Below are 121,896 nucleotides of genomic sequence, written 5' to 3'. Positions count from 1 at the left end.
TAGTGATTAATCATGTATCATGTCCATGGCAAAGGTACACACTGTAACCAAACATTTTTCTCTTGGATGATTTTGTAGAGATTTTCACTTTTCTTATCCATTCCAACAAGATAATCAACTGATAGCTGTGTCTTCTTCAATTGAATATGATGAAAGCTAGATATACCTGGTGGTTAGTATTATGTTAATTGATGTTTTAAGTGTTTTTACCCCAAATAAAAATGAGAACATTCCAGGTGACCGATCGAGAACATTTAAAAACAATATCTGTAAAGATGTAAAGAGTTTCCTTCTTGCAATTAATGATTCAAAAAAGATGATGCAAAGTGAATGGAATGATTAAAGTTGCTTGACCTCCCTACATGCTATTGGCCTGGGCATCACTGACCAGGCTGCTGGCTTCCTTGTCCGGTGTCTTGGAGAAGCTCAGGGACCACTTGTATTTCCCGTTACCATAGCAAACATCATCATCTGGCAGGGAGTCCTCAGTGGTGTAGTACATGATGTAGAAATTACACATCTCATCATCACCTGTCATCCTGGTGAGAAAATAATGTAGTAATAACAATAACAATAATGCCAGCAAAAATAGCAATGAAGACAGTGATGGCACTAATGATAACAACTACATTTATGATAGTGATGATAATTGTATGAATCACAATCACCACCTGTAATAATGATAATAGTAATGATTATGAAGAATTAAATTGGTAACAATGATAGTATTTTTTCTTTTTTTTTATTTATTTATTTTTTTTTTTTAAAACAAAGGGTAGCATTACCAGTGCTCTTTCAAAGAGGGCCTTGGTGTTATATTTACCAAGCATTCCCAGATACCCTGTTTCACACCAAGGTCGTGGGAGACACTCAAACATGAAAAGATATTTGCGTGGGACAGAATTTGAAATCAAGTACTGATGGTTGTTGTACAATTTGTATTCATTTCCACTTCAGTGAATGTTATAGGCAAAGTTCAAGTTGCTGTTAACCAGAATGATATCTATTCCGTACTTCATAAACAGTCCATTTCACCAGCCTTTTAAGATGCTCACTGTTCCTTTCGTGCCCTCATAATTTCCACCAAATTTCATCTAGTTTTCAACTGTGAAATCAGAGCATTGTTTGAAGTATATATTTCTGTCATTGCCTATTGTATTGTCTTCCAGTAAGGCTTAGTCACCTCTTCATTTTCAAACTTGACAGCACATTGCGATCACATATTTACTGAACAACTTTTTAAGTTCTTTGAAATGGTAATAGTTGAAAATTCAAGATGTCATAAGCATATATTCATGGATTACTATCAGCAATGCCAATATTAAATGCATTTAAGCATTTATGCATGCATGTTTCATGCAAAGCTTTGTACTATATGATATGTAAGCTTTATTGGCAATTCAAGTGGAGTCAGCCAATGCAGTCTCTTTGTACATGTACCTAAACAAGTATTTAAGATTTTGTGGCAGCCTTTATCTAGTGGAGAAGGTATGTAAGTGTACTGCCATCTGGGTCACATTGGTTTTGTAATGTGATGTTTTATGTATGATGATATTGTTGCAGATAAATCTGACAATACTATGCAGGATTTTGAGACAGACTAGAAAGTAAATGTGTAGTTTGTAAAGAGAAGATCATCAAGCCCAGTTTGCTTCAGGTTTGCATCTTTTCTTTTTTGTTATAATATTTCTCAAGATGATCTACATGATGGTAACTTTTTTTCCCTTGCATTGATGTCGCTGAATTTTATGAAGGTACACCGCTTGTGTCAAAAGTGGCTGAGAGCCATGTTTTTATTTTTATGCAACTGTCTGTTATTCATAGTGTAATCTCAGTGAAATCTCGCAAACTTTATGTATAGACCTGTAACTGGGGGCTTCCAAAATAAGAAGAGAGGATAATTTAATGGGTTATGCAATAAGTTAGGTGCATTGCTATGTCTGTGCCTGATTTAACTATCGGTAAGATATACTGAAGCCCCCAGTTATGGCTGAAGTAGACATTAACATTAAAAATAATGCCCAAACCGAGCAGGCCTATACCGGTCGTTTGCATTAGAATAGCTATTGCACAATAGCCTGCTCACCTCATATTTCAGAGAAATCTGAGAAAAAATGTGGGATAGTTTGGGGATAAATTCATGTGGAAAGAGAAAGGAGCTCTACATACTCACTGTGTAGCAAATCACTACCTTTGACTCCTCAAATATTACACATACAATTTGTAGTATTCCATCAATGTTACAGTAGCTGTTATTTTTTCCCTATGTATGGAAAACCCAAATTGGAAAACACAATAAGAAGTTGTCTCATAGACAAATTTGAGGTATGAAATACTGTCATGAAGCAAAGTTCTATCATGAAGTAGTACATGTGTAGATCCATTTATAGGAGTTCTTACCCGATGTAGGTAGTTTCTTCTCGGTCACTGGCGTATGTGCACCGCATGGCCTGAAAGAAAGGACAAAGTGTAGAGACAAAAACGTTAGGATTATTAGGATATCAAGCTCAATGTGGTTTGCTATACAAATGTGTGTGTGTGGATATATACACACTACATCCTTATAGACTAGTACATATAATAACGACAAGAACACAACTTGTTAGAGAAGATAGGATGTAGTGTATTTTCTTACTTAGCACCATATTAGCAGTCAGCTTCTTGTCGTGATATATCTGGCTATATATATACATGGTTTGAAAAGGGTTACTATGACATGCTTCCAAATTTCTTTTCTTCCTTGCCATGAGATTATGTGTCAAGTCTTCATGAGTAAAGTTTCATTTGTGTGAAATTTTGTAATAGCGTTTTGTAACTTTTCAATGAATTGTAAACTGAGCAGTATTGTATATGTGTTTTTTTCTGAAAATATATTTGTGTTTCTGTCACTATTCACGACTAAACCTGCTTTTCTACACTGCGTCATTACGTTTGCTATCATATGTAAATATGCACAAGTATCATGGTTCAAACATACACTGTACATACAAGCATACACGTGTATTTACAAGCTATTTGAAGTTGCACTGAAGTCAAGACAAACTGAAGTTGTTTGATACAATTATTGTAGCAGCTTAGTTATGTTTACATGACTTTATTCTTAGTTCATCCACGTAAATAAATGCAAACTTCATTTCAGTTTATTCAAATGGGAAAAATGATACAATAGAAACAAATTTTGAAGCATAATTAGTCTGATAATAATATAATCATCATAATAATCATAGTTTATATATATATATATATATGTATATACAGTGCATTTTTTTTTTATCTGGATACAAAGTACTTTGTGTTTGAAATTTACAACATAACTGATGAACCAGGAATGAAGTTGATTTTTTTAATCAACGGGAATCATTGAAGATTTTCGGACTTATGACAATTCCGTCGTATGTAACATAATATCACTCAACAGTCAGAACTCCCGGGTAAAAACTATGAAGGTAAATGCAAAAGGGCCTACTGGCCTCTCCAGTCCCATAAGAATGGATGTTAATCAAGTCTTTGATATTTTACCCTAAAATACATTACTCTGTGAAACTCACCAAGTCGTCTCCAGGCAAAATTGAGATGTCCTTGTCGATCGGGGTAAACATCTGCAAAAATGACAAATAATCAAAATGAATGGGATATGAGTTTTCTTCAATTTGTCTCCCTCTGTACAAATGAAATTTGTAAGATCGCAACTGATGATCATGCCCCATATCTTCACCCCACTGCTTAATAATTCCTTGATTTCAATCAAAATATATTCAAGAAAAGCATCAAAGAAAGGTATGTCAAACATGCCAGACAGCGTGATTGTAAGCAGTGATATATAGTGACAATGAAGGAAGGTGGGGGACAATTTAAAGTTTACCTTACACAATAACTATGAAAGTGGGAATATTTAAAATATATTTTGTATAGATTTGACTCGACTATAATGGGTTCCATCTTAAGAGTTTTGTTTGCAAACAGATTTCGTGTCGATTAGCTATTAACTATTTCAAAATAATTTGACATGAGGCAAGAAGAACAAAACAATTCTACGGAATGTTCAATTCGTGTGTTCGAGCCATTGTAATCCGCAAATTAGTTCTTGTTAATTAATCTTCCACAATCGCGGATTGTAGGCCTGTAATGCCATGGTGATTGGAGTATGACAATGGCATTTGAAGCTTTTCCTCCCCATGCCAGTGACCGAGAGGGGAGATCTTTAGGGATGATACTCTCCTTTTTTGTATCCCAATAACTCGGTAAACCAACCTGCGGTAATTGAGGACTCCTCTTTCCGATCTCCGTCCACGTTCCATCGCGGACTCGATAGCCAGACACGACCTCACCTTAAGTTACCGGTAAAGGAAGCAGAAAAGGAAACGAAGTGACATCCAAGTTTAAATTTAAACACAAATTTGACAGTTCATGTATCGGATTTTCATCGCACAGTCTTGGAGTTGAAGTCAAACATATTCTATATAATAGTGGATGAGTCTTTTTTTTAACGTGAAATAGAAATTGATCAATTTGATATATTTAAGCTGCGTGGCCTTGATCTGTCCTCTGCAGCTCAACATTGCATCTAAATACACTGTATATATGTTAAGTTTATAATGATAATAACGTTTGCACGAGAAGATGAATTAAGTTATAGTTAAGTTTATATCATTTCTTGTCTGACCTATTAGAGTTCACATTATAAACGAACAACTGTCAAGGACTTCTCTCTGACCAATAATATACCGATTTCTTATTTTGGTAGGTTTGAGAAGAAGGTGTGTATATAACTTGTAACGAGTGGGAGTTTTCAGGGCTGTTATTTCTTGCTTGTTTTCACCGTATTTATCAGACTTTTTGAAGAGTCCTTATCTCAGTAAAACACCATTTAGTTTGACTGGATGGACACCAAATTGTATCCCGTTCATGCATAGTTCATAACCGCATCATCATCATGCACTATTATATTCAATTGCAGTCACGATAACAATAGTAAATGCATTTGATAACAATATTTTCATAACACCTTCCATTTTTACATACCATAAACGTATAAGTTTGAAAATGAGACGGAACATTTCTGCAGCTACTTCGGACACTAAAACTAAACACGTAAAATCTTATTCAAAAATACTATATACTGTAGTTTATTATCCTTATATTGGTTTTTTTTTTAAACTTACAGTTTACGCAGAGATGTCACCCTAACATGTCATTTATAATTGAAAAAAATGAGGATTATTAGTTGAATATAAACGGAAAGAGACATGAAAAATGTTCCTGGACCTATGGATTTGATTTACTTAATGGACATAATTCTCTTTCATGATTGATTTATTCATTATTGTTGGTATCACACTCATATTTTATAAAAGCTTTAATGGGTAAATTAACCTGAATAAAATTAGGGTTCTGTTTTTGGTGTTTTAGCATTGTCATGCTTTCAGTGAACTCTATAAATGGGAATTTCTCTGCAAGTAAATGCGCCAAAAAATACTGCCTTAGCCCTTCTTGTACCCTTTATATCTGACTGAATATATAGATACGTTTCGTTCTATCTAAGAGATTAATTTGCCATGATCTTGATAATACTGATTTGTTATTTACCCCTTTGTGTGTGTGTGTGTGTGTGTGTGTGTGTGTGTGTGTGTGTGTGTGTGTGAGTGTTCTTTGCTTGTCGATGTGAAACAACGGTTTTGAATCTGTTAAATGAATTTAATGGATAAACGTCGATTTCTTACCCAATTTGTGTGTGTGAACTCTGTAGGCGAATGGATGCATCACCTGGGGTCCTTCGTATGTACACGCTGCTTCTAGATGGATATCTGTAGAAAAAAAAATGATAACGTTTCATCAGCTATTGAAAAAGCTGATATCATTTTGACATGATTCATAATCAAATAGTTTTGGACGACACAACAGACAAATAATCACGCCTCGTGAGCTGCAGTAAAGTCGCAAGTGTGGAAGACATAAAGGCACTAGGCAGGTGATCAAATAACCATTTCACTTCCATCTTGTCATTTCCTCCTAACCATACATTTTAGTCATGAATTTACCAATTTCTCGCATTATTGATCTGATACAAACATCGAAATTTATAGAAAAGTACCCAAACAAAATCAATAAACGACAGCCTGTGGCAGTGTCGTGTTGCGTTGCAGAAATGATAAACACGCTCAAGATTTGATGGCAAATCTTTGAAGAAATGAATCATCATGAGCTTTACTTGGTCAATCAATCAGATTTCCCTAAATTAGCGACGTGACCCAAGAGACGACTTACCTTTGGATTTGCCAGGAATCTCACCGTCCGACCCCATGAAGTAGACGCCTGCCCTCAACGGTTGCCTGCAGTGAAAAGAAAACGGTGCCATCATAGATTTCGGCTGCGGCAGTCACCCTCCAATCTTTAAATACGTGTTGCACATGGATGTCATTTCACCCATTTTCATTATAATGATTATTGCATTGTGTGCACGAAAATCTATCAGTATACTGTACTTTCTATTTCCTTAGTCCAGTATTAAACAATTTTTTCGAATCAACGTTGAGTGAGATGATTATAGTGAGCTCAGGACAGCTGTGAAATCAGGACAAGAAGAAAATAACAATATCACCAATGTATTGGCTTGTCAAACTTACCCCCCCCCCCCAATAATCTAAAAGTTAAAACAATCTGAGCATCATCTATATATCATCGACTACCTAAAGAAATGCTGGTTACTATTATGTGATGACGGCTGAGACATCTGAGAGAGAAACTGCTAATATAGTAAAGGTATCATTTATCCATCCATCATAGATTATCTTTCAAGTACTCACGGTTCTGTGGTCCAGGTTAGGGCAACGCCGGAATTATCTGTAGACCCGTCTGCAACCGAAAGAGTCACAACCATTAGTCGAAGCAAAGCTTTCTTACAGGCGCTGCATGACTCGACCATTTTTCACTACATTCTCGCATGACTGAAAGAGTGATGTTTGATGAATTTTCGATGGATAATGATGACTACTTTGTTAAACTTATTTCTTTTTTGGTTGTTTTTGTGTTTACGATTTGAATTATAATGTTACAAGTATCATGATGTTGTGCTAATGGATGCACCCTACTTGGGAAAAGTACGAGGAGGAAAGAGAGTGAACCTATATGCGCGCAGAGATGATCTTTTTCCCCGCAAGATTTCTTTCGGAAATTCACCTTTGTGTAATTTCGTGACACAAAGGACTTTTTTTTCGAGTTCTGGTAGACATTTCATTTACAAAAGACGAGGATAATGACAGTGTCATGCAGCAAAACAACAGCATTTATACTAAACGTAAAAATCCTGGTATAAGGCCATAACTTAGCACTCCCAATACTTGAGCTGATGATAATGATAACTTGACAGTCTGTTCTCCTGATAATAATGACAATAGTAATTGCAAGTAATGATGATTGTGATAAATATGATCATGATAGCAATAGTGGTAATGATTATGATAATAATGGTAAGTACGTGAGACGTATAAAAGAAGTATTTTCCTACGGGAGAAAAAAAAAAGTGAAAAGGAGAAAACAACATGCAAGAAACGACACCAAACAAAGTAAAAAGCTAGCGTGAGTGAAATTGACTGACTCTTTGAAAATGAGAGAGAAATTAAGGGCATATAGAATATTAAGGTGAAAGAGACAGGGGAGAGTTACACAAATTGATGAGTACAGGGGATTACGAGTATAAACAATGTAACAGAACGAAACGTATATTAGTCTTTACAAAGGTTAACATGATATAGTGGAGGACACGTTAATAACAATCACATGGGAAAATTAATTCAATATTCCCCATTTACCCTCGGCTATTCGACATTATGAAAGTGCGTGTCACACTTATAACTCAAAAGTTTTTATCAAAATGCATACATGTATAACAACAGAGATACAAACCACTACCTGCATAGTCGGTCAAACTTACAGTATACTCTCCAATAAAGAATGAAAATGAGGGCAAACGGTCTTTTCGAACTATTGTTTCTTAGGCTGATTATGTTTATGACATTAATGATACATATTTTGAACGAGAGTAGATCGCAACCTTTGCGTCGAAATTGCTTAAAGGCATAATTTACCATTTGCAGATGAAAGCATTAGTGCTTTAAAATAGTTCTAAAATGTGAGTTAGAGATAGAAACAACCACTGTCAAAATTTGAATCCGTATAATCGATATTAAGTGTTGTTAAATACACAAAATGTGAACAATAGTTATAATAAAAATGTTTCCAGACTAAACCGTATACAGTTATGGTTTACTGAGAAAAACCCTGATATCTCCTTACATTTTAGGTTTTATTGCAAATATTTCATATGGTAGGATGTTTTATGATACAACACACCTACACATATGCATCAAATGTGATATCTTGAACATTTTTGAAATCACTGCTCCCAAAGGTAAACTGGACCTTTAAATGCCCAAAAGCGTCCTTTGCATCTCATTCTAAAAGTGATCAGAAAATATATGAATCCATCCTGGGGCCAGCTAGTTTCAGTGACGTGTTTTTCCTTCTCAGTGCGTCGCCCAACCTTTCACTAGTTATTGCATGAATTGTATTCTTGTACTTGAATGGAATGAACTACCCACGAATAACCTTTACAATAATGAACATCGCAAAACTTCCTGCATCTTATACCTGCTTCATCTTTGGTAGATCGTGCTGTTCATTTTATCATTCAGTCATGCTTATTATCCCATTCCTTTTAGGTATTCTTAATGACTCATTCTTTTCCACAGGTTGTACAAGAAGCGAACTGCATGTAAGACAATCTGAATTAAGAAGTTATAAAATGTATATTTTACCTTTAAACTTGTCGACCTTTGCGTAGTGAACCTGCAGTACCAGGTAATTAATGCCAGTGTCTGCTCCAACTTCAAAGCCCACGGCTGGTGAAAGATAAGTTGGTATTGATACACACGCATTAAGGGGTATAAAATCTGTCTCACAAAATGAAACAGACTTATTCAGGTTTTCTATTACCTAGGAATAATTAGATTAAATTAGAATGTTAAGAACAATGATAACTATCATCAGGGAATTGGTAAACACTGTCGTCTATACTTCTATCGCTCTGGAGATTATTTCAGATGATTACTATCTATAACGAAAATACATCCAACTTTTTTTAAAGGTTTACAATTTCGTAGTAGAAACTGTAATTTGTTGCAGTAATAATGGTATAGAGTTGAAGATTGTCATAAGTTGCATGAACTGAAAATGGTTCGCGCAAATTACGCCACACAACATGTTTGTGATTTCGATCTCAAATTTACGGATGTAGGTTTCAAAATGAAAGAAAAAGAAAGTATAATCAATCTATCGATATCTTTTATGCCAGCAGCTACAGGACTATGCTTGTTGACTGCAGTTATTACTTATCAGGTAGTATTATTGCTGACCAGAGGAAAAATGATAATAAGAATGAGAGGACTTCATGCAAATTTGGGGAAAGAATAGACAAAGAATGACTACATCACAAAACACACCTTTGGGCAGTTGAAGAGGAGGTGCATCCATGGCCCAGGCATAAAGGATCTTTGACTCAGTCTCACATGGAGGAGCTGTGTCTTCTTGTAACTCATCCTCTGCCATGTCCATCTCACCACAATTCCTGTTGAGGGACAAAAAGGCGGGGAAAGGAATGTATTGAAACGTCACCTTCTGACGCGCAATAGCGCTCTTGGATGAGGCGTTCTGAGAATCAATCAAACGCTCATTAGAAATGAGATAACTGGGCAATTTTTCATCATTGCACTGTTACGTCAATCCGCTGGATTACAAATTAACTTATTATACTTAAAACAAAACAGTCCACCAAAACAACAAATACAGCATTTGCTGGCATTAATGAACGTATTGTCGTTCAATAATTGTAGTTACGACAGTAGGCCTATGCCATAAAATCTATTTACAACAGTATTGGTATATACACAAGGTATACAGATAATACGGAATTTGCCAATCATTAATGAGGTTAATGATTTATGATAAAAGGAATCTGCATAAAAAGCTTCATCCAATTCACAGTGGCAGTAAAATGAACTTCATCTACCCAATCTCATCGTAAGAGATGTGACCTTCAACCATAAGCACGTTAATGAAAATATAATAGAGATGCAGAGCGCACTTTTCATTCCACGAATCAATATTTTTCGTTCTGTGGTAAACTCAGTACTGTGTGATTATGTATGTGATAAAAACCTAAAATGGCATAGATCTATGTGAAAATTTTAGGTTTTTATCACATATATATAATGTCCGTTTTGACACTCACCATGACTTTTCAGCATAGCTGCCAGGTGCCTTGCATCCATAGATCAGTATGTGATGCGCTGTACCCTCCGTAGTGACGGGTGAAAAACCAACTGGAGAGTTAACAGAGACGGAAAGATCAGTAAGCTTAATAATATACTTCATTCACCGTGCCAATTAACAAAAAGAGGTATTCAGACTATAGCGCATCTTTGAAAATTTCTGATGGTTTGTTTACTGCTGAAAATGATAGCAGCTTCCATGACAACGAGCAAAATTATGGAAGCTGAACGACTCTACGGGTGTGAATAAAATTGTGCTATATAGGGATAGGCTACTGTTACATAAGCTACGGAATGAAGATGACAGAAAAGGAAAAGGAAAGAAGAAAGAACAACATTAAAGAGGAAACAAGAAGGGGGTATTGAGGATAAGAAAAAAGGAGGAGGAAGAAGAAGATGAAAGAATGAAGAGAAAGGACGCAAAAATAATCTAGTAGCAGAAGATATGGAAGAAGAGGAGAATGAAAACAAATATTAACTAGTTTGCTGAAGGCTGTGCTTGATCAATCACACAAATGCTCTGATAAGTCAGAATGTGCTGCAGGCTATCCTTTCGAAGGCAACCTAATTTCATTATACCCTTGGTCACTAGTCCACAAACATTTTTAATTGGATTGATGTATATTATGCGCACTTTTTAGGGATTTTTTTTTTTTTCAAAGATGATGATAAAATGCGCAGACATGTTTCTCGGGAAGATTGTTTATAAAATGCTCCTTGTTACGACAACGATATTTTGATGTTAATTCAATAAAAACTTACCGATGTAAACACCCTGATCGGCTGGCATACGTTCTGAATGGCAGAAGTATTCATTTGGCTGAGAAAGATAGAAAATATGACACAATAGTTCATTATATAGACACATTAGGAGTCGCCCAATTGAACTTACATTCAATACACATATTCAAGATTAACAAGTCCAGTTTATACATTTCCTTGTTTATACGTACTCATATGCACTCCCACAATGTTTGATGACCGTCGTCATCATGTGTAGCCACCTATCAACATGTATTTAAGATCATTAATAACTTTGAATATTCATCAAAAACATGCACCTGAATTAATTTTTACCGCAAGGAAATTAGATGAAAAAGTGTACGTGGAGGTCGTTATTCAGATTATTAACTTACAAATTACAATGATTCATTCCGATACCCTGTCATGACCTCATTCACCTTGCTAATGTACTAAAATTCTGTCGTGTTTGAAGTCAATTCAATTTTAGAGTAATGATCGTGAGGTTTGTTTGTTTGTTTGTTTTCTTTAAATCGGACTGAGGTACATGCCACAATGATATGTTGACACTCTTTTTCACACTCACAAAGTTCTCTTTTTCACTCACACATTAACGTGCCATTACCTATTTAGTCAGAATTGCATTGTCGTATTGTTCGAAGCGTTTCTTTACCGCTCGCTCCTTGCGTGGGATTTTTTTTTTTTTTATAATTTCCATTATAGAAATTGAATACGACTTTCTAATGATGTATGAGTCATTTGCGATGCAATGATCATAATACAACTACTCAACAAAACGCAAATTCATGATTTTTGATTACTCTAAAAAAGCAATCATTTGATAATGCAAAGTGCTTTTTAATGAAGACAGTATAATTATATGCTACAATTTTACAGGCATCTGCGCAGTAAGAATGGAATGCTCTTAGTTGCATCTCAATAACACCGGCATTTTAGCAGCTTTGATTGGTAAAATGGACGCGGGCATTAATGCGAAGTTTATTACCCCATCAATGTGTTGCTGATTATGATCGGGGTATTAGTAATGGACTCAAAGCCCCCATCTCACCCTGACTACCTTCTTTCTCTTTGAATAATTGATTTTGATGATCCGTCGATACCATTAGGCACACTGACTGTATTATACCCAGTGGCGTACCGTGGGTCAAGACATTGGGGGGCACCTCATGGCAGCAACATCAGAATTGCATAACGTAACAATTAAATGCGAGCGAGCGGAGCGAGCGAGCTTGAAAATTTTGACATTTTACAGTCCCCAAACTGCCGTTTGTAGCTATATATAATAATATATGTATGTGTATATATATACATATATATATATATATATTTGCTTTGGAAATTAAGGGGGTTGCATCGGGCGCAACTGCTGGCAGTTGCTGGCAGTAACATCACGAGAATGGCATAACGATTAAATGCGAGCGAGCGAAGCGAGCGAGCTTGAAAATGTTGACATTTTACAGTCCCCAAACTGCCGTTTGTAGCTATATTTTTTCGCTTTGGAAACTCGGGGGGGGGGGGGGGGGGCGCACCGTGTGCAACTGCTGGCAATTACTGACAGCATCATCAGGAGAATTGCATAACGATTAAATGCGAGCGAGCGAAGCGAACGAGCTTGAAAATTTTGACATTTTATGTTCCCAAAACTGCCGTTTTTAGGTATATTTTTCCGCTTTGGAAATTAAGGGGAGGGGGCGCACCGGGCGCAACTGCTGGCAATTACTGACAGCAACATCAGGAGAATTGCATAGCGATTAAATGCGAGCGAGCGAAGCGAGCGAGCTTGAAAAGTTTGACATTTTACAGTCCCAAAACTGCCGTTTGTAGCTATATTTTTTTCGCTTTGGAAATTAAGGAGAGGGGGCGCACCGGGCGCAACTGCTGACAATTACTGACAGCAACATCAGGAGAATTGCATAGCGATTAAATGCGAGCGAGCAAAGCGAGCGAGCTTGAAAATTTTGACATTTTATAGTCCCAAAACTGCCGTTTTTAGCTATATTTTTTCGCTTTGGAAATTAAGGAGACGGCCTGGGCGCACCGGGCACAACTGCTGGCAATTACTGACAGCATCATCAGGAGAATTGCATAACGATTAAATGCGAGCGAGCGAAGCGAGCGAGCTTGAAAATTTTGACATTTTACAGTCCCAAAACTGCCGTTTGTAGCTATATTTTTTTCGCTTTGGAAATTAAGGGGAGGGGGTGCACCGGGCGCAAGTGCTGGCAATTACTGACAGCAACATCAGGAGAATTGCATAGCGATTAAATGCGAGCGAGCGAAGCGAGCGTGCTTGAAAATTTTGACATTTTATAGTCCCCAAACTGCCGTTTGTAGCTATATTTTTTCGCTTTGGAAATTAAGGGGAGGGGACGCACCGGGCGCAACTGCTGGCAATTACTGACAGCAGCATCAGGAGAATTGCATAACGATTAAATGCGAGCGAGCGAAGCGAGCGAGCTTGAAAATTTTGACATTTTACAGTCCAAAAACTGCCGTTTGTAGCTACATATATATTTTTTCGCTTTGGAGGGAGGGGGCGCCCGGTGCGCCCCCTGGTGCGCCCCCTGGATCCGCCACTGGTAGTCAAGGGTGTCGGTTTATGTTCATGATTGGGGGAGGTATGACCAGCGAGGGGGCGTCGAAATGACCAAGCGGGAGAAGGATGTCCAAAATCTGCACTTTATATAGAGCATCTCCTAATTTGTTTGTGTTTGTGAGTGTGTGTTTCATATAGATGGAAGAGTTAGGAAATAGCCAAGGTCAAGTCTTATTATTGGCAATGCAAGGCATTTTAATATAGACTAGTATGTAAAGCAACACTGCAAAATCAATGATCAATCTTTGATAGCAAATGTGTACAACCTATCAAACATCACTTTGCGCAACATTGCAGCGACTCTTTTTGCCATTTCGATGTTCTGAGTACACTGCGCACATCCTGCTTGTATTCAAAATGCCAACCAGGAATCACACTGAATCACAATCTTTTGTCGTCTCCGGGCTTTTTGAACAATGTTTCACTATAATACATCTTTAATTATATGGTTAAAAGAAATCTTAGAAAAATATTTTTTTTTCTTGATCATCCTTTCATGTCAATTTCAAAAGCAGTTTACTAACCCTTGAATTACCATTTTGGTAGGGTTTTTTTCTTTTTTTCTTCTTTTTTTTTTCTTTTTTTTTTTTACCAGCGGATTGGGGGGGCACGTGCCCCCCCCATGCCCCCCCGTAGTTACGCCACTGATTATACCCGACCATAGTCTACAAATGGCACATACATTATATAAATAGAGCTTACTAAAACGTTGGGAGGCTGTAGAGCTCGATCACTATTAAACTCGGCCTCTCTAGATTCTCGTCAAACACCATTATATTATCAAAGACGTTAGACGGAATCTCATCATGTTTCAGTGTGTAATGGATTCACTGATTTGAAACTGATCACCAGACTTTTCACACGATTTGATGTGTATTGATGGAACTGCACCATATTGATTTACATGTATTATCCGACAACAATTCTCCGAGCTCTCACTGTTGCCTGCATCATGATCTTACACCCCCCCCCCCCATGGAATGTAAAGCTTACTTATTCACATCTTCACATTTCCTTAACATTGGTTTCATTGGTCTTCATTCTATTATACCATCATGATGTTTCTTCATTGCGAAGAAACCACAGCATTGTATGCAACCATGCATTTACCACCTTTGTTTTTTCCTTCATATTTTGTTTCAATTACCGTTACAAGAGTAAGATCACATTGTTGTTGTTGTTGGTATTACTTAGTCATCATCAAAGTGAGGTATTAACACCTACGACTCTTTGTACAGAAAAAGAGAAACTCATACAATAGCAGTTTGTAATGACTTCTTGCAAGGATTATGTTACATTTAACTTCAGAGACATTATCTAATACAATTAATGGTCATAGGAGCTCGACAAATAGTGTCATATTTGGCTTCTGTAGAGCAAGCTGCTGATCCCGGAGGAAAAAGATTGAATTAAGATACTAGGATTTCCCATGATACTCGAGTACTCTACGTAATTGATATGAAGGCATATGGAATGTTGTATGAAACTTTAACAAATAATTATTCAAACTGTTGTATGATTTAACAAAAAAAAAATGATTATCTTTTGCGATTAGCAAATATTCACAATCATAATTGAATTGAATATCTCGTTGTTCAAACGTTTTCCGTATGGCAAGTTATAGGCCTATCAAACTTTTGCACTGCAAAGGACATGTAAAGGAACTAAAAGAAGATTCGTCGGTCAGGGGATGAGCAAAATATCGCGATAACATTTTATGACGATGACGACAATGAAAATGATAATATTTGTCGACGTATAATACGTATCTCCTTTTTATTCGTTCACCCTTGTCACACGCATTCTGTTTATGTGGGTGGGATGGATGGGGAAAATTACTACGTGTGTGTGTGTGTGTGTGTGTGTGTGATACATGTGATGTATTGTGTATATTAGCAAGGAGTATCTGCATAAGTCCAGCGATGTGTCTACATAAACGGGCGTTTTGTTTTGTTTTGTTTTTCTAATAATTCCGGTCACCTGCCGATGTAAGATTCCCCGCCTTACGCATGGTTGGACTGAAGTCAGATGAAATTTGACGTCCACACCACTTTATCACGTTTTAATTTGGAGAGCAAAACTCTCATATTTCTATAAACAAAAATTCCTTTTTCATGTCCATTTTCCATCTCTCTATAATACGCTTTATTTCCAAGAAATCGGATGTAAAAAAAAAAAAAAATCAAGACGGACATCACATCAGTTACAGTCCTGCAGTAGTAGATATAAGAGATCTACAGTCTGTAGATCTCTTATATCTACTACTGCAGAACTATAATGTATCTCTCTATCAAAGATGCCAAGTCATGCAATCAAAGAATACGAGTTGAACGCTGCTTACTTAGACTCTCGGATTTTATATCAATTCAGAAATTGTTTTGATGTATCTCCACATAAACAAAATTAATCATTTTATTCATATACAGAGAGAAAGAGAAAATGTATGGATATATAAATAGAGAGAGGGAGAGAGAGGAATAGAGAGAGAGAGAGGGATAGAGAGAGATAGAAAAATAGAAAATGATACTAGATACTTAGTATAGATAAAGATAGAAAGATAAGTGATTAGAATATGAGGGATAAATAGCTCGTTGCCCTCTCTGTTGTATTGACGTTATACTTTGAAGTGATAAAATTCATGGTGCCTGAGCAAAGAGCATTTTGCAGGAGTCAAACACCAATGCCAGGCAATCTTCATAATATATTATGTAATTTTATAATATTTAACAATATAGTATATACTTAGTAAGAACAGGACTCAAGCATAATTATATTGACTCGTTTGTCTCTATCTATCAGCAATCTATACATCTATACGCATTCATAATCATTCACTCTGCACCTTTCTGTTCATTAATACATTTATCTATCTATCTGTCTTGCCATATAATCTATTTTTATCTCTATCTATTTTTATCTCTATCTATTTATTTATCTATCTATCTATCTATCTATATATCTATATCCATCTATCCATCTTTCTCTAGCTAGCATGTCCATCTATATATACGCTTCTATCAATATGTCCCGTTTGTGCATAATATTTATCAGTTTACCTATCAATCCATCTTATATAGATTTTTATCTCTCAGACTTCTCATCTGAATTTTTGTTTCCGTTAGGCCCGTTTTTTGACAGTTATTCACCATGATTTCTGCACGTCCGTAAAGTAAATTGATACCAGACAATAAATTTTTTCTCAGCTGTGTATACAATGCCAAGCATTAATAGCCTTGCACATCAACCCGTATGACAAATGAGAATATACATCCAGGAGGGAAAAGAGACTGCGGATGGATCCGGTCATACTAATGCTATTCATATTGGCAAACACCGTCGATCAGGCGCGAAGTGTTTTAGGAGGGGAGGCAAGCTGTAGATGTCGTGTTAATTACTGTCAGCTCCTCACGATACTATGAAGTAAAGTATGAATGTTGGTTCGTGGCTTTAGTGTTGGACAGACCCGTTTGTGAGAGAATGGATTACAATGAAGCCGAGACCCTTAATGAGAATCGTACTCGTAGACCTCGCCGAACGGGGGTGTATTTCCGGTTACAGCTCGTTATTCCGAAGGTTCGTTATTCCAAATTTCACTTTCAGATTGAAAAATCTTCGGAATAACGAACCTTCGGAATAACGCCACAAAAGTTCGGATTAACGAACCTCTATAGTATGGGGAATTTGTGTGTTTCGGATTAACGAACCTTCGGAATAGCGAACCTTCGGAATAACGAACAGCACCCGTATTTCCAGGACACAAGTATCAGTCATAACGCATGTTTAAGATGTCGCGAACGAAAATAACGATTAAGTATATATAAAGCTTTGAAATGAACTCAACGAACCTGATTCAGCTCCTTCTTTAGAAGTTTTGTAAGGGAAAGTGTACCAGTATCACTGGGACTGACTGTTATACTTCAAAATCTGAATCATTTATTAGCAAAGAGCGTGGAAGGAGCAAGCTGTTCAGAACTTGATCTATATTCCGAATCTTAACTGTATTTTCACACAAGATTAGACGTAAGAAAAAAAAAAGAGTTCACAATATAGGCCTGATATGTGAACGTATGAAGCGATGAAAACATTATGTTACATGATAATAGAGCAAAAGTATGGGTTAATTTTTTACAGTTAGGCCTACAAGGCAGACCAAAAATAGAATTCCGCAATAGTGATTCCTTCATGATTCCACCATTCCTATTGGGAAATACAATTTACTCAATCCAACTTTCCCGTTTCCCATTTCTTTTGATTTTAGAGATAGCGCCTGGCTTGTGTTTTTTCATGCCATTTATATGAGTGCACTAAGCAGCCAATCCTGTTGGGTGTGCCCTTCATGCGACTGGGTATTAGTTTATAATAAAATGTAAACAGAAACAGGTATATAGAAGTTTCTTGTAACCAATCATTTTTGTAAGTACTGAAATTAGCCTAATGCAAATCAAAGCAGTGATGGCAAATCAGAAAATATCTAAATATAACGAAACATTTTCTTTTATCCAATTAATTTCCGAACTTTCTTCAAGGTACAATATACTGTAAAAGATTGACTTTTTTTTTTAGCATTTCCAACATTTTCATTACATGAAACTACTTTGTGTGTATGAATGGAGAAAATGGGGAAAAACACAACAAAATACATATATGTTAATGTATTTTACATGGAATCAGTTCCCGTCTATTGTTTTGGCAGAAATGCATCAATCTTGCAATGTTGTTGTTTCCTATTTTTCCCTCTTCATCACGAGTAAATATGTGTTGATCAAATTTGATGTGATGTCGGAAAATGTGAGGCTGTATTGTATGTGGCCTTCAATTTGTTTTCGTTTTTTTTTTTTAAATTCAGATTAACATCATTTAACAAACCGTAACCCAGCACCAAGGAGCCTCTTGAAATGTTTTGAAAAGCTTCTGCTTGATTCCACATGAGCGGTTGATAATAATTATTTATAGTTATCATTCTGCTATCATCTTGCGTCAAACAAAGCATTGTTTCTCTTCAAAAGACAGCATGCCAATCTACACTCACGGCTGGTGCTCTACAATGCACCCCAGCCCACCTCCACCTTCAGACATCCATAGAGAGGAATCTTCGCTCCCCATTGTCACCCTTTACATCTCTCACGAAGCGAGACTCTTCTTTTCTTTTCTTTTCACCATCAACACTCAAGTTTGGCAGGAAAAATAGAAGCATTCGCACATACTATTTACACACGTTTTTCCCATTGCGATGCATTTAACGTTGGAATATCCTGTAAACCTTTTGCATGCCTATGACTTACCAGAAACTTATCAACATAATACAATCATGCTCAAAAGAATCCATTTGGTTCATCATAATTATCTCACTCGGTAGAGTGATTTATACGTATCACCTTCCACATACTGGAACAGTTTTCGCTAAAAAAAAATACAATATTATGTTTACAAGAATGCAAACAGTAGAATGATTTACCCCTTGAAACAACTCAGACTACATCTCTCCAAAATGTTGTTGTTGTTTTAAAGAACGAAAGAAGAGAGAGAGAGAAAAATGGGGCCCTATACAAATAATTTGCCCCATCTCCAAAGTGTCTTCAAAAGTAAATTCAAGTTATTCAACTACTCTCTTGTATAATCATAATATATACATGTGTCTTATAGTGTGTGTGTGTGCGCGTGTGTGTGTATAGATTTCGTGGAGACTTGTATATTTTGCGTTCTCTGGCATGTGTATCATAATGAACTCGATCATCAAGTATAGGCTTAATGTAGTGAGTTAACTCACTGTACACGTAAATACATGTACTGCCCTACTTAACGAGGGGGAGGGGGTTCGACAAATCACTCAAATATGAGTTATTCATGTTTTTAACTGGAATAAAATATGGCACAGACATTAATCCTATTGAGATGAATTAATCTTAAGTGATACTACTGCATTGATGTCACTGGAATCGACAGCACAATTTGTTAATTTACGAGAAATGCATCATTTGGCCCTGCATTTTGCTTGAGTGGGTCATGACAGATTGGAAAAGTTTGCTGGTGCATTAGAGTGTAATGAATATTCTTCCCCGGGGGAACATGGTGACGTGCACTTAACAATTCCATGTTCAATTTTCCTATAAAGAGTAAGCTTTAAACAGGAGCGGCGGGGGGGGGGGGGGGGGCTGCAGGCTGTGGTTGGGCAAGGGTCAATGATTCCCCCCCCCCCCCTTCGGCCTTCGACGGGAGGAATCTCAAATCGCAAAGCTTCGGGAAAGAGTTTGTGAGTTTTGTTGATAGATTGAGATACTGATAGAGATTTTAGCAGGATTGACTAAAGATTTACGAGCATGTTATATGACACTGTATGTCCTTTTACTCTCCCAGATTATGTATCTCTTACACTTTGATTGAAATCATGATCTGAACAGGTTTGTTCTACATTCACCAATACAATAGTATGACCATACCCATCAGAAATCCGCTAGAGGTGAGAAACCTTAATGAAAACGTCATCTTCAACTTGTAAATCACCATCTTAGTCGAACTACTAGAAAGGGGAGAGTATTATTGACAAGTGCATGATACACACCTTCGTTGGATGCACGTTTGGCATCCTTAATTCGGCTGTTCCATTGTCAGGAGGGACTGCCGCTGCCTCCCCTTCCACAGACTGCCCATAAACAGAGTAAGGTTCCTGAAGGTTATATGACGATCCATAGCTAAAGAACTCCGACGGCACTTCACCCATCACATCTCCACCGTCATCATCCTCTTCTACCACATCCTCGCCGAGATCGAATCTGTTTTCCAGCCCGGGTAATTTCGACAACGCTGCGATCCATTCTTCTCTCCTGTCGTTGGCAAAAACCTGGCCCATGCAGACCAAGAAAAGGGCTAGAAGAAGTAAAATATGCTGATACGCCGCCATATTTAGAGATGGGTGATGCGATTTTAGCTTTCTCTCCCTAAAGTAATGTGTTATCAGCATCCAATTTGACAATGCCCGCTGTGCAGGTAGTTCGTGCGTACATGCACGGATAATTACACTCGCTGTGTGTGAGCTGTGTGTATGCACAGTTTGCTGCAGCTTTGCCTTATGAAGAAGATGCGCGCGCTGTGCTGAATGACGCACATAGAGCGAAGTGGAGTAAACGGTAGGTGGGCTAACCTTTTATTTGTCGAGAGACCATCAGTGGATGCGAGAGATGCAGAGTTTGTGAGAGAAGGGAAGAGAAGTAGAGAGAGCTGCGTGAGAGATTGGTGCGGAGAGGGATGCATATGTAATATAGAGCAGTAAGCACGTCACGTGGTCGTCTTGGTAACCGACATTTAGGAGATGCGTGTGCACATAGATGTCCATAACTAATGACCCCTTCATGAGCAACATACAATCTTAATAACGTTGTTGATATGAGAGAACCGAGATAGGTGGGCAAGCAAAACAAACTAGCCTCCAACGCTTCCTGGGATAAAACATTCAAGACATACAGAATTTTACTGACCTTTTGGGGCAGCCATAATGGCATACTGTAGATCTTATATTCTGTTGAGCCGACAATAATGATTTATGGTTTGATCGTTGCTGTGAAAATATACTGTCGATTTTACATGACATTGACGACATTATGCATTCATAGCCACCTTCTTGCCTCAACTCTGTTATCACGACATTTCTCATGTTACTTCTGCATGGCAAAATTATCATATTTTTTTTTTTTTGGGGGGGGGGTTGTAGGCCTACTCACCCCCCCCCCCTCCCGCCAATTTGTTCTTGTTGTTGTTGTTTTAGACGAGAAGAATCCTTTCTCAAATTCTTGGGTGTCGTGATTTTTTTTTTCGATTCTTTTTATTTCGTTTTTTGACAAGCCACCAAAACGGGGGGGGGGGGGGGGGAGGGCAGTCCCTACACGCCCCCCCCCCCCCCGTTCAGCGGCCTCTGATCATGGCTAAAAAGCATAACGCATGGTATCTTGCCTTCAACTCTACCTATGCCATCATTGATTGTTTATTACCAGGAACTTTTAATTGAATATACCAAATACCTACATTTCTGGTACAAAGTATGGCTGTCTCATGTAGATGTAAAACAACTGATGACCTGCAATGATGTACAATATCAGAAATTTGGTAACACAATGTAGTTTGCTTGTTGGAGAAAGTTGATCTAAATACACACACACACATATATGTATCAATATATACATATGTGTGTGTGTGTGTGTGTGTGTGTATGTGTGTATTATGCATAGGCCTGCATATATATTAGATATGTACATATAGTGTGTGTATGTGTGTGTGTGTTTATGTGTTACCAGGAGCATCTAAAGATCTTACATAAACGGTAGATGATTAACTCTTCACTTATAATATTTGTTTTATAGTGTTATCGTGCTAAACATACAAATGTGTTGTTGTGTAAAATGGTATTGGTAATGTTTTTGTTTTTTTCTCAGTCGAAATTTTGCATGCTTGTGCAGAGACTTAGTTCCGGCAAAAATAGCATCTCCCTCTCTCTCTCCATATATATATATATACATACATATATATATATATATATATATATATATATATATATATACACTGTATATATATATATTTTATATATATATATATATATATATATATATATATATATATATGGAGAGAGAGAGGGAGATGCTATAAATAAATATATCAGTATATGTATGTATGTATATATATATATATATATAAGGTGTCTCGAGTACGCCATTGTATTAAAAGATGAAGGCCCGAGGTGGGCCGAAAATTTCGTTAATTTCAAGTCAAACACGTGGATTTTTTTTTTATTTATTGATTTATGTATGCATGTATGTATGTATCTATCTATATACACCTGTAATCTATCTATCCATCTCTATTTATCTTTATCTATCTATATATATTTATCCGTTTATCATGTATCTATTTCTATCTACATCTATCTACCAATCTATCTATCTAGGTAAAGACGATCATGATGTGGCACAAAAATCTGTTTGCAGCCTTCTCAATCAGCTCCACTTCTGAAGAGTTTGTTTGCAAAAACCGATAAGTCCATTTTTGAAGATTTTGAAGTACGGTATCTGTCATAAAATACAAAATAATACCTTTTAAATGATATATTGGTCACTACACCTAAAGGTACATTTTTGAAGTTATGGTCAAAAGAAGCAAAAATTTTCTTATTATTCTCTTTATTTTTCTCGACCTTTAATCGCAAATATCTCCATTTGACAAATATGGACTTATCGGTTTTTGCAAACAAACACTTCAAAACTTTACCTCTCTCTCTCTCTGTTATCAATGGCTTCAGATTGGCCATTTTCTTAATTTGTATTCACTAAAGCAAAATATAGTATTGTCTTCAGCAGAAATTTTCTGAAAATTTTGAGTGCTTACAAAATCAAGATTAATTTATAACTGTTACACAACTTTTCTTAATTTTGATTTCTAAAAATATGTTGCGTATACTATAGTGTACATGTACATGCCAGCAACTTTTATTGTCATTACATTCAATTTTCTTGAACATTTGAAAAGGGTGACTTGAAAATAAATTGTAATGGTTTTGATTCTCTTATGGTGCCAAACCTAAAACATGTAATTTTACAACTTCATGTGTTTCCTAAGTGACGTACATGCAAAATATACAAATAGATACACAGACACACAGACAGACAGACAGACACACACACATACAAACAAACAACACAGACATAGACAGACACACACACACACACACACACACACACACGTATGAACACTGTGAAGCCAATTCGGAAAGAATTGGCCTATCCTTCTGGAGTGAATGATTTGAGACTGTTCAGGCACTTTACTGAACAGACAACCCTTGGCTCAACGAGGCCAGACACACAGGCTGATTGTCGGTCTTAAAAAGGATTCGCTAATGGAAAAAAAAAACATTTATTCTATGCCATCTGAGACTACTAGCAGACACACAAGAAAAAGTCACTACTGAATGACATATATTTCCATTTGTTATGGCTGAGATATTTAATTTCAGGCTCACTTGTCATGCAACACATGACTACAATTAAATACACAATATGTAGAAAAAGTTATAGAATGATAAAAGCAATTCATAATTTCCCAAGTAAAGAACTTGCATAAAATGACGTTTCTCATTAAAATGATAGACACTATAGCAATCCCACTGCAACATACAGTCCACTGGGATGGCTGCCTTCTCACACAAACACTTGGAAAAGATCTTGAGGATAGACATATTTACTCATAATGCATAATGGAAAAAGTCCTAATTCACTCCTTCATTTTAACAAAAGCTGGCTGCAAGTTATATTCTTGGCCTAATTTTAGTTACCTTTGACCTTGGCCTTTCATTTTTATCTCAACTGTGTATATATTTCTGTCCTTCCTACTACAAAGTACTGTGTATCATATTACCATCAGATGATCCTAGCTAATGTTACGGCTGGAAAATGACATTTTTTTTTTTTTCACCTTACAATTTCATGTTAAACTTTTGAGCTGTTGTCTTATTATCTTCATTAATTTCTGTTTTAGCCAACAAAGGATCACAAATTCCTCATTTTGTCTAAACAGTAATATTTTCAGGCAAAGAAGAGAGACCTTAGATCCAGATCTTTGATTTTACCTAATAGTTGTTCATTTACTTTTATTCTTTCTACCAAAACACAGCACCAATCAACATTGAAAACAGAAGTTATGCCTTAAAAAACCCTAATCTTCATCACAAGGAGGTCCATTTCAGGACCAAACTCATCCAAGGAAGGAATCTATGTGGTGTTTTGAAAACCAATGGAACTAGATCCGCAGACCATCTGAGTTGTATGAGTCACATTCTTAGTAAATAGTACTGCTCCCTTGAAAACAACTGACACTAGAGCAAGACAGTCATACTGTTCTTGCTGCAGAATACATTTACATAATACATGTACCTGTAGTGACTTCCAATGATTGCACTAAACCACACCATTTCTTCCGGATTAACTGGTACTTCATAGTATGTTAGGATAAAATATAAAAAAAAATGCAGCAGAAAGATACAACTGGCAGACTTTATACAAGTACAAACATAGAAAGACACTCCTAAAATCAAATGCCTCTTTAAAACATGCAAGCACCATGCATTCTTTGGTGTATAATTCTTTTCCCTTCTGTTATAAGCTTTTCCCTCAAAAAAGAACAATAAAAAGATGCTATGTAACACATGAATAGTACAAGTATTTCAGTTTTTGAGCAGTGTTATAGCAAGTTAGCAATTTGTGTAAGATAGAAAATATCAAGTAGGTGTGGTCAACTGTTTTCTTTTGTGTGTGTGTGTGTGTGTGTGTCAAAAAAGAAAAATAGAAGAAAAACTCTTTGTTCTTTCACACATTTGGTACTTTTTCCTAACATCCTCACAAGAACAAATCCATCATTCGTACAAATTAAATTACAGACATAGTACTATATCATTCTTTGGACACCTGAGACAAAACAAAACATGTGTATTTAAATTGCAATTTTGATGAAGAATTAGTTACAAGGATACATGAGTGAACATTCAATGGCTTTTAAGAATTCAAAGATGTACCATGAGTAAATTGTTAGGATACATTTATGTTACATTATAAAGGGAATCCGAACCCAAAGAGCAATGTGGATTGAGTGAAAGCAGCAATATTAATAAAACACATCAGTGAAAGTTTGAGGAAAATTGGACAATCGCTGCAAAGTTATGAATCTTTAAAGTTTTGGTGTTGGAACTGCTGGATTAGGAGACTACTAGAGGTTATGACTTTTGTGTGGACAACAATGTAAAGAAAATATAAAGGGAATTTCCACAAAAATTCACTTTTCTCTCATAATGACATAGCACTTGACTAACCGCTTTCAGAAAGCAGGGGGGAATTGCTACCCTTAACATATGTCAGTATCATCAATGGAATGCTTAATTTTCATGAAAAATGAATTCTTATGGAATTCCCTTTATACTTTCTTTATATTGTTGTCCACACATGATGCCACAACCTCTAGTAGTCTCCTCATCCAGCGGTTCCAACACCAAAACTTTAACAATTCATAACTTTTGCATCAACTGTCCAAATTTCCTCAAACTTTCACTTATGTGTTCAACTAATGTTGCTACTTTCACTCAATCCACATTTCTCTTTGGGTTTCTTTTAATTTCAAATACTATATGACAAATGTCACTTTTATAATCTATAGCCCAAATTACCCAAGTGCAGTGGAAGACGATAAAATCTAATATCAGCCAAGTGTATTTGCTCAGAATTAAAATAATTGCACTTTACCCCTTTACATATAAACACTTCCTGATTAGCTTGCATTCGCAACTCTACACCAAGTTATTCATAATAGGGACTAGGCAAGAGCAGAGAGGATTTAGATTTCCTTTCTCAAACAAGAAATTGGCTTCTTTGTTTCTGATGTCAGAAAAAAAGACATGGCAGAATGTATGGGATGATACAAGTGATGGCAGCAGACATTTAGGCCTGTAAAATGACAATATGGCCAAAAAATTAGTTGGTTGTTTGGTTGAGTTCTGGCAAACCAACATCATTGTAAATCATTTCACGTTAGAGTGACTGAGCTCTGTGGGGTCAGGGTTGCAAAGAAAAGAATGAGAATGATATCATGACTTTGAACTCCCAGCAGTACTCTGGTGCTGAATTTTGAGTAAGGTTTGCCATGTGCGGCATTATTCGCTTCACTGCTTGCCGTCACTTGTTGTAATAGAGCCAGAGGGCAAACATGACAGACAACAATGCCATGTAGAAGAAGACGTTGAGCTGGAGTGAGAAGATGATGACGGAGAATACCGTGGTAACCAGCATAGAGGCCGAGATCGTGAAGAGTCTCATGATGTTGTTACCGTGTTTGAAGAGGTATCCCATAATCATGCCGTTCAGAGACTGGTGGTAACAAAGCATTGAGACTTAGAATCAAAACATCATAGTAGCGGATCCAGAGGGGGGTGCACTGGGCACATCCTCCCCCTTTATTCTTTGTTCAAACAAAAGAAATAAGAAGAAAAAATGAAGTGGGAACCCGGCAGTGGCACCAGAAATATTTCTTTGTGCTCCCTTTACGGAATTCCTGATCTGCCCCTGCATTGAGTCAGATTTCATTTTTGAAGAACAACTGTAATGACAATCAGGAAATTCCCCTCCCCTCCCCCATTTCCCAAATCATCACAGCTATACAACAGCTAGGGCTAAACACTAACCTTTTCTTCTGGTGGCCCAGTCAAGCACCTAAATCTTTGAATCTGAAATTTTGGCGGCCCGAAGTTAACAAAAAACATATCAATCTATTTTGAGTCTTAGGTGCCCCATCAGGCCACCAAAATATAGTCTGTTTGGAAATTTAGTGGCCCGACATAAATTTTTAATGGCCCCATGCCAACAGGCCATCTCTAATGATGAGCCCTGCGACAGCTATAAAAAAAAAAAGTTTCCATTCTGTAGAGATATCATCAGATAATTCTGCCTCACCTGCCTTATTTATTCTCTAGGTTCATTGCTACTTCAATACTTTCTTGCATGAACCTACAACCATTTATGATCTAGTCACGCACAGCCATATAGTTCAATGAGCTGCATGGCAGGGGGATCAGGGTGCATGTTGTGTGATATTCATGCTGGGTCATGTGACCTAAATAGACAATGACCATTGGCTACAATTTTGAAATTGCTCAATAAAGCCTATTAACCCTCTGTGTGCCACATTAGTTGTAATTTCCTGTCCATAGGTAAGGTACGTGTGTGAAATTTATACACATTTGACTCATTGGCACATACTAGTAAAGAGCTCATACCAGCCACCCACCTGTGTGAGAATGATGACTACAGTCCAAGTACTGAAGCCTGTGAAGAAACCTCTCAGAGAATCATCAGAGCTCCCTCGTGATGTCATGATGTAACCCACGGAGTTAAAGACAAGGCCAAAGAGGTAGAGGAACACATTCTGCTGGTGTAATGATACCTGGAATATCACAAACCACATTCAATGGTGGATGAGTATCAACAGTTTAATCATATTCAACATACAGCAGAGCAGTAGAGAGGACCATCAGTGGTGGCAGGGTTTCTCGTAGGAAAATGCAAGTATGAAGTGTGTGTTCATGGGGAGGGGATGGGGATAGAGATAGAGTGAGCTTGGATATAGAGTGCAGCAGCATATATCTGGATAGAAAAATACTTACAAACAAAGACAGAGAAGAAAGAAAGGAAGATAATAGATAGATAGATGAATAGATGAATACAAAAAAGATAGATAGATGAATAGACGGATACAAAAAAGATAATGTAGATATATAAATTAACAAACTGGAAGGTAGGGTGGGAGTTATAGAGAATTAAGGGTAATTGACCATGATAAGAAGAGTGGAAAAAAAAAAAAGAGTGAAAACTTTGAGCAAGTCTGTTTGAGGAAAATATGACAGTCATTGGTTGAAATCAATTCTTTCATTTGCTACAACTGTGATAGTTGGATAAACTACAGAAATCTGGAAGACTGAAAGATGCATACAGAAAGATATTGGTGCAGTTAGGAACTCAAGCTGTGATGTTTCAAGACAATCATTTCCAACGCAGATTGTATCTTCAGTTACAGAAAGTGTTTGATAATAACATGATTGTCACAAGCTAATAGAACACTTCAGACAGCAAGTCAGGAGGAAATGAATGTGACTTAGAGCATGTGGCTATGATGCTACATGTTTTTTACACGCTTGTCTTTTGCCTTTATTTCACCACCAACAGAAACCATTTCAAACATGCACAAGTATAGCAGCCTACCTGCTTGTATTTCTTCAAGATGTATTCTGTGTAGATTCCAGACATACCAGAGATGGAACAGTAGATGAGGATGAGGAGTAAGCCTGGTATCGTTACATAAATTTCACTCAGGGATCTAGACCTACCACTAGATGTGATGCCTGCAAGACTAAAAGAGAAAAGAAGAGAAGAGGGAAATATAACCATGGGACAACTTTAAGGAGGTATTCCATGGATCCTACTCATGCTACTCTAGATACATTAAATCTGGCCAGATAAGAGCATTATCCAGTCTGTCAGCAGCTTCCCTTACATCTCCTGACTTTGAACCTCACTGGAGAAGATTTCACCACAACTGCCATGAATCGTGCAACTAAACAGACCATAAAATGGCTCACGCTCTCACCAAGAAGGCAACTCCAGGACATCCGCAATATCTCCAAACAAGGTGACAACTTATTTGCCCTGAAGTCACAGGGAAATCACCGTAACCTCTCTGAGACGTCTTCTTTAGTCACGGGTACATCTCTGGTAGGTCGTGAAGACATCTCTGAGCCCTAATGGACAAAATTAGTCTTTGCGACTAGGATGCGACTAAAGAGATGTTGCAGAGATATCTCTGAGACCAGCTGGAGACTGATAAAAGTCTCGGAAAAGATTCTCTCATGACTCCCTGGAACCCAGCTAGTCTCTAGGAGAAGTCGTGGAGATGTTGCACAGACATCTAAGCGACCAAGGAGACTCAACTTGCCATCAAGTCTCTAAGCCAATCAGATACCTACTTTAACTTCATGCAGTGTAATCAGGCCATTGCTTGCAGGTGAATTGTATTTAACAGGTATTGCATCACATCACATTTCAGGAATAAATAAGATTCATGAAGATTTCTCCAAATAACAAGCACAAACAAACACAGAACTAATTGAGATAACACTGCCAATTCTCATAGTCAACATAATTATTAAACATCACTTTTAGGTTACCAGAGAAGCATTTTGTCACACGGATTACATTACATTTTATTTTGTGAGATACTTGAATCAACAGACCACTTTTGCTTAAAGCTGGTTCACCATTAACTGACTGAGGGAAAAATGAACGCACACTTTGCTCATTACAGCCATAAACTTGAATGGAAATTTCATGGAAATTGATAGAGTTTGTAAATGGAGACAATTGCATGCATGTGAACGTAAAACTCCTTGATGACAAAAAAAAAAAAAAAAAAAAAGAAGAAAAGAAATAAGATAAAAACACATCCAAATTCTCAAAGCTTGCTTTACGATGATATCAGTCACGGCACAGATCTTGGGAGCATCATCAATTACATCATTTTGTTGCAATCAACTGGCATTTATTTCTTACCCATTGCTCACACTGCCAGCCAGCAGCAAGCCAATTGCCAGCCACTGTTTGAAAGAAAGCCTGTTCTTCAGGAAGATCCTGTACAGGAAGGCAGTGGAGACTATCTTCAGATTGCAAAGTATCTGTGGGGCAGAGGGACAAACCATTAATTTTTTTCAGATGGAAGTTTACAAAGCAAACATTGACATAACTGTGGGAAGTGAGGTTTTCCTGGCTTCATGTTTGTTACACATCAATACCAATACAAAGTTCATGGCAACGGCAGAGGAAATAAAGCTAGGAATGCTTTCAAAGGTTATTAAGAGTCCACAGAGTCATATACACCGTTTGTAAGTTTGATATGTTCCAAACTACACATGATCTGGGGAGTGTGCAGATTTGACTAATGATTAACTTCTGGAGTCAAGTGGCGTGCACATCTTGAATTGTAAGAGCGAATAATTGGATCTGCATAGCATGGATAGTTTTCTAAAGGCACAGCTACTGATAATCAATATCTATTAAATCACTAAAATATGACAGAAGCATGTCACTGTGTATCCAATCAGTGTGCATCCTGCAACATTTACTTACAGTCAAGTCTCCACCTACACTGGACTTACACTGTGAGGTTGCTTCAGTACTTTACAACACGCTGAATATTGATCCTGCCTTTTGGAGCTGAGTCAGTCCATCAGGTTGGGTAAATAACTTGTATGACGTCCATGTAACAGAGACATTTTCATTTCACATTTTAAATATGGCTAAGTTTTGCTGTGTCAATATGCACTTTGCCCCCCTGCTATAGTGATGCATTCTTAAATTAAAAAAAAAAAGAAGAAGAAAAAAAAAAAAACTTTCATGGATTTGCCGCAACGCAAATTAATCACATTTATATGACACTGGCAATAAATTTTCCAGTCTAAAATACACCCTATTGCAATACCCATGATGCTTGAACAATAACACTTGGTGGGGTACTGTTTTCTTTCTGATGTCATCAATGACATATTGGTTTACATGAGGCCTGGACTTTAAGCTCCAGTATATCACAAAAGATGACCACACCCCATGGACTGACCCAGCTATAGAGAATGATACACATTTTTCACCTCATTTGATCAGTTGAAGGTATTCATTCCCATAATTTACTTTCTTCATTGTTTACAATCTCACATGGCCACAGTCATCTTATGAGTCTCCAAGGGATCGATGGACAGAAAACAGAAAGAACTGAAGTCATGTCTGACAGCAAACATTCTACAAAGAAACTCCCTCAATGTTCTGAACATTTCAACTTCACATGGCACTGGGCTATGACATCAGTATTATCACAGCATTGTTCTTATTCAAGAATCTTCTTCCTCTTGGTTTATATACAGGCCATAGTCCAGGGTCTTCATAAAATGACTATTATCTCCTAAGAATGCTTGATAAAGTATTTTCCAATCTGTACAAAGAAGAGTGACTCACACAATGACAAAGAGAATGATAGTTTTCAGGTGTGTGTTTTTAAAATCATCATCAGCTAGAACAATAAACTCATTATGTAAGAGAAGCTCACAATGCTTTCCAACAAATGGCCACTAATTTGATAAAGTTGTGAAATACTTCTTACATCATTAAATGGCTCCTTTCCAACCCACTCTATGAGGGACACACATTCAATGTACCTGGAAACTGGCTGGATCCATGAACTCCTGAATGAAGACTACCAAGTTGTTGTTGATGGCGTAGAGTAAGGCCGGGATGGCAAACATCCAGCAAGAGGTAAGGGGAAGTATCCTGGCTGACTTGCCTCCATCTCTACCACTACTCAGATCAGAGAGCCAGAGAGCCAGTGAGATCAACAACTGTAAGTAGTCAGGCAGAGTACAATAAGATAGTCATCCTTGATGGTAGACAGGTTTCTGTGTTGTTTTTATATTATATGTAGTGCTCCTGAAAGGGACAGCTTAAGTTGTTTTTTCTGGGTATCAGAAAGGAAATACTGACCTTCAGTACCATCAGTGTATCATAAAAACCAAGCTTTAAAACTATAGGGCCTACAATATCTTTTCGATTCTATCTCTCTGTTTTTCTATTTTAATTCTATGATATATTCATATATCTCTCTTTCTATATATCTCCCTCCCCCTTATCTCTCTATCTCTGACTCTGTCAATCAATGTGTCTCTTTTTACTGGTGCTCAGTGTAACTTAAATACACATCAAATCAATTCTTGAGTGAATGCCTTTTCCTCTTGAAAATTGAGCATTTTCCATCTTACATGTATACCTTGCATCTGGAAAAACTTGTATCTCAAGTTTTTGCAAAGAAGCCTTTAATAAATGTGTCATACAACCATTTATCAGTCTGTTGGGAGAGGATCTTACCTTTGTTAATTCTATCATGAGAACGAGAGCAGCTGAGTTGAATACAATTTTGCCCCGTTCATCTTTGCACAGATTTAGCAAAATGGAATGTGAGCCATAGATAAGCACACTGGAGAAAACAAAAAGGAAAACACATGAACCACAAACTCATTCTTTTGAACACTTTAAACTGACTATAACAGCTTACAAAGCTTTACATCAGAGCTGTCAAAAAAAGGTCTTCTTTGCTTAAATAGTGACAGAAAAAAAAAATGCAAGGTTCTGTGATTATCTACAACTACTGTTTGTCGGTTGAGAATGAGAAGGGCGTTAAGTTGTCTTGAACACCATGGGTTTGGTGGCAACTTAACGCCCTTCTCATTCTCACCCGATGTGCTGATGTTAAGGATATTTCGGCATGGCACAAATATAAGACTTTTTTTTCTTTTGCTTCTCTTCTCAACTGAATTTAAAATTAACATGGCATACAATAGGCAACTTTTCACTGCTCCCTCTGAAAAGAAAGATGAGATGTCATTACTGCAAATAAAAATAAAATAAAATAATGCAAGCCTTAATACCAAGCACTGACATGATTTTATTAAGATAAAGTGCAAAACAGTTCAAGAAGTGCACAACAGGCAACTAACTTAAGTGTGAACCTTGTCCTTGCTGCAAAATTTTGGTATAATCCCACCATGTAAATAGATATTACTACCAATTCAGGGACCACTGCACCATTTTTAATGGGGGGGGGGGGAATAAGGGTGCCTTGTGGTTGATTGAGTCAAAGCTCAATGCCCCATTCCAACACTACCTTCGACAGGAAGAATCTCTTCGTGAAAACTTCAAAAGTCATTCTTTTCCTTTATTTTTTAAGATGTGCTGTGTAGGGGGCTTCAGTCCTTTTGTAACTACACTGTGTAATACCTTTTTCGGACTTTTGTTAGTTACATGTACCTGTAACTGGGACAAAGGAGTTAGTATCATTACCATTATCTTCTTTTCCATCGTTTGATGTGGCCTACTCAAATTGACCAATCAGATTTGGGTATGAGATCAGGTTATTATACAGATAACAATCATAAGTGCTTGATCGCAAGGTGTCATGTGATGGGCATACCCCAAATCTCACATTATATACAATATGTGTAAGCTTCATCAGTTATAACAAGGAGGTGGGGTATTATTTCCAATTCCTCTGTGTCAGCAAACAGCCCTGTATGACTCTGGAACACACTCTTCTGAGATATAAACTATGCCAATTACAAAGTATGAAATGATCTTTTTGTATGCAATGGGGTGTTGTGTTTAATGTTCACATGACAGACTGTGTTGAAGAGTATGCTGCAGACACATCAGCAAACATCAATGAATTACAATACACTTAAGTGTACATAGTTTTCAAGGACTAAAAAAAAGAGGAAAATCTTTTGATATCATACCTTGTAGGAAGCAGAAAGATCCACACATACTTTGAAATAAAGCCCCTCCAAGATGAATGCAGGTCCTTCACATTCATGATACCTGCCATCAGTTGCCCTGTATTGTAAGAGATAAAAGACTCAGTCTGAATGTAAATTCAAGAATGCTGGATTAAGGAACAGGTAGCATATATGAAGATATTGAATGAACAAAGGGTATAGACCAATTTTACTCAAGTGGGTACTGTTCTTTTATGGTAATTTCTAATGCACCTGGTTCATTGCATAACCATTTGGAAGTACTTTTGTACTTCCGTTCTTCTTTATCACTACTGTCATTACCTTTTTATCATTGTTATTGTTACAGACAGTATCATTATCATTATTCTATCTTTTTTATTCTTTACATCCATGATATTCACACACCAAACATAGGGCCTACTATTGTGTAATCATCATTGTATGCCAGTGACAGTGTCACCTACTCTTTTTCTAAATATTCTCCCTCCCCCCCAAAAAAAAAACCCAACAACAACAAACAAACAAATAAACAAACTCATGTGTTATTTGACACTGCAACCTTGGCAGTTCTCCTGACTGGAGGAAATCCAAGCAGATTATAAAGAAGAAGAAAAGACTAAAGGCAGAATAAACCACGAAGAAAACCTCAGTAACACTTCAATTATAGAAATATAATACAAAATATATATGGTGTCAATGTAATGTATGTCACTGTAGTGTTATGGAGACACAAACTAGAATCTATTAGTGTTTTTCAAAACAATTTCCTTCTTCTTCTTCTTCAGTGAGAGTGACCACAATCAACTTGCCGATTACTCTGTCACCTTTGGGGAGGTCGTGAGTTGCACGAGTCTTGAGGAGGGTTCAAGTGCCAAGTAGTTGCAGAAATAATCATCAAAATAAGTAAATAATCAATACGCTAGTAAGTCCATGAAAATGAAAAATGAAAATACAATAAAACAATTAAAAAAAAATGGATGCTCTTAAAGCAACTACTGCTGGGCCAAGCCAAGGCTTGCAAATTGTGTCAACAAGTTTGCATGGCTTCGACTACCTCCTGGGGCCCATTGCATAAAAGTTACAATTATGGTAACTTTGCCACCCAATGGTAACTACCATGGCAACAATACTTAACAGCCAATCAAAATCAAGAATTCCATGGAAGTTACCATTGGATGGCAAAGTTACCATAATTGTAACTTTTATGGCTATGCAATGGGCCCCTGGGCCTGGGGTATTAAATCTGTTTGTTCCAGTCTTTAATGGTTCTTAAGAAGGAGTTTTGGTGATAGAGAGTTCTGCTGGGTATCATTAAAGGCAGGGCAGTCTTTGGAACGATTGGCAATCACTTGACTCGACTCTTGGTTCCTGTCCTGTCTTGATGCCCATAAACATGATAAGACAATGATAAAGCTTGTTGTTCAGTCGTTTTTTGTCTCGTATCTACTTTCATTATTTTGATAATTTTGATGGTTATCATGGCATGCATTCTGCACAAAACTTTGTTTTACAGAAATAGAACTCAACGGCATGTAGTTTCTACAACTTGCCAAAAGCTGGTGAAACGAGAAACACACACATCTACGCCTACAGCTACACTAGGCGCCTACATTACGGTAAAATTTACTCTGTTGGTACGCAGCAGGTAACAACCATTATGAACTGTACTTACATAAACCGCAATACTTCGGACTGTAGGCTACTGGGGTGAATAAGACGGCACTTCAATGATACGACAACCACCAGAAAACCCCGGGCCGCCGTGGGCCAAGCATCATTTCAAAGGCTTTATTATGCAGATAAGGTATAAGTAATGATACTTTTACGAGATCAAAGATCAGCAGATGACTTTACGAGCTCAGCACCAGCTACAGCCAGAAGTACCCATTATCATGGTTATGGACTTCTGTTTACTTCGCAAAACGGCGGCGTATACATGGTAAATAGAGGGGGGGGGGGGGGGGGGGGGGGAGGCGGCCGGGGGGGGGGGGAACGAAGGGGGAGCTAGCGGAGGGGGTTGGTGACCCAATAGGAATGCCGAGGGGATGGGTCGTGACAAGCAAAAAACAAAAACAAAAACAAAACAAAAACAAACAAACAAACAAACACAAAGAGGGTCTTCACATTTTGGGGGGCTATTTTTACTTCTCTCCGAAAAATCCGGTGAGAAGCAAAAACAAGAAACAAAACAAATAAAAAAGGTGGACTAAGAAAGAAATTCAGAGCAGTTTGATCAATTAAAGTCCTCGTGAACACCCAAACGCACCCACTGCATTCTACTTCGGGTAGGCCCTGTAATTTACGAACTCCATTTTTTTTTTCTCTCTCTCCCTCCCTCCCCCTCTCTGGCCTTCAAGTTCAAGTTCAAGTTGATTCATTTCATTTCCAACAAACAAATAATTAGAAATAGAATGAAACACTCGTATACACAGATGTCAGGAAATCAGTACCATAATGCGATCGGGGCGATGAACAGAATAACATTGCAAAAGAGATACAGGTAAATTATCAACAGAGATACAAATAACCTGAGTGGCGGATCCAGAGGGGGCGCAACCGGCGCATACGCCCCCCTTTATTTTTCGTTAAAAACAAAAGAAATAAAAAGAAAATGAAATGAAACCCGGAAGTGGCACAGAAATAATTAGTCACGCCCCCCCCCCCCCTTTACAGAATTCCTGGATCCGCCCCTGAATAACTGTTACGTCACTGTGGTAAAGGCAGAAACAAGAAAATGTAGGGGACTGCTAAAAAGCAGAGCTTGTAGAATGCAGTCCCGTCATAAAAAAAAAATAAATCTCTCCCTCTCTCTCCCTCTCTCGCAACGTCATTTTTAACGTCTCAACAGCTATAGACCTACTAGCAGCTAGACTTGCTCGTCAGTCTGATCATGTTGATGTGATTATAGACATAGTATTAGCAGGGATGCCAAGTTCAAGAAATTTTTATGAGTGAGATTTTCATGACTCGGCATCGCTCGGCATCTCGGCGCGCGAGTGTGCCAGCGAGCGAGGGTGTAGGAGGGGTTTCTCCCCCGGTGGCCTCCCACGGTAGGGAGCTTTAGCTCTTAATGGTGCGATCAGGTGCATACTTAAGTGACTATTTTTTACTTTTTTTGAGAGACAAAAGGGAAATGTACCTTCAATTGCAACTATCACTTTAATCTTTTGAGCTATGGATTATAGGCCCAAGTTGCAGACTTTGCCCGATGGGTGAGAAAAATGGGTGCCATGCGTGAGATCGTGAGACAGCCCCTAAATGCTTGAGTCTCACGCAGAATGCGTGAGACTTGGTAGCTCTGTATTAGGCCCCTATTTTTTTTTTTTTGAGGGGGGGGGGGGCTCAGGCCTTTAAACAGGCTATATATCGAGAATCATCTAGATTCAGATTCAGATTCATTTACTAAGTAGTGTCCATTTAGGAAATTCTTTTTTGTTGGCATATACACATAGGAATATCTACATACATTACATACATACATACATACATACATACATACATACACACATAAATACATGGCATAATCATACTCATGTACATAACATATGAATGAACAGTTTCAATTTATACACAATTATACAAGCATAATATTCAGAATAAGCACATATCATGTACCAATTATCATCTTTAGGTCTATCATGGGCTTCATCATATCGTGTTCATCATCTCTGTATTCATTTATTTTTTTTCATCTTCTCGTCTGTTTTTTTATTTTCCTCTTCAAATCCAATCACTTTCATTCATCAGCTGAATTTCTTATAGGAGTATTTACATAGGGCCTACGGAAATATGCGTGTTTCTTGAACTTCTTCTTTTTCATGAACTCCAATAAGTCTATGTGTATGCTTGTGTGTGGGTTGTCTAAAATGTCACTTTTTGGTAGGCCCTACACTGTATCTTTGTGTGTGAATGGAGAAAACTAGAGTGTAGAAGTTTTCATATTTTCCTCTTATTTTGAAAGCCCCCAATTTACCGACACCCTCGAAAGTGACGTGTGCTTAGTGAAAGAGCCCCTGCGGCTGAACCCCAACTTAAATTTGAACAAAGTAGCTAACACGATCTGCCCTTTTCCCTTTTCCTAGGATATTCATAAAGCCTAAGGCTGACAGATATAGAACACAACACAGGCCTACATTACGTTACTAGGTCCTACAAGTACTACAGGCGTACTACATGTAGTAAAGTTTCTCGTGAACATGAATCATGCGGAAAGTACAGTAACTTCATTATTGTTACTAACGTTCACAAAGCGCGGGAAACTTCTAGTCTTTTCACGAGGAAATATCGGGACAGTAGACTTTCACGCTCACGGAGGGTTACAAATACACTCCAGTGAGTCTTTTTTAAAAATTCTATTATCTCTAGGACTACCTCCAATATCTTTCTTATGTCCTCCCCAATGACCCCAGTGGTTATAGGTAGATTGATTGATGATTTATAAATCGATTGTATTTGTACAAAATATATTTACTGCTTGATTAAGGCCATTGCGTTTACGTCCGGAGTAAATTTAAAAATGGCCGCCAACGGAGGAAAACACTGCAACCGATCGTGACGCTGTTGGATTGACTATTTTTCTTGTACTTTTGGTAAACTTCATCTAACAAACAATGAATCAAGTTACAGGTAAACTCGTGTTTCTGATAGACAGTAAGTCGGCGTGCAAGGATGGAGAAATTTGTGAGAAAACATTGACCGCGATAAGGTTGGCTGTGTTGAAAACGTTGACCCACCTGTCGTCAGGCTACGGTAACACAGTTGTGCGTGAGAAATTAAAATGGGGATTCAAGATATTTGATTCAGCTAAGGAGTGCCAAATGTACCGGAAAAGAGCTGGCTGGCTCCAGCACACTCACAAGAATTTCGTAGAGTTTGAGAACCATCTTCGGGATGAAATATCTTGCCGTTGTGAGAAAATACGCCGAAAATTTCCGGTTGCTCGTAGAAGTGCGAATCAAGCGAGCGGCAGTTCACACATCCGCCGGAGCTCCGGGTATGGTCAAATTGGCGTCTCGGACAAAGCGATCAACGAGGATGAAGCTGATGATTCGAGTTCAGCGTATGCTGTGCGGTATGCGTTGCAAGATGTTATGAACGACTTCCAATGGGAAGAACCTGACATGTGTTCTCCAACGAAAAAGTCATCGTCCCTAAAGTCTACCCGACCAAGGAAAAGAACAGATAGCTTCAGATTGACCAACTCCAACAAACAGTCCTCCCATAATTCTGGTGCAATATCCAAGATTAGTGTAACAGATGGAAGGCAGAAGGAGAGGAGGAAAGAGAGAATGATATTTCTTGTAATGGAATGTCCAGCGACTATATCCAAGATGGAGGACTTTGTCGGAGATGTGACAAAGTTACAGTCAGTTCAAGTTTTACGAGATACTCTGATCGCAAGGGATTTTTTGATGGACTTTTGTGCCCGCAAGAGCACGTCACTCTTTTGGCTGGATTCAAGTCTGGTGAGATGATCACTGTGTAACTGCTAGAAGATGACTCGCCCTTTGCGATGTCACTGTCAGTGCTCTACTTTTGGCATTATCATAATTATGTTATAATTATAGGATCCCATGTTTGATGGGTCCCTTCTTAACTCGACCCACCTATCAAACAAGTATCGATTTGAAAAACATGATGTTTCTCCAACATGTACAGGGGCTGCAGAACGTTTTTCAGCGAGCATGGGGGCCGTGGTGGGAAGGGGGGGGGGGGGAGGGGGGTGTCAAGGTCAAGAAGCCTGTCCCCAAGGGTGAAATGTTTGGAAATTGAAATTCATGGGTGTTGTGATTTTCCCCAAATTTTTCCCCATTTCTTTTTCCTTCTGACGAGCCAAAAGTGTGTGTGTGTGTGTATGTGTGTGTGTGTGTGTATGTGTGTGTGTGTGTGTGTGTGGGGGGGGGGGGGCTGCAATCCCCCATCCCCCAGTTAAATTGCACTGTAATTGCCTCACAATTTTTTCATGTAGACTAATGTACTGTGTTATGTGAAATTCAGGAAAATTGCTATTTTTAGCTAATACAAGTAAAAGCATGTTCCCATACCAAGATACACTACATTGTAGAGTATCAGTTAACATTTGTTCTTTTTTATATTTGGTGGTGTTAAGACAAGTTTTATACATGTATTTATACAGTTGAAATATGAGATTTTTGTCATTTCTGTGTATGAAATGAATTAATACATTGTGAGAGCATGACATCGTCAACTTGCTGATTTGAATATTAAAGGACAAGTTCACCTTCATTAACATAAGGATTGAGAGAATGTAGCGATATACTGTATGTATTAGTAGAACACATTGAAAGTTTGAGGAAAATCGGACCATCCGTTCAAAAGTTACGAATTTTTGAATTTTTTGTGCAGTCACTGCTGGATGAGAAGACTACTGCAGTGTATGATCTCACATGCGTACAACAATGTAAGGAAAATATAAAGAGAATTTCACAAAATTTCATCTTTTGAAAACAGTATACACATTCCCTTGACTTGTTACTGACATATGATATGGGTAATATTATTCCCATTGCCTTTAGAAAGAGGCAAGTGAAGTGCTCTTTTATTATGCAAAAAAAGTGAAAATATGTTGAATTTTCTTTACATTTTCTTTATACTGTTGTACTCATATGACATCACGAGCCTTAGTAGTCTCCTGATCCAGCGGTTCCAACACAAAAATTTTAACATTTCATAACTTTTGCATCGATCGTCCAATTTTCCTCAAACTTTCACTGATGTGTTCTACTAATATTGCTGCATTCTCTCAATCCTTATGTTTATGAAGGTGAACTTGTCCTTTAATAGGGACTGATCAAGAAATGTTTTGTGATAAAATGTGAAATTTCAAAATTACGCACATCACCTGAGACGCGCTGCCTTGACGCTTAATAAACAGCAGCAGCGGCTTCAGGGACAGCGCGTTTCAGGTGATGTGTGTCTTTTGCCTGAGACGCGCTGTCTTTGAAGATGTTGTTGTTTATCAAGCGTTTTGATTGTGAGATCATGTTGTTGCCAAATTTTTACCTCCACGAAATAATCCTTATTACTCTAAAATCTCGTTCTTCAAAATAATCCCCTTAATCGAAAAAAAGCTACGACTAAATCTTTTTTAATCTAAATCTTTTTTAAGATAATAAAGATACCACTACCTTTGGAAATGAATGATGTTCCTAGGTGTACTGAGTTTGTACTTAGCTCTCTTTTGTATCGTCAGGTAGGGTAGCCATAATGTGTCCATTTTTATCGCGCGCCTTCGTATCTTGTTATCTACTATCTTTGGTACAAGTGCAGATTTGCGGGCGCGCGCGCTCTGCAGTACTCGCGCGCTATCGGTAAAGGTACGGTGACAACGGTACGGTACGGTAAAAGTTGTGCCAACGGTAAGCCCTCTCTTTACGCGAGTATTTTCCCGGTAGTCATGTCAGCTTTGCAACAGTTTTCAAACGGTAATGCTTGAATGAAAGCAGATCGGTAAGACAATATTTTACCAGTGAGGAACGGTTTTCCCGGTAGAGCATTAAGTTACTTCATAGCGGTAGTGTAGCATACTGTACACACGAATGTATGCCATTTCATACATGCATAAAATTTCAGGTAATCGTGGATGCGGATAATAGGAGCACTAAGTCGTAAAATTTTGATTACATGAACGGGAGAGGAGTAAAAAAGTGCGCATTATTTTGATGCTGCTATTATCCGCATTATTGCAGCATGAGGAGTTGATCGAGAATACATGAACGCGTTTTACGACTTATGCGCACTAACATTCCACAGTTTGGTCAAAGGTCACTCTATTTCCCGCACAACCGCTGATTGCTGAGTTTGAGCGAGAGCTGTGCATACACGTGAGTATATATCACTGGAAACATTACGTCATTATAGAGCCGTGCGCAGTAACCATGACAAATACTCCCGTCTTTCGCACCGTTATATGAACGGGCGCTCGTAAAAGTAGTGCGCACTTCATGGGATATATGAACACGATTTTGATTACTTCATCCGCATTATTTGGATGCGGATAATTGAACCGCGATTACCTGAAAGGGGTATGAATGACTGCAGATCTGACACCGTAACAGAACGCCTGATCACATTTATATAATCATATATAATAATATATATATTCACATATGTATATATATTCATATAATCATATATTCATATATTTATATATTCATATATTCATAGTATGGACCTGTTGATCATTTGTGATTATTTGTAATTATTTGTAATTATACAGTTACAGACAGGCTTGATTTCACATAGACCATGTACAAAGTACAGCCGGGCCAAAGGCGGGGCCTAAGGCCGGACCCAAGGCCACGGGCCTTAGCCCAGAACCAGGGGCCCAGAGCCCAAGTGGGCCCAGGCCCGGGGGCCCGGTGGCCCAGGGGCCCAGGGGCTCACGGGGCCCAAGGCCGGGCCGAGGCCAGGAGCCTAAGTGCTGGCCCAAGGCAGGGGGCCCAGCCAGGGGCCACCAGACTGAGACCACTAAGAGTACCAGTCGTGACTTGCTGTGATAATGATGTGACAGGCCTGTGCATACACATAATATGTAAATACACTGTACAGGGCTGTGCATATTATGTGAATACACTGTACACTAACTATACACAGCCCAGTCGCTGTATAAATCGCGACAGGGCTGTACCTGAGCAGCCCACAACACAGAGCAAACACAAAGCAAATTCTACGATTGCATTTAGTTTTGATACTTGACATCATTTTTTGTCACCTCAAACGCATCAAAGACAATCTTTATTAATGAGACTTCATACCGTACCTGTTTTCCTGGGGTTATTTGTGGGAATTCTGCGATCTGGGTACTACCGGGTATTCGCAAATCTAACAACATGTGAAAATATCAACTCCTGATCATGTAACGTGCATGTGTACATTTCTGTGTTCACTGCTGTATTCCATGAACATGAATTCAACAACTGCTGTTATATCCTGTAATATGAGCTGCCAGGACAAAACTCACATACGCTCTGATTCTGTATAGCAATCACTTTCAAAGCAATGTATTGATACATTGCTTTGAAAGTGATTATTTCATTTTTATATACATTTTGTCTCTAAATAATTGTATTTTTTAAGGAAAAAAGCTTAAAAAATGGAATTTATGTAGATTTATGCAAATTAAGCAAAAGGCATTAATGTTTTTATTTCTAAATGTGTCCAATAATCTCATTACCCTTGAAAATATCAGGTTCAGCACTTAAATCACTTTAAATGGGTGCGCTAGCAGTTCCAAGACCTTTCTTTGGAGTATAATGCCTCTGTAAAACATGGAGCTATTGACCCCCTATTCATTGGATGTACTGAAAATGTATTTTAGGACATTTCTGGAAGATTTCGCTGTAATTCTTTCCTTATTATCATTTTCTTGTGATAATTTCATTTTTTATATATATTTTGTCTCTAAATAATTGTATCTTTTAAGGAAAAAAGCTTAAAAAATGGAATTTATGTAAATTTATGCAAATTAAGCAAAAGGCATTAATTGTTTTTATTTCTAAATGTGTCCAATAATCTCATTACCCTTGAAAATATCAGGTTCAGCACTTAAATCACTTCAAATGGAGAGTTTTATCCAATTTTTGGTCAAAAGTCTAGAAGTTAGCAGCCATTTTGGATTTTGGCGGCCATTTTGAGTTTTTCTTACTTGTGTGCTTGACACTCGAACCAAAATTGATCTATAGACAATTACCTTTACAATGGTACCAAAAATTAAACTTTTACATCAACTTGAACTGAAAATCAAAAATAACACATGCAAGGCCCCCCACTAAATGTCATATTTTCCTTATTTCTTATCAGATTTTTTTGCCATTTTTTACCATTCTGTAGGGAATATTTCATCTTTCTTTTGATTTTTATTTATTTTTGGGTTGGATTTTCTCTTTATCAGTGCCACTATGACGACTTCTATGTAATGGAATCGGTAGAAGTTTTCTAATACAGTCAAACCTGTCTATAGCGGCCACCCAAGGGAGACAGAAAAAGTGGCCATTATAAACAGGTGGCCGCTATAGACAGGTAATCTAACCTTGTGTGCATTGCTTTACATGTACATGTATCATCGTATCCGTACATGTACGTATGTGTGCACACACCGTCTGTTTCCATGCATTTGTTGCACAGTAGCATGTGTATCGTCTTGAAGAAAGCTTAACACTAGTGCATTATTATGACTGAATAGGGGATGAATACAGTGGTGGCGATCACTGAAAGTTGCCTTCACGGCTACAAAGCAGAAAAACACTCTGAATTATCGGCTCAGCTACGGCTCCATTGGGTTTTTGGCCACTATAGACAGGTTAAAATCTACCATGGGAAACAAAATCTGTGGCCTCTGGCCGCGTTAGAGAGGTGGCCGCTATACACAGGTTCTTAAACAGGGCTTTTCTCTAGGGGGGATTTTGCAGTGGCCGCTATAGACAGGTGGTCGCTATAGACAGGTGGCCGCTAAGGCAGGTTTGACTGTATATTTCATGAAGTTAATTTATGATGACGCAAGTTCATATTGATTTTTCTTTAAAAAATAAGTATTGTCTAATATTAAATTCCATTCCAAAATGAGGTGAAAGGAACAATCAGATTAGACTCAGACTAGGGCTTTGATATCTGACTTATGTATTGTGTGTGTGTGTGTGTTTTTTTTTTTTTTATCAGGACTTTCAAGGCAATGCCAATAGGGAGCTCCTGGACCAAGTGCTGAGTCACGTGAATGGTCACCTGATCTCTGTCAGAGGGCTCTTGAGCAGTGATGATCATGTGACTTCCTGCTTACATTCTCTGGAAGCCACTCATCAGGTGAGTAGATAAATAGTTTGTACTTGTACTGTAAATGTATATTATTCTGTAATACAGGGTATTTGAGAGAGAGAAAAACAAATTGTCTTCTGCTCATACATTTGAAACTGAAATGAAACTGGAAGGGATTTTATTCTTTCTCATTTTCGTGTACACCAGGGTGTAAAAACTTTTTGGTTGTTGCGAAACTGCATTTCTTTTATACAAATTTACACTTGTAAGTTATTATGTATATATATATATATATATATATATATATATATATATATATATATATATCTTCCTTTTGTTACACTGGTCTCTTTGTTGATGGTGTTGTCTATTTTTCTATTAAAAAAGAAATCTAGAATGTGTCTGCAAGAAAACCTCTAGTAGCAGCCAATTTCTACATTTAATGCATTTTTAAAATTCTGTCAAACCAAACTTGATAGTTAGTACATAATGGCTAGAAAATGGTTTCTATATTCATGCTGTAAACTGCAGGTCCAAGAGAAAGAAAGACTGAAGGGGGACCAGATTGAAAAGAAATGTGAGGAGGATGAAAATGAAGAAGATTGTGTGCCTGCTGAGAAGATTCCAGTGCCAAGGAGTTTTTTCCCACTGTCAGCTATCATGCAATACCACTTTGATGCTTGCCAGGATGACATGAACAGCTCATCTTCATTCCCCTTTGCCTCATTTCAGGCAGGATTGTGCACTAGAAAAGGTTCGTTGATCTCTCTCTATTCCTGTATTAATCATTTATTTTTCTTCTAGTGATCACATATCCCACTTTCGTGCATGCTGTACCAGTAGTCTCTAGTAAAGATTTCTTTCTTTATCACTGATAGTATCTCCTCAAAATTTTAAAGGATTTTGTTACCAATTTGGTATGCACAGAGTTCTCTAGTGATATTAATTACCCTTTGTACATTTTACCTTTTTATGCCTCCGCCACGAAGTGGTGCCGGAGGCATTATGTTTTCGGGTTGTCCGTCCGTATGTCCGTCCGCATTCATTTACGCGATAACTTGAGTAATATTGACTGGAATTTTACCAAACTTGGTCCAAGTATAAAGTAGGATGGGGCAATTATTTGATTAGATTTTGGGTGAAATCGGCCAAAGGTCAAAGGTCAAGGTCAAATCATTAAATTGTACTGTTTACACAATAACTCAAGACTGGATTCAGCAAATTTCACCAAGCTTTGTCTGAGGATGAGGTATGATGGGACAATTACTTGATTAGTTTTTGAGTGAAATTGGACAGAGGTCAAAGGTCAAAGATCAAGGTCAAATCCTAAAATGTATCTGTTTACGTGTTAATTCAAAACTGGATGAAGCAGCTCTTACCAAACTTGGTCTAAGGATGATGTATGATGGGGCAATTAGTTAAGTAGATTTTAGTGACATTGGCAAGAGGTCAAAGGTCAAAAGGTCAAGGTCAAATGCTAAAAACGTTGCTATTTCCCACATATCCATGCAATTCCCGAAGGTATTTTCTTGAAACTTAGTGTAGACATGTACTACTGCATAAAGATTCTCCAGAGAGAGTTTCACGTCATAAGGTCAAAGGTCAAAAGGTCAAAGGCTAGGTGAATATGTCACAATTTCACTTTTCTTGCAAATGGCTCAATGTATCTTCATGGAACTTGGTGCATACACATATACTGACTGGCAGGGATTTTCTAGGGAATGTAGGGGTCATGGGTCAATAGTCAGGGGGTCAAAGGTCAAGGTCAACTCCTCAAAATTTTATTTTTTCCCTCATATACTATTATATGCAATGCTTGCATTATTATTTTTAAAACTAAAACTTGAGCCCTTATGGAGATTCTTTGGGAAATCTCCAACCAGAAGGTCAAAGGTCAAAGGTTAAGGGTCAAAGGCCAGGTTTAAATGCAATATATATATATATATATATATATATATATATATATATATATATACTGTAATTTCACTCTTTCTTCATACCGTGAAAATTACTCAATGCATAAACTTATAAAAGGGTTGGTCAGAAGTCAAGTAAAAATTCTCAATTCCCCAAATACAGGTACCTGCACTCCACAGCAAACCTAGTTCAAGGAAAGTAAACATTCAAGATATTCTGACAAACCTGTCATTTCAATATTTTGTCAATTTTGTGAAACTGTCATAACACATTGTGAAGACATTGTACCAAACACCTATTGGGAGAATCATGCATTATGGCGGAGGCATCAGTCACCATAGCGACATTTCTAGTTTGAATTGAATTGAATTAAATCAAATTGAATCATATTGAATGAAATCATGACTTGTTTAGCCTAGTTGCCATGGGAGCAATGTATGCTTGTCAGCAAACATCCATGTGACTTGTGGCTGTGAGTCCCATCCAAAAGACTTTTTGTTCAAATAGATATTGAGCAAATGTCATGCTTGTCATACAGTGTTTTCTAAGTCCCAGAATGCTATTGAGAAATAAAGAATTGATTTCTTTCTCGAAGAGAGCTCAACAACTCCTTACTTGACAAGTAATGTCGTTTATTATGTAGGCTGTTCATTTTGAAAATCTGTCTGACGTGGTGTAACTTTCACATTGTGCTATTTCTACAATGTGCATGTTGGTCCATTTTGCACGACACAAATTACATTGCTCAATGATTGAAATTGTGATCATAGCACATGGTGCTTGACCATAAAATGTTATCAACCGATTTACAATGACTTGTTCTCCGTTTGCCTTGGGTGCAGGTTCAGTGTGTACCATTCACTGTGTGCTGAAAGTGATGCCAATGTTCTCTAGTGAAATGTAAGTATGTATGGCATGTATGTTTGTTTGTTTGCCAGTCTAGGTGGTCACTGATTATGTAATGTGCTAGCATGTATTTCAATGAGCTTTCTATCATTTTTGCTTATGAAATCTATCATAGGCATTTGATAACTCTGGTAAAATAGTGGTACATATAGTAGTGAAAGATTACAATGCCCAAGAATACACAGTATATCTACATGCTTTGATTTATTTACAGGAATCATGTAGACACATTAAAATATCTTTTGTTGGCTTGAAAGAACAAGATTGTGGTTTCAAGCGTCTGCAAGCAATCACTTTTATCTTGTGGTATAAGCCACATTGCCATATATATACTGTAACCAAGAGCATCTACTGACTCTTAATGGTATCGGTGTATATGGACATGAGTAGCTTTTCAGACAAATTCATAAGGGAGTAAAGGCGATGCATATTTTAGTTTGTGGACATGAAAGAAGCTTATCAGCAGCTATAGGGATATGTGTGATGTGCGTAAAGCAGTGCTTACATTTTCTGAAAGCATGCTTCAGATGAAAATTATTATAGGAATTGTTATGCAGTTTCATTGCATTGATTTGTTTTGATTACTTCTTGACTCAGGGACCTTGCTCTCCCAAGGGCACTCAGCAGTGGTAAATCAGCAGTAGAATCAGACACACCTAGTGACCAGTCAACTAAGAAATCCCAGACATTTACCATCCATGGTATTGAGGAGCACTGGACAGGACCAAGGAGACGCTCGCAGCGATCCAACCCAGAAGTCTCCACCCACCAACCACCACTCTTTACCCTGGATATGAGCATCCAGTCAGAACCAACTCCACCATCATCAACTCAATCTCCAGATGAAAGCACTGTGACAATCAGAGCAAAGATAGGCAGGGATGAAGTGACCCTGGATTGCTTTGAGTCTTCCAGGACATTCTCCTGTATTGGCTTTGAGTGTCCTGCAGCCAGTGGGCAGTGTGACAGCGATGCCCGGCTGTCCAGGTGGTTTATGGATGCCATGGTGACACTCAGCAAGCAGAAATCAGCACTGGTAGGTTATAGTGATAATGATAGTTACATTCACGTGGAAGGTAATCATTAACGATGAGATCTTGCCCTTTAAATTATGATGCATGTCCACAGGACATTTAATCTTAAAGATTGTATTTTCGAATGAGAGCCCCACTCTATGATAAAAACACAGGCCCAGAACAAATACATGCACCTGGCAAGAACGATAAACCAGACCATGATGTGGTAATACAATAGTGTACAACATGCTCTGGAGGTTGACTCAGAAGCTGAGGGGAATAGGGTACATGGAGAGGTCATGCTAATTTTAATAGTTGGTTGATTACCATGTCCATATATACGATGCTAAACTATAAGTGGGGACCCTTCATGACTTGTGGATAAGGTGTAAATCTTGAGAAGTCTTGTCTTTTTAATCATCAAGTAATTTTTAACATAGCTTACTTTAGAGTGCATCTACATGGTGCTAAATTATGAGCTAATCATCATAATTTAGATTTACAGGCTAAACTTATTATGTGAACATAACTTTAGATTTCTTCTATACCCTAGTGTCTCCCTAACAATGCCCAAAGATGTATCACTTTTTACCACAAGTAGCCTTTACATTTGTGCCTTTCTTCTTTTGTATATGTCATGATAGTTCTAGAAAGTTAAAAGTTTCATGCTTCTTCAAATATTTGTAGTAACTTTTGCAATTATGTATGAATACTTATGTACATGTAATTGTGAATGAGAGTAGATCATAGACTGATAGATTGATCTGTATGCTGTCTTCCGTAGATTGTTGAGGTAGCATCTCCGATCTCAGGCCTTGTTTCCATGGCAGTCATGGAGCCATTGACACCTTCACTGGCCTCCATTCGTCTCCTTCACGCCAAGTCCGTTCTGTCTTTGGTGACAGTTCTAGCCTTTCAGCCGCTGTCCAGCCATGGAACTCAAGCAAATGAGCATATAAAGCAGAAGAAGAAATCTACTGATTGCATGCGCCATTTCGTAGAATCTTCCGCACGGAAGATCTTGAAGGGACGAGGAACTAGACACAAGGAAGGATGTACCACAGACACTGGAGGTATCTGACGTGATATATGCCATGGGTTTGTTGTATACCAGCCAGGAATTGGGTAGACATGATCACATGATAGTTAAACATTTTGTCATGTTGACTCATTGGAGAATATCTTTTGTGTAGACAAATAGCACTTGATACAAAACATTTGAACAATGGTATTTTTTAGTAGAATAAGTAGGATGAAGTTTTGCATTCTATGCAGAGCTTTGAAATAAACCGTACCAAGGCTGACTGGTAATTTGCAATGCATATAGCTATACAGTGTATGAGTTAAGGTTGATAAAATGGAAAGTCTGAAAAGAGTTGCTGCATCAGGCTCATGAGAATAGTTTGTGGCAAGTTGAACAGTGTTTTCGGAGTACTTTGACAATCCTACATTATGTAACAGAAGATGACTTGTGTTGTTGGGAGTGTAGATAATATGTGTATTTAGGTCTTCAGGCAGATAGCTGTAATCTATGGCTACAATAATTATGCATTTAGGCCATGTAGATTTAATGTTTTGGTCAAAGGTTGATAAGTTCTACATTCTATGTGTTGATAGGATACAATTTTTTTTTTTTTTTTTTTTTACGTGTTTGGAAAACCAAACTTCACTTGAAGTATTTACCTCATTTGCTGACAATCATTAGTATCCCGGAGTATAGGTAATGTTAGTATACTATTCCATAACTATATACCTTGTTTGTTCACTGCCAGTATTAATGTGTTTGCCTATTTCTAATGTATGTCCCTTACTTGTGTGTCAGTTATATTGTCATCAGTATTTTGGGTTGATTGTTAATTTGCCTGTCTGTATTGTCTAGAGTCACCAGTGATTCCAACAAGTGACCCAGATACAATGGAAGAGCTAGCTGTGGTAAAAGCAGGCCCTGTTAACCCATTTCACCCTGACTGGCTGGAACCGTGGCACATCTCAGCTCCATCCAGAAACTCTTGTGATCGCGTTGTGGAGCAGCTGCTCAGGTAGTGTGTCAACCTTGCAATATCGGTCTCTTTCTAAAAATGAATCATTGTGAGATCAGAAAGAGAAGAAGAAGAAAAAAGAAAGCCTTGGTGTACTGCTAGAAAGGGATGGTTTATGTGTGCAGTATGTGTATGTATGAATATTGCATTTTTTTTTCTGTAATTAAGAAAGTTGTTATGATAACACTTTTCTTTTACAAAAATTGTCACCCAAAGAGAGAAAACTCTTCCTGTGCTGTGTTTGCCCCGGAAATACCCCGGACACAAAAAGTTAACAAGCTATATCTGTCATAAGGATTAGTGATGCTATTGTGTTTGATACTTTGCTTCTCATTTTGTCTACATGACTTGAATAACATTAATAAAACCATCACTATGGTAGCAGCAGACATAGTGTCTACTGTCCATCTCCAACAGTATCTGTTTTAAAGGGGAAAACCTGTCCAAATATAAATTAGTCTGATAAGAAATAGTAAAATATTGCGAGTTCAACCATAAAATTTTGATCGAAATCAGATGAAAGATAAGGAAGTTATGACATTTTGAAGTTTCGCTAATTTTTGAGGAAACAGTTCTTGAACAGTCAATATAACATGCAGATGGCAAAGTGAGCATGTCATCCCCTCACAACTTGTCATATTGTTTGTGCATAAAATTGTGAAATTTCGAGTTTTTCATTCAAACGCTATTATGCCCGAGGCTCAAATCACAATATATCGAGCTGATCACTATTCTGAAGTTATTCAACCAGGAATAACAGCATGTTTCAAACTTCAGTGACAGAAACATTGAATTTTTGTCATTTTTTTGTACTCAATCAGTGGAAAATTGTGAGGTTATGATATGGTAGGCTCACTCATTTGCATATTCATATCCACTGTACGAGAACTGATTTGCAGAAATTAGCAAAACTTCAAAATTTCATAACTTCCTTATTACCTCCGCCAAGGGAAGAGGTTATGTTTTCGTTGCCGTTGGTTTGTGTGTGTGTTCGTTAGTTAGTTTGTCTGTGTGCAAAATAACTCAAAAAGTAGTGAACGGATTGGGATGAAACTTGCAGGAAAGGTTGAGAATGACACAAGTACCAAACGATTAACTTTTGGTAGTGTCCGGAGAATTTTGGGGGAATTTATAAAGGATTTTTTATATTTTGGCAGGTAGGGTCAATGAACTTGGGAGTTCAGGCTGCGCGTATTTGAGGTTGTATGCGCGCACTAAAGTGCGTGCTCTAGTTTCTGCTAGGGCGAGGCGCGCCGTGCAGCTGAGGGTTTATGACGTAACAAAGGCTTCTATATTGGGAAATCGGGCGACTTTCAGCAAATATATAAACACTTTCAGCATGCTATAAGTACGTAGGCCTATGGGTGGAAATCACTGATATCTTTGTGGAAGAACAAGATTAGTGATGGAAATGAGCTGCATGCTTGGTGGAGGTCTGCGCTCTCAGAGTGCTTCTCTAGTTTCTTATCTGATTTCAGTCAAATTTTTACCATTGAACTTGTTTAATTTTACTCTTTTTTTTATCAGACTAACTTATTTTTAAACTGGATTTCCCGTTTAAAATGCCTTTTTGTCATCCAGTATTCCAGATGACAGACCTTCACCAAGCCTTCAAGCTTCCCATCACGAGGAGCTCATGGAGCGCATCAAGAGTGTTTTAGCAGGCAAGAGTGGAGCAGAGGCCAGCAGAGCTCCCCCTCTTAGGTCCCAGCCTGATGGGCAGGGGGCAGAGACGGCTGTCCAAGGTATGCTGTCACTGGAAGTATAGATCATGAGAATAAGCCAGTTCGGGGTTAGCTCATGGGCACATCGGTACAAATGACCTTTCTTCTTTCTCAGTTGATTAGGCACTCCACGAGTTTTCAAGCGAGAGAAGGTATTTCAGCTTACCCGACGTAACAATTTATGGAATTCATCAGTCATGCTCAAACAAAGAATGAACTTGCGTAGAACAAGTGACCAGAATGAGCCATCAATTAGCACTTTTGAAAGCATCCATTTCATTATTTCTCATTGAATGTATTAACAATCTTTTTCTATTGATATTGTCAAATTCCGTTTTTGCTGTCAGGTGGATGTGCTGGCAAGCACCACTCATAATGATCACTTGAATAATCATTACATCACAGATGCTTATCTCAGTGAATAAAAAACCAACATATGCATGCTCTGCCGGTACTGATGACCTTTTTCTGCTCATGCTCAAAGTGGAACCCCGAACTGGCTTATTCTCTCTCACATTGTTTTCATTTACAGTGGACTCCCGTTATAATGAAGACCTCGGTACCGGCAGTTTTATTTCGTTATATTGAAATTTCGTTACAACAGAACAAATGCACAATAAAAACACATAGAGCCTATAATTTTGTGACTTAGATTTTTATTTCGTTGTAACTGGAATTTCATTATAACCGTGTTAATGGGAGTGCACTGTACTGCACAAATTATATCTTTACCAGAAAATCCTGATAGCATGCAGATTGATTGCAATCATATCATCATTACATTATTCGCATTGGTTTGGACTCTTCTTTTAGTTAACTTTCCAAGTGCCTCATTTCAATACGTATGTTTGCATTTGTTTATCTCAACATGTGCTGTGCATATTTCAACATGATGCATTTATTTGTTTATTTCCCTTCGTCAATTATATTTCATTGGACTTCACTATCTCTAGATGTGGTGAATGATGACACCAAAATTTTGTACACAACCCCATCAGCTGTATATTATGACATGTCTTCATCTGTAGTGCTAACAAGATTAAGAAGTTTAAATCTTTAATGTAATGTGACCTTCAATCTTCAAGAATCATGACCCAATTGTTCAGACTGTTGTGTTTAATTTTTGCAAATTTTTCCTGTCTAGATGTTTATTCTGAATGTGGTTTAGAAAAGTCAGATATGTGTTAAGTGTTCATGCTGGACTTGTTACAGAAGCAAATTCAGTGAGGCGAAGTGGTCGACTAAAACGGATAAAGAGCCTGCCCTCTTTTGTTGGAGCCCGGACAGCACGTATCTTGGCCAATAGTCGTACTCTGCAGGCCACCAAGCCAAAGAGTCCAGTCAAAGAGCAGAGGGGGACCGGTGCTACAAAGAGAAAGAATGATTCCATTCCAGCTGATCTTCCGGGTGAGGAAAAACTCACTTCGTGTCTTGTTTTATGTTCTTCTGAAAACATTCAGTTCAAACGCTGCTTCAGGTTTGATGGTGATTGCCATGAATGTAGCTCTCATTCAAAGCATTGTGGAGAAGTTTGATGTTCAAAGACTCAATGTTTCTTTATACTACAATTCATCTTGTGAATTGATCAGTTCTTTCAATATTCTATCTGACGGAGACATGTAATTGTTGTATATATAGTTGTATAGACAACTGCCAGACAGCTTTAGCATTCCAAATCTAAAAATTTGAAAGATATTTTGTATTCATCACTCCTTTATCTACTAATAGTGTTTTCATAGCAGAACCTTGATTTGGTATTAAGTCATGCATTACTGATAGTGTCTACCACTTTTTGCGTCTCAGATGGAAGCCCATGAAGATATTAATTGAAGGATAAGATTGTATACATTGATTTTTTTTTTTTAATTCTGCATGATAATACTTTTATTTGTGCATAATGAGCTAACAACATTTGTGAAATATCTAGTGAGCTAAATTTCTAGAGGCACCATCTGTTTCTTAATTTCCTTATCTTCATTTGTTCATTCAAATTCCCCAAAGCCTCTGTAGTGGATAGAAAAGAATGAATATTTAGATTGTTTAAGTACTGATTTTTCTTTGCTTAGTCAGATTACATGTGATGTTTCTTGTCCCTATTTGTGCCCTATGCCTTACTTACTATATGCAGGTGGTAAGATGCTCTGAGAGATCATTTTAATACATATTCTATAAACACTTAATGTTTAGCATATTATTATAAGTATAATACATCCAATTAGCGGTTGTAAATTAAATCTTGGTACAGATTTTACTGTGTTGGAGGATCTGACCACACACTTGAGACAGAGCTATGAGGACACTCTCTCCAAGGTATGGTTATAATCACTATTTTACACAGCAATATCCACGGTCAAACTCGAGGTAGGAGAGAATCTAGTTGCCAATCATGGAAGACATGTTTTTAAAGTGATTATAAATTTGAGGAAAATCATAGAAAAACTAATCATAGAGGAGGAGTTGGTACGTATATATTAAATGATATCGAGTGTAAGAGATGTGTTGATTCCCTTGAAGCCATCTCCCTTACACTTGCTTGTACATCATCTCTGGAGTGCAGATATTATTGAAGTCTTCAAGATATTGCATGACAGTCAGTCCGCAGCACCCGATAATTCGCTCGTATTTATTCAACTCGTATGCAAGCCCGCTCTAGGCTTGCATACGTAATGAGCTGCGTAAGGGGATTTTGTCCTTGGGCTTTCGGCAACAAAAATACACCTTATGTTCACAAATTTGGTATCAAATTCAAGGAAAATATGTAAACTATCATCACATGTTACTCAAATTATTGTAAATGAAAAATATCACAGCGTGATTTGAGCTTGAAAAATGATGGAAAAAGTAATTCGTGCAGTACACGTTCAAGACGTCAAAAAAATATGAAATTCACCTTGCGTCTCAATGAAAATGCTTTATTTGGTAGTCCATCTCCTAATCTTTGTATCCATGTAAATATCTTCACTATTTGTTGCTTAATCTGGTCAGGAACCAGTAAAATATACATCGATGTCAGTGCTGATCAGCTTGAAACCGTGCAATCTCAAGAGTAAGCTCTCTCATTGGACAGCGCTTGCATTCAGCGCTTGCATTACGTCATTACGCTGCTACATAACGGTTTCATGCCACTTGCGGTTTCTTGGCACGTGTGTAGTTCAAGTGCTGAATGCAAGCACTGTCCACTGAGAGAGCTCTTTCGCGCCACTGTACACTTTGTGTGGAGCATACTTCCGGCTTAGGAGTGAATTTTACAGACATTTCAAAACAGAAAAACTAGTATAAATCATGCTTGCGTCTCCTTGACTCCAATATATGATGAGCATCTAAGTTTCCTCTCTACGGAAAAGCCAAAATCAGAAACATCAGTTTCTTAATCCGGTCAGGAACCAAAAAAGAACTTCAGACAACAAAATCTTCCGTGAAAAGCAGGTAAAATTTACGCGAATTCAACTGATTATATAGTCATGATAAGATCCGATGTTATACGCAAATTTAGTATCAAAATAAAGATCAAAGTCTGGAGAACAATTTACCGTAACTTGTAGCCATGACGAATGTATGTACAAGTCGCTGCACTGTGAAAACCATAGCCCTGTCAAAGTCTCGCAAAATCTCGCACGACGAGCCACCTTTCGAACGCAAAGATCGTCAACGAGAGTGCTGAATAAATCTTGCCGGATCGGCTCATTAGCATTCGTGCTGCGGACTGACTGATGATATGGAAGATTTTGATCCAGCTGTCAGTGATCAAGTTATATGCGGTCATAATTTTGAGTTGTGCAAGTGAATATGTCGTACTAGTAACAGGTTACTCTCAGCCAGAGATCGATGAATTCTGTGAACAGTCTTACTGCTGATTCTGTTGAGGAATCATCAGATAATGCCTTCAAATATGAACTCAATGACCATTGGAAACAGAAGAAAACTCGGTTTAATTTAGACAGTGTAAACTTATCACCCCATAGATACATCTGTAAACTTTCTAGGCTGAGAATTAGGCCTGTCAAACAGTCCTCTACAGGTCTTTGACCTACTGGGTGTCATCAAAGTTCATTCAGGTTATCACACACACACACACACACACACACACACACACACACACACACACACACACACACACACACACACACACACACAAACAAACAAACAAAATAACTTTTAGAGCTAACTTGAAGTTAATTTCTCAAAAAGTTGATATCTATAACAAAGGCAGTTCATTTGTAGTTTATGAGCTTTTTTGCAGAATTATCTGTAAGTGCAGTTTAGCATCAATGCTGAATTATAGTGAGGTAATGTATATAAGGCCAAGCTTTTGTAGACTTTTCCAGCTTAATGTTTTTAACACCTATCTAGATTCAATTGTTTGGATTAAAAACTGATTGTGAATGAGCCTTTCTGCTTTCTTTTTCTTGATGTTCGTAGAACTCCTGTTCTCTAGCCTTCACTCAATCCACTGTAGCACTAGTTTTGCATTTCTTCAAAACATCAAAGGAGAGTTGCAGTCATGATGACAGTATGGTGAGTTAGTTTCATGTCGCCACCTTATTCCTAAGAATGTATGTTCTCTTTATCCTTATCCATTTTCTTTTTGAACTGGTTGGCTTGTAAAAAGGTTCTTCGTTAAATCAGCAGCTGCATTTTCTTCACAATTTTATTTTATGAAGATTGAAAATGACTGGTAAGTTTGTGTATACTTTAAAAAAATATATGCTTCTCTCAGTCTCAGTAAAATAAGTGTATTACAAGTGACCCTTCTTGTAAAGTGATGATTTGTATGTACTGAAAAGATCAATAGTAAGTTAAGATAATCATGTGGTTACACCCCTAACAGCTCAGCTTTTGTTATAGCCTTTTGTTCCCATATGGGTCCCATTTCACACAGAAAAATGGCTATAATTACAACTCTTGCTGGAATGGCAAGTGTCATGGCAGTGACATAAATCCAGCTTCTAAATGACTGTTGCTACAAGAAGTTGCTATTCTAGCAAGAGTTGCTATCCTAACATCTTGTATAAAATTGGACCGTGATGATGAATATTTTCAGCAGAATCAAGAGTTCAGTCCACTTCCTTGGTCCCAGATGTGTTCTGCTTTTATAATGCTCAATGTTGTAATTTGGCAGGCTAAGATGAAAGAACTCATATCAGATAACCTCCTCATCAGCAACAAGCAGCTTCGTGAGCGCTATGTCCAAAAGGGTGATGACCCTGAGGTTAGACAGGTCAGAGTTCAAGAGGTCGAAATGCAGACACTGCTCCGACTGGAAGCAGAATCCATGGCACCTGTTGATGTGGCTGATGCCAGGGCAGAGTCCAGGAGGAGGAGAGAAGAGACCGGTGGAGGAGATGATGATGAGGAGGAGGATAGTGAGAGTGATCTTCCAGAGCCTCTAAAGGAGACAGTTAATGAGGTGGGTCAGTTTTTAATCCCTGAGTGATCGGTCTGTCATGCCATGGGGTCAACCGATTTCCAAGTGTGTCCTGACTCCCTTTAACCCTAACTAGGCCGGGCTATTCAGGTAGATGATAGAGCCGGGGGGGGGGGGGGGGGCCTCCCAGGCCCCCCCTCCGGATCTCGGCCGTCGACCGCGCGATCGCGACGAAAATTGGCACATGCATTGCCTATGATGTAATCTAAAGTACCATGAAGTTAATTTTTTCAAAAAGTATCATTTACACTAAATTATGCTAATTTATGCATAATGATGCATGAAATCAGACAATTTGGTATAAATCACTAAATAGAGCTCAAAACAGGCACATTTTTTGTGTAAATATTCTTTTTAGTGTCCTTAGCAAATGTAAGAGAAAAAAATTGTGCAATCAGAAAAAATTTCCTAAGCATTTTATTGTTTTTTGAATTTCTTATGTATTTCTTTGTTTTTTCGACTTTATGTTTTTCATTGTTTTTTCGATGAAATTTGTCCGTGACATTGTTCCGAACAAGAAAATGCGTTATTAATTGATTTTAATCAATAAAACCCAAAAATAATCATGCTTTTATGAAATTTGCCTGGAAACACAGTTTGCATTGAAATTGTACACAAATTCACGTTTTTGAGCAATTTTTGGTCTGACATGCACGTGCATATTTATGCGCAACTTTGGAACTGCACACCCGGGCATCGCAAATTTGGTGTCAAAAGATGCGGGAGACTCGAAAGAAAAAAGTCATGAAACGTCGCGGCGATAGCTTCTCGCGATAGCGATTCATCGCGCGAAACGTCGAGGGGGGGGCCTCGGAGGCCCCCCCCCCCCCCCCCCCCCCCCCCGGCCTAGTTAGGGTTAATATGCATTGGTCTCTTCGCAGAAAAATTTTAGTGCGTGTGTTCTGAATTTGTATACAGTTATTCAAATTCATGAAATTCTTCTATCAAGATGTTTTCATTGAAACTGATTGACAAATTGCCTTACATCGATGTAAATGAATAAGCACTGAATTGATCAGTGCTTATTTATCAGTGCTTATTTACGTCGATGTAGGGCAATTTTTCAATAAGTTGCAATGTATACAATTGTTATTAAAGAGATCGTGTAGTTTTGATTGAAACCTACAGTATCTTCAGGTTTCAAACATTTTTGGGTGAGATAATGAGAAAGAGTCTTATGAAATATAAAAGAGCATGTAATTCCAAGAGGAATTCAATGTTAATTTGATGAAAATTGGTTTTGAAATGTTTGAGATACCCAAAACAGAGCAATCCAAATACTGTATACGCCGAATATTTCACGAGGTTTTTATTTTCACGAATTTCGCGAGTCAGCTGCTATTCGCGAAATTAGAAACACGTTAAATTATTGACTCTAATACCAATATGAATGTGACGTACGTATTAACATTTCTCCATTCAGTACACGACTCCACGATCGCGAATTTAACCACTCGCGAAATTGTCGGGAAGTCTTGATTCGCGAAAATTTAGACTCGCAAAATATATGGCGTATGCAGTAAAAGATGGGACCCACCTTTTATTACGATCGCTTTGTTTTACTTTGCTTTAGATGTCTCGGCCATTTCAAAACAGATTTTCATCAAATAAACTTTGAATTCCTCTTAGAATGATGTGCTCTGTACTATTTCATATGTGGTTGCTTGGTATCTCGCAAAAAGTTAAAAGCCCAATCATAATCTTCACCAATACTATACCATCTTTTAATGAATATTGCAAATATATTTGTTTTTGATATATTTTGCCTCATTCATGAGAGTTAGTCATACCTACTGTACCTGTTTGTTTTTGTTAATCATACATATAATACAGATTGTTTCAATGTTGAGCACAGTACCAATCCTAGCATCAGGAGACAAGTTATCCACCTTTTTGAGGGACGTTTTACTCGCAAAGTGAGTATGAAACCATATTTCTATTTCATTGACCCTGAGGTAAAGGTGAAGAATTTTTGTGATTGTGAGTTATATTCACTCTGCAACATATTTTGAGAGGATTGTTTATGTGTGCATGCATGTTACATTATGTTAGCATCAGGTGACAGGGTTGATATTTGTAAATAATGAGAAGAAGACGTCTTTTTTTTTTTTTTTCATGTCATGCCATCTTTATGTGGTTTATGCTAACAACTTTCAAGGTATTTAGTCTTTTCTATAAATTTGCAAACACAAAATATTGATTTTGAAAACTTCTTTATTGTGATTTGTTAAAAAGTTTTTCATAAATATTTTTTTTTTATATATAAGCAAGCAAGATAAATCAGGAGAAATGTATAATCATTCAAGGTCTACATATGTCAGAGCTATGCCAACCTTGTGCATGGAGTGGAAAGAAATAAAGCTGAACTTGGTGTCATCAGAAATTGAGCCTAAATGTATATCTGTTTTGATATTCTGAAATAAACCCTTTTGCAACAGCACCCTCATGCATATGTGCCAACAATAGTTTGGAGGATCTCATTGTGATCATACTTACACACAGATTCACTGAACTGGTCTGTCTTAGTTCACTTTGATTTCTCAATACATAATAAGTTACATCATTTACCTAACTGGAAGTATGATAGAGTTATCAATTTATGATTATTAAACAATATCGTGGATCTTTTTAAAGATATGATGTGAGCAATGAAAGCAGACAGGGAGATTGATTCTTTTGAAAGCAAGCAGATGGCTGGCTTCTGTAGAAGCTGGTCATTCTAACTTTTTAACCTGCAGATATGACCACCTCACTTTGCAACCTTTAACTCTCTATGATGACTGTTTTTGTTTTTTTTTGTGATAGTTACATGGAAACAATCCCTCACGTTCTACGAGCCATCTATGAGGGATTGATGAAGCCGATTCCTGCTCTTCTGATGTCCCCAGGCAGTGATACCACCAACCTTCAGTCTGTTCTCCAGCCACTCTCCTACAGGTCTGTCAGCTCTGGAGGTTCTCTCAACGCTGTGGGCTCCAACTCAAACAGGTGTGATAGAGCTTCATATAATGTTGAGTTATCTCTGTTTAGTTCAGAATGTCATCTTCAATTGGTTTTTGAGGTAGCTTGTAGAGTCTGTGATCCATTTTATTATTTTTTTCTTTGACAAGGATAACAAGAACATCTGTGATGATTATCAAAGGGATGTGCATGTTCCCGGCAGCATTTTTCTTCGTTTAGTCATTCATCCATTTTTTTTTTTTTTATAAGGTATGGAATTTGAATAAGTGACATATTTCACTTTCTCAGTACAAGAATAGAATTAGTGAAGATGTTCTTTTCTTTACTAAATCAAATAGCATTTTCTTGTAGATAGTCCCACAGTCATGATGTCGATATTCTAATTTTGCTTGAATATGTTCATGTAGATCCAGAGCTCTTGTTCGTCATCCGAGTCTGGCTGATGCTGGACCCAAGAGAATCATCGGGGTTCCTACCAGACATCTGCAGAATGAAAAGAAGAAAGTAAGTGGTACAATTGTAGCCTGGTATTGCTTGAAACTGTGCGTGGCTCTTTTGATTTTATTCACACTGTGGCTTGCATGCACACATCGGTTTGCATTCACACTGTGGCTTTTATTTGCACTGTGGCTTGTAATAACAATGTGGCTTGCATTCAGTAGCTTCACACTGTGGTTGGTATCAACACCACTTTGCATTCACACTATGGCTGATATTGATGTCAGTTTGCATTCACACTGTGGCTTATATTGACACCAGGTTACACTCATGCTAATTGTTATCTGCACTGTGAACAACATGAGCATACTCTCACTGGCTCTCTATTTGCCTAATGAGACAGCATTGTTTTACATCAGTGGGCTTCTAGATTTTACCTTTAGTGCAGGGTACTTCATGTGGAATGCAAAAAATCATTATACTCTAAATGCAGAAAATTTTTGTGGTACATTTATTTTCGTATATTTTGTGCTACTTTTGCCAGGATGAATTCTGGCCCCGTGAAAATATCTTCACAATTTTCTCTGCACATCTTGAATGGGTTGACAGTTGGGTAGCAGGAAATCAAGAACCCGCGAATTGATGTTTTGGGGCTTCTCAGCGCAAAAATTAATCGCACAAAATATTGGTGTTTACCGAACTTGATGTTCTTGATGAACTGTCATATCTCATAAAGTCCTCTGCTTTCTATGCTATGGTTGTACAATCACTTATCACATTGTTATGCTCTGCTTCAACTTCTGGCTTGAAGTGCTGTCAGTCAACACGTATTGTGGTTGCCACATATGAAGACCAGGTCATTCACAAGGATCTACGTAACATGTGAATAGTGACTACAAAGGAGTGGGTTGTATACACAGTTTTACATCATCCACAGTCCTAACAATAACTCCTTTTTGCAAAGCAAAGCATGTTCCTTGTGGCCGGGGTCTAGGGGCCGCCCAAGGGCCCTGAAAGCTTTAGGGTTATAGATGCTTTATAGTGCTACATAAGCCTTATTTCTGAACATTTATGATGAAAGTAAAGTTGGGAGGGAGGAAGCTGAATTTTGAGCCAGAGAAAATACATCGTAAATGGGAGAACACTCAGTTACAGTAGGAGAAATTCAACTCAAGTGGGAGAGCAGAAGATTTTGAGGAAATGATGTAGAAGTGGTAGAACGGGAGATTTTGTCAACATGACCTAGAGTTGGGAGATCTCCTGCTGAAAGTGGAAGAGTTGGAGTCTCTGAAAGTCCCCAAGATGAAATATCACAATTACTGTACTAGCCATGCTAGAAGTCTCTATCTGATTCTGAATCACAAGCATCACAAATTCTGATTTATGTTGCAGACGGGTGTTGTGGAGAAGCAGAAGCCAAAGAAAGAGCAGGACAATGAGGCTAAAATGGTACGTCGCAACCTCTTCACAGAGGAGAGTACGGAAAATACCAAACTTGGCAGGAGGAAATCCGTTACTGTCATGGAAAGTCAAGCTGTCCGGTAAGTGGGCCCATCAGTTTGACATCAGTAAAATATAATTTCATTCATATTGAGCAAACACTGAAATAAAGCTACATGTACTCCCCTATTGTGAGGGCGGAAATAACATTGATGCAGGGGTTCAACCTTGGTGGTGGCTTGGGGCCACTCAAATTTATATCGGGCCACCAAATTTGAATTTTTATGTCTCCTTTTATTTTGGGGACACTGAATCTCTTTTTCAAACCACCAAAATTTAAAATTCAAAGATTTTAGTGGCCCCAGCTGGTTACTAGAGAAAAAAAGTTAGTGTCGAGCCCTGCAATGTACAAAGTATCTGTTTCACTCATAATATGAATGTTTCTTTGCGTGACAGAAGGAGCCCAAGGAAGGCTATGAGATCCACTAAGCCTGTTCTGAAGACTCGTGTTGTCAAGGAGACTCCTGGCAAGAAACAGGTGCTGAAAGCAATGCTCAACAAGTTAGAAAGAGCAAGGTGAGAGGAAGAGTATTTCTTACGACTGTAAAAAATATTTTATGCTTTTAACCCTAACCAGGCCGGGCTTTTTGGCCTGTTCTGTGGCCGGGGGAGGGTTGATTCAACCCCCCTGATTTTCACGAAAATGGTGTCATACGATGTGCGAGACTTGAAAGTAAAAAGTCAGCGGGCGGGCGCGGTCAAAAAAATTCGCACGGCAGAATGGTCGGGGAAAATGTCAAGGGGGGAGTTGATTCAAACAACCCCCCCCCCCCCCCCGGCCATTTCAGGGTTAAAATTTAGTTGATGACAAACAGTATTGTGGAAATAGTGGAGTATTTCTAACTGTAATGAAGATTCCGATTTAAAGGACAAGTCCACCTTCATATACTGAGTACATGTGGATTGAGTGAAGGCAACAATTTTAGTAGAATACATCAATGAAAGTTTGGGGAAAATCAGACAATGCTTTCAAAACTTATGAATTTTTAAAGTATCTGAGCAGTCACTGCTGGATGAGAAGACTACCACAGTGTAAAGGCCCGGTCCCACTGCACTTACGGATGCAAAGAGGATGTAAAACGTAAAAAAATCTTGCCATCCGTTGGAAAACGCTACGCATCCGCTGTGTACTCATCGCATACGTGTTTCATACACTCTATCCATCGAGCATCCGTCCACTGTGATTTCATCCGCGCAAAAAGTTTTAAGCTGTTAAAAACTTTTAGAACGGATAAACTTTCCGCCGTGTACGATGTAAATCCGCGACATATGAGCAACAAACGTTGTATGTCTGTTATCATCCCTTAAACGTCCGCTGTATCCTCTCTGCATCCTCTGGGCATCCTCGCAACTCACATCCTCTGCAGCTGAAAACGGAAAGAGGGAGGAAAGATATGGTACATGGAACGTCTATACATCGTTAATAGCACGGAAATAGAAAGGATGTAAGCGTATGCATCTGGTATATAAAGTATTTAGAACAGACAAAGCGTTTGTTTCTGTTAGGCATACGTGATGCATCCGCTTCATCCGCTCTGCATCCGCTCTTTCCGCTATGCGTCCGTTTCGCAATTATCTCCAGTAACCCCTTCCATCCGCTTTCATCCGCTAAGCTTCCGATGAACATCCGCTTAACATCCCCGCCACATACTACCCACGTCCATTCTTTTTCCGTTCTGTTTTCGCCAATTTTTGCCAATTTTGTCAATTTCTGGAGCGAATGAAAGCGGATGGAGCCATCCCCGAAATTTTGCTCGTCGGCTGTGTCCTTTCTGCATACGTTTTGTGTCCATTGGCCAGTGGGACCGGGCCTTTAGATGTCACATGCGTATAACGATATAACAAAAATAAAAAGAGAATTTTGCAAAACTTTACTTTTTGAAGAAAGTGCACATTTCTTCGACTTGTTACTGATGTATGTTAAGGGTAATATTATTCCCCCTGCTTCCTAAAAGAGAGAAGTCAAGTGTTTTGTTTTGCGAGAAAAGTGAAAATATGTTGAATTTTCTTAATTCTTTCTTTATATCGTTGTACGCATGTGACATCACAAGCTATAGTAGTCTTCTCATCCAGCCGTGACTGAGTAGAAACTTCAAAAATTCATAACTTTTGAACGGATTGTCCGATTTTCCTCAAACTTTCACTGATATGTTTGACTAATATTGCTGCATTCACAAAACCCACATGTCTAAGGAGGTGAACTTGTCCTCTAACAAATGCATCAGGGTGCTTATACTGAAAGGAATTAATGGAACTACATGTAACTGTGTATTACGATGGGGACCAGAAAGAATTAATGTTTACAATTTTGACCAATTGAGCTCCCCCTTACATTAAGAAAATTGACTTCTGACTGTGAAAATCTTGTTTGTACAGTGAGATGTTCAGTTGCATTATGTGCTCACATTTCACTCCTTGTGGATCCCATTAAACCAGCTCACTTGCTAGCTTGGAGCGACACTTGTTGGTCCCTCTGACCAAGACACTAGTAAAAAAATCCAAATTTATTTCTTCTTTTTTTTTTTTTGGGGGGGGGAGGAGTTGTCTCAATGCTTGGAATGTGTGAATGTACTTGCCACATGTGCCATCATCAGAATTCATATATCCTCAATGTGTTTGTCTTACCTGTACTTTTGCCAGGAAACACACCAACAAGGACAAGGTGCCACCTGGAGGAGACTTGCTTGTTATTGAGGAATCCCCTGAAAAGCCTGTCAGAGCTCTTCATCCAGACCCCAGGAGAAGCCCTCGCATCCGCACACTGCAGCGTAGGCCATCCTTCTACTCCAAGAAGCAAGAGATTCATCATGCTAAACTCCTGGCAGCAAGAATTGCAGGCACATATAGTCAGGTAACGCAACCCAAAGAGCAACCTCAACTGCCTGTAGGCAAAGATTCTGAGAGCAATAAGGAGATCTCACCTGCTTCTTTCCTCCTCAGCAAGATAACGAGTCCAGTTGTAAAAGAGGGTAGCCTTTTAGAAGATTCCCCTAGTAGGAACACGAGATCAAAGGTGACAGGAACTCCAGAGGGAAGTAAAGCTGAGAGTTCAGTAGTGCCTGTGAGAGGGTCATCAAAGACCACCCCACGTGCCAAGGCTAGGAGACGCCTAACTGATGTATTGATGGAAGATGCAACTCTGAAACCTCCTGCAGTGAATAGTGGCATGACTACAAGCCAGTCCCCTTTCAAATCCCCTGCTAAGTCACCAGGCATGTCCAAGAATGTTGTCTGTAGACACTCACCACGGCTGAAAAAGAGAAGTGAAAACTCCCTACAAGTCACAGAAAATCTCAGAATTATTGGATTATCAGTGTCTGAGCATAGGGATGAATCTGATCCAGACAGTCAAGGAGTAAAAACACCTCAAAGGCAGAGCCCTGGAAAAGTGTGTAGGAGAACTAGTGTTGTCATTGTTGAACAAAGTAGGAGTTGTGGAAAAGAAGAGCCAAGCAACCTGGACGTTGTGAAAAATGAAATGGATTCAGAGGAAAATGCAGTGAATATCACCTCAGTCAGTGAGCGTTTTTCAGAGGAGTGCAGCCACAATAAATTAATTGCTGAAGAACGAAATGGGGCATATGAATCCAATGGAAAATCTGGCAGTCAGGACACTGGCACACTATGCAAAGTAAAGGAAGTAGCAATGAGCTCACCAAGAACTACAATTAAGCAAGAAGATGCACCATGTGATAACAGTACAGGGCAACAACTGCAAGGGCAAACAACCAATGCATCAATTCCTTCAGGGGAGCCCGTGCATCCTGAGGAGTCCCTGGCATGGATAGACAAGATTGACATGGAGACTCCAGATGATGTTCAAAGTGATGACAAAGAAGATGTGTCGAGAAGGAAGCGTAAGAGGGTGACCCCTGAGAAGGTAGACGTTAGCACGCCAAGAAGCAAGTCATCATGTTTTACCAAGGATGCTTCATTCCCCATGTCTGTGCCTGCATCAAAGTGCACAACTCCAGAATCCATTAACAGCTGGCCCCGGAAAAAGCCTCGATACAATTCGCCATCTCCATGCACCAGCAAGATGCAGCATCCTCAAAACATATCCCCTATAGAACAGATTGACCAGGTCATGGCTAGATGGACATCACCAAGAACAAAGCGACAGACACCGCAGTCCTCGACCAAAAAGTGTCCAGCAACAGGGTCTGGTAAAAAGCGAAAGAGACAATCCCCAGGGGTTACATCAAGTGAAAAGAAACGACGTGGAGGGGGCACAACCCCTAAGAGATCGCCTAGAGCAAGGGGCAGTCTACTAAGCATGCTGACCGCCAAAGCCAGTCTGGAGGAAAGATGCATATCACCCATTTTTGGTAAACCATCATCAAATATATCAAATGCTACAGAGTTGCTGCACCCAACAGAAAGTAGCAAGATGGAACTCATTCATTTTATGAAGAAGCAGTTACCAACTGCCAGAGGAAAATCTCCCCAAGCAAAAGGAAACAGCAGCAGCATGAACAGTGAGGGATCGCTAGATGAATTGGATAGAAGTTTTTCCCCAGTATTTGGCAAGAATGGCATCTCATACCAGGGTGATTCTTCTCAAAGCAGTTCTAGTGAGTCCAGTGTTGCTGGAGAACTTGCCGGGAGGGTTTCCATGACAATAACTGACCAGGGACTTGACTGTGATACAGAATCAGATCCCGAGGTGGACTTTCCTAAGTTGAAGTCACACTCCAGTACAGGGTCTGATGGGCAGCTCTCAGATTGGGATGCTGTCATGTTGTTAAGCAATGATGGCCAAATGGTTGCTGACATGACAAAGGAGGAGAAAAAACCATCCCAGAGATCCAGGGACATGTCAAAAGATGCTGCATCAGGCTCTAGGAGTTTAAAGAGATCCGATTCGGCCAAAGCTTCATCCATTCCACCTGAGGACCATGATAACCAAACCATGTCCAGGGAGTCAATAGAGAGCAAAGATGTGCAACGGAAACAGAGCCAGAGGGACGACAAGGGAGATGATAATGCTGTCAGTCCAAGAAGGGTATTGAGGAAAAAGAAGTCATCAGAGAAATATCTTCAAGAGGATATGAAAGGTGATGGTGGAGAGATTGTGAAGGAAAATAAAAAAGCTGCAGAGGCACAATCTATGTATGTGATGGTTCAGTCATCTGCCAAAGATGCAAAGGCTGATAACATTGGAGATGAAGAGAACAAGAGACCCAAGGTCATCTCCAAGCAGAAGAAGAAGAAGGTTACAATCTCTAGCCATTTGCCACAATCTCTTGAACGCAAGTCTACTCCTTCCAGACTCTCAATGAGCCTGAAACGGTCCAGCACTGGCAAGGATTGGACAATTACTGATTCACCTGAGCCTGCTGCACTACATGGCACTGTTTCGAGAGATATTTCATCCCTGGTAAATGTGCCATTTTGTTACTTTTTTCTTTTATCGTTTTGTGTACATTTGGTGTCAGTTGGCCTTTGATTATCAATAAATCAATGCATTTGATAGATGTGTAAATTGGTGAATATTCTTTCTTAATTCAAAGTGTTATGTGGAGTTCGCATAAGCACTTTATTCATTCAAAAGGGAAGATGTCCTCTCGAAATACACAGTAGTGGTTGATGTGAATCAACAAAAACGGTCACTCTGCCAAGGTGGAAATGCAAAGCTGTAAATTGGTTCAAAACTCAAGCTTGTTTCATTTATACATCAATACACCTTCTTTTACTTTATTTGGTTTTGCCAAATGTTAGATGATGTGGAGTTATTAGTGTGTTTGCTTTGAATGGGCAAGAGCATAAATAATTCAATGCATATCTTCTTGCTGCTTGAAATGATGTCAGCATTTTTTTTTTAATCTAATTGATAAAAAATCTAGATACATGTAGTTGACCCCTGAGAATACACATTGATTATGTTAAATCCTCCTTTAAAGAAAAGAGAGAAATACATGTGTACTGCCTTGCAATTTGTTTGCTGATTTTTCACAGTGGTCAATGTTATTGTTATCCTGATACAAATATGCCGAATGATACATGCAATTAATTTGCTGTTTACGTAATAGTCATGTGTTTTAAAACTTACAATTTGTGGTGTGTTATCCCTTTAATACTAGGAATCCAGTCTATCCTCAGCAGATGATGATGTCTTTGAGGCGGGGTCATCATCATACACCTCCCCTGTGGGTGTGGCCTCGACCCCACCCACACAGTCTGGAAAGCCCAACTTTGTGACCACACCCCTGTCTGCATCAGGGCTCTACAGCCTCATGAACTCACCAATGGTGGACTCTGCCAGGTGCAAATCGGCTTCTGGCTCTCTGAAGACAAGCCGGAGCAGCAGGACATCAAGGAGAAACCTTCCGCTGCAGTAGATTGCTCTAGTTGCAAGCTGCCTCTTACCCAGACTCTGGGTACTTGCTCAGCCACGTAAAGTTTGCAGCCTCTGATAGGCAGTACATATATCTCATCATGTCAATCCAGGGGGATGTTTCATAAAGCTGTTCTTAAAGATAATAAAAAGTTTTGGTACCTCAAAAGCTTCCCTGAATTTCCTTGTCTTGGTTTGTGTTTCAGGTTAAAAGTACGTTGTCTGTGAGAATTACTCGCCCCAAAGTGCTCTCATGTCTTAGTAATCATGCAATAATGGTTTCGTACCAGAGCCAACGCTGTACAGCGTCGATAAATATTGTACGAAACCACTGACTGCGACCAGCAGCGTGCAGCCCATTGTACGCATAGCTAACTGCGACCAGCAGCCCCATACGCATAGCGTAATGGGGCTTCGCATTGTAGCATTCAGGATCATGACAGAATAAGTATCGCGGGTAAATGTCAACTTAAAATCCAAAAATTTCTTCGATTTGAAGACTTACCAATTAAGTTGAAGTATTGAAAACAGGCTTCGAACAACGTTTGGTTCTGTCAATAGTCCCTTTCTGTTCGAATTGATGACTGAATGTGACTCGGTCGAGAGGACCTTGGGAGAGCTACATACACTGGATACCACGGCCAGCGCATGCGCACACAAACACCTTATCCGTTCATGGATTTGAAATTTGTGTGCGGGCTGCATGTGATGTGTTCGCATGCACTGGCTGTAGTATTCAGTGTACTGTATGTAGCTCTCCTAAGGTCCTGTCGACCGAGTCACATTCAGTCGTCAATTCGAACAGAAAGGGACTATAGGCAGAACCAAACGTTGCCCGAAGCCTGTTTTCAATACTTCAACTTAATTGGTAAGTCTTCAAATTGAAGAATTTATGGGATTTTAAGTTGACATTTACCCTGCGATACTAAATCTGTCATGATCCTGAATGCTACAATGCGAAGCCCGATTACGCTATGCATATGGGACTGCTGGTCGCCATGCGTATGGGGCTGCTGGTCGCAGTTAATTGCATGATTACTAAGACATGAGAGCACTTTGGGGCGAGTAAGTCTCACAGTGTTAGTTATATGAAAGGTACTTTAACCTGAAACACAAACTAAGACAAGAAAATTCAAGGACACTTTTGAGGTACCAAAACTTTTTATTATCTTTAAAGTTACGAATGACTTAAGTATGACTGGTGATCAGTTCTGATGTGCTATACTTATCAGAATTTCCATAATTAAGCACAGGAACTGAACACCAGTCGTTCTTAAGTCGTTCGTAACTTTAAGAACAGCTTTATGAAACACCCCCAGCTTATATTTTAGGTGGCATGAGATACCAAGATTAAATCTTGATCAAGTTTGATGAAGATTGAAACTTCTTCCAGATGTAACTTTGAGATATACATGTATATGAATTTGCTTTAAAATTGTATATGGCAGATTATGATTTGTAACCTTTTCTTTTCCTTCAATGTATATTTTTGGCTCATGTCGAGTGAACTGAATGTGATGTGTAGCCATATACATATACATGTACTGTATGTCACTACTCAACTCTAGAGATTTAGCCGGAATTACATGCAGGGCTTGCATTGTCTTGACTCTAGTGCTGATTACATGATACAGTATTGGCTTATTTGACATAATTCTTGAGGAATGCTGATTCTTGCTCTTTTCTTCTTCTTCTTTTTTCTTTTTTTTTTTTTTGGGGGGGGGGGGCAGCAGGGGGCTGACTGTCTTCTTCACCAAGAAAAAAAGGTGGCTTGTGTAGAATATTCACCTCAATCTGTGTTAGGAGTACAAGGTCATGTCAGACAAAGTATTGTATGTAATGGTTTATGGGTAAGAAGGTACTAAGGATTTTATACAGTGGACTCCCGTTAATACGAATTCCTTGAGACCGGCAGTTTTCTTTCGCTATATCAAAATTTCGTTATAACGGAGCAAATAAACAATGAAAATACATAGAGTGGATAACGTTGCGACCCGAATGTCTATTTCGTTGTAACCGGAATTTCGTTATAACCGTGTTCGTTATAACGGGAGTGCACTGTATTGACCATTTTCATACTGTAGGCTATCTGTGATGACTTTGAATCATGACTGTAATCTAACAAGTACATGTACATGTATCACCTCTTACTTTAACTAACACTAGGCAGGTAATGTACTAACCATTTCATGTTGATATTCTATATATTCTGTGAAAGTTCCTTGGTTTCTTGGTCTGCCATGCCAAAATAATATACATTGTAATTTCATTTCATTTCATTTATCAATATTTATTTCAATAAACCCTCTGCCCTCAGAATACACTGTACCAAGCAGTGATAACAAGCATGTACCTACTCTGGATGTTGTTGTGAAGATTATTTATTATATTATATTGTATTTACTTTTCTTTTCTTTTTTTTTTTTGGGGGGGGGGGTTAATGCATTAAATGTACAAATTTCATATTTGAACAGTTACATGTACATACATTTATTTTTTTTTTTCATTTTAAATTCTATTTACTGCTGTACTGGCACCTGTTCTGTGCCATTGTAAATTTCACTAATGAATCTCACCTGTAAGCAAATTATATTCTTCAAAGCTATGTAGTGGCAGAGAAATTGTAAATTGAAAGTGAGTAAAAGTTGACTGTGTGATAAGAGAAATGAAATGAATGATAAAGAGCAAGCCCTGAAGGAAACACAACTGAGTCTTGTATTAATTTTGTTTACATTGTGTCATTTTCTTTTCTTTGATTTTGTGAGAGTTTTTCAGAGATGCCGTAACATTAATCATCAATAACATGTGACATGACATGAGTTTATGAGATGAAGGAAAGAAATGAAGGGGGTGTTATGACAATGATTTAGTATCCACCACACGTTTTATGAGTACTGTACAATGTATGTTTAACTACATCGTATGTGCAACATGTTTCACTAAGGCAGATGGCTAAGGTAAAGTAGAATTGCTTGAGAGCTCACTAAGTACACCATACAGTGGACTCCTGTTATAACAAAGTCCTCAGGATGGGCAATTTTTCTTTCGTTATATCAAAATTTCGTTTTGACCGAACAAACAAACAATAAAAAACAGAGCAGATAATGTTACGGCCTGAATTTTTGTTTCGTTATAGCCATGTTCGTTATAACAGGAGTGTACTGTAATGTGGAAAAATATCATATCGACGTTGCTAAATTACACAGTGTACTACATGTATAAATGAATACCTGTATAAATGAATACCTGATGATGAAATTACACAGTGCAGATTCAGCCTATCACTACACACATTATCAAAACAAAGTATTGTACATGTATGTATTTACATGTATATGGAATAATCATTATGGCTCTTGAACTAGGTACCTGGTAGCTATCCATCCACCTCCTCCCATATTGTACTACATCTGTCCATCTGGAAGGCAGAGTACACGGTGTATTATCTATCTCTCTCTCTCTCCATCTATCTACATTGTATCTATTAAATATCTATCCATCTATCTATCTATCTATCTACTGCATCCATAATCTTTCTATCAATACCTACAATGTAAATATCCATCTGTTAATCTCTTCTTTTTTAATTCCCACCATTCCTACCATCCCTTCTCTAATAACAACAAAATCTCCATCTCCAAAAATCTCCACAATGAAAAATATCTATTTGCAATGGAGTCTAACATGTGAACTGTAGGTCCCACTGTGAGCTACGGGCCCACTTTAATTGTCAGAGCGTCAAGGACTGCGAAAAGTGGTGGACTTGCACTGAGTATGATACACTGTAGTAAGCTACAAACTACATGTAAGTAGAAAACGAGCTAAAAATTGCCAGTACATGGTAATCACAAAGGTCTGTCCAAGAAGAAATTACTGTTATGTCACAGTTTCAGCAGACGGGATGGCATTTTAAAATTTTTTAAGGTTGCTCTAGGTATCATTAAAAGAATGTCATGGATTTGCATGACCCAGAGTGTACGGTATTATGTTGGTAACCTTTGTTCGCTTGAGAACGGGTGAAGTAATTTTTTTATGGTTGTACCGTCTGTGAATATGGCATAGCGCCCTCAAGCACTGTTTATTCGTTACACGAATCTCGTGAGTGACGTCCTGGAGAGATCAGTGGTGGCGAGTCATTATTATTACCTAAAATTCAATTTTTGTCCGATTTTCCCTGCACATGTCATCATGTGTTTTTCTTTCGAACTTTGATAATGAAATTCACACAATCTTAAATTCTTCCTACTCTTTGGAACTCGGGACAAACACAGACACACACACAAATGCGCGCGTATCCACACACAAGACAAATGTGAAGTATACATTGTATGAACTAGGCACGAGGAAGAGAGATAGAAGGGAGGGGCAGATAAAAAAAAAAAAAAAGTATTTAAAACTACATTGTATTTTTCCATTAATTCAGTCTCCAAAGGATATGAAACGCTGCTACCGTAGGGAAACTTCAGAAAAAAAAAAGTGCAACCCTAAGTTCGACCTGATGTGTATTTATTGGCTTAGACCTAGATACGGGCAATAACTTCATATTGTATGACGACATGTATTTGCCTTGTTAATCAGATGTTGATATTACATACATTGAATTGATACATCGTCCATGAATACATCGATGGGTGCAGTAAGAAGCACGGCTGTGTTTAGTAAGAGTAAACAGAATAGAAAACTGAACAAATTTGAGACATCTTATGCCGTATGGCGTGTCAAACTTTGTTTAGCACAACCAAACAATTCGATCTAAAGCAAAAGGCTGTCACAGGCATGCACGCCAACGTGAAAAACGTGTCGCTTCGAGCTTCTATACTGTTTGCAGAGATATGTTGACTTCAGTGCGCAGTCATAGTATGAATAAATGAAAAGTAAATAAACTTTTTGTAGAATCATCCCCGGCATGATTTTGTATACTACATTATTTTTGTTCAATGACAGCGCTTTGTATTTAGTGCGATGACAAAGGTGTAAAGAATTCCAGTTATGTTGACGATCTCCGTATCAAAGTGTTGTGATTTTTTTTTTTTTTTTGAAGCAGAATAACAGCTTCACAAGATATATTGCAGAATTTGACAGCAAGAATCTGGTTACCAAAACAAACATTCAAGCAAATAAACGTAAACAAGCCATCAATAACAAAGAACATGCACATCGTTGATAGAACAATTAACAACAGCAGAAACCTAAAATGCAATTGCATTATCCATCGCAAAAGAAAAGAAATTATAAGGCCTACAGGCATATTGCATGCACTTCAAGGAGTGCTAACTGTGACGTCGAAAGAGTGGGCCTATGCCCAGAACGGGCATTGACGATTGCGAGTCGCGTAAAGCACCAGGTAGGCCCAGTAACAAAGTCAGTAGACTATAGAGTGAAGGTACATGTATTGATAATGGGCACACCAGAAAATTAGGTCCCATTGAGCAGTGGTAAGAATGCAAAAGACGGAAGTAGAACGACTTTGAATTGCTCTGACGTAACCACAGGAAAAGAAACTGTAGGCAATTATTGTGATTTAACAATTAAGAAGCAATGAAAAAATAATGATACCATTAATACCATGAAGCTATCTTTATGTCCTTACTGTCTCTACGAGTCTCGTCTTTGTCATGGTCTGTCCCCACTAGGATTCGAACCCAGATTTCTTGATGCACAAAAAATAATGTGCGTATCAAGCGTCTTGACCATTTGACCACAGGGACTGGCTTCGACATTGATTAACTCGGAGAGACATTATTTTCCATATAAAGTGTACATGAAACGAACCAATTGGTAATACAGCTTGACGAAAAAATATTGAAATACTTCACTGCAGCACAAGCAAGGGGAAATGTTCAAAAACGATAATATACAGTGTATTCATAAAGAACAGTAACAATATGCACATGGGCTCTGCACATTCCTCTTTTAGTATGCAATGAATAATTGCATGAAATCATTTTCAATCGTGATGGTTTTGATGTGTTAAAAAAAAAGAAAATGAATAAATGAGCCGAGACGTCAGACAGGTCTACAGTTTGTATGCATTATTGGACCATAACACACATGAGTCAGTACGCATTCCAGCTTGTTAGTCACGATCAATTGACACTAGGGTGAGACTCTCATAGGACTGGTGTGAATGGGTCAGTGAATTCTCGAGAGAAATTCCGACAAACTGTATTCACATAAGAAATACTCTTGATCCATTTATTTGCAAAGTGGGGCTATATAGCCCACACCAATTTCTATAGTGCATGCACACCAACATGTAAGATCAAAGCCTGACCAAGAGTTTAGAAGTAATGCAGTGCACCATGTTGTGTCCAAACACTGTATTTCTCAGTTCATTTGCTCACATGAAAATGATACTCAATAGTGTCAATAATGTCAGTAATGCTGCCATAGATGTGTTTGTTTCTTTAATTGGTTGGTTCTTGTTGTTTTGTTATTTTTTACGAGATGAGAGGGGTCCTGTTGCTTTAGGCTGCAAGTGCGAAACATTAATGGAACTATCAAATTACTATAGTCTAATTGTTGGGTCCCGATTACGAGTCCTCTCAATTTGTAGAGAATAAACTTTCTTTCTGCTGTTTATAGGGCAGACGTTTGGACGGAAAACATGATAATTTATTATGAATTATATCTAATCACTTATTTTCATCACACATTATACATAGAGTACATAGTTGAAGGATAAACAAATATGTGGATAACCCCCCCCCCCCCCCCCCCGAGATTAGGCCTACCTATCACGGTCTCTTTTAAGAACAGATGAATCACAAGTTTCTTAACCTCGCATGTAATTGTACTTAATTTCAATTAAATGTCGAATTGCATCATAGAAGTCACGTAATGTATTCATGTGGAAAAGTTGAAAACTGATTGAAAACGGTTACCGTCTATAAATAAGGAGAAAATAAGGAGTCGCTTAAGGGATGGTATAGTATGATGGAGAATCTGATGAGGGTTGGGCTTTTAATTTTGTGTGAGATTCCAAGAAACCACTAATGAAATAATACACAGTATACCATTGTAAGAGGAATTCAAAGTAACGTTTTATTGACTGAAAAATCAGTTTTGGAATGGCTGAGACATAAAAAAAAAAGTAAAACAAAGCGATCGTAATAAAAGGTGGGTCCCACCTTTTATCAGGATTGCTCTTTTTTCGAAATCTCGGCCATTTCAAAACCAATTTTCATCAAATAAACGTTGAATCCCTCTCGGAATGGCATGTTCTTTTACATTTCATAAGAGTTTTCTCATGATCTCACCAAAAAAAAAAAAAAAAAAAAAATGCTAAAAACATCAATTTAGGTCTCAACCGAAACTATTCGATCCCTTTAAAATAATGTTTGTCTAGATATGAGTCATACAATTCCATATTGTGGTATTTGTATTTGATGTTTCCCTGGGATATAGCTACTTGGATTATGCCCGAAAACTTCCTGAAATTCTTCAACGATTTAAAGGTCAAGGTTACCTTTGGGAGCAGTGATAAAAAAAAATCAAGATAACAAATTTGATGCATATGTGTAAGTCTGTTGTATCCTACCATATAAAATTTTCGCAATAAAGCCTTATATGGAGATATCAATATTTTTCTCAATAAACCAAAATAACTGTAGACGGTTTAGTCTGGAAATATCCTTATCATAATCATTCTTCACAATTTATGTATTTAACAATACTTGACATCGATTCATCTGCAAATGGTAAATTATGCCTTTAACTTAAGTGAGAGCTTGGCTGCAGTGTCAAGAGATGCAGCACCGTGTTACACAAACACGGCTGACATAGGCTATTGTAAAATTGGCAGAGACTTTGTAGCTCTTCCTCTCAAACTTCCTTCAACATTGTTGTTATAATGTCCCGGGATATAAATCGTTCCCATGCATGGGGGAGGTTTTTTTACTCTAATTTTGATATCCCATGTACATGAAGACATGCAATGTTGTACAATCCGACGCCAATCCCATCGAACTTTTCGCGTGTAGTGTATTGAACTGCAATTTTGTATGTAGGCCTGTTTGGAATACTCTTACATAATTATATACTCAGCGTACCCAAATGTATTGAACGTTTACTGGTTTTATTCTTGGGAAGTGGTGAATAATAGGCCTTTTGCCTTGTAGTGACAAATGAAACACAACAAACAAACATACACAGTACCGCGTGTGTTGAGGTTAGGCGCTTTTGTGGTCTCGAACCCACTTTTATATAGTTGACGGAGCAACCCGAAACCGTAGTAAATCGTATCGTAAGATCGTTGATGACGATAACTAATTCACAATGTCACCTGTGCAGCATACAAGTAGCGTCCTATAGGCTACATGGTACAAAATTTTGCTAACTGTCAACTGTAGTCAACCCTTCGCGCCATTTGCCTTTCTGAAAGAATGCTGTTCAAAGTATAGGGCCTGATCAATTCATTTCCTTTAAACTCATACTGTATAGTTGTAACTTTTTAAGGACACAAAATAATATTTGTTGACGGTTTACCTCTGAAATACATAGGTCTTTCTTCTGAAGGTCTAATGCATATACGACACAATGTAATAAAATACTGCACCAAACTCTGGGCCTACCGTTACCATACTACATGTATAACAATCATACACTATAAGGACCTTAAGTACAATAGGCCTACATTGTACCACATGAGACGATATTGCTCAAGATACTTAATGAAGATTTTTTTTTTCACGTCTCCGATGTGGAAGTCTCGTTTTTACATCAAGAGCAAAAAGCAAATCAACTCAACAAACTACATCATCGTAGGCCCCTACATGTCTGTACCATGCACTAATTTGTACACTCTCATTTATTCAACTCTTGCCGAACAGCAAACATCAATTTCATTGATTATTACTCATCATATTGGTCATGTATGTATCAAACACTTACTAAACTAAACATACGTTCTTACACCTTAGGCCTACAGTAACTGAAATGAAAACACCAGTGCTTAGTGTACGTAACAAAGCCATAGCTCCAAAATTGGCAGTTAACTTTGTGTGATAATCTTTATCATTCCCTTCCCAATACATACCGATCGTCGAGTGTCGATTATTGCGATACTTTGAAGCATAATGGAAAGAAGAAAGCCAACAATAATCCCACATTCATCAATCAGCATTTGTCACACATTCATCTTTTTACATAAATCTAAACGCAGATTCTCGTGGCGTTTTGAACGCCTAGACCATTACACAGGTCCTCGGGCTGCTGTGCATGGTGCAGTTTCAGGACAATACAGTGTATTTTTGTCAGGAGCCTTCAAAAAGCTTTGTCCGTATTCATTCCTGCCTTTACGACTTACTAGTTCTATTCAACACACTCGAATGCAACAAAGTGAGCAAAGTGAGATTTTTTTTTTCTTTCTCTCTCTTCTAGGACTTCATGGTCTGTGTAGGCATGTGGCAGGATGAATTACAATCAAAATGATTATATGATTTCATCCTAGGGACCTTTAAATCACAATAACCATGAATAACACATCAGGTACAGGCATAATCACGTTCTCTCGCACCGAGATCTATTGTGTGGCAATGGTATGACACTTTGTCGGTCCATTTTATACGTGTACACAGGGAGGACCAGGTGCAATTAGCTAGCTGGTTACATGGAAACAGGCACAGAAGCAAATTAGAAATACACAACACCTCGTAGGAATCTAACATAAATTGCAATAAAAACAATATTGTTTGGAGGTGACTTTCAAAGACATAAAGAGATTAGAGCTTAGATAATGTTTATATTCTACGAAAGAAGGCGTTCTTTAAACATCATAGCCGACTGTTACTAGAAAGCGTTTGCTGTGGTTAGTGGAGGTGATTTTGAGACACAAGGGAATTTGCGTTCATATATTACATATAAAGTGTCCTCATTAGCAGGGTTTTCTTGAGGTTATAACATACATTAAATCAATTATAAGTAGCACCTTCATCAAGCGTATCAAATAACACAGATTTATTTTTGTCACAATATAAAACAACGTCATCTTGAAATTAGCTTGGGAGTTGGTTTCTCTACAGAAATCCTTTCCAAAGAAGTAAGCTAATGAAAAGACCAAAAACAAGATCGAGTGTTCTTTGATACCGTGTCTCAAAGCCATGTCATGGAATATTGAAAATGACAGGTGAGAATGTAGCAGTAAGTGTGGATTTCACGTATACGTCATGCTACCATACCATTGTACCGTATCGATTTACAATCATGAATGTAACAGACAAGAAACACTCAACATTCAACAACATGTATGGGATCTCGAGTAGCACTAATTTTACACTGTTACACTTGAGAAGTAAGGATGGGGGAGAAAGTCGAGGAGTTTCATCTCATGCTTTCGATCTGCTGATGCTAGTGGGAAACAAAGACCTAAGACATGACTCCACTAAATAGCACAAATATGTCACGTTATACTCAGACTTCTGGAGATATTATGGGACTTGGTGGGTCACCCACCTGTGTTGTTGTTTTTCCAATGTTGATGTAACAACATTTGAATGTGCAATAGAAGTGACAAATCGAATTAAATCATCTCCAACGGCACCTCTTTTCTGTTATTGGTTTAGTACATTTCCTATTCATGACCTGTTTTCTTTTTACATATTCTAAATTTAAATACAATTGTTCTCCTACAATGCATGATCATGATACGCATATAGTTGTCCCCAGTCAGTGCGTTCAATGGGGTATGCACAGGACGGGCTTTCATACTCGTACTTCGTACATCATTGTCACAGAATAGATGCAAGGTTTTAGCGTAGGTCATTGCTGTGAAATACCAGTCCCCCTGCTTCGTTACAATGTTCAGTGTAATCAATAGATTATTACATCCATCTGACCGCATGTAAAAGCATATATATATATATATATATATATATATATATATATATATATATTAGGAGATAAATCTAATATTTTCTATTGCTCTTAAAGAATATTTCTCCATTTATTGTTTCTGTCATTAGAATTCCTTTACTGTTTTACTGTCCTTTCAATTTATATATTGTCGAATTTATTGAGTGTAAATGTGTCCGGGACTTTTAGAATTAGCCTTTTGATTATCCATGTCCGGCTCCGCTACTATAGTTCATTATCTTATTTCACCGATAATGGAGTTTCATTCATGAGTTTTACAAAGAAATAATTTAAAGGAAGTCCTATGACTGAATGATGCGAAAAGATATTCATAATCTAACTATGGGAGAGAGAAAGACCAACAACGTAACATGAACGAAAACTTAAACTGGTATATAATCAAAGACAGAGAGAGAGAGAGAGAGAGAGAGAGAGGAGGGGAGCAAAAAGTTGAGACTTAAAGGGTGTGTACAGTTCTGGTCGAGGTGAGGATTTAGCTTTTAACGTTTTGCGAGATATTTAGAAACTACTCTATGAGATGTCAAAGAGCATGCAGTTCTAAGGGGTATCAAAAGTTTATTCGATGAAAATCGGTTTTGAAATGGGTGAGATATCCAAAAAACAAGGTGAAACAAAGAGATCCTAATAAAGTTGTGGCATGTCGCCTTTTATTATTAGCACTTTTTTGGATATCTCAGCCATTTGAAAACCAATTTTCATCAAATAAACGTTGAATCCTTCTTGAAATTACATGCTCTTTCATATTTCATAAGAGGCTTTTCATTATCTCACTTAGGAATGTTCAAAACATGAATCCCCACCTCAACCAGTACTTTACAGTCCCTTTAAACTAATGTACTAATCAGAGAATGTGAAGACATTTTGTTAATTACACACTAGCTAGGTATTAAGTAAATACTGACGTCATCACGATCGACCTATCATTGTATTATCCGGACAGTCAGAGAAGAGAGATATCAACAACAACAAACAGTACGTCAATAAACAATGTCACTCTAATGGTAGGACAAAAAAGAAGCTTATCCCGAAATGAGCCAAGAAGAAGAAGAATGCTGCACAAAGATGGACGGGAAGTTTTATGGCGAATCATCTCGTATGATTATAAGAAAGATGTTATGATAATATGAATGAAATTAAAAGCAAGAAATCGGAGCGAATTGGAGTTTGATAAACTCAAGTATCGGATTATAAAAATATCTTCACTCTCAAATATCATAAGATCATCTGATCTCAGCAGGATTATCTGTTGAAGAAACCGGTTATTTGATCACTCGACTGATCTTGTCATTTTTTTGTAAATAGCATTTTTTTTAAAATAATTTATTATTTTCTGTCAATACACCCAGATAGTAGTGATGACTGTACATAAATGGTATCATAGCCAAGTAATCACCATCATCGTCGTCATCGTCGTAGTCGTTATTACTGTCGTTGTCATAACCACCATCATCGTGGTATATACTCGTCATTTGTATCATCGGAATATCGGATTATTTTCTCTCTTAGAAAGATAGAGTTCCTTAACTTGTTGCTTCACTTATGTTTAAAAATACGTAACCTCCAATTCGTCACATGGCTATTGTTTGCTGAACAAAAAACACTGCTTTAAGTCAAACTGACCCAATTCTGAGGAGAGTATTATATTGTTTTGTATTATTATCTCTTGTTCAGATACTTGAAAGAACTAGAAATGAATCAAAGCTCCTACAATCCTCTGGAGAGGGAATCCGAAACAAGCATCCAGGAAAGAGGAGTCGGATCGGTAACATCTAATCTTTATAGATACTGACAGGATAAATCTACCGGTGGCGAAGTTACGAGGCAACAAGGAGATTCAAATTGACCCCTAATATTTAGTTTGACAGACAGTGAGACACTGGATAACATTCAGAGACTCTGGAGATTTGGGGATCGGCACAAGAATGAAAATAAAAATATATAAAACAAGAAGAAAATCAAAACAAATTTGCAAATAAACTGTTTGATGAATCATTTCATCGCATCGAATGCATTGATAAATCGAAGCATAATGAGGACATTTCCATGTAAGCAGACTGAAAGAAAAATACTCCTTAGCTGCCTCAATATTCAACATCCCATCCTCAGCTCTATAACACAAATACAAGTAGAACGACTTTGAATTGTTCTGCCGTAACCACAGGAAAAGAAACTGTAGCTTTCAATACAAGTGTTCAGAGTTCAGTATATCAGTTCATCGATATAGTACAAGTGTGTATCTGAGCAATATAGTGATGGAATTGATAACAATCTGTCATTGGTCATGCCTTATCCCTTTTCCATCAATCTTTCGGGGAGCCTATACTCTCACAAGCATCTGCTTCTATGTAAGTTCCCACCACACACAATCTATATTGTATTTATCCGTCATGAATGTAATGTACTTGAGAATGATTTCAATTGATTTTGTGTTATGTAAATGCTCTTTGTATAACTTATACTGAACTTATAATTTATGATTTATGTGTTACTTTACAGTGTCATGGATGGATGTTGAAAAAAAAAAACACTGTATGATTTGTGTGGAAACTACATAAATGAAATGAAATGAAATGAATCTCGTACAACAAACCTCAAAATGTGTATATCTGTCTGAAGGGGATTGCTTGGGAGGTATAAAATTACAATTATTTTACAATTTCCTCCAGTGGGTTGAGGGCCAATTTAATGATGTCATGTGTCATATTTTCAGTGATTTTTCAGTTGTAATGTCAGTTTAAATAATGATAAGATTCCAATGTTTAGTTAAAGATGGTGCAGTCATGGCGGGACGGATTCATGTACGTCATGTATATCTGAATAGGCCCTCAACCCACAGGAGGAAATTGTAAAATAATTGTAATTTCATATCTCCCAAGCAATCCCCGTCATTCGTATGTTTTGTCTCGTATTGATTATGGAAATGCATTATTGTTCAAGGCTTCATCTTACCAACTGGCCAAACTACAGCGTGCTCAGAACTCTGCTGCTCGGGTCCTCAGTGGAACATCTCGCTTCTCCAGCATTACCCCAGTTGTGAAAAATCTTCACTGGCTACCAGTATCCAAGAGGATAGAGTTAAAAATTCTTTTCCATACATGGAAAGCAGTACATTCTTCAGCTCCAAAATATTTGCAAAACCTTCTTTCAGAATAAGTCCCTGGCAGAAATCTCCGTTCATGTAATAGTAAACAATTGACATAATCTCGACTCTCGGAGAAAAAGATTTTGTTGCTGCAGCCCCATCTCTCTGGAACGCTCTACCACTGAGGATCCGATCAGCAGAAACCATTGAAACATTTAAAAAGCTTCTGAAGTCATATATGTTCGCATCTTGTTTTGGTTGAATATTCATTGAATTGCTCATCGGGTATATATTTCTATCTCTTTCATCTTCTTCAACCTCCTTAATGTACTCGCTGTACATGTACCAATGTTACCAATCTATTCAAATTCATGTGTAGGGCAATCTGTCAATCAGTTACAATATATAATGTATGTTATTCTCTTTATATGTCCCTCTGCGCCTCAGAATAGGCCACTAGATCGATGGCGCCTTATAAATGATGTACTTATTATTATTATTATCATTATTATTATTATTATTATTATTATTATTATTATTATTATCATTATTATTATTATCATTATTATTATCATTATTATTATTATTATTATTATTAATATAATCATCTGCAGTTCGGGGTTTAGACTGAATTTCTCTAAGCGGAAAGTGGTCATTCCATCTGTGAATGTCAGTGGCACATAGCAGCTAACTCGTGAATCATTGTTTTAACTGGCAACATCTAATGAATTTACATGTATAATTTCATGTATTCTTTCTCGAGAAAGTCGAAAGTCCAACACCCAGCACACTAAGGGTAATTGCGTAATTCCCATGGTTATAAATGCATATCATTACATGTATGTAATGTGCTTGTGAAAGAAATAATCTTTTGTCATCGTTTGACGTATTTGCCCTGATGTTAGACCAGTAAAAAATAGCAACATTAGAATTGTCACAAAACTGTGATTCAACCGAACTGAATCATCGGCCTCCTGGTGAAAATAGAGAGCTCAACTAACCCTAGCTGGAAAAGGAAGAAAAGGAGGAGGAAGAAGAAGAAGAAGTAAAAAGAAGAAGAGGAAGAAGACACAGCAAAACGGGTGGCGTTACAACGATGACTCTTTTTGATCATTTACTACAGTCGATATCTTGTCTGTTCTTCAAGTAAGTCTACATATTACATAAAAACTATAATGTGATGTAACAAGGGTGGACGTACTGAATCTCGTGTTAGTGTAAGAATTTTAGAATTTATATTTTCGGTTTCCCCACTCGCTACCATGCCCACTACAACGACTTCAATTGATGGGATACGAGTCGTTCGGCGTACTGTAGAGATGAGGTCACCTGAGCGGAACGCCCTCACTGGTCCCTCACTATTTGATGCAATATGCACCCATCTATGCAAATGGAACTGACCAGTCGTTGGGCGGGGTCGATGAATTTGATTGACAATCTGTCAATCATTGCTCATTAGCATGGACATGAATGCGTAATGAGGTAGTTTTGTTCTCCGCTGCGATCTAATCGCTTTCGCTAAAAACGTATAGCGTAGTTACAGGCTTTTCCAACGAACATACCCCTCCACTAGCCGGAGTTAGTGGCTCCTAGAACTGATGCTAGATCTCGAATTTCCCAACATCTCCCGCAGAATTTCTCTTTCAGGAAGACAATCGAGAATTGGAGGTGAAAGCGAGGGTGCCACCTCAACATCATGATGGCGAGGACGGTGTTTCTAGTCTTCTGTGTGCTAATGGTACAGCAGCAGACGTTTGCCGCCGAAATTTCAATCGGTAAGTTGAAGAGAAATCTCGAATTTATCTAAATATTGTCAAAAAAGTCAACTCATTTCAAGGCAACAATAGGATACAGGGTATTGATATCAATCCCTCATCCTCCATTTCCATGGAGACGGTTCCCAAATCTTTCATCTTGAGACAGTCGTCTGGGAGGAAGTCACGACCTCTTTTTGTTTTCGTCATTAGGGCTCCATTCATAGCCGTCTGATCTTGAAGAAAAAAAAAGAATCTGATTCGAAGAGGAAAAATAAGATTACAAATGAATTGAATCATTGGAATTTTACAAAAAGCTTTGTTATGAGCATTGAACATTTGCCTACAAGAAATATTTGTGACCTAGTTGCACAAGCAGAAAAGCCAATTATATCGTGGTTATCACGCCGCAATGATTTTACTAGCGGGTATAAAAACACTTCGCCATATATCGATGGCTTTTTGTACTGCCATTCTGAGGCACTTATACACCTGCATCTTGTGTACGTGTAACGCATTAGGCTCTACATTCAGTAGTCGGCAGATAATATCGTGCTAGAGTGTTGTTTATTTGCATACTGAACGGTGCAGCGAGTGTGTGGGATATAGGAGAGCACGGTAAAAACACAACAGTGAGGCAGTATGCCCTCGTTAGTCTACAGCGAAATACCGGCTGAATTTGTGGCCAGAACTCCTCCGTTGAAAACCAGCGGGAAACCCGCTGGGCATAACCACGAACTCGGCTTGAAAATTCACGGTACGACTCAGAACCAACGATTACAATGAATAGAGAAAAGGGGTGATGGGTGGAAATAACAAGCCAGAAACCAAACACCAAGCTGCTCTTGCACAAGAGAAGAAAAAAAAAATCCCTACAGAACAATCCAGCCCCTTCCCTTACTAGCCAGTGCCTGCTATCCAGTGAAACATTGCACTTACAAGCTGTGTATTGTCACGAGCAAAGTATTCTGGTTGATACAATACAATGAGAGCTGTTCTTTTGACAAAATTACACTTGAAATGTAGTGCCATGGTTTAGAACATAGAGCCCACTTTGTATTTTGTGACAGAAATGATGTAATCAAGGGATAAGTAACTCTGAATGGATCACCCAGTAACGAAAACATATTCACCATCACATATAAACAGTGATAAAGGGAACTCGGGGATAAAGAAGCAAAAATCATGCGAAGGCTAATCTACAACTCATAGATGCTCTGCGATACCTGCTTTTACTCCGATGGCATTATGTAACAGCTTTTTGAAATGTTATTTGCCGAATCAAGGAGACACGATAACCAAAGCACTATCTTAGTATTTCAACACGTCACTCGAAATCCAAAACCAAATGAAAGACAGACTGGCAATATCTGACCTGCTACAATGTATCATCATAACAAAATGGAAGTTGTAGGCATGAGCTCAAGCAGATTATGTTTTTGTACTTTCCTATTTTCAGATATCAAGAGCTTCTGCTTATCACTATAGGTCAGTTTCACTCGGTTGTCATTCCAAGTTTGAGCAAGGAGTTGGTTTGAGGTACAGTCATGAGCTTGGACACGATGGTAGCCAGGTAGTAATCTGGGATCTGTAACTAGTCTGAAATCTCTGATTTCTCGGTCCATTCATTTACTTTAATCTGATCATGTTTCATTCTAGCAAGTGGTCGTGGCCATATGGACGCTGAGTGCTATACCCGCAGTAGCATTTTCTAATTGAAATTACCGTTTTGCTAGTTCAGACACATTTAAAAACCTCTCTCTATCATGAACACACCAAATCGCCTTCATTGTTCACTTATATTCTTTGCACTGAATCTTTGAACTAAAGTCAAGCATAAATCACACCCTCAACTTTGCTTGCTTTTAGAGTCATGTTAAACAGCGCTACTTACTACGTAAATCACATTAAGATATATCAAACCTCATTGTGCCATACGTTCTCTCCAGCGGGGAGGTGGTGCTTTTGTTATCATCCACAATGACTTTGAATTGATTCTTAGAAATGCCAAGTTCACACTTGATCAACTAAGCAGATCAAGAAGGAACAGAGGGGATTTTGTTAGGAACATATCTTGCCCACCAGTCTAGAGACTCAGGGTGCAGAAATTTAAACTAATAATATACCATCGAATAACTTGAGACTCCTTTGCGCATTGCGGCTGGGGTTTATTCAAACTTACGCTGATTATAAATTGTATTTGAAAAAATTAAAATAACCCCAAGTTTTACCTCAGATGGTACCGCCTTGTCACTGATGAATTGGTTCTATGACCTTAAACCAGCTCTAGCTTCACCTAGTAATCATAAGATCATGAATAATAGCAATTTCACATGATAACATGAACATGAAAGACAACAGTAATCATTTCCAGGTAGCCATGATGAAATTGTGTATAAATGGAATAAATTAGGCCCTACACATCAATGTGACACATATTTAGCCGTTACAGTTCACTACTCGTCATCACACACTGCCATCACTACAAGCCATCTCACACCACCACACATAATTATACATTCGTGAGATGCACATGAGGGTATTAGCCAGTCATTCTTATACATGGCAGACGGATATTATGTTGATGATGTTTCAGTTGTAATACGTGCTCGACACATGCGTGTAAAGGAGATGGGTAATGTTTTCTTACTCGGTGGTGGTCGATTGGTTGACTGAATGAAAACTGACAAATTCATTCAACCTGAATGGAAAAAAAAAGAAAAAAAGGGGGGGGGGGGTCAAACATATTCATCATAGTAAAAACTACGCGACTGAAATTGGACGGGGTTACTGGGTCCCTGCATACTTGACCTCATTACAAGAGAGTTTACTCAAGGCATGTTATGCTTCCCTCACATCACCAAAGAAGGTTTACCTTTGGCACAGACCGCCATGTCGTAAAACTGAGCACGTCATCATGAAATCTGTTTCCATAGCCTTGAGATTAAAAGAGGACCCTTCTCTGGTTTGATACTACCTTGATACTACAAGAAAACTGAGAAAAAGAGAGGAATGGCTGACTGATATATCGAAAGAAATAAATCTGTCATGAGTGCATAGCCGGGCGCTACTCACGGACTCCCGAAGGAAATTTATTTCTTCCTAAAAGGCCTGACGAAATCGGAGAACGTGCCTTATCTAGTGGGGGAAACTTTGTTTGGGATGGGGTCATACTTTGGTAGCCAAATCCCAATCTACTAGTATTTTGTTTGGTTTAGGAGGGGATGGGATCCCTTTGTGGAACACGAAACAACGTTCCGAATGTCCAGCTCATGCATGATTTGTAGGATACAGAGACGATAAGCAGAAAAACTAGTTGAACAATCCTATGATAAATATGCAGAGGAACAGATAAATGAATTTACACACTTTGTTAACAAATAATAAGAAGAGCATAAAACAGAGAAATTTTGTAGGGAGAAGACGACTTAATCAATGTTTAACATTTTCAAGTTGATGTTCAAGATGTGAGTGATTATTAAGTCAAGATGTTTTCTATTGAAGCATATATTATCAGTTAAAAAGGGCCGTTGATAATGAAACAAAATTCAACAACTCTATCCCCGTTTATAAGTGTAGCTACTACCTTCACATTCACGAGAATATTGCTCATTTCATATACTATTTTTGCTGCATTTCCCGCCTGTAAAATATTTCGTCGTCGTTTAATACAACACAAACCGAACACAGTTGTGTGTGGAGAATAAAGCTACGTATTATGCTGACTGCAATGGTAGCTATTCAACCGAGAACGACCTTCAGCATAACAAAGGCGCGTGGGATGGTCGCCTGTACGGTAATTGCACACTCTGCTTGAACATACTGTACTAGAAATTTCGCACACAGAATAATGCTCTAAGTATGGGCTTTTAGAATGGGCATGAGGAAATGATTCCTTTGATATAGTTCCGACTGATATGAAATATAATCACACGTATATTGCAGGACTAGGATGTACAGGCTGATGAACATTTATAATGACAGTAGACACATTATGATGGCACAACTATAGAATTATGAAAGGGGGCAGCCTCGGGAATAATTTCAGTTGACTGCGCAGCAGGCAAACATCAGCGACCAGGTAGAAAACGGAATGTCGCCATCTCTCGACGTAGCTTCGCATTTTTTTCTGGTGTCGGTCCTCACAAAGCTTGCAGTCGACAGTCCACGGTTGTGTTTCTATTTCGTATACTACGTAATAATACTTTAGGAAAGCAGTTCCCACAACTTATCGTTTCGCATTTTCTTGAAATTTCTCAGCTGATGCAAATTAAAAATTTATAATGTTACCAGAGTTGGAAAATTCGATCAGATCCCTACGTCAGCTGTGTGGATGTTCTATGAAGACATTATCTATTACATAATCACGTATGTAATGACATTTTGAGAAGACAAGTCACTGGCCATTCGAGTGAGGGTTGTAGTCCTATTGACGCTTTCCTACATAAATGAGTTAGTTGTAGATTGTAATTTTTTTCAATTCTCGACCAGCACACTTGAAGAAATGCCGCCATCTGACGACCACTTTGGGACAGCTCTAACAGTTGGCTGTGTCTCCAACTACAGCGTCGTCGGTGAAGCAAAACCACACGTTTTTAAATGACAAAGGGAGCAATACAATGAAGCACAAGGCGCCAGCGCAGGGTGGAACGGAAACGATGCATCATTACAGCTTTACCCGGATGAAATAAAATGATACATTTTTTCATCGTTACGCCATGCAGGTACTGTGTGGTACGGGTCTCGCTGGGGGTCTCAATAAATGACTCATATACAGGCTATAGATTCATACAACGATGCGCCAGGCAACATAAATCACTCTCAGGAATGCGGAAATGGAAAAATCGATATCCAAACTATATTCTGACTACGTAGTTCCCCAAAATGTAATTTTCTGAGGGAGATATATCTCGCATTTAATATGCTAAATGGTGTACCACTAGGAACTGTGCAATGACATTTGTAAGTAAATCGCAGCGCAAGGCTTGGGCTGGAGGAGACATTGCCCTATGGTCTATAGATACAATACATCAGCAGCAGTATAGAATTGCGTTGTGCAGTATGATAGGTATAATAGATTCTATATCTTCGTATATCACTGTAAATCACGAGATGCAATTTCAGTAAAGATAAAGGCATGAGATACTGTAATGCAATTCAAGTAGATTGTGGGTCCTAACTCGTGCAGCCTCAATGACGAGTGCTGAGCCATGATGAAAATACGGACGACGCCATCTGTCGTTCATTGGAAGCCATTCGTAGTCAGCCCACGCCCTCGACTCTATTCATGTCGATTTCTATAGAAATGACTAACCCGCACAGGAACGCGGAATTTCGAAAACAACCTGTTGTCTGCAGTCACCCAACCAAGACGTGGTTTCAACGTTCGTCCTTTAACAATTTGAAAACTAACGAACAATCATGAAAAGACCCATTGAAATCGGTTTTTTCCCCTTCGTGTCGAGTAGACAAAGACCTTCCAGGAGCGAAAAGATATTTACAGCGGGTAATCGCAAAGGTTATTTCAAAGCAGGCCACTCGGTTCGTCCCCCATGAGACACAATAAACGACACAAAGAATGTATTATTATGTCCTTACAAAACTAAGCCGCCATTTTGAATTATCGTACCATCAGCTGCTCGCAAGGTAAAGCTGATTCTACAGGACGCGGACTATGACTTTTATCACGAGGGTAAAAAACACGTTTGAAATGGACAACACCCCCTGGGTTTGGCGGGAACCAAAACACTTTTATAGGTTGGATGAAAATATCAACCGTCAAATATTTAAACGAACCAACAGCTCTTTGTGATATTAGAAACTGAACGTGTCCCAATCATACGGTGAGGTGAAAATAACACCGAGAGGATTTATTATCAAGAATTTTGTTGAATGGTCTGAGAGCTAGGTTCTCGCTGTTGCGGTTCCCTACTATCTATTGGTCGACCCACCAGTGGCCTATTTATTCAGTGTGCAGAACTCATTAGACGTGTACAAACGGCTGACATTAGTAAATGTATGATATCCATGTTTTCCGAGTTGTTCTGTACACAATTTACTGCTGCATACCAACGTCTGCCACACAAGACATCAGTAATAAGCTGATGTGATATTTAAAAAAGAAATGAAAAATCAATAATACTAAATTATACATATATTGCATATGTCTATCACCAATTCTCATTTTTGTTTTGAGCGTACAGAGCATTAAACATAGGTCTAGATAGAAGATTATTGAATCCACACAGTTGTTAAAATGCGTTTAAGGCACGGCCATTGTATTGATCATGATGGCCGCCATTCCCAACTGACGCACATTGTCAGTGGCGTTGATCAGAGCACACAGAGCGTACAGTTACGGGTATCGAGGAAGGTCTACGTTAAAATACAGTGTATAGTACCCCTTCCCGACGGCATGTGCCGCTGCTAATGATGGTGTCGTCCTGTTTATACTACGAGCCCCAAATACTCATCTTGTCTTTTAGCTTAGCGATCTCTAATGAGCTTACGAATGGTTCAAACTGATGCCGCTATCTTTCTCCCCATTGCAACATCATCGAAAGTATATATCCGTACGTTCTACTTTTAAAGTGACATGCTTGGACATAGATGTATAGCATCATTTGTGCTTACACACATTTCATGAACAAAATTAACACGCCTTCTCCAATTTTCTCTCTTGATTGGATTTTGTGATACATGAAAATTACATTCGACTTTACAGCAAATGCAACAGTATATAAATGATATTTTGTTCTACCTGATGATTGAAACGTAGGATTTTGGCTCGTTTTGCTTAATTTAAAACTTGCAACATCAAAACTTATATGATACTCAAAAATTTATTTAATGTGACTGCTTATGTAATACACTTGGTGGTATGCTTACAGGTTTATTTCTTTTACTTATTATCAAGGAAGATATAATATATACAATGTCGATGATGTTATTTTCATTTGCCCAACATTTTTGGAATCCCTGTGTCTTTTGCTGAACATAAGTAGCACGGACATGAGGTTGTAAAGCAGCTGAAACTTAGGATATCATATTGAAAATCTTCCTTGTTTATCTAGGTTCTTTCTATGGCGCCGAGACGGACAAGGATGATGACTACAAACGGATCATTGATGACGCTACCTTCTGGGTGACGTCATACGGATGGAACAATGGAAACACGCTTCGAGTGACCCACTTCCAGCCAGATACTCTGCCCAATGGACAACCACAAATCAGCAGCAACATCTTTCAGGCCCTCCAAATCGGTAAACCCAGGACAGAATTGATGAATAAATACAACACATTGTAACCTTTAACCTTATCCCTCCAAGTCAAAGCCAAGACAAAACGAAGATGACTAAATACAACACATTGTAACCTTTACCCTTTCCCCTCCAAGTCAAGCCAAAGCAAAACGAAGATGACTAAATACAACACATTGTAACCTTTGTCAAAGCCAAGACAAAACGAGGATGTCACGAAATGTTCATAAAATTGAACATGACGTTTGGCAACTAAACTGCATTCTTTTTTTTTTTATATATATAAAACGAGCATGATGCTAGTAGATCTCACAATATAACTATTGATGAATCTCGATACGGAAATTTCAGAAACAGTAGTGGAGGTCTAATTCTAAATGTTGTCTTGTTACCAAGGCATGTCATTCGGGATCTCATGGCCTTGAAATGTTAAAGTATAAGCTGATATAACTGTCAACTTTAGAAGATAAGCACATAACTTCCCAATTCCACGCACTGTTTCTAAGATATGAGCAAAGTCTTAAAGTGGTGTTCAGCCTTCTTCCTCTACTCTTATATAGCTTCAGACCTTCACTATAAAAAAAAACAAAACCTTAGATAATCCAGCCCCCCCCCCCAAAAAAAAGGGGGGGGGGAAATTCTCTTAATTGTGTCCCCTGTCATTGAAATCATAGAATACTAACATTGTCTGTATCAATGTAATAATGATTAGGATAATAATTATGATTAGCTTCATTATGTCCGTCATAGAATTAGAGATGATAATGATAGAACTGACAATCACAAAACATTGGTGTTCGATCTTCACAGAGGTGTGCGCCCATGCAAGGAGTAGCAGTCTCCGTGGCATCATCCTGCCCAATGACCTCTGTCCGGATTGCAATGACATCAGCGGCGTGATCGGCGACGCCATCAACCCGACGGCGACGCTCGACCTCTGTGGAGGCCAGTACTCCGTCAAGCTGTACCCAGCCGTCGATGACCTTGTCGATCTCTACGCCGAGATCATTAACTACACCAAGTGGCGCGACTACCTCCTCGTCTATGACGGCGACAACGGTACTTTTTTTTTCTCCCAAGACGAGTCTTTCCCTTGTGACTGATTTTCACGTAGAATTGATATTGCTCACAAGAATAATCCTCTCAGCACCAGCTCAATATGCGTTTGATATTGTTTGAAAACAAGATACAGATGATGCTAAAGGAGAATTGAAAGAGACACACTTCCTCTGCAGGGCACATATCATTATTGTTGGTAGATTGTTAGCGGAAACCGATTGTGATAACTGGTCATCTGGCCACACTGACTGTCGGGCAGAAAAGTGCTCTGAATACTCAGCCCTGATACCACTCTTATACATCTTGATATGATGCACTAAGGATAGGCCGTACTTGTTTCTCTCACGTCATTGCTTTGAGCGTAGGGCAGCATGGGATTCTATTTCAGCGTGTAGATTCGATTGAAAGACAGTTTTGTAACCTCCGGCACTACAGGATAGTGAATGCGAATTATTTAAAAGGTATGATATCTTTGTGATATTTACAGGGTATTCTCTTCAGTTCATAAAAACGGCTGTATATAGAGGACATACAAAATGTGCAACACACACTATTATGATAACCGCACACACTTACAAGCAAGAAAACTACAGACTTCATTTTCACCAGCCACACTAGGGGGGCATTTCATGAAGCATTTTGTCCGACAAAGTTGACGGACAAATTTGCTCTCAGCCAATCAGACGCAAGGATTTCAGTAGCTTGTAACAGTTTGTCAGAAAAATATCCGACGAAAATGCTTCATGAAATGCCCCCAGGAGTCATAATGTTCTATATCTTTTTGTTTAGCCCAAAGTATCGTGGAAGCCATGTCTTCTCTCGCTATCGAGAACAACCAGACAGTCCAGATCCTACCCATTGACGAGGAAATGACGGAAGTACGGCGCACCATCGCAGAGAGCACTGTCAAGAATATTCTCCTCTTTTGCCAGTACGAGGAAATCTGCCTGAAACTACTGAAAATGGTACGAGCGTAGAGTCAAATGTATCCATGGAAACGTATTACGCGCCGTTCCCTACTGTTGCACCAAATTGTGCAATTATGTGCACTTTATAATCACTTCCCATATTCTAAATAAGTCAAACCAAATTTCTCATGAAAAGTAAAGTCATTTACACAAGCAGAATGATTTTAGCTCTGTGGGAAATCATTACTGAGATATTCTCATCGAAATTTAAATCTCCTTCACAAACTGAATACCGTACGCATACTAAAACGCTAATTAACAGTCTCTCGTGAGTGACATAGCTTAAGCTCGTCTACCTTCTCCTAACCTACCTATACGTACGTGATATCGACTCTTTCGACCCCGTTAATCACAATGTACCTGCGAGTTTAGGTCTTGAAATAAAGCAAGAAAGGAAATTTGTATCTATTTAAGGTTTTAAACATTCCACACTACTTGCAATCAAACTTTTTAATGAATAGAGAGTGGGTGCATTTATTTTGTGATTGTCCCAAACCAGTGTTACACTTTGGTGCAATTTAAATCTGTTCAGATGCTTTTAGATTACGCGGACACAGCAATATATAAAATCATTATGCATTATGTGTATGAATGAACTGATTTTTTTTTCTTTTAAGTATATGTGCAAAATAAAGTAGCTTTCTTATTTTTCATTCATTTTTTTATTTGTTTTCTCTCTGTCTCAGGGAATCGAAGAAGGCCTCATGAGCGATGGGTACCACTGGTTGCTTGGCAACATTGTAAGTCTTTGCTTCACAATTTCAGATTGTATTGGTTTTTTTCTGACCATTTTATTTCGCTTTTGTAGCAAATCTGTGTCGCACAATTCAGAAAAGGATGCATTACCTGAAATATTGAGGTCTAAAATTCTCGGACTATCTACTCTTCATGAAAATCTCGGGTAATCAAATAATACAGTCCAGAGATTCATATTCTCAGTGTAGAACACCATCAGTGCTGCCAGTCATTAAGTACGATCAATGACGTGTGAATATTTTGACGTCGTTTATGCTCTACAATATCAGACGGCCTTATTAGGAAAACAAAGAATGTAAACATAGGATACTAGTATGTTAATTGTATAACCAATATAGTCCAAATAATGGATGTGAGGTTTTCATTAAAGTCATTATTTATTAATCATCAACATTAGCTTTACCTTGTCATCACCACCACCACCACCAGTACCGTCATCAGTACCATCATCAATACCATCACATTAACATCACCACTAACATCGTAACTCTTATTGAGTAACTCTACTTTGTGTACATTTTACAGGACTTACCCCTGACCTGGGAAGAAGTCCAGCAGATCCGGCAAGACGGGGCTTACATCACTCGGCTGATAATGAACAAGCAGGCCAACGTCAACGTGCGATACACGACCACCAGAGCCGAGAACCAGGAGGAATGGCCCTACCGCCTCAAGGTGGCCTACGATGCCGTGGTGCTGATGGGTGAGGCCTTCGACAGCCACTTGCGCCGCACCGGCTCCTTCCCGTCAGCCGTGGCGCAGTGCAAGTCCACTTCTGAAGACTTCACGCTCTCCCCCGTTATGCAGGATATCAAGGAGGTGAGAGAATATGTCACGTGATTAACCACCTGACTTTACTTCAAGATTAATATATTGCGTAATCAAGTCTAGCTTTGTAGTACACAGACCATGCTACTGATTCTTCTATTAATGACTAAGGATATCAGATATTTAATCTAAACATGGTAATCACTCATAAATTGTTTTTAATTTAACATTTTTGTGCATTATTTGAATCGATAGTTGTTCATATTGATTCAAGGTCTTGTGTTTGTGCGGTGACTAAAATTAATTAAAAGTCTTGATGGTGAATGTTCACTTTACATTGATTGGAAAAGCATAAATTCTTTTTTTTTTACGTTGTTGACGATTTATCACACATATTGAATTTTAACCTTGGTCATGGCATAGACCATTTATTTACAGTGCTTGCAATGACTGTACAATTTTAGTGCAGGACTAGTATATGACAGAATCCCATTAGTCTTTAATGATTACCAATGTACATTGATTGTTAGGTTCATCGTTAGGTCGAACTAAGACGAAATAAGACGAATTGTCCAATATTCAAACAGTTTTGACAACAATTTAGACCTTTTATCCCCTAACCTGCTCTGCATCTTGTTGAAGACTTCTCTACGTGAAGCCCAGTTCACGTTATTCAGTTCTAGTCTGTGTGCGACGAAACAAATGAGAATGATTCAAAAGAATCAAAATTAATTGAAGGAGTGTGTTTACCTTTCTCTTGATTCAAGGTAAGTTTTGAAGGATTGAGTGGACACGTGGCCTTTGACAATAATTACCAGAGGTCGAACTACTCCATCACCATCCATCAAGGAAAAGGACAAACAGTCTTCTTCTACACTGATAACCAGGTACGTGGACAGATGAAACTTTGGCTATCCCCGTAGAAAGCTTTATGATCGGAAATCTGGATACGAACGAGCCGAAGTTGTTAGGCGTGTTAGGCAGGATGTAAAACTAAAAACTTGCAGTAATATACGTACAACTTTCGACATTATTACGCCCATAGAGCTTCACTTGATATGTGAGATAGGCCTATATATATATTTTTTTTTTCTGGATGCGTATACAGTTGCATTAAAATAAATGAATGAAATGGATTGATAGGCCCCTTCCCATACAGAACGGAAAGTTAGACCGTAACTCGTAAGACGGAAAAAACTGCGTTATGTGGAGCTTGTGTGAAAGACTTGCTATGACAGAAATGGTCAATAATTGCAAATAATATGTATGGCAACCACCTATCAGTATATGGATACTATTGTTGTAGTCTTGGATGTGATGGCTGCTGCTATTTCAAGTTCCACGTGGCAGACGTGGTTCTGCCTTGTATCATGGTGTAATCTGAACACACACACACACACACACACACACACACACGCACACACACACACATTCTGTATGTCAATACATGTCATTCAAGAACACTTCGTGATGTGTGCAATGCATGACATTAATCAAGTAAAATAAAGACAAAATATGGAAAGATGAGTTGAAAGTGTGTCATATACCCCATGCAGGGCTAATAAGAATGTCTGTTATATTATCTTGTGTCAAAAGTACAATCATGTAGGTTCGAACCAGTATCTGTGTATATTCACAATTAATTTTCTTTCCATCCGTCAGGTGTATGAGTCTGGGGAATGGATCCAGAACATCAACCAATGGCGACGAGATAACCGGGGCCAGAGTTGGCCCAAACCTGGCTCACGTCTTAACATGTATCCCTTCAGGAATGCCGAACTCAAGAGCATCATCGTCACTTCGCTGGAGGTAAGCTGGGGCTCACCAATTTATTCTGTCACAGCGTCTTTGCATTGGGCATATAAAAAAATAATGAAATCATGGAATCTGAAGTTCCTAATTTTTTTTTTACTATAGGCAGTGACGTCATTTACGCCCATATTCGTAAGTTACACATAGAGATACTTATGGTCACTGCCTTATAAACTCTGAAATGTCAATATTCCACAGCTAAAATATTTCCTGTCAAAATGTCAACGTAAGCAACGATCGAAGTTTCACTGTGAATATTACGTTAATTCACATGTGCAATCAAACTGATAATCCTAAATGGAAAACGAAAACCCCTAGCTCATCATTAGGATTCAGAATAACATGAAAATGCATAGTAAATGTAATATACTTTTGGCTGTTGATTTAGTTTGTTTCTACTCATAAAAACTCATAATATTGGCAATAACCAAATAGTGATATACCTATTACATGAATAAACGTTGCAAATGCAAATGTAGGACATTGTTTCAGAAGGAAAATACTTGATGGAATGTATGCTCACTTGAACAAAGATGTGAGCTGAAAACAAATATCCTGCACTAAGATTACCCATAAGTTTTCAGTGGAAATAGAGAGCTGTTGTCAAGCAGCTCTGCGATGCTATTATCTGCACTAAAAGCTAAAACTACGAGCACCGCATTTTTTTCTGTTTGTGGAGTGAAAATCGCTGTTACAAAGATGGCCACGGTTACTGTCTTGCAGTATTTTCTACTTTTTTCATTGCAAAAAATACTACAGGTTAACCCTAACTGCACGGGGGGGGGGGGGGGGGGGGCTGGGAGCCCCCCCCCCCCCCTGCATACTTTTGGCGATTGCATCGCGACCGCTGGGAATTTCGGATTCTCGCTTCATGACTTTTTCCCCTGAAGTCTTGCGCACATTTTGATACCACATTTGTCCATATCGGACCTACCTAGGGGGTGTTATGGGCCAATTAGTATACGCATGTCATTAAAACGGCTAATCGCTTCATATATTTGTGTACAGTTACATACTGTCAATAGACCATGGCTTGCATTACTTTATAAATTTTGCTCAGGAATTGGTTTTCCACTTGGTTCATGCTTCTATATTGTTCTGAAATAAATTGGGCAAAGTTTAGAAACAATGATATACATAAGGAATATAAAACAATAGAAAACATGAGAAATAAAAACAATACAAAACATAACAAAAAAGTTGTTTTTTTTTCTCGTTTTTTTTTTTCTCGCTCTGAGGGGGAAATTGAGTTGTTATCCACATAGATGATTCAAATAACTCTTATCCTTCGACTGAAATTATGAAAATATCCCCCAAATGCATAAAATACGCATTATGAATAATTAATTAGCTAATTATGCAAACAATTTGCATAATTGATTAAAATAAATTACACCATCAGATTCAGCACGCGAAGATCTATCAGCATGCAAATTTTTAAGTTCATCGGACATTGCGTTTCCGAGATCAATGGGGGGGGGGGGGGGGGGGCCTCCCAGGCCCCCCCCCCCCAGTATTTTCATGGAGCCAAATAGCTGCTCAGTACAGTAAGGGTTAAGTAAAAAAAAAAAGATGTTTTCCACCCAAAATACGCCTTTTTGGCCCTCAGAATATTACAATGCTATTTATAATGTTGGCATTTTCTGTTTTCGTAAATGTATGATTTTGTGTGCGCTTTCAAAAATTTTAAAATAGGAGACTACCTTTGTAACAGAGTGTAAGTCATTAAGTACGTGAATAAACTGTTCAGTGATTTTATAAGGAAAGATAGTTAGGATCATAATAAAATTTGCGCATGTTTTTCTGTGCTTTCCGTAACTACTATATTTAGTAATGGATGTAAAAAGATAATAATGATAATACTACAATTATTACTTTTTGTACAAATCATAATTTCAGGAAGCACCATATCTGATCGACAGTGGACAGGGTTTCATCGGCTACATTCCCGAGCTCCTGCGCAACATCAAGATGGTCATGGAGAACGAACTTGGACTCGACTTTGAGTACACCATCGAACTGGTTGGAGAGGGCGAGTATGGACGACTCGACTACACGACTGGTAGATGGAGCGGCCTCATGGAGAAACTTGTCGAAGGGGTAGGAAGCTCAAATACCTTTCCCTTATATACCTACATGTATGTAATGAATTGTACAACAGATATTAATTAAAATTAATTAGATATTTGTACCATGATGTGATGTGATGTGATGTGATGTGATGTGATGTGATGTGATGTGATGTGATGTGATGTGATATGATATAATATGATATGATATTATGATGATTATGATACCAGTTGATATGAAACGATATGATACCAGTAAATATGAAATGATGTACATGTATAGCATTCAAAATATTTTCACGGAATCATAACTTATGTTTCCCAACATTTTTTTTTCTCCTGGTAAGACTTTGCTACCTCAGAATGATGGAGGAAAATCTACGTAAACAGTTTATATGCTTAAATCTTCGGGGAAGATATTCAAAGAGCTATTCATGCTCTGAATACAAATCCTTTGAAATTCATTGATCTTTAAATTCAATAAAAATCCAACGCAACATGTCGCACCCGAGAGAGGGAATAACCAGGACAAATTTGTAATTCTTAGGCAATTGTCAAGAGAAAAACGCAACCAACAACATCTCGGGAGATGCTTTGTCTATATAAACATATGCAGGTAAAGAAAGAGAGTTGTGTTACTCTCGACATATGACATCATATTTTTCATGGCATGTAATATCATATCATAATTATCATATCATATCAATATATCGTCACGTAGTGATAAATATGGACAGGAATTCATCTGCTAAGATTCACAAGCTTACAATCTTCTTCTCTTCTGATCTCTTTCTTGCAGTATGCTGATATCGCTGCCGCACCGATGGCAATCACCAGCGAACGCGACAAGTTCATCGACTACACCGTTCCGTTCATGAGGAGCGATCTCGGCATCCTCATCGAGCATCCAAGCTTCGTGTGGGAATATCCCTTCGTGCCCGTCTTCCCCTACGACTGGAATGTCTGGATCTGCAACTTTGCCGCTCTCTTTGTCACCGGCATCTTCCTCTTCTTGGTGTGCTACTTCAGTCCCTATGAGTACCGTGCCAAGGCCCAGCGTGGCGAGATTACTCCAGAGCAAGGGGAGAGTTTCAATTTCACCAACACGGCCTGGTATATGATCACCACTATGTACCTCCAGAGTTATGACGTGTCGCCCCGTTCCGTGGCGGGCCGCATCCTCAGTGCTTTCTGGTACCTCTTTATGCTGGTCATGGTGTTCCTGTACCTTGTTAACCTCACACCCTTCCTCAAAGCGTCCAAGGGCATCATTCTGGTTCGCGACGTCGGGGATCTCTTCGACCAGACCACCGTCGATGTCGGCTTTGTTAAGGATAGTTCTGCCTACGACTTCTTCCGTGACAACCGCATCCCCGAGTACCGTCGCCTGTGGGAGACTGTTCAGTCTGCTGTATCCATGTACCGTGACGACAGTGGTATCGTTCTGGAGGTGGAGGACGGCGTTCTGCGAGCAAGGCACTCTAATGGGAAATACGCCTTCATCCACGACAGGCGTGTCCTGGAGCACGGCTCGCGTCAATGGCCTTGCAACCTGGTGATCACCGGCGGTAGCTTTGCCACGGTCGAGTACGGCTTGGGCGTGGCTTCTGGTTCTCCTCTACGAGACCAGCTCTCCTGGGCCATCGAGCGTCTGGAAGAGCGCGGTATCCTGGAGGAGATGTGGGATAACGATACCTGGGTGGACCCACAGCGACGAGGGCCTTGTAGGAACCACAAGATGAGTTACTGGGAGAGACAAGCGCTTTACTCCCTGACGGCTGTGGATCTCCAAGGTATGTACTACCTGATGATCATTGGCATGGGGTCAGCCGTCATCATCTTCGCGCTCGAAGTGCTCGCCTTCCAGCTCGGCATCGGCACCAATGCACCAAGGGTCAACCGAAACGACCAGCACGAGATGCGTCGAGCTCAACCATTAACCGGCACAGGTGGTGGTGGCGTTTCCTCTGGTGGTGGTGGAGGAGGTGGTAACGACCAGAAAATGTGGATCTAGCACCCCTCTTAAAGTTTCCTATAGTTTATTTCTCTCTTCCTGTCATTCTTTTTTCTTTCCACTTCTAGACACCAAGTGTTCTGTCGCTGCACATCTTTCAGATTTTCACCATGAATAAGTGTGAATGGAAAGAAATCTTTACAGTACTGAGTAATATAGCACGTGATTTTGTACTTCATGGTTCGATAACATGAGTTTGCATTGCAGTGTCAGTGATATGAGATGCAGGGTATTCCATTCAATGCAAATGCAATGTCATAGGGTTTTCTATTTCCCTTGAAGATTCCACCTTCTACAATATCTGTAATCAAGAAAGTCACTTGTTGAGTTTGTGAATTCTTGCATTCATATTTCATTAAAAAAAAGTTCATGCGCATTTCTTGTCAAGGAAAAACAACATTGTGAGAAGCATTGTCTATTTGCATTTCTGACTGATTATCTGTCCTGTTAAGATAATTGCTCTAACTTTCTTATTGGTGTATTTCTCCTGTTTTCTACTTTGTGAAAAAGTCATTAAATGTATTAGTCACTTTATCTGTAAACGCTGACCGCAGTGTGTTTTCTTAATGTGTTTATCCACACGTATACTTATGAATGAAAAGAGAAGAAAGTGTGAAGAAGCTATGATGACTGATGACGGATGCAAATTTGGAGAGGATGATATACATTTAAGACATAAAACTATGACGAGAGGGAGAGAGAGAAATATCGATTTTCAGAGATTTTTTGTGAAAGAAGTTTAATGACCGTGACTATGAAAGTACCCACGTATGAGAGCTCCTGTACGTAAAAAGTTATGTGCGAGAAAAAAAAAGAGCAAGCGATGAATGGAAAATGGTTGCGTGCTAGTTTCAGCGACTTTCAGCAAAGATTTTGTGAACCAAAATTCACTGCAATCATGTTTGTGAAAGCAAGATGATATCAAAAAGAGGGGTGAATGTTGTGGTTTGAATTTTCTACAATTTGTCTCCCTCTTACAAATGGAATTTGTAAGATTACAACTACTGATCTGTAATTCAACAAACATGTCGGGAAAAAAAATGAACCACGGGTCTCGAACCTGTCATGTACTGCTTTCTGGGCAGTGACACTACCACCAGGCTATCCCTGGTTGCAGGCAGTGACACAATGAACTTGGAACGAAATATCCAAGCTCCGAAATTCTGACATTGCTTTATTATGCGATCTTACAAATTTCATTTGTTAGAGGGCGACAAATTGAAGAAAATTTGCACCTCAGTCATGTTCGTGTATACAATACGTAATTACATAAAGTTCTGTTTACCTTATTCTCTGTTATCAAAGGAAGTGAAACATATATGTTTTGTCGAAAAATGAAATAAACTTTGAATTGAATTGAAAAAAAAATTGAAAAAAAAATGCATGTACATTTTTTCAATGATATTTTTTATTGGAATTCCGTTTGATGTCACCATCGGTTTCATAATGAAACGAATACTCAACGTAATCAACGTAATCAAACTGAAAAAAAAAACAAACTTCTTCTTAATCGCACAAGATATACTAATGAAATAACAGCATGACTCTCATAAACACACACATACACACACGCACGCGCACACACACACATACACACACATATGTTATATATAGCGTTCTCGATTCTCATTCTTCTCATAAAATGACCCGAAGACAAGCTCGTGGAAAATTCCAAGGTGAACATCCTGTATGTCTAAAATTGTACATAAAAAGTAGCGTGAGATAAAAACAAATGTTTATATTAATGTTCGGGTCTGTATATCTGTAGAAATATAAGGATATAGAACGACAAAAAAGTATGCATATTTGCTTTTCCAAGACATGAGTGGTTTAGCACAGCACGCAATGAGGAGGAGTCACTTGGGGTTCATTCTCTTTGACTCCAACCAACCGGAGAACCTGCACTTTATGCGCAAGGTTAAAAACTATCGACTGAATAGCTTCTGGGTTTACTTGGCGGTCAGGTTTCTCTTACCGCCATGGACCAGGGATTTTGAAGATCGTTAATTAAAGAAGCATAGTCAGTACCACGCTTGGTGGCGTCTTCCAGCAACTGATCGGATTAGAGAAAGGTGAATAACTCACTGAGGTTAGCCTGAATAGAGACCATCTCAGAAGGTAACATCTTAAACCATGAAACAAGCCACCACCTTGTACTAATCTTTCCTCGTACTGGTATTAGGCATTTCTTCTAGGAAAGGTTCTGTACTGCATTCGCTCGAAATGAATCCCTCAAGTTTTTTTTTCCACCTACACCAAACACATGCATTTAGTTAATTACAAAATGCCACGAACATCGTTTAACCATGGACCCTACCACAAAATAGGGTCCATGGTTTAACCCTATCATGCTGATGAAAAGGAAATAGGCTTATATAGAGACCCGAATGAAAAACAGTCACCCAAAATGCCCTCAAGGGCAAAGACTGTTGTGTCGTCGGTAATAGCAGATGTATCAGCGTAGATTGAAATCATGTCATTAGCCATTTAGCAGCAGAGACACACACGAATACGTGACCAAACAGTGCAAGTGTATGTGTAGCTTTACTCCAGCATTTACATAATGTTTGCCGTGTTTAGGTATTTTTTTCTTTCCTGTAACAACTAACTTTGTCTAGATTTTCGACGCGTTATTGAGATTACCTGCAGAAACTGTGATGGAGAAGGTTATCCGCCAAGACATACAGACTCTCTCTCAACTTTTATTCAAGAAGCCTCTCATATATACCCGAATGCCAGTGGCATGAATAAGTGCCAAAAGTGAATGCATAAATAACTCATTGGAAACTTTCACGCAAAGACAAATGATTTCTGTACGGCTGCCTTGCAAAAGAGGGTTCAATGTTAGTTGAAGGATGGTCTTTCTTTCACTCTGATGCTCTCAAAACAGATCATAAACCATTAACAATAAAAGTAAGAAACATGAGAGAACTGGCGTATGCTGCTGGTCGATATCTCACATCGCCGTCTGTTATGACTTATTCCTATGTCAGAACACAACGAATAGCGATATCTAACACAACTATCAAGTTCATTGCCCCATACGTCGAAACATGACGACCACTGATTATCAATTCCCAATTCACTCTAGGGAGTGTTGGAAAACATCATCATCACTTACCAGATGAATACAAGATGAATTATTAAGGCGTCTTAGACTTGTATAAAATTTAATTTAGAAATAATACTTTTACTGAAGTGACAAGGGAAAAAACAAACAACGCCACTGTGACTGAGATTGCTCGACTTCGGCATTTCTACACACATAACAAGCTTTTTAAGCACGAATGTGGACTTCCTCTAGTGAAATACAACAGTAATGCGAATAATACAGAGAGGAATGCATAAATATGTATAAATGTATAAATACAGAGAACCTTGAAAACAAACCGATAAAAACCAAGCAAATAAAAACCGATGTAAAATAATCTACAGCAGAATGGCGTTTAAATATAATATCAAATTGACTGTGTGCCACATGAATGTATCAAAAAGAAGTGCAGAAATAAAATCAACCAATCAATCAATCAATCAATCAATCAATTAGTCAGTTAGTCAGTCAGTCAGTCAATCAATCAATCAATCAATCAATCAATCAGTCAGTCAATCAATCATTCAATCAATCAATCAATCAATCAAATCAAGGACAACGATCTTACTGTACTGAACGATTGAGATAATGTTAAAATATTCTTTTCAAACCTACCTAACGTGGAGGCAACTCAAAATCTGTCATCCTCATCTCATCTTTACGGTCGCTCCTCCAAGAGGATCACCGCTGGAGACCAGAAGTTATCTGGATAGACGGAAGATCGCTGTCAAAACGGGAATCGAAGCAAGGTGTAACATCTCATGATGACGGAGAATGAGAATGCTCACCTTTTTCTAAGATGAGTCGAACAGAATGAATGAGTTAGATGGTCGCGGACTTTCAATGACCTGTGTTCGAATGCCAATGCATCATTCAGGTCTAAGCGAGAAATTTTGTTAGCAGCAAATGCGATTTAAAAAGAGTAGCGTTCTTTATAATACTAATTGTAATTAAAAACGTTTTTAACATTCTGTCCGGAATGATACAGTAGAGGCAAAACGACCGCTTCTAAAGAAATACAGTAGCTCAAAACTGTTTCTACAAAGAGGCTCTAAATGTTTTAAAAAGAGCGTTAAAACCAGAGTTTGATAACTCTTGCACGGCGACAAACAGCTCAATGAACACGGGTTCAATAGTGCCAGTCTGCTTTCAACAAACACATTCAGCCCAAGTCCCAAAGAATATCGTGCGTGCATGACCTCGCTCGGGGAGAATCGCACACAGATTTGCCACTACCCCACCCTCGTCTTTCTATTCTTTTTTCAACAATTTAGTATCTCTAAGATTTGTGTTTCACCTTTCTCTTCCAAACTTTTTTGTCATTTATTGTATACCTCTCTGACACCACTTTACCTCTGTTTTGGTCACCGATTATAAATATTTCTTTACACTTGAATGGAATTTCACATAAAGCAATACCAATTTGAATATGTGTGAGACTCATATCTAGGCTCTCTGCCTGCCCCTGTTTACTGCGTTATGAATTTCTGTTAAGAGGGATGTAATATGCTCGATGTTTTCCAACGTCATGGGACTGATTTGTTCTCACTCCCTTCATCGGGAACGCGGGTTAATGTTCCACTTTGCTATACGATTAGCTACAATCAATTGCTACCACAAAGTCGACACAAGTCCTATGAACAGACAAACAATTTTGTGGACATTGACGTATTACAAAATGTGACGTCAGTTACTTTTACTGGACAAGATCGATGTTTGTCTGAGCTTGATGGCAGACAAAAAAAAAAACCAATACAATACAATACAATACAATACAATACAATACAATACAATACAATGCAATGCAATGCAATACAATACAATACAATATAACTAATGCTTAATATACGCCCTTCCCTTTGGGATCTAGCCTGGGGCGCTTAGAAATTACAGAAATGAAACATTCATACACACTATTCAGAATATTAAATGGAAACATTTGACCAGGTTACACTCCATCGGTGGACATCACACAATAGGTCCACACAGACAATATATTGCCAGCAAAACTTGCACGAGAGACGTGGCTGTGATATTGAGTTGCAACCCCGATAATTGAGCTTTCGGGCTAGTTGCCCTTCTTCAGAATGTACAATGACAATGTATAACAACAACATTCAAAAACTGAATTTCGAATGTATATTCAGTTTGAATGTTGTTGTTATACATCGTCATTGTAGACTCTGAAGAAGGGCAATTAGCCCGAAAGCTCGATCAAAATGTATAAATATGTACATGTATACACATACACATATATACATACACATGCACGACTGTTAGGGCCTGTACCTGTGCAGAGCTTGAGATTGGATGAAAATGAAAGATATCAAACCAATCTTGTGCTGTGATCGCTCCCCACCCCTGTGCCGATCAACTAATGGCATTCATGACATTACTCATGATTCCAAACGGCTGGAAGGTCCCATGAAATCCAATTCCATTTGACACTATTACATATTACAAGACCATCTGCATCGCAAAGTCTGTAAAATTGTTTGATCAAAATACATATCACAGATTTTTAATCTTGAGTGGTGCACAAACTTACAATATCTATAGCAATATAGATCCCAGGAATTAGGTACACATGAAACTGCCCTATTTTATTAAACTATAGTAATTACTTAACTTCGTCCCAAGGTCATTTAAAAATTTCATTGAGGGACTGAACAGAACTCGTAGTTATCGAACCAACTTTAAGGATTTTGTTAAAACTATCACTGACTGGTTTCATCATCTAAGATTTCCTTCTTAATCATTTGAACAATATTAATATAGAATAATGCCATGAAAAATGGAAAAAATCTATGATTTTATTAATAAAAAGCTGCATCTTGTTTGAACTTTGATTATTTCACTACCACTTTGTCGAAACTTTCATTTTTCCAAATCCTTATAAGAAGGATTTTATTTCATTTCACACTTTTAAAGATTCACAGACACACAAAGAGAGAGACATATTAGAACATAATGGATAAAGGCATTAATAAACACAAGTAAACATACCAGCGCATGATTTTAGACTCGATTCTTTGTGGAATTCTACGTGAACTATTTTCTGTGTTAAAAAATACATTTCATGAGTATGACATTAAATCTTCATATCACCTCTACATACCTTTCTCAACTCTCAGAGTGTATTTGAATTTCGTGCCTGAAACTCAACTGCTGTTCTAATTGAGCGTTTTTGCGTGAAATCTAATAGAGTTTTTATCAAAAATGTCAAAATCATATTAAGCTCTCTTTTAAAATGATAATGAACCGGTCTTCTTTACCCAAAGTAGCCTCTTCAGCGTTGCCACTGCTCAACCAGATGGCCCTGAAATTATTATTACCGTAGCATTGCCAGGTACCCATTTATACACCTGGGTAGAGAGGGACATTGCAGATAAAACATCTTGTCCAATAAGGACGTAAGCACTGGGCGGGAATCGAACTCGGGTTCTCTGGCTGGGAGTCAGTAGTCTTTTCCACTTTGCCACTGTGCCACTAGCCCATAGACTCAGTGTGTATGCATATATCGTTTTTGTATTGCTTATCATAATATACAGACAATGCATTGAGCAAAAGCTAACATTAAATTCAGCAAATTCAAACGTTTATCACTTACATCATAATCTTGTCGAAATTATCCTTTCGTCTTCACTCAGCTTTCATTTATTGATTTCATCAAGCTTGCATTTCTTTCTAAATCACTTGAACGTTATCAATATCTGATTTCACAATTCTATTTTATGGTGAAAAATGAGGACAAAATCTAGATTAAGAGTAGTTAAACGTCTTTTACGCCTTGTTTTGTAAACATATTCTATTTATATCTGTTATTTTCACATGTACATGTACAATATCACTTATATTTTTGTATTCATATATTGTAAATTTGTTTGTACTCTCATACCCCGAGAGGGGGTCGATAGAGTCAATAAAATCTTACAAAAATCTTACAATCAAAATCTTATTATTCTAACCTAGTAGCAAACTGACGATTGAATCTCAGTATTGTATTGATTTCATTTGAAATATCTTGCCCTTTATTCAAAGCAAAATTCTGAATGCACACATTAATGTTGAAATTTCATTTCATTTCACTTTATATCTTCATCAGATTACACACACACACAAAAAAAAACCACGAAATGTAGAGGCCTTCATTGGATATCTATAAGCCAGTTCGTAATTAGCTCATGTACACATTGGTACAAATGACCTTTCTTTTTTCTCAGTTAGTTAGGCACTTCACTCGTTTTCAAAGCGGCATAATGCCTAAGCTTGCCTGACGTAACAATATTTATGGATTCATGTTCAAACAAAGAATTATCTCGCGTTTAGAGCAGGTGATCAGAATACTCCATCAGTTGACAATTTAGCGGGCATCCATTTCATTGTTTTGTATTGAATGCAATAACAGCCTATTTCCTTTTATATTGCGAAATACCATTCTTGCTGTCAGGTGATGTGCTGGCAAGCACCATTTAGATAAGGATCACATGAATAATTATCGCATCACAGATGCTTATCTCAGTGAATTTACAAACTGAAATGCCTGTTGGTACAAATGACCTTTTTCTGCTCATGCGCAAAGTGGAATTACGAACTGGTCTATAGTAATGATACAGGGGGAAACATTTAAGTTCATCGACAAAAGACAAGTCACGGTAAGAAAAGAAGTACTTCCAGTATGTCTTTTATGTTTGTTTGTGTGTGTGTGTGTGTGTGTGTGTGTGTGTGTGTGTGTATGTGTGTGTAGACCGTTGGTTTTTCTGATCCCCGGATTTTCAAATGGCATTTGTTGTCTACGACGAACTTTATATCATGCCCTATGGTAAAGTCAGTAAAATGAGAAAAGCATTTCTTTATCAACAGAAAATGACACTAATAAACAACATTTGAAACATGTCAGCAGCACGGATCCAACCTGATGATTTCGAGTAGGAATGAGTATCATATAGTTGCCTACTCCCAGTGCGCTTCACAGTTGTCAAATATATATAAACCAGTAAACCGAAAAGAACTATGTATATTTTGACCTATAGGAAAGACGAAGTTTGCAACTGTATATAATCACAGCAATGATACTGAATGACCTTCGTCTAATCAGGTGTTGAAAGTACACAATTTGTTGCCGAGCACCATCTGTAAAAAGAGCTAACCAAGCGCTGCTTATACATTGACACGACGGTCTCAGTAATTTATTTCTTGGCTACTGACTGAGCGAGGTTATATCCCCTGTCTGTGATATTCTTTTCGAGTATCCCCTTTTTTATCCTTCCCAGTCGGTGTGGACATAGACTGCAAGTACACCTATTGAGTCTTTTTTCTTTCTTTCAAAACTTTTTTTTTCAGCCCGTTTTGCTGTAAAGAGACAAGACATGACCTTATCATTGTTACCCGATTTCGCCACCCAAAGTGAGAAGAATCATCGAAAGATCTAAAATGAACGGTTGGGTTGAATGAGAGCTGAAAATATCCTAAAGATACTGTTGAACACTGTAGCGAGTTCGAAAAAGAAAAAAAACAACACTGAGCTGCATGGGCTTGCAAGTGACGTGACGTAGAGATGATTTTTGAACAAGAGAAGAAAAACGAAAACACAAAGTAATGACGTAGTATGAACTGTTGATGATAAATGGAAGTTACGATACGTCATCATGTCACATACAGTGTGGAAGTGAAAGCATGATTTGAAACGTATGTGTGCTTGATTTTCTTCTTAAATTTGAACATAATGATACAAACTGAACACCGAAATGTCAAACAGCACCTTTAGAATTAAGATAATTGGTCGGATTTTGTGCCCGTAGCTTAATATCTTGAATACCTTCTTAGACCTAATTCTGTGTTCTGTAAGGAACTGTGTCGCTTGAGAGTACATTCAAACAATGATCTTACTTAGAATTGAACCACTGATGTGAAGTAGATTTTCGATCAACTAATCGGTCTTATCTTGTAGTTCCATGCAGAACACAGTTATCTCCTCGCAAAAGTTCCCTCGAAGAACTGTAACTTTGATAGAAACAAGTTTGTGCAAAATCTCGACATAGTCAAATGACGAAATTTTACAGTTTGTAGAGTCTTCACAACATATTGGCCTACTTCACTTGGAGGATCATTGGTACAAGAATGCAACGTTTCGAAATTCTGAACCAATATCTGTATTTGGATTTTACTGAAAGTAGTTCCGGCATACCCGGGGGCATACCACAGTATTGACCATATCACTCTATGCATCGTTATCAATCAAATCCTGCGTCTCGTAAACACTGACTAAGTGCAATTCTCCTCTACCCCTTTTCAAAGTGGCATATCAAGAGTCAGCTGGTGGGGATGTGTCGGGGGGGGGGGGGGTAGAACAATGAATATTTGGTATTTATGAGGAAATATGACCCCCAAAATACAGTTGTGATCACAAAGAGAGATATGAAAGAATCTACGTTATTGGACAAATAGGATAGCCATTAATAATCAAAGGGACCCAGGGATATGGAATTTTGTGTGGCGCCAGCAGGAGATCCAACTGTTGTTTCTTTTCTTTTCTGAAAAGAGGATTGTAACAGAGTAACTCACTTGTCACAAAATGATAGATGTCAAGGGTAGTCCATCGATGGACGAGGGATAAGGATTAAGGCGATCTTCTGAATAGATCTCTGTCATATTTATGAGCGTCATGATGGCGAGGTACAGAGAGAAAGAAAAAAAAATGCATCAACCTCGAAGTTAAAGCATTCTATAAAAGACTTTTGAAATTCACACACGGTATGAATGGGATCTAGCTATCAGGTTGGAGCAGGTCAGAACGGTTTCTACGAAGACCCTGTTTACAGAATCTTGCTTCTGTATGCTATGGGAAATTATCAATATGATTATGCCGTGCGCGATAGAAATGAAAGGAAGATTGCTATGAACTCAAGTGTGCATAATATTCAATTGGAACTGCAATTGTGTTATACCTAAACCTTTGCACAGAAAACATGATCAATACAAAAATGCATAGACACATGAGCACAATTTACAAGTTTCATACGCACTTCAAACATTTTCTCTCTCTTTTTTTTTGTAGAGGAAAGTGCTCTTTGCAAATCAAGCAACCAAAATAATGGAGCTGTATGTGTAATTAGGGATAGTGAATGAATTGATATAATACCAGTCCTAGCGATATATTGATATTGATTTCATTGATAAGACTGATAATTGTGACAATGATGATCTCAATATCTACCAAATTTTGCATGCACTTAATAAATTAAGAAAATATGAAATAAAATTCCACAAAATATCATTTCATATGAAAAGCACCCATTCCCTGGACACGTTACTGACCTACGGTATGTTAAGAGTAATATTACCCCCCCCCCCCCCCGCCCCCACCCCGCTTTCTGAAGGAGGTAAGTCTGGTTCTCGTATATTATGCTAAAAAAGGGAAAACAGGTTGACTTTTCCTCATATTTTTTTTTATATCGTGGCGCATTGTGACTATGATCTCTAGTAGTCATGTGATCCAGCGCGTGGTCTCGTCTCTCAAACTTACCCCCCCCCCCAAAAAAAAAAAATAAAATAAAAAAAAAAATCATAACTTTTGGCCGGATTGTCCGATTTTCCTCAAACTTTCACTGATGTTTTCTACTAATATTGCTGCATATTCTCAATCAACATGTATTTTGGGGTTTCTTTGCCCTTTACGCAGACTGTACTGATGACACTCATATTGATTTCATGGGGATCGTCCCACAAGACCGACGCCCATGAGTCATACAGCCCACGAGTCCTACAGCCTACGAGTTCGACACTAGGCAAATAAAGCCCATGAGACCGACACTAGGTAAAAACAGCCCACGAGTTCGACAGATACAACACGGGGTTTAATGTGTCGGTTTCGTGGGCTTTGTTTGCTTAGTGTCGAACTCATGGGCTGTATGACTCGTGGGCTGTATAACTCGTAAGCTGTGTGACTCGTAGGTGTCGATCTCGTGACGTGCACCCTGCGACGTAAAGCAGACTGCCTCTCAGATATCAAGACCCAGTCAGCCAGTACCTGCTTTGGGCTTGACGATAAAACCATGGACATTGTAGGTCCATGCTAAATCTGAATTCCTGCTCACCACGTCACCAGTCCGTTCTCTGACAGACCCAGCGCTAGATCATGGGCGTAACTCTATTCTTTGTGCAAATTTGTATCCGCGATCTCTGTGTCAGTCTTGACATCTGACTTAACGCCTGCATATCTCGAACCTTTTGCAGATTTGGCCTATCAAAGATGGGCAAGATCAAGAATTTTCTTGACAGAAGATCTACCAGTCGCCTTGTGGATGCATTTTGTTTCACCATATCTAGACCACTGCAATGCATTACTGGCCGGCCTACCCGAGACACATATCGAACCTCTACAATGGGTACAGAACTCTCCCGCTCGACCTGATACTCTTTCTCGTATTAGTCAGAACACATAACCCCCATTCTGAAAATTCTTTTCTGCCTACCTGTTCAACAACAAATCTTCAACAACCTTCTAAGTACATCTACTGGTATCTAAAATTAACTACAACATTGCACTGTCCTACCTCCAGACTCCGTCTCCTTTCGATCCCAGTCCTCCTCGTCAAGGAACCTCCGATCTTCTACCCAAGCCCATATTCAAATAATGTCCTGGCCTCCTGCCGCACAAAAACCCGCCGTACTGATCGCGCCTTGATGATCGCGTCTAAGTAGCACGTAGGTTATAGAACTCCCTATCCCATAATATTCAGCCCCTAAACACATTTAAATCTACTCTCAAGACACATTGATTATAGATATACTTTTGATACCTGCTAATTTTTAGTTGCAGTCTGTCAATGTTGTTTGTCTCGGTTTATGGTATTTTTCCTCAAATGCATTTTGAAACGTTGTATAAAGCGCTATATGTTCTTAATATCTTGCAGATGATAAACTTTACCACGTTTGTTTTATATCTTTCTGCCCAGTCACAATTTAGTCTATGCGATTTCATCAGATAACATACGCTCGAAACCCAATGCGATTCAAATCTCAATTTCAAAATCCCTAAATCTGGCCTCAAGTCCTAATCCCAGGCAAAAATCCCAATTCAGTTTCTGAATTTTGGATTCGCCCATTAAAAATATAGAGACTATACCAAACGAAAGTTTGTAGTGTGTTGTTTGAAAAGTTTGTAGATTCGTTGCAGAAACAAACTGCCAATGTTATCTATTTTAGTTTATCAGTTATTGGAAGCTTCTTGCCAGAAATGTCTAAAATGTTACAGCAAAGTAGATGGCTGCAATTAAGATAACTTGTATGAGCTGCAAATATGAGATCTAAACGGATTATGTATGTAATGCTGATTGTATGATATCATAAAGTCTATTCTCAGAGTTACCACCCCCCCCCCCCCACAGCGTTCCTAACTTTTCGGCAAACACTTTGTAAGCTTCATTTCAAACACGTCAAAAGCCAGCAAAGTTATCTTCACAGCCCCAGACAATAAACGCGCCAACAAGACACCTCTGAAGGCCCAAACCCAAAGGTAATAATGTCTACCCCAGTAAAGCATAATAAGGAATAGATACGTGAACATCATTTATGTTCTTCCCAGAACAGAGACGGTAGAATACGAATGAAAAACAAAATGTTAGGAATCAACAAAAGGGATCCCCAAGGAGTGAGGATTCATCGCGCCGGAGGGTAATGTCCTTCCATTATCAGATTAAAAAGACTAAATGTCAACAAATAACACAGTTTGATGATGAAAAGAATACAGCTAGGTGTGAATGAAAGCGCTGACACTGACGACACAATGGCTACAGACTCTCGTTGTGGGACAGACACCCTGTGAAACGTGATTCTAGGAGAAACTTTTTCAAACACATATCACCTGTTTGTAGTGGGAGTTGATCGGCCGACTATGAATTCATCTCTGCCCTCAAAGACAGAATACACTGAAAGAAATTGGTGGCTTTTAAAATGATCAAACCATCAAAACAGATTTGTAATGGTGACTGAGCCAGAAACGGGGAATAAGCCTTCCAACTGAGATGAGAATATGTGGTTCTAATGTGACGCATTAAGTGGAAGGAGATGAAAATATCGGAGACATTATCTACTCCAACAGAATGCAACATGATTGGAGTTTACTGAAGGATGTGATGCAACCAATGCGCTGTCACCTCCCAGGTTGGATCAGGGAGGTGGGAGACTCTTGCCACCTCCCTGGTTGGATCCTCTCTTTCTCTCAGGATTTAGTCTTATGAGCACGTTTGCATCGATCTCATTTGGTGTGAGTTGAGTTCATACTTTGTGAGTCCTTAAAGTAATTGCTCTTTAAGGCAAGATTCAGGGAAAATTTAGACGGATTTGTAGGATCATAAAATTATGTAGTAATCATCTTGAACATGCTGATTCGAGAAAAGAAGTTTCACCTTTGAACCCGCACCAACAACGGATCCTCCAATAAATGGAAAGGTTTGATCCCGGAGCGGGGGAGGGGGGGGGGGGGGAGGGGGGAACAAATCTTTCTGTTAGGAAAAATAAACCGCTAATCACTTTAAGGAAAAAGTGTGAAGGCTGGAGCAATAACTCTATTGGTATATTAACTATATTTACTACCTTTTGCTCTATAAGGTGATCTCCTCGTCAAGGACGACAGTAAAAAAGAAAGTCATAGCAATTATAATCCTTAGAGATAAATCGAGGCAGAAAATTATTTGGCAACCCTGTATTACATCAATGATCAAGGAGACCGTTCCATGATTACATTAAGGAGAATAGTTATGTGTTTACTATGCTATCTCACCTTCCCATTATATGATATGACTATGTACATCAACATCCACGAAAGGAGTGATAAGTCAAGATGGGAGAATGATAGATCGTCGATCAGCAAAATGTAATTTGCTGATAAAAATTGGGTTGATTTAGACAGTAATATTATGAGATCAAATGTAAACTGATATTTTGTACTTAAGCGCAATTTCCGTATTTTGTTGCCTCGCTCTTTTTTACACAGACACACTGAACTCTGTTTTCAACCCTTTTGACTTCATGATAGACAAGAGCTGTTCATGATTACTTAATCCTGCATCTCAGAGCATAACACTCTCTGTGAATTCAGATGAAATAGAAACAATAGGATATGATTCGTCATAGAGTAAACGTACCTTACTGTCTATATCAGCATAAAGTATAGCGTCACCGCACTTAACCCGCTATGGCGACCGTGCCTTCTTTGTCCATATATGCCCAAAACTTTGGAACAGTTTGCAAATTAGTACAATGTATCCGTAATTCCACATCACTTGAATCTTTCAAAATTCTCTTTGAAGCATTTCCTGTTTTAATTTCTCTAACTGATTTTACTGCAGTGAATAATCATATTTTGCATTTTCTTATAATCAAATCTTTTGGAGTCAAGTTTAATCAAGTGTTTGTATATAATGTGCATCTCTGCAAAGCGCTAAGAAACTTTTGTGTTAAGCGCTGTAATGTAATCTATTATCATAAACAAGATATTCCCGAAATTCGGGAAAAGGGCAATTCTATTTATCTTTGACATCAACAGGAATGGTTTATAGCATACCTGTCTGTGTATCACAGAGGAGTAGAATGAAAGTTCTGATGTGTCCAAACATAGCATACAGTAACTTTATTTTCTTATTCTTCTCTCATTCAATAAAAGAATCATATAAATCTTCAACTTAGTGCAGAAACTGGAGATCACCATAAAAAAAGCCCAAGCTTGACATGAGGAGTCAGAGAACAAAAAGTATCAATTGCAGAAGAAAACAAAGAGAACAAAAGAGATGTATGTAATGTAATATGCGACAAAATTTCATGTGCAAATTTGCTCATGGGTGCATGAGTGTCTATGCATGAAGTGTGTGTCCACGTTGTTACATAGTCATCCTTTTACTGACACTGAGAAGTAGCGTGACCCCCATCATTGAAGGTCGAGGAAAAGAAAATGGGTAAATATGAACAGTAAATGAGATTTCCTACAGTTTCATGATGTCATAGCGACACGATGATATTGCCTAGGTTACGAGTACAAGTTCAAATCTTTTGTAGCATTTTGAAGTGTGGCTCAGAAAACTTACGTTAGAACGTGTGTGGAAAGAGATGCTGAGAGCAATATTGAAGATTTTCCAGGGACGTCACATGTCACCAGTATACCTTCCTAGTTCTGAATGTGTCGCATGCAAAGCAGATCTATAAGATATTGATCATCATTCATTCAGTTGTTCATTTAGCAAAATTTCAAACGATACACATAATTGAGGAACAGATTTGACCAATCTACGCGGGAATATATCAGTCGTGCAAAGGTGGTCTTCAAGATATTGAAGTGGGGGAAAGAGTCATTGTCCATAGTGCACCCCTATTGGCATTACAATATATTGAACTAGAAGCATGACAGTGAATCTACCTTTTGATGATGTTTTCGCATTCAGTTTCGTACTTGTTTATATCTGGACGAAATAAGAGGCTGTGGACTATGGAGTTATCAAGTCGACAGCCGCACCAGGTGAAGCCTATTCCCCGTGGGTCACCGGAAGGGGTACGCGAGGTCAATCAAGTTCAAGAATTACTGAGCTTTGGGTCAACCGCATACCAAACTTCGTTTGGCTGGACTGGTAGAGTGTACAGTCCTGTCCTGGCTGCCTGGTACAAATATTCATGCTTGGAACAGGTGGAAGGGCTTACGAGGGAGAATGGTTTGACCGTAATTTTAGTGTAGCTGAAACTGCCTCAAGAAGAAATGACACAGAAACATATTGTCAAGCAATGATTACACTTGCACCATTTGGTATTTATTTCCTTACAGGGTATCGTGTGAAAGTGTAGCGTTGATCGTGTGATTTTGGCCCTGCATCTACGGTACCAATCTGGGATATAAACAATCCGATAAATTTCGACTCACGAGTCTGTCTCTTCAATCTCCAATTGAGCATCGTTGACCATACATCAGTCTCTTTATATATTTATACATGTCTATTACCGTAGGTAACACAATTGGCATAAAGCGTCGACATTCTTCCAAATTCCACCTACCTGTGCCAGACAATTTTCATGATTAGGATCGGTACTGTGGTAGAGAGATGTGTCTTTTATTGTTCATTAAAATCGCATGTTTTGAAAGTATAACACCCCATCTCTATTTATCATAGTTTTCGTAAAATAACAGTGTCAAAATAACAATGACTTTGTTCTAGTTTGCTCTGTTGTTCTGGTTTATAGCAGAAATAATAACAATGCGAAACTGGAGAGCTTTAATCTTGAGTGCTGAGCTTGACAAAATAGAATGTTGTCTAATAACTGTTTCTTTATGAAGCAAGCAAATGACACAGTTCACATATACGTAAGAATTCGCCTTGAACGCGCTGTAACCTCTTTCGCCAACAATGGATATATGGGTTTGTCTGTTTGTTATATCCGTATATAGCTGCAAATATATAATCAGCTATCAGAACAGAAATGGTTGTGATAGACTGTGCTCAATATGAGATTAGTCAAATGCAAATGCCGAGATCCGAAGCGTGAAATGCGGTTAACTATTGTATCGATATTGTATCCTTGTTTTCTAGGATGCTTGTTTGGACAGTTTATGAAAGTCAACCTCAAATTGAACTCTTCATGGTTCATGCACCGGTTCTCTTTACACGATGTTCCCTCTGACCGACCTGCGACCCGCTTACCTACTCACAGAATTCTATGAAGACGCTAATCTGAATTATCGTCTGTTCGGAGATTGATTTGCCTACTCACTGGGATGAAGCTATGGGGACACGCACGGATAGGCTCACTGTTAAAGATTCCAATGCAACAATTGAAAATTTCTATTTGCATAGTAACCATTCTTCTCTAGGTATCAAACGTCGGTCAAAAAGTCACATGCAACCCGAGACAATTATAGTTATCCCTTGTTTTATGACACGAAGAAAAAAAAATCGAATATTTTTTATGCTTGTGTCATTGATGTGGGTGTTGAAAGCAAACTTACTTGACGGAAACTGAAGGTGGCATGAAATACAGGACCCCATCCATAATAAGCTACAAAGTGAAGTCCAAGTAAATAACTATTCAGTATCAAGAACGTACCCTTGAAATTGTATCTTTCATTTCACGTCAGCCAATCATAAAGCAGAAGCTATAGTCTCATTTGCAGTTCACTTGCTCCAGAATGGTGTGTTACCATTATCGTATTGAAGACAAGTCGATTAGACCACGTAAGTTAATCTTTGGCTGTAAAGGTTAAATGCGATTCTCAAGTGGCTGACACTGGCTCACAGGCGAACGTAGTTATATGATAAAAAAAGAACCAAAAAAAAAAAAAAAAAGAATCAACTTTAAGAGTAATATGCTCAATTCTGAAGCAAAATGTCATCATACACATTTACAGGATTTTGTCGTTTATTAGTAAACCTTGTGTCGCTCAGCGCTTTCTGGTGCAACTTTCATTGAGTGCGAGTCCCATGGTGCGTATTGAGAAATATCATGCAATACCAAGAGGGACTTTCTTAATTGAAAGTGATTTTGGATTTGTAATCAACTACTCTGTCTGAATTACATTCTGACTAGATGATACCACACCATATGTGCATTCTTGTTCATTTGACCATTTGGTAGGATCTACCTGTAATCCTTGATTGATTAAAAAAAAATCAATGATACTGAAAACAATAGCAAATTATCAGAAGACATTTCAGCAACCGCGCAAAGAGTATACAGTATAATTCATCATAGACATGTGCAACATGCCTGTACCCAACAGAGCACAAATCAAAACAAAAAAGAACAAAAGTGAACAAGACAAAAAAGACTGAATATTGAAAGAGAATCCTTCCCTTGTTGGGGGAATGGGATGACGCTGGTATTGCCTTTAACACAGTATATCTGAGAGATTAAGATATTCATATTAAAGACAACAAGTGTTTAAAAATTATCTTGTCCGTTGAGGGCTGAGTGTCTTATAGTTCACAGCTCGTTATTCCGAAGACCCGTTAATTCGAAAATGAAATATGGTTCGCTATATGAATAAGGTATGTTATTCCGACTGTTCGTTAATCCAGAAAAAAAAAGTTTGTAATTCCGAAGGTTTGTCAGTACAATCTTCTTTTCATGTTCGGATCAATAAACCTTATGAATAATGATATTTCCCTTTCGAATTAACGAACCCTGTGAATACAGAACCTTGCTTCATTTTTGGATTAACGGTCATTCGGAATAACGCCACAAATACTCGAATCAATTACTAACTCTAACCCTATTTCATTTTCGAATAAACAAACATCTAGGTATGGGGAATTTTGTCTTTTCGGAATATCGACTTTTATTTTATTTTCGGATTAACGAACCTTAGGAATAACTTATATCACCCCTATAATAGATGTCATAATAAATGATAAGAATCATACTACAGTGTATATTATTTCATACTCAAAGAGTGAACTGAAAACATTGGCACTCTGTGTCAATGAACTGGTATTGTAAGTCATGTGATTATGGTATTTTTTTCTAGACAGATAACGAATGACACGAGATGCATAGATAGATAGATAGATAGATAGATAGATAGATAGATAGATAGATAGGGAAAAGAGAGAAGGAATAAGCGAAAGTAGATAAAATATTGTTTTTATGTTTTAAGTGCGTGAAGTAGGTGATGAAACAAACAAAGAAGAGGGTCAGGATTCACGACATTGTATTCACGGCTGTCGATAACTTTATCTGTCTGTCAGATCAAGGAGCTATAGCTCCTTGGTCAGATAACATGTTTGTGTAGTTGACTCGAACAAGAGCCATGGGTGTATCTAAACTCGTGAATCACCTGCGAAGAAGACGATGACCTTGTACTGTAACTTCACTTTTAACAAGGAAACCTTGATGTCATAACTGATTCTCTGATCATATAATATGATATGTATTTGTTATTCTTCATTTTGCTCTATTTTTTGACATCATTCATTCCATAATGACATAAAACCTGCCAATCATATAATTTGTAAAGTCTTCCGTCACCACCTTTCTTGATGACGTTCCATGTCAGCTCATGATTTGTGGTAACTTTGAAATCAAACACTGAATTGGAATGCCGTGTCAGCTGCAGGTGGGAGAGTTCTGATTGGTTCAGGTGGAGCCATCATGGCGAGCCCTCCTAATTTGATCATCCTCCTGTCATACCATCGAAATATTCACTTCGAAAAACACGTTATAGGGGGTCAAGAGAGTTCATTCAACCCCTCTACATATCAGATCTTTAAAAAAATGCAAAGATGAAAACTGACGTTGTTATGACACACGCCACACTGTCAACCGACTGTATTCCTATATTTGCGATGGAAAACATCTGTCCTTTGATTTGATTTAAATCGATTAAATGTCTGCATTCCTTTATCATACAATTCATGTACCACAAAGTCAGTTGAACAACGCTACTGAGTGATATTCAAATCAAACTTGTTGAATCTGTTTGAATAATTTATGTTAAGGATTGTCTTTATTGCGATGCGATGAGAGTTGACATCATCTGAAAAATTTCAATCTGTACGATGTCTTCATCACTTGAATAGGTGAAAAATAATATCAGCTATTGCTCCAAATAATTATGATTATCATTATTATGTGATTATGATTCTGTATTTTACCTTGATGATTTTGCGACGTTGTGATGTCAGTGCAGCGTATCCTGATCATATTTTATTGTGGTACACACCGGGGTACACATTCCTTGACAGTTATTATAACTCCGCGTGTCTACGTGTTGCTGCCTGCATTGCTGTAATGTCTTCATAAAAATCAACGAAGCAGTTCAATGTGGGAATGTTGTGATTTCCTTTTGAAATTACCTTTATTGATACGTACGTATACTCAAAAGAACAAAGCGTTCAGATCTAGGATACTTCTGATCAGTCAACACTAGTTTGCCTAAGAGAGATATAATTCAGCTCATCGTGGCATGACGGACTATCGACCATCGGCCAGAAGGTATCTTCAAACTTCAGGGTATATCGCACAAAATCGTACAATGAACTCAGAGATAGCTTTCAGGGGTTTCTTTGGCTCATAAGTTTGTGTTTTGTACAGGACAAATTTTACTAATCTGCCATTTATCAAAAGTCTTCATGATGTGGGTGACAATTATTATAATTTGACTTGAAAGTGTGTTTTGTATATCCTTTTAGAAAGCAAATGTATTTCTTTAAAGCAATAATTAGTAGCAAATCAAGAACCTCAAGTTGTACCTCATTCAGATTCACAAGCAAATAATATTGGTTGTGGTTTTCATTATTCTATCTAAAGCCCAAACAATAACATTTGTGAACCACCTAGTAAACTTGCTTTGCAATAAAGTCAAAAACATTTGATTTAGAATGGGATATTTAAAAAATTGATCCCCCAGAGAAAATTAGTCAACTCAGGCACATATAGCACCCAATACAGTGGAGTAGATAAGCACATTAATTCTTCTTCGACATGGCCAAAGCATGAAGCTGACATAATTTTATTTGAATTTCATGTGTCTCTCGTAAAATAAATTTCTTTGGGTTGATGTCGACCTTATATGTGATGTGTTCAAGAGAACTGCATAGCCTTCTCATGCAATTTCTCCGTCTAGCCTCTACAGGAATGTATCTACTGACCAATTTCGGGCATGGATTTCACCACCGAACAATAGAACTTTCTCTGCCTGCATCGCCAACCATCCCCAAACCTCTTTATTCCTTTGTCTTCTCGTCCTGCCCACTCAATACAATCTGTCAAGACATCAGTCTCAAGGAAACTGACTACT

The 121,896-nt window shown here is 38.3% G+C and overlaps 4 protein-coding genes across 4 annotated transcripts; 2 read left to right on the top strand and 2 right to left on the bottom strand.

The window, feature by feature from the left end:
• Positions 1–358: 358 nt before the first annotated feature.
• Positions 359–20,581, bottom strand: LOC140231335 (peptidylglycine alpha-hydroxylating monooxygenase-like). The gene is made up of 12 exons (XM_072311489.1): positions 20,243–20,581; positions 11,088–11,145; positions 10,286–10,376; positions 9,498–9,622; positions 8,814–8,897; positions 6,804–6,852; positions 6,265–6,329; positions 5,721–5,804; positions 4,252–4,328; positions 3,549–3,599; positions 2,401–2,450; positions 359–539 (listed from the first exon to the last, which is right to left on the bottom strand). Exons 1-12 carry the CDS (start codon positions 20,579–20,581, stop codon positions 359–361), a joined length of 1,254 nt encoding a protein of 417 aa, XP_072167590.1.
• Positions 20,582–25,819: 5,238 nt separating this feature from the next.
• Positions 25,820–35,339, bottom strand: LOC140230900 (probable UDP-sugar transporter protein SLC35A4). Its single transcript, XM_072311043.1, has 8 exons — positions 35,256–35,339; positions 33,584–33,680; positions 32,160–32,268; positions 31,457–31,636; positions 29,805–29,926; positions 28,461–28,608; positions 27,490–27,645; positions 25,820–26,573 (listed from the first exon to the last, which is right to left on the bottom strand). The coding sequence occupies exons 2-8, from the start codon at positions 33,670–33,672 to the stop codon at positions 26,382–26,384; spliced, it is 996 nt and encodes a 331-aa protein (XP_072167144.1). The 5' UTR covers positions 33,673–33,680; positions 35,256–35,339; the 3' UTR covers positions 25,820–26,381.
• Positions 35,340–38,119: 2,780 nt separating this feature from the next.
• On the top strand, positions 38,120–68,671 carry LOC140231333 (uncharacterized). The gene is made up of 19 exons (XM_072311488.1): positions 38,120–39,048; positions 44,261–44,401; positions 44,885–45,107; positions 47,113–47,170; positions 47,774–48,212; positions 48,977–49,265; positions 50,072–50,231; positions 51,813–51,976; positions 53,168–53,362; positions 54,201–54,265; positions 56,375–56,470; positions 57,075–57,362; positions 59,214–59,296; positions 60,186–60,368; positions 60,749–60,845; positions 62,172–62,320; positions 62,676–62,795; positions 64,920–67,659; positions 68,363–68,671. Exons 1-19 carry the CDS (start codon positions 38,194–38,196, stop codon positions 68,618–68,620), a joined length of 6,603 nt encoding a protein of 2,200 aa, XP_072167589.1. The 5' UTR covers positions 38,120–38,193; the 3' UTR covers positions 68,621–68,671.
• Positions 68,672–84,116: 15,445 nt separating this feature from the next.
• LOC140230820 (glutamate receptor 3-like) lies at positions 84,117–101,549 on the top strand. Its single transcript, XM_072310961.1, has 10 exons — positions 84,117–84,345; positions 91,398–91,586; positions 92,394–92,642; positions 93,432–93,607; positions 94,297–94,350; positions 94,892–95,185; positions 95,902–96,021; positions 96,797–96,943; positions 98,846–99,046; positions 99,815–101,549. The coding sequence occupies exons 1-10, from the start codon at positions 84,267–84,269 to the stop codon at positions 101,027–101,029; spliced, it is 2,724 nt and encodes a 907-aa protein (XP_072167062.1). The 5' UTR covers positions 84,117–84,266; the 3' UTR covers positions 101,030–101,549.
• Positions 101,550–121,896: the final 20,347 nt, after the last annotated feature.

The sequence above is a fragment of the Diadema setosum genome, chromosome 7 (genome assembly GCF_964275005.1).
Source record: "Diadema setosum chromosome 7, eeDiaSeto1, whole genome shotgun sequence".
Classification (NCBI taxonomy): domain Eukaryota; kingdom Metazoa; phylum Echinodermata; class Echinoidea; order Diadematoida; family Diadematidae; genus Diadema; species Diadema setosum.
Note: the sequence above shows the minus strand (reverse complement) of the source record. Positions and strands in the feature narration are given on the sequence as shown.

Excerpts from the sequence above, each read along its gene's own strand:
- LOC140231335 (XM_072311489.1), bottom strand. The coding sequence starts at position 20,581 with ATGGCGGCGTATCAGCATATTTTACTTCTTCTAGCCCTTTTCTTGGTC. Across the intron at positions 6,330-6,803 it reads CTAACCTGGACCACAGAACC|GCAACCGTTGAGGGCAGGCG; the intron begins GTGAGTACTTGA and ends TTTTCACTGCAG. Across the intron at positions 2,451-3,548 it reads TTTTGCCTGGAGACGACTTG|GCCATGCGGTGCACATACGC; the intron begins GTGAGTTTCACA and ends CCTTTCTTTCAG.
- LOC140230900 (XM_072311043.1), bottom strand. The coding sequence starts at position 33,672 with ATGGCAGGTATCATGAATGTGAAGGACCTGCATTCATCTTGGAGGGGC. Across the intron at positions 31,637-32,159 it reads TCATGATAGAATTAACAAAG|TTGTTGATCTCACTGGCTCT; the intron begins GTAAGATCCTCT and ends GACTACTTACAG. Across the intron at positions 28,609-29,804 it reads GCTGGCAGTGTGAGCAATGG|TCTTGCAGGCATCACATCTA; the intron begins GTAAGAAATAAA and ends TTTCTCTTTTAG.
- LOC140231333 (XM_072311488.1), top strand. The coding sequence starts at position 38,194 with ATGAATCAAGTTACAGGTAAACTCGTGTTTCTGATAGACAGTAAGTCG. Across the intron at positions 48,213-48,976 it reads GCAAGCAGAAATCAGCACTG|ATTGTTGAGGTAGCATCTCC; the intron begins GTAGGTTATAGT and ends TGTCTTCCGTAG. Across the intron at positions 56,471-57,074 it reads GCAGTCATGATGACAGTATG|GCTAAGATGAAAGAACTCAT; the intron begins GTGAGTTAGTTT and ends GTAATTTGGCAG.
- LOC140230820 (XM_072310961.1), top strand. The coding sequence starts at position 84,267 with ATGATGGCGAGGACGGTGTTTCTAGTCTTCTGTGTGCTAATGGTACAG. Across the intron at positions 96,022-96,796 it reads TCTTCTACACTGATAACCAG|GTGTATGAGTCTGGGGAATG; the intron begins GTACGTGGACAG and ends TCCATCCGTCAG. Across the intron at positions 96,944-98,845 it reads TCATCGTCACTTCGCTGGAG|GAAGCACCATATCTGATCGA; the intron begins GTAAGCTGGGGC and ends TCATAATTTCAG.